Raw genomic sequence first — 144179 nt, forward strand, 5'->3', positions numbered from 1 at the left:
TTTTGGACCCAAAAGTCCGGTAAACATTTAGCTTCTGAGAGAAGCGCGCAGACGGCGTGCAGTTCGGCGAGGTCAGGATCTGAGACTTCAGTGCGTGTGTGTGTGTGTGTGTGTGTGTGTGTGTGTGTGTGTGTGTGTTTCCCACCCCCCCCCCCCACCTCTCTCTCCCCCCCTCACTGTCTCCGCCGAGTGATCGTAGGCGCTGCGTGGATGTCCAATCACTCTGAGTGTCCCCCTCGCCCCTATCCGCCGTCTCCTCCGCTCAGTGCGCTGGTTCTCTGGCAGAGCAGGGCTGCCGGACCCAGCAGTCGTCCACCAAGTGGATCTCTAAGCCTCTGGACTTCAGAGTGAGGCGGAGGGGGAGACTTCTGACCGACGCCGAAGATTCACTGGACTTGGCTGCGTGTTGCGGAACCACTTCTTCCCAAACTCGGCGCTCCCATGTTCTGGAAAAGCGAGAGCCTGGTTCCTCTGCCCGAGGGGAACAGAGTCGTGACTGAAGGGTTTCTGGCCGAAAAGGTAATAAAAAGTTTCTGTTTATCAGTGGTGGGGACAGAGAGCGAGGAATGTCCTTCTATAATCCGTGCAAGAACGAGCTTTCTGAAACTTTGTGCCGAGCTGAGTCTGAAATCCCCGACTGTGAAACCAAGTTGATTGCAATTAACTTGGAGGTTGTTCAGTACAGATTTTTAAACAAAAATATGCCCAATTTCTCTCCGATCACCTTATGTCATTACAGGGGAAAAATAAATCCCAATATAAGGTAAAAGTTGAACCTGGGGAGTGAACGCTCGGAAATCTAGATCTTCAAAACTCAGTGTGTGCGGAGTCTATTGGAAGCAGCGCTGAGAGAAGAACTGCGGCACGGTGCTCGGTGCGGGCACATTTCAAACTAACTGCTTAAACTGCAATTATGCCCATGACCATTTCGGTTTGGGGAAATATATTCAGCCCAGTGTGCATTGTTTATAAACCCACTGGAATCGAGATGATGATGCAATGTTAAAATGCAAGACTCAGGGCCAAAAAAAAAAGGCTGTCAGAACGGACTGCAGCCGCCAGAACCAGGCCAGGCTGCTCGGTACAACCAATAATCGAAGCCTGCCCTGTTTCATTTAACTCAGCACTATAGATCCAGAAATTACAACCTTCCTCCTCGGCATTAGCTGCCTAAAAAAGGAGCAATTGTAATTGCAAATCTCGATCTAACGTTTAAAAAAAAGCTTGCAAGTTGCCCACTTCACATCTCATCTGCCAGTCATTCGTTCGAAAAATATTAGATTTTTAATTACTACCATTTAGGAAATCAGATTTCCAAAGCCGTGTTGCCCGGATGCCTTGTTGATTGACAGCTGTAATTGACATACTTATCTTCCGGATTTCACCCAGGTTCTAATTGTAGGTAGTTTATTTCTCTGGCTTAGATTGTTCAGAAAGTGAGCGATTACTTCAAGAGCCCAGGGTGAAGTGGAAAAGGGATCGAATCAAAATTAAAATTGCTTCATTAAATGCAGTATTGTTGCATGGATTTAAATGCCCACTAGAGAAAAAATATTATTTATTATGTTAGCCGCATATATAAACGTCTAGACCTCCTTGATAAAACTGCGGCAGTAACCACTGCATTTCATGTTTCTGGTTTAAAATCTCTCCTGAAGGTAATGTCAGCGGACAGGGAGCATCAGCAAGGCGCGTCTCGCTGCGTGGAAAACAGCGTTTCTCGGACCGTGGTAAGTGAAACCTTTCAGACGAAAGCGCCTCTTCTCAACTTGCTTCGTCCGCCCTGCGCTGACTATCTGGCTCCGGGTCTGAGATTTATTTTCCCCGTCTGACTCGAATATTTATCCACGGTTACAGGAGCCGTATACTTTGCGGATCTGCACGTTATATACGCTCTTACAAACGGAGCAAAACAGTATCAGGATTTTTTTTGCCGTCTTGTTTATCGGGTGCAGCTTCAAAAAATCATAGTTTAATTTTAAAGAATCGTATCTAACATGTTTTTGAAACTGACCTTTGAAATACTCGTGTAATGATTTCCGAATCCCTTGCTGAATACATGACGGCCCGGTATGATTTTTTAAAAAATCTATTTGATTTTTAACTCATTTAGGGTGTGTTAGACCTTATGGAGTCGTTAACGGTTTAGGCGCTTCGGGTGTCTGCATCTATAAAACAAGAGTTATCATATATTTGTATTTTTAAATGACACTGATCAAATCATGTCCTTCAGATATAAGTCAGCCGGGCTGTCAGGATGAAGTGTTTTTTTTTGTTGGCTAAACTCATAATATTTAGATCCTTTTCAACAAGCCGTGTCAAAGAATGCGTTTCCCTTCGAGTCCCAAGTGCAAATCAAAAGCGAGAGGCGGCGGCTGGTGATACATAATCCAGTTAAAAATCGACCACCTATCAGACTTCGGGCAGATAATGGGTGCAGAATGTAGGGAGACCCTCAGCCCGTCCTTGGAAGCCCAGTCAGAGGGGCGAGAAACTCGTGTCTCTTTGTGGCTGTTAAAAGACCAGGTCACAAACAGGTGACCGAGCCCAAATGCTTCGACCCTTCTTCGGTCAAGTCAATAACTGTCATTTTCAAGCGATTTCCGAGGATTAATACAATCAAGAATCGAGCGCCAATAATTTTTGACAGTCGCCTTTCAAATGTCAGGGTTTAGTCTCTGAAAGTAGACACACATGCAAAGATTTTTTAAAAAATCGGCGCTTGTTCAGAGCGGCGTGCATCTGAATTACGTGTACTGGATAATGACTCACTTAACTGAAGGGCGACTTCTGCATTTACCCGGACCATCCTATCTCTCGGGGTGAAAGTTAGTTCCATGACTTTTTTTAAAAAAACTATGCAACCGGATCTTATAATCAATCCGAATATAGAGCGTCGACTGCAAAATGTTAATTGACCATAAACCTGGGCCGTGTTTAAAATGTAGGGATGATACTCAATGACAATCTCTAAGTTTAAAATTGGGGACGGAAGTGTTTTTGCGAGCTCTGGAATACTTTTAAGAATGATGCAATTGGATGAAGTGTATTCATTTTTCGTGTCTCCTCTCCGCCAGTCTCACTCGGACAGCGACACGTTGGGAACTAACATGGAGAAGGATGTGATCCGATCCTCCCCCAGCCCTCCGTCTACCCCCTCGATTTCATCTCCGCCTTCATCGTCCTACTCCAACATCTCCGCCGACAAGAACATCTGTGCCAGCTGTGGTTTAGAAATCCTAGATAAATATCTGTTGAAGGTGAGTATTTTGAGTAAAGGTTAGAAGTGCTGCGGTGACAGATAACGCTCCGACTTGCAACAGTTCCAAAAGCAAAGTGCGAGCATTGAATGGTCAAATTGTCTGAAACCTCAGCTGATCCAGAGAAGTCGGAAATGAACACACGGAGGGAAAGACGGCTTCAAATGTCGGTCTCCTCTGATAAGGCCGTCTGAGGAAAATAAGTCCCGCTGATTCAGTTTGCTGCTTTTGTCGATTCCAATTTTGTGTTTTTATTTTAAGCTGCTTTTGTACACGAAAGGTAAAATATTAATTTTGAACCTACATTTCTGTAGATTTTCAGACTCCCCAATCCCCCCGGTCGTGACCGTATGGGGTGAGGTTTGGTTAATGTCAGGGAATTGACAAAGTGATGGTCATGTTCACAAAGTTTGGGGTGGCTGATACAGGCACCGAGTTAAACTATCAATACCCTTCCCTAAAGGCCGTCTTGAGCTGTCACTGAACGCGCCTTCAATGCCGGGAACTCAAACCTCAGCTGGCAATTTCCCAACCTCCTTAATGTTGATTCAGGAGGCGTTGTGTATGCTGGGTAGATAAAGGATTGTGGAAAGGAAAGCGGGTTATCTAAGTGAAAGCGAGGAAACAATCCCCCACAAACACAATGACCGATTGAGAGAGTGTGGCTGTGAAGTGTTGTTGTAGTACCCCTCGTTCAGTGCTAATCACTCCGACATACTGACTAAACAGCGCAAAGTTTTATTTTACATGAACGATTATTTTTAGTTCATTAGTTTGGGGGGGAGGGGGGGGGGAGTTGGCGGACTGCAGTTATTGCACGCCGTCAGTTCAGTGACCGTCAGCCCAAAATGCCACCCGAAGTGGGGGCAGCGCCCCGATTTCTGACGCTCCTTCATTTTTTTTATTGTAGACTAACTATTGTTTACGGGGGGAAAAAAAGCAAATCGTTGGCAGTTGGAACTACCCTCAAAGTTTTCAGTTATTTCGAAGTTGTGTTGAATTTGTTGCTGCGGGATTTTGACCCTGTAACCCCATTTTTAAAAAATCTTCTGCGTTTCCTTTTCGTGAAACTCCATTATTTTTCGTGAGGATCCATTATTTTTCTAAAATGCACCGGGCAAAACTCTGCTTGTTTAGACTGTAACTCAGAACCGACCATCGGAGAGCAGACATTCTAGGTATATTTTGCATACACAGCTAAAGGCCAGCGTTAGTAGGTCACCGATGGCTGGAAGCTGGTTTAATCAGCGAATAGTAAAGTATTTTTTTAATTTATTGAACTTTTATCCTTTGCTTTGCTGGTTTCAACCGAATAAAATACTTTCCTAAATCCGGGAGGGAAGGGGGTGGGGGGGGGGGGGGGGGAGGATGTCAGCTTACAGCGGCATTCCTCTCCGTATTTTACAATAAATTATATTAAATGTGTCTTACATGATATATGTACGTAATGAAAGACGGGAAGCAGGCTTAATTATAATAGTCGGTGTTTTTAATAACCTTAGAAAATATATCTGGAAGATATGTCTAAAATATTAGCAGAAAGCGTCACTTCTCATGGTGAATACTTCGACAGAATTGTCAGTCCAATTGGAACAGGGGTTTACACACCGTGTGTTCCTACAATGACGCTGTGGCGTTGCAGTTTATAATAAAATAGATGAAGTGTATTAAATAGAATAAATCCTGAAGTTCCTAACGAATGGGCTGAACCGTTGGCTTCAGCTCCCGGTCTGTGCGCTGTTGTTGTGCTTAGCTGAGGTGACTGACTACTTCATGTGGTCGGTGACAGTTGATGGATATTCCGTATTAAATTGCAGGTGAATAATTTGATCTGGCACGTCCGCTGTTTAGCCTGTTCGGTCTGCAGAACTTCCCTGCGCAGGCACGCCAGCTGTTACATTAAAAACAAAGAAATCTTCTGCAAAGTGGATTATTTCAGGTAAGCGTTTACAATTCGCTGGAAATGTACATTGTTTATAATACCGTTTGGTGAAGAGATTTGTTAAAATCTGTTCACTTAAAAATATTCAGGGCAAAGCTCACTTTGGAATACACCGAATGTGAAGCGTGGAGACGGAGTCTCAAAATATCCAACAAAACTGGTTATGTTAATGTAACAGAACTGATACTGTAAAACATAACAAACCAGTATAATATAACTAACAATAACAGCCAAAATATAACATTAAAATATCGTAACTAGAGGACTTGAGGACAACATTTCTTTAGTTACCAAATCATTAAAAAGATCCAAGTTTCAGAATGACGGTTGTGATGAGGTTCTGAGTGTGTCGAGCCGGTGTTGCGTGAATTGGGGCTTCAGAGAGAACTCAGTCCCTCTCGGGAGGCTGTGTGTGTGTGTGTGTGTGTGTGTGTGTGTGTGTGTGTGTGTGTGTGTGTGTGTGTGTGTGTGTGTGTGTGTGTGTGTGTGTGTGTGTGTGTGTGTGTCTTTCAAACGACACCATTGTCAGTCACCAAAGCAAACCAGCTCCCAGCCGCGCACGGCACGCTCCTTGTGCCGGGGAGTCGATTTGAAAGTTGACAGAAAGTTTCGCCACTCCGTTTCTCCCCCCATCTCCGGTCCGCCGCCGGTGAAACCTCGAGAGCCGAGTATTGCTGAGTATTGGCTGTACTCTTCGCAGTTCAGTTCCATCACATTTCACATTGCATTGTCTTTTACACATCTGTGTGATAGTTCAGATAATTATATGAAAAGAACCGAACCCCGCGAATGTGCATTGCACGGGGTGTAATTGGCGCCTTGTGCGGCTCTCTCGCTCGAAGTGTTTACCACGGTGAAACATCTTACACTGGCCGTGTTTTCGCAGCGCGGGGCCATAACACTGCCCCTCCTCTGTGACTTGTCAATGTAAAGCTGCCTCTCTCTGGTGGATTCCCAATCGGTTCTGTGTGACATTGGGGCTGAGTGGAGTTGTCCCGACTACCCAAAGATATTTGTGGAGGTGCGACATCTCTTGCTGAAATAAACCAGCGAAATATAACGGCGAAATGGTGTCTGAAGACCCGTCTCATGTCCCTAGAATAAAACGGTAATTTTTCCGCAGAGGGTTTGCATGATTCACAGAACATTAAGTAAAGGTGTTGATGACATTCATTAGTCTGAAGGATTGAGGGGAGTATTGTGTGACCAGGTCACTGGAAATTGGACATCACTGTTGATGTCAGTTTCAGAGGTGAATCGGAACTATCTTGCTTTGCCGACAGCTAATGCGTACATTCAAGAAATGGGGATAACTTTTCTTTGAACCGATGTTGTCTTTCTGGGAGGTATTTTTAAAAGTGCCACCTCAAACGTGTCACCAGGAATTGTCTGACTGAAGTCAGAAGTGTTGTGCTTCGATCTGGATATGAGATTGTTGGATGCACAATCCATTGTATCGACTCTGTGACAATGGCCGTTACCTGCTGTAAATTGTAACAGCACAAATCTTTCTCACCTTTAACTTACTGCTCTGAAAATAATAACAATTGGGTCAACCCCCCCCCCCCCCCCCCCCCCCCCCACCACCACCTCAGCAAACCTCCCATTTAACGTTCCGCTATTTTGTTTAAAAACTTGCTGCATTTTTTCATTCCGGCTTTGTGCTCTGTCAAATGAACAATATTTTTAGATTTGAGCAAACATGTTTTACAAATATATCACAGCACATGACACATGTTGTGACAGCCCTGTTAGATTAATTTCCCTTCAAATTTCAAACAGAGTTGGACTGTCATATCCGTCAGGTTCAAACAACGTGAAGGAAAATAGTTCACAAATTGATGTCACTTTTCTACTTCCTGTCACCTGGCTTACAATTCAATTCATTTTATTTAATTTGTTAAACTGAACTGCTTAAATTCACGCACAATCAGTACGATTCACGGCGCATATTTAGCGTTCCGACTGTTGGAGCAGTTTGATCCGAAAAAGGACATTGGTAGATCTGAAAGATTATTGTTTTTTTTTGAACGAACTGCTTTCGAATTAGGCAGTTTTTATTTAATCAAAGATTAACCAAACGCAGATTTTTTTCTAGGCAATTAAACGCAACTAGGCCAAACAAAAAGAGAATAATTTTTTAAGCTAAGAACGATTGATCAAATCAACAGATTAGTTAAGGTAGGTCCCGTTTATCAACAGCCTTTAAATAATGAATCCTTCAAAATAGGTACAAATGGGTTGGAGTAAGTTGGCGATCAGGAGAGTTATTGAACTGAAGGGGATTTTTTCGCATTTCAGCCGGCGAGGGGGCTGTGGGGGGTGAACGGCGGGACGAGGTGGTTTACAGAAACAAATGCCACCCGAGGAGGTGTTGACATTTGACATTTTGACCATCCAGACCGTGGTTCCAGGAAAATCTAAAGCTGGGAATAATTGAAAGCAGTGTAATAAATTACTGAGAGTGCTGCTTAATTATGCGGCACATTTAACATCTGGGCGCGTAAGTAGAGATGTCTGAGTAAACTCTGTCGTGGAGAAATATGAATATTTCCCATCTGTGACAGCGTTAATTTGGACTGTGTTGTTTTGCTTTACCCGGAGCGTCGCGACAGAGGGGAGCGGCCCGCGGGTTCTTTGAAGATTCTGCGGGTTCTAGTGATTTCCAGAAGGGGTTCGAATGATTTAGTAAAAACGAACACAGATCGGTTTCTGGTTTATTTTATTAATTGATGAGGATGGGCATGGCCCGCGATGCCAGCATTTACTGCAGACGCCCGCCGACCTGTGGCCGGCCCATTTGTGGGTGAGGAGTCACAAGTGGGAATGAGCGTTCCCGGGCCAGCTGGATTTGTGGAGACAATTCGGTCACCATTTAAAATCCCAGATTTATTCCATAAACTGGATTTAATTCCGTCAACTGGTGTGGCGGGATTGGAAGTGCATCGCTGCCGCTATTCCAGTGAGTTACTAATTCAGGAACACAGACACTGGAATCTGCAGCAACACGCAATCTGCTGCAGGAACTCAGCGGGTCGGGCAGCGTCTGTGGAGGGAAACGGACAATCGACGTTTCATCTGAGGGTCTCGACCAGAAACATTGACTGTCCATTTCAGGAGTATATCCCTCTGCTCCCAGACACAATCGCTTCATTGGAAGTATTTAATTCTCTGCCGGACAACATCGCGCCAGTGAATACAAACCCCAATTATGCGCTTGGCTTTGACCTTGAGCGCCCGGCGGAGCGGTTGGGCGAGTAAATACGGCGGCGAGAGATGCGTTGAAGTTACAAAGCTGGGTCGCCCCCGTTTCAGGTGGCGGGCGGGGCGGATGTCCTTGACACAATATCTCCCTTTTCAACAGACCGACAACAAGCCCATTTCTTGTACCAGCATCAAAAATAACCACTCAGCAACAAAGTAGAAGCGACTAAATTAGGATTGTCACACTTGCTGCGGGAAATAACGGGAACGATTGCAGGCATCCAGATAAAGGAAGACACTTTGGGTGTTTACAGTTTCATTTCAGAGAGAGTCTGTATTTCAGGAATTCATTCGTGGACGGTAAAACCGTGTGGTCCCCTAGAGTGGTGAAGGGAGCTAGATGTCTTAGTTTTACTGTCAAAGAAAGAAGCGAACGCTTTACCAGCAGGGTGCGAACAAGCCTCCACGTTACCTGTTGGTATTAAAGTTTCTGTCGCCGGCAGAGTGCTGACCGGGCGGGTAGCGCCAGCTGCCCCTCTCTCCCTCCCCGCGAAGAAGACCCACTATCAGGTCCTCATCAAACTATGGACACGGCAAGATCCCAGCCGCTCTGACGGGAGCCACACCAGGATCAACCTGAACCCCAACTAACGTTGAGCAGGGTTGAAGTTGTTAGGGCGCCGGGTGTAACAGGGAAAGGAAACAGGGACCAAGGGAGGAGCGACTGCTTCCCACACTCCCGATGCGTGGACCATCCTTTCCCCCCACAGATGCTGCCTGAGCCGCTGAGTTCCTCCAGCAGATTGTTTACTTATAATCAGCCCTTTCCTCGTTACTGGCTGAGTTATACATCAGTCAAATCCGCTTTAACTTAAAATAAGTCACAAACCTACGGCGAGTGAGATTGTGCGCGAAAGCACCGAGTAATGACCCCAAGGGTGGTATTCACAGGGTTAGCAGAACGGTGCCCATGTTGGCAAATCTTTGCATCAGTTCCATAGAACCATAGAACCATACAGCACAAAACAGGCCCTTCGGCCCACCGTGTCGTGCCGTCCATCAGACCACCCTCACACTACCTAACCCCTTCCTCCCGCATATCCCTCTATCTCACGTTCCTCCATATGCCTATCCAACAAGCTCTTGAACCTGTTCAATGTATCAGCCTCCACCACCACCCCAGGCAGTGCATTCCATGCACCAACCACTCTCTGGGTGAAAAACCTCCCCCTGACATCTCCCCTGAACCTCCCACCCATACCTACCAGTTAAGACGATGCTTTCCATGAATAGCATCGTGCCTGCTCCCTACTCCCAGAACATTTCAGTGGGAACTCCAGAGGCAAACGCTAAATGTTCCCCCCACAACCAGGCTACCGCCAAACCCCAACTGAACCGCTGCAACAGTTCGCGCAATCGGAGAATTAATGTTCTAACACCACGGTTGCCACTTTACCAGGAGCGTGGGTCCATTTCCAATGGCGTGTGGTGGTAACTGACCCGGGGCGCCGGTGCCCCCTGTCGGAGGGGCTTGAGCGTCACGGTGCGACAGCTGTGCTTCCCCTTGGATCATACAGTTGTAGACCACGCGAACAGGGCTGTGCTCACGCCGGCCACCGTGTACATCTGTTCTAATCCCAGTTTCCAGCTCTCGGCCTTCTACCCATTGCTGTTTCAAATGTTCATTTAAAGTCTACTTGCAGCCATGAGCTCCCTATGGTGTGGCGACCAGAGCTCATAGGACATAGAACACTACAGCACAGTACAGGCCCTTCGGCCCACGATTTTGTGCCGACATTTTATCCTGCTCCAAGATCTATCTAACCCTTCCCTCCCACATAGCCCCCTATTTTTCTAGCATTCATGTGTCTATCTAAGTCTGTCTTAAATGTCCCTAATGTATCTGCCCCCACAACCTCTGCCGGCAGTGCGTTCCACACACCCACCACTCTCTGTGTAAAAAACTTACCCCTGACATCCACCTTATACTTCATCCAATCACCTTAAAATTATGTCCCCTCGTGTTAGCCATTGTCACCCTGGGAAAAAGTCTCTGACTGTCCACTCGATCTATGCCTCTTATCATCTTGTACACCTCTATCAAGTCCCCTCTCATCCTCCTCCTCTCCAAAGAGAAAAGCCCGAGCTCACTCAACCTATCCTCATAAGACATGCTCTCCAATCCAGGCAGCATCCTGGTAAATCTCCTCTGCACCCTCTCTAAAGCTTGTACATCCTTCCCATAATGAGGTGACCAGAACTGAACACAATACCCCAAGTGTGGTCTAACAGAGCTGCAACATTACCTCGTGGCTCTTGAACTCAATCCCCTGACTGATGAAGGCCAACACTCCATACGCCTTCTTAACAACCCTATCGACCTGCGCGACAACCTTGATCTATGGAAGTGGACCCCAACATCCCTCTGTTCCTCCACATTGCTAAGAGCCCTGCCATTAACCTTGTATTCTGCCTTTAAATTTGATCACCCTAAATGTATCTCACTTCACACTTATCCGGGCTGAACTGTAGACACTACTCCAGCTGAGAACTAACCTGGGTAATGAAGACAAGTATCCCATAGTCTTTCTTAACCCTCTCACCTTCCTGCTGCGGCCTGCAGGGGTCAGTGGTAATGTAACCAAGGCCCCTGTTCCTCAGTACTTGCAACATCCCCCCATTCATTGTGTACATCCTAGCCGTATGAGCCCTCCAAGATGCATCACCTCATATCCTTAAGTATTAAATGCCATCTGTTATTACTCTGCCAACCTTACCAATCGCTCAATATCATCCTGTAGTCTAAGACTAACCTCACCATCAACACCACTAATTTTTGTGTCATTTGTGAACATTAATCATTTCTACATTCACACCCAGATTGTTAACATATCTAACACACAGCAGGGGTCCCAGTACTGATCCCTGTGGTGCATCCCTGGTCACAGGCTTCCCATCACAAAAAACCTCAACCTTTACCTTCTGCCTCCTGTCACCAAGCCAATTTCCAGTCCAGTTTGCCAAATTGCCCTGAATCTCTGGGATTTTTGGACCAGTCTCCCATGTCAAAGTCTTTACTGAAGTCCACGACATCAACCAAACTACTTTCATTGATGTAGTCCCCTCCCTGAAAATTTCAATTAATTCATTCAGACAGGATCTTCCCTTAACAAAGCCATGCGGTCTATCCCTGTCTCTCCAAGTGCAGATTAATCTTTCCCCAGATTGTTTTTTCCAACAATTTTCTTCCCACTGACGTTGGACTCACTGGCCTGTAATTACCTGGTTTATCTCTGGAATGGAAGTCCAGAAGTTACCTGGCTCCTCACCTGTGGCCAGAGAGGGTTTGAACGTTTCTGTCAAGGCTCCACCAACCTCTTCCCTTTCCTCCCATAGCATCCCAGGATACATCTAATCAGGCCCCGGGGACTTATCCACCTTCACGTTCAAACACCTTCAGCTCAAGTCAGCCAGCATCTGTGGCACTCAATCCAAGACCCTTCCTCATGGCCTGGGTTCACATTATCCAGGAAACAATTCCTGACCCCACTGCTCCTGGTCAGAGGATGGGATGGTCTCAGACAGGCTGGACCAGGAACTTGGCTGAAAGGAGTGACCCTTGTGATATGTCAAGGTCTAAATTCCTGGCTTAAAGTGAAGAAAAAGGAATCTTAGTGCTTTGAATACAAGACTGTACTCTTACATGAAGAAGGAATAATCTCGTAGACTGACTTAGACCCATGGTCATTTCCCCATCTGTTTCTCATGATAGCTAACCAGTGACGAGTGTCCAGAAAATAAACACATCTGTTATATTAGGGTGATAACATGTCACCTAACAGCACTGGTATCTTCCAGAATTTTACAAATTAACTAAAGTTTAATGCGACTTTGTAAAAGGGGCCATAAATGAGATTGATGGCCGTGATGTTATGAATGTCACATGTGATGTTCATGTGGCAGGGCACTGTGTGAGTGGTGCCTGCCCAAGCAACTGAGAGAAAAGTGAACAAACCAGCACAGCCCAAGAGAGGTCAGATACATGTCTGCTTATTGCTGTGTATCCATGGATAGTTTTTGATTGAGAGGACAAGAATCCAGCAAGTGCTGGCTTCTTCCCTGCCATATGCCAGCAAGCCAGCCTTGAGAGGGGTGCAACAGGCTGCAATGGGAAGAATGGGGAGATATCAGTATTAAATTGATATAATTGTCTCAGTGGGGATGAGTCTCAGTGGGGATGAGTCTCAGTGGGGATGAGTCTCAGTGGGGATGAGTCTCAGTGGGGATGAGTCTCAGTGGGGATGAGTCTCAGTGGGGATGTCTCAGTGGGGATGAGTCTCAGTGGGGATGAGTCTCGGTGGGGATGAGTCTCAGTGGGGATGAGTCTCAGTAGGGATGAGTCTCGGTGGGGATGAGTCTCAGTAGGGATGAGTCTCAGTGGGGATGAGTCTCAGTAGGGATGAGCCTCAGTGGGGATGAGTCTCAGTAGGGATGAGTCTCAGTGGGGATGAGTCTCGGTGGGGATGAGTCTCAGTGGGGATGCGTCTCACTGGGGATGAGTCTCAGTAGGGATGAGTCTCAGTGGGGATGAGTCTCAGTGGGGATGCGTCTCAATGGGGATGAGTCTCAGTAGGGATGAGTCTCGGTGGGGATGAGTCTCAATGGGGATGAGTCTCAGTAGGGATGAGTCTCAGTGGGGATGAGTCTCAATGGGGATGAGTCTCGGTGGGGATGAGTCTCGGTGGGGATGAGTCTCAATGGGGATGAGTCTCGGTGGGGATGAGTCTCAATGGGGATGAGTCTCAATGGGGATGAGTCTCGGTGGGGATGAGTCTCAATGGGGATGAGTCTCAGTAGGGATGAGTCTCAGTGGGGATGAGTCTCAATGGGGATGAGTCTCAGTAGGGATGAGTCTCAGTAGGGATGAGTCTCGGTGGGGATGAGTCTCAGTGGGGATGAGTCTCAGTGGGGATGAGTCTCAGTGGGGATGAGTCTCAATGGGGATGAGTCTCAGTGGGGATGAGTCTCAGTGGGGATGAGTCTCAGTGGGGATGAGTCTCAATGGGGATGAGTCTCAGTAGGGATGAGTCTCAGTAGGGATGAGTCTCGGTGGGGATGAGTCTCAGTGGGGATGAGTCTCAGTGGGGATGAGTCTCAGTGGGGATGAGTCTCAGTGGGGATGAGTCTCAGTGGGGATGAGTCTCAATGGGGATGAGTCTCAGTAGGGATGAGTCTCAGTAGGGATGAGTCTCGGTGGGGATGAGTCTCAGTGGGGATGAGTCTCAGTGGGGATGAGTCTCAGTGGGGATGAGTCTCAGTGGGGATGAGTCTCGGTGGGGATGAGTCTCAGTGGGGATGAGTCTCGGTGGGGATGAGTCTCAGTGGGGATGAGTCTCAATGGGGATGAGTCTCAGTGGGGATGAGTCTCAGTGGGGATGAGTGCTTTCCCTGCTAGTTTATTGAAAGGATTGGGAGCAGGTGTCATTGAAGAACCCTGCCAGTGTCAGGAGAGCAAATGGAACAAGGAACATTAACTGTGCTAAAGTCACCATTCACAAGATATACCTCAGTCGGGCGTGGGCACCATCCAGTGCAGATTTAGCCACAAACATGTCCGAATCTGTCCCTCAGCACTCCGGAAATGTGGTGGAGTCAGTATGGGAAAGATCAGCCAGAGTGGTTGCTGGTTAAAGTTATTCAGTTGCATGGGGAGAGTAGAGAAATTGAGGTTGTTCTCCTAACAGCAGACAAGATTGGAAGGATACTTGGAAACACAATCCTGAAGGATCTTAAGATACTGTTCCCTTTGTTGGAAGAGTGGTGGTCTAAAGGGAACTGATTTAAGGTGATTGGCTGAACAACCAGCTGGGCAGGCAGTGTAATAAAAACTCCTGTGCCTGATTGGATACAGTTGTGAGGTCACTGCCCAAAAGGATGATGGATGCTAATTCAACCATGGCTTCCCAAACAAAATTATCTGAGCTAAGAGTTAGGGAATGGGACTAATTGGTCTGTCTTATAAAGGCTAGCCTGGTGCTAAATGGGCCAAATGGCCTTGTCTGCGCTGCAATGATTCTGTTCAGCTCAGTCCTCTGATCATTGTTCATTTAGAATTAAAAGTGACTTTCATGAGCTTCATATCAATGGTGCTCTGGAAATACTGTCTAAATAGTAACACAAATGAAACTTCAGAAATAATTTTTGAATAAATATATGCCTCATCGAGGAGGTATTTTACTCTGTGAAGTTTCTTTTCCATACTTGAAATATTTATTTTGACTTAAAAAAAATTGCTCTTTGTTTACACCACGCTATATTAGAATACATGATACATTGTGGTAATGAGTGAGCTTTACATTATGGATGGCTGTGGAAATTGATTCCAGGAAGTGGAGTTGGCAGTAGTTTGTGCTGTTGTACTCCTCTGCTGTCTCAGGATTGCAAGGATTTTGGCTGCGTGATTAGAAATTTGGAAGATTAACCTATTTAAGTGGCTGGACTTTGCGATAGCTCTTTGGTGAGTGAGCAATGTGTGGACAATGTCATTAAATTGCAGTTACAGAACAGGAAAAATGATTTAAGATGACAGTCATCTCCAATGTAAGTTAAATCAGAAAGCAGTGCGGCAGATCAAATTCTTCATTCATCAGGTTTACAACAGTTATTGCTAGTCTTTTTTGAGATGGGAAAACAATCTTCTTTATTAATATCTCTAATATTATTTCCAATATGATTTTCCTTGGTTTACACTGGGATTTTCCTGAAGAATTAGCAGCTGTGTTTCCCTCTGTGGGAGGTCAAAACCAGCTTGCCATTGTGTGGGCAAGTAATCTCCGTGTGGTTAGTTACATTTCACAAACTGATAGCTTCAAATATTTTCCAAAAGTTTTATAATGTGTTTTATTTCAATATATGGTATCACTGGATGGACTTGTTTGATTTAAGAGAAAATTAAAAGCAATGTTAGAAGAAAACAGGAGGGTTCGGCTGTTGGTTTGTACAGTGGAAGCTTTTCTCCTTTCACATTCTAATTCACTGGGGTCTGTTTGTCCCGATTACTGAGATCACAGAGTCCCCCAACAGCTGTAGATGTTTGGCTGTTTGTTCTTGTTTTGGGAGATCCTACTAGATCAGATTGGTCAGATTCTGTGACTATGTAGACCACATCACCAATGATTGTACTTTTATGTAAGTCAGTCTCAAAGTTTTAATGCTAGACATATAAAATTTAAATTACTGGAGAGGAGAGCAGTATAATTTTTATAATATGTCTCTGAAGCACTGATTAGATATTACACACCTTTACATTAAGCTGGTTAACCCATTCAGCTGGTTGCATTAACCTTCAAGGTGTCTGCTGTGTGAGTGATGTGTTGTGTAAGTTATGTTGTTAAATTGTTTTTACTGAGAAGACAAAGTAACTTAACAGGATTCAGATTAGTTTATTGTTGTATACACCAGGATGCAACGAAATTCTTGCTCGTGTGGAGCTCACAGAATAAACAGTATACACGGTAATAATAAATACAGCGGCAAGCACAGAACAACAGAATGGTGCAACGTACAGTAGTGCACACTGAGGGAGTGCAAAGAGAAAAGCTGAAGTGACAATAACAGAAGGGGTAGAATTAAGGGTTTAAGAACATAGCAGCACCACGGGAAAGGAATGTGAAAGAGGGTTGGAGACTGTGACCTTTAATGTCTTTTTAAAACCTGGCATCAGAATCAGCAGATCAAATCTTCATTTCATTACTTCAACAATTTATAATTAGCCTCCTTAATAAATGAGAAAAAGTGGCCTTAACGTTGTGCTGCCTCACCTATTTACACAACACGTCGCCGACAAAAAGCAGCAATATGTTTCCTAAACACAGGTTGTACGAGAATCACATGAGGACAGCAAAATAAATGTGTACGTCCATAAACTGACAGTAATGTGTGAAGAAAGAGTCAAGAGTCACACTTCATTGTTGTGTGATATTACCAGCAATCCATGATCAGGGTAATGAGCCATGGCAGTCCGTTCTAATGAGGATGTTAATAAAAATTCACAGAGATCGCCCACTCTTCAGAACTGGAGTGGTAGCAAGTCAATCTAGATCCCAAGGGACTGCCTGAGGAGGAGAAGGGCTAATACTCAGTGCTCACATTCTATTGTAAAAGTATCTCCATCTTTGCGTTCCTTTGTGTACCAAGGTGCCAGCTGACAAACTTAATCCCATCATCCATAAGATGGAGATACTTCGATAATAGAACATGGGCACTGAGCAATGGTCTGAAGAACATGTACACTCAGATACCAGTCGATAAGGTTCACCCTTTCACCTTGTAATGCTGCTGTCAGTTCTGTGTGAGGAGTCAGATAACCATGTTCCACGCATTTAAAGCAGAACCAATACATTTGGAAAGTATTATTGCACCATTTAGTGTCGGGCCATACGTTAACCACAGTAAGTCTCAATGCTGGGAATCGGTGCCCTTAACACTCTGTAAATGTTCTTCAGTTCAGGAATCTATTGCTGCTGGATCATTTATGAGAAATTCCATCACTGCCTATGATACAGAATGGGATTCGTGACCACGCTTGTAATCTTTCTATGTTGTGGTAATTCTGTCGAGCTATCACTAAAGTTGTATTCAAAATTTAGTCATGCATTCCTAGATATGGCACCATTTCCCCAGCTGTTACGTCTGCAGAATGTGACATTCGTTTGGGTTGTAGAAAGATTCACCTCCCCTGGTCTTGCCTCTTTTACAATATCCTTGGACTATTATTATCTTTTTAAGGAGAATCCAAACACACTATTTGCTTGATTTGCATTATTTCCCATTTGCTTTTTCTTCATTTTTATTGTCTCCTGAACCTCAGACATTGGGATTTCCAATTAATCGTAAATGTAAAATCCAGTGAATAAATCAGAGGTTTTCATGTTCTGTACTCAAAGAAACAGAACATCTGCTCAGTTTAATCATGTTTTTACTATGAGCAACTTTGGAAAAAGCAAAAGGGATGATTTACCCGGATGTAAAACGAGACATCAAAGTCTTGGTTCCAATGGAATCGGCAAAAGGCTAGGTTGCTCACATGAAAATAAAACATTTGGCTCTCACGTTGCTGCACTTATGGTGTAGCAGCCAAAGCTGGCACCTTCTTGGCACCAGACCTGGCCTTTCTCTGCTGACCAAGTTCATGTTTCACAATGTGATATACAGACTGCAGCCAAATGCCCGCAAGGCAATCTTTTACCAATTATAGTCTGAAAACTGAAGCCAAGATAAGACTTTTTTTTTGTTTTAACATTCACGCAATATCAGAATTATGGAAATAGAGATATTCCCTTAAAACTGATGTCGTAATGTAACACTGACAGCCCCATTCAATTATCTCAAATTTATGAAGTCCATTAAAATCATCTTGCTAGCTTAAAATGAAAGGAGATGCATTTGTTCAAGCAGAGCACTGGATTAGTTGCCTCAAATCTGGTAGAAGCCAATAAAACACGTGGATCCCTCAGACCATTAAACACCTCCTTAGCCTGGATTCTGATAACAGTTGGTACACACACAGACTACATTATTCCGTTGCAATAATTTCATTTTTTTTCTATTTAAACAGAATAAATTCAAGTTGAAAAATACTTATTCCAGAACCTTACTGGAACATAGGAAGATAATTTTGCAGTTTGACAAGATTAAAAAAAAATAACATTATATCCCCTCAGAAGAATACAGCACATTATGGTAATATGATTCGGGAATTAAGAAATCCTGAGATCTGACTTCTAATTTTAAAAAATCATATTGTGGAACAGATGTCATATCTGTAAGAAATTCATTGAAAAGGATAAATTAAAGAAAGGTTGAAAATATTTGTGTTAACAAAACTAGGTTGGGATGGAAAACAGCTAGTGAGCCAGAAATAAGTAATAGTTGATTGTTGTTCCAATAAGTGCTCTCATTATCAGTCTGTCTGTTCCATTTCTGCTAAAGTAGGGACTGAAGTATAACAATTCTCATTGTGTCACTCAGGATATGTTTTATATATTGTTGCAAATGCCACTCCGTTACAACAGTCTGGATCAGCATAATTATTATTAGGTTATTGATAAATTTATTCATGATTTTGACCGGTTAGGTTGACAATATTCTATTTTTGTTTGCCACATGGGTTGTTGCCAGCATTTCGTGCAGACAGTGCCACAATCAGTTGCCAGAACTGACTCTAATCTCAAAATTTCACGGTGAAGAACAAGGTTGAAATGCAATAAAAACAAAAAGATACTGAAAATGCTCAGCAGCTCAGGTGCTAGGTAAAAATGCAAGTGACTGAAGATATTTTGTCTATGAATCTGAAAACTTTAGAATATTTCTATTGGTTTGAAATTTGAGCTTTTAAATGCCTTTCATTTGAAATGTTGCTTTTTCTGCACTGACTGATACTCATTTTAAAGAAATAACAACCTCATTCTAAATGTTAAACTCCTTTCAACATTAAATTTAGATGTTTCCAATTAAATTTTTGAAAGGAATGTGCATTCACTGTATGTCATATAATAGACATTCTAACGGAGTGTTTTTAAATATTTATCAAAAACTCAGATAGACTTTGTTGATGTATTTACTGGTTGGAAACGTTGCTTGAAGCAGTTTGAAGTAGATATTTTGCGTGGAACTGATTCTGTGCGAAGCTATGAGGTTTCGCTTTGGGACTCAGTAAGTGGTGATTTCACTGGCATGGAACTTGAACTGGGCTGTTTTGAATTCAGATTTTAAAACACTAATTTAATGGAAAATAGTTTCAAGAGATGGAGCACATCAGGAAATACAACCACCGAGTCTTTCTAGACCAAGTTCCATACCTGTCTGCAGTGTCTCCTTTCCATGTTTGTCACTGGAAAGAGTCCTTGCAACACCTGCAAGGTCAGCCAGGTGTGTTCAGTTGCAGGGGATGCCAATGTGCTGCTTCTTGTGAAACTCCAGGAAACTCATACAGCGCGGAAACAGGGTCTTCAGTAAACCAAGTCTGTGCTGAGCATCAGGCACCCATTGTACAGTAATCCTACACTACTCCCCTTACTTCGTCCCCACTCCCTTGCCCCAAATTCTATACCCGCACATTGGGGGAAATTTATAGCACCAATTAACCTGCACATTTTAGGGTTGTGTGAGGAAATTGGAGAACCCGGGGGAAATCCACGTGGTCACAGGGAAATGTACAAACTGCACACAGACGGCGCCCGAGGTCAGGATTGAACCCGGTTCTCTGGAGCTCAGAGGCAGCGGTTCCTTTAGCTGCACTACCGTGCCACTCCCAATGTCGGCAACTTTGGTTAACGTCCAACCTCGGAATGCGAGATTGAACAGGAGTTAGCGTTTACAAGGCAACCATTCATTTTCTGCATTTTGGTTAGATAAAATTATTGTAATAGTTTATATATCATCAAAAGCAAATTAAAGCTATCCTTAACAGATTTTACTTAATGTATTAATTAGCACAGTCTGAGCCAGTCTGATTAAGTACATTGAACATGAAATAAGCAGGTAATTAAAAGAAAACTCAGGAAAGTTTGACATTTCTATAGAACTTCTCATGGTTTTCTGATCTCACAAAGTGCTGTACTCTTGAAATGCAGTAAGCTTGGAAAGAACAGCAGCTGTTTGCCCACAACCAGCTCTGACACTGCGATGGAGACCACGCTTGTATTTTTTGTTAGTTTGGTTGAGGGCATTGCCTCGCTCTTCGAGATACTGGCATGGGATTTTTTTAAACTGCTGTGGCAACTCTAACTCAGCAGCACTCCCTCGTTGGGTAGTCTCTGGAGTGGGATTTGAGCCTTCAACCTTCTGGTTCAGGACTGAAGATGCTGCAGCAATTTTGGATCAAACCTGCGCCAGTCTACTTTCCCCAACGTTTGTACGCTTATGCGATCATGTCATGAACTATCTTTGATAAACTGATAATCCAACGGCAATATATAATTCAACTGTGTAACTGAATGAGTTGTTAACAGGGAGAGACTATATTCATCATCCGGGATTTCGTGCTTTAATACGGATCTTGCAGATGTACTTTGGCAGTTCAACAGGAAGCCTGGTTTTATCACTTTTCTGACTGTAAAGCTACATCACTGGCAGCTAAATAAATGTGTCCTTACCTTAAAAGAAATAAACTATAGGCTTTAAGCTAAGGATATGCCCACTATAATCGTTTTAGCAAATTTCTAAAAATACCCTCCATTGTTACAAATGTTGATTTTTGAAAATAACTTAAATTCCTATTTGTTTTGATTGATAGGAAAAATTGCAACAATAACAAGTTCTGGATTCTATTACCCTTTAAAGACTGATTTCCTTTTTTTAGTTTGTGAGAAACTATTATGTTTCCCATCGCATATTGCTTCCTGCAATAATATTCTGCATGAACGTAAGGCTGAATGAGATTGAACAAAGCACAGAGCAAACATATGTCGTCTTTATGGGGCTGCAGCCTTTGAACATTATAGCCTTGGAATATTCAATGATGACATACTTGCCAATCCACTAAATCCTCCCCACCCACCTCCAAACCTCACAACCACCACCACAGACAGTCAGCTGCTGTTGGGGCATTTCTCTGGGACACTTATGTGCAAATTTGTTCTATTCATGTGATGGGAGACACTGCCATACAGGTCAGCAAAAGCCGAATGTGTTGGCTCATACCCAGTGGGTGAGGAATACTGTAAAATTAATTTTAAAAAGTACATATTTCTAATTCAGTGACCAGAGTGGAACAGTGGTGTGTGTGCCTTCATATATGTGTCTGTATACATACGTATTTGTGTCTGTGTACATGTGTGTGTGCCTGCATATATGTGTCTGTGTACATGTGTGTGCGTCTGCATTTATGTGTCTGTGTACATGTGTGTGTGCCTGCATTTATGTGTCTGTGTACATGTGTGTGTGCCTGCATATATGTGTGTACATGTGTATGTGCCTGCATTCATGTGTCTGTGTACATGTGTGTGTGCCTGCATTCATGTGTCTGTGTACATGTGTGTGTGCCTGCATTCATGTGTCTGTGTACATGTGTGTGTGCCTGCATTTATGTGTCTGTGTACATGTGTGTGTGCCTGCATATATGTGTCTGTGTACATGTGAGTTTCTATGTGTGTGTTTGCATGTGTATCTGTGTGTGTATCTATGTGTGTGCCTGCAAACGTGTATGTGTGCATGTGAGTTTCTGGCTGCATGTATCTGTGTGTTTGCATGCATGTCTGTGAATACGCATGTATGTGTGTGCACGTGTGTGTGTGTGTGTGTGTGTGTGTGTGTGTGTGTGTGTGTGTGTGTGTGTGTGTCTGTCTGTCTGTCTGTCTGTCTGTCTGTCTGTGCGTCCGTAGAGCAGGTACCTCAGTACTGTAGGAGACCACTGGACAACATCGAGTCTCGGTCAGCACGCGAGGGGGAGGGGATGGCGGCGAGGAAGCGAGTAGGGTTTGAACATTATCTGGGAGGGAAGAGGTGCAGTAAAAGAAGTGAATCTAATAGGTGCAAATTGCAGAGTATTGACAGGATGTTTCCATTCACCAGCTCTACACACACCCATCTCAGTAGATATGATGCCCCTCTCTGGGTCAAGGTACAATGTTATTGTAGGATGGTAATTACGTTTCTGTTCAATGTACTTCTGATTCCACTGGACAGCTTGGCAAAGAAGCTACATTTAAGTCTCTGCCATTAGCCAAAACAAAGCTACAATACATATTTCTAAGATGCTACACAAACACGAGCAATTTGTTAAAATACACAGTGAATGTTTAAGGACAGTGATGTCTGGGACCCCGCCTGCCCTGTGCTGACAGCAGGCAAACTAAAAAAAACACGGCTCCTACTGAAAGCAACTATCACAGAATCAAAGCAATTACTAAAGGACAACTGCTCCCAAATTACAAGCTTGAAGTGGCCGAGGGGTCAGCAGCCAGTGGCTGTTGTTTGTCCGGTGGAATAAAGTCACTGGCAGAGAGGTCCGAGGATTTGTTGGATTCCAAGTCGTAATGTTTTACCGTTCGCTTCTCGCTTTCAAACCATTTCTCTCTCCTGAGCCAAGATAATTATATTTACTTAAATCTATAAAGTCTGTTACTTTTACATAATTGGGTGTGAGTCTACAAACCAGTTTTATTTATTATTCAAATTGAATTAGAAGGAATTGAAAATGCAACACGATATTCTGCCGTTAGTGTTGTCTCTGAACTTTCCGTTCGGGAAGAAAGACACGATCTCACGCTTAATTTTTTTTTAACAGCTCTTGAACCACGTAAAAGTGAACAACATCAAATCACTTTCCAATGAATAAAAAAATATGAAAAAGAAATTGATGAGAAAATGAGATAGGAAGTAGAACAGAAAATACAGACGAGTGGATAACTGACTTAAACGCTGTGACTTGATCTAATTACCACTGAAAACTGAACACTTAAATTGTTAATACACGTACATAAAATATATATCGGTTTGGAAGTTACAAAGTACAATACTCCTCTGCATGGTAAAATTTGTAACCTGTGTATTTCTCAAATAATCAGCTTCACTGTGAAAAAGAATATAAAGTTGTGTAGACGGGGGTCAGCGAGTTAAATATTGCATTAGTGTATAAGCTTTTAGAAATTAAAAAGCGATTGACTTACAAGCCCAGACCTAGTCCATTCTTGTTTACTTTGGCGCAAGAGCCCGGGTTACCCCGGAGCCCCGCTCTTCAGTTGAAATCCCGTTGCGGTTCCTGAAATTCCGCGCTCTGAAATAAAACGCAAATGTTGTGCGGAAGAATCGCCACTAAGGTACTAATATGAATAAACATTGTCTCTAAAATCTAAGTACCAAAAACAAGTGCCGGGAGTCACATAGATTCTATCTTTTTTTTGGGGGGGTGGTGAAAGTCTATCTTGCAGCAACATTGAATGACTTCGATGTAATTTCTTGGGATCAATCCCAAATACACTTCGGTAATTCCCAGAGAATTGAGCCGACAACGCGAGAGAAAGAATGAATGAGGTCCTGAAACTTTAATGTCATGTTGGGACTGTCTTGTTGACTGACCTTGGACTTCTAAAATTAGTATTTTACTCTAAATTGCTCAACGGGACTGTTTAATGGGGCGGCGCAGTGGGTGAAGCCGCTGCCTTGTAGTACCGGAGACGCGGGTTCGACCCTGACCTGGGGTGCTGTCTGCGTGGACTTTGTGTGTGAGAGTCGGCGGGTTAATTGGCCGCTGGAAATCCACCCCCACCCCGTGTGTGTGTGTGTGTGTGTGTGTGTGTGTGTGTGTGTGTGTGTGTGTTGGCAGGGGGGGGGGGTGATGGGAAGGTGGGGGAACATCAGATAACAGGGAAAGTGAGTGGGAGAATGGGATTGTTCTGTGTGCTGGCATAGACTCGATGGGCTGAATGGAAATATGAAAGTGACTGTTTAGCCGGAGATGCGAGATTCAGCAGCGAAGGGGTTAAGGTTTGGATTGTGAGACGGAACAGTTGTCGGCTCTCATGCCTGTAAGATGATTAATACCGTCATGGCTTTCCCCACACAAATAAACATAACTCTATGAAAAATAACCTCTGCAGGTTGTGTTATAAACACCTTGTTGCACAGTCTGGGTTTGGGCTGCGCCCCCCAGGTGTCGGGAGCGGGACCCGGGCTGATGTCCCGGACCCCCACACCCGGGGACACCGCACACCCCCGGACACCAGACACCCCGACACCCCACACCCCCCGGACACCCCACACCCCCGGGGACACACGACCCGAGCCGGACTCTGATCACCGAGAGAACCAGGTCAGACCCCGCCCACACATACGGAACAGTTTTACACCGGGGGGGGGGGGGGGGGAGACCAGGGGGTGTCACACAGACCGCCGTCCGCTCCGGTGGGTCGAGTCACCTGGCGAGCAAGAGACCCTCACTCCACAACCTCACTGCAACTGGGCGGGAGGGGGACTGGGAGTGAGGGAGGGGAGGTGAGGAAAGAGGGTGAAGGAGGGAGGGGAGGGAGGGTGAGGGAGGGAGGGTGAGGGAGGGAGGGAGGGAGGGTGAGGGAGGGAGGGAGGGAGGGTGGGTGAGGGAGGGAGGGTGAGGGAGGGAGGGAGGGGAGGGGAGGGTGAGGGAGGGAGGGGAGGGGAGGGAGGGAGGGGAGGGAGGGGAGGGAGGGAGGGGAGAGGGAGAGGAGGGAGGGGAGGGAGGGGAGGGAGGGGAGAGGGAGGGGAGAGGGAGGGGAGAGGGAGGGGAGGGAGGGGGTGAGGTATGGAGGGTGAGGGCGGGTGAGGGAGGGAGGGATGAGGGACGGGAAGGGGAGAGGGGGAGCAGAGGACGGGGTGGGGCTGGTGACTAGGGATGGGGTGGCGGGGTGTGGGAGGTATTGAACGTGGGGCGGGGCGGTTGGGTGTGGGGATTGGGTGAGTGAGCCCGGCGTACCTGAACCCGTGGGACCCCAGTTGTGAGGCGCCGCTTCCTGTGCCCGACCCCTCGGGTGGGACTCCGGGACCCCCTCCCCTGCAGCCCGGACCCCCTGGTCCAGAGGGACCCCTCCCCTGCAGCCTCTCATTTCTTGCTTCGTGTCTTTCAGCCGGTTCGGGACCACCTGCGCCCGGTGCGGGCGGCAGATCTACGCCAGTGACTGGGTGCGCCGGGCGCGGGGCAACGCCTACCACCTCGCCTGCTTCGCCTGCTTCTCGTGTAAGCGGCAACTGTCCACGGGGGAGGAGTTCGGGCTGGTCGAGGAGAAGGTCCTCTGCAGGATCCACTACGACACCATGCTGGAGAACTTGAAGCAAGCAGCGGAGAACGGTAAATGCCGGGTACATCCTCCAATGTAACGGCGGACACTCTGTCCAGATCCCCATCTCCCCCCATCCTCTCCCCCCATCCTCCCCTTCCTCCCCATCCTCTCCCCATCCTCTCTCCTCTCCCCCCACCCTCCCCCATCCTCTCCCCCCACCCTCCCCCATCCTCTCCCCCCTTCCCCCATCCCCATCCTCTTTCTGCCCCCATCCTCTTCCCCCCCACCCCAATTTGCCCCCTCAATGCCTGCTCCATCATTCTATAAGTGTGATCAGGGCTGATCCGTTATGTCAGCCCCACCTCCCTGATTTCATTCCGGATCCTGATTCCCCTAACATCCAAGGATCGATCGGCCTCTGTCTTCTGTAGGGACCTAGCCTCAGAGCATCTCCAGGTGGGGGATTTCCAAAGATTCACCTCTCCCTGGACAGAATTTCTTCTGATCCTGGTCCCCTTATTTTGTGACTGACCTCTGGTTGTAGACTCCCCAGCCAGGGGAAACACCGTCCCCCAGATGAATGTTGCCTGGCTGAGCTCACACTGAGCAATGATGCTCAAGTCTCTGCCTCTAAATGTTAGTCTGGTAGTTTATTGATTACTCTTGATTATAGTTAGTGACTGGTCACTCGGGGAAAGGTCCCACTTCCCACACTTGCCATGCTTAGGATTGGTGGGATCAAGGATAACGGGACTGGAACTTTGGATAGCTTCCTAACTTTGGATAGCTGTAGAACTCCATGACTCATTCTCTGGATTTACAACTAATGCTAACCCAGACCGCCAAAACACATGATGCAGTGTGCCAGCCTAAACCTTATCTGGAGAGAGAAACTGTTTATCAGTGGACACCGACACATGTTGTCCATGTGGGAATCGGACACTGCTTGTTTCCTCCCTTCAAGAGCTCTTGAACCTCCAAGGTACAGAAAGCTTCAGACCAAGTGGTGGTAAATGGGATTGGCATCGATGGGTTCTCACTGGTCAGCATAGACAAGGTGGGCTGAAGGGCCTGTATCTGTGCTGTAGGACTCTGTCTATGATTCTAGTTAAATATTTGGCTGCTGCTATGTGGTGCCCATCAACTAACCGATGGACTCAGGCAGAGGTTTCTGGCAAAAAACTGAGTCATGAGCAGGAGCCACTTCACATTGACAGTTCAATAATATTATGGCTTGTTTGATCTTAGTTTTGAGCTGGGGAATGGATGATAGGTTCACTGCAGCAAAAAAAAGGTCTATTCAGAAGAGGCCATTTGGTCCCTCAGTCCTGCTCTGTCATTCAATAAGATCATTACTGATGCTGCACCTCAACATCCCCTCATTCGATCTCCTTATCTGATGGGTCCCAATCTCACCCAGCAGTTAAAACCCATAGCCCTTTGGGTGGGAGATTTTCATTTCCCACTGTTGGTCATTAGTTGTATGGGTGAATTTGGGATCAGTAATCTATCTCGGAATTTCTAATTGTCAGGGTAACGGAGATTAACAGAACAGATTCCACAGGTGACTCTTGCCTCTGATAAAGCCATCAACCTTCAGTATGTGGTCAGTGGGAAGGAAGAACTTCCCATGGTAGGGAAGGCCAGAACAAGGGGCTGATGCTGTGTTGTTTGGGGTGATTTCAGGAACACTTCCTGCCCATGCGGATACTCTGCCCTCAAACGCTGTTGAAGCTGTTCAAGTAAAAATTCCAGAGGTATGATAAGGTTTTATCAGATGAAGGTATGAAGGAATCAGGAGCCCCACTCATATGATGCAATTGAACAGATTTGAGGGACTGATTCAAACTCAGCCCAGACCAGAAACTCAAAGAAAAACTGCAGTTATTGGAAATCTGAAATAAAGGCAGAAATTGCTGGAAAACACCAGCAGGTCAGGTAGCATCTGTGGAGAGAGATGGTGAATGTTTCAGGTTGATGACGCCATTGTGAATCATCCTGGGATGTTTACATAACATTAAAGGTGATTTATAACGTTATTGTTAAATGGAAAGTGTGGTAACAGTTGGATTAATCTGAATATATTGGAAGAATCTTCTTGGAAACTTCATATGGGCCTTATGTTTTGTATATCAAGTTAGCTTTTCTGGAAAAGACTCACTCACTATGAAACAGTCCTACTTCTTTAACCAAATCTCTTGATTGTGAGATTGGATCACCACTAACCTTGGCAACTGTATCCTTCACACAGAATGTTGAGATCACAAAGGACCTCTACACTTGCAAAGAATTCTCCTGTTCTGAGTTTGTTATTCTCTTAGACTCGATCCATTGAATCTGGTGGGGGGGGGGGGGTGCACCTTTGAAGGGAAATGTTAGACCCACTACCCCACTTTCTCCAAATCGCTCCAATATTTACCCCTCCAAGTGTTGATTCCATTGAAGGCTATGACTGGTTCTTTAGTTACCACTCCGTTAGACAGTGCTTTCCAAATCCAAACCACTCGTTCTTTTAAAGAACCTTATACTCATAGTGTCCCTGGTCCTTTTGCAAAGCATCTAAAATCTATTCCCTCTGGAAATCCACCTTCCAGCCTTATCAATATTTCACTTTCTCGATTTTGTTTATGATTTTAAACATCTTGGTCAAACCTCCTCTCACCCTCTCTGTTCCATGGATTTAATCTCACATGCTCATCGCGTCTCCACTTCATGGCTTCTCTTTGTTTATCTGTTGCTTCCCACTTTCCCCTGATCCTACTCGCTACTATTTCAGGTTATTCACGTCAGCATGCCCCATTGATGCTAATTTTGCTTCACCTCTCGACATTTTGCAATGATTATGATTCACCACTCAGCAGTCATTTAATTATGTGGCTCTGATTTTCCTTACTCACATGGCAGAGGGAGGTTTTATTCTACATCTTGAACAGCAGAAGGAAAACCATCTGAACCATGAGAGTCCCAGAACTGTGGGTAGGTAGGTAGAGGTAGGTGATGAGAACAGAACTTTTTTGTGGCTTGAAGTTTCAGAAAGGGTTAGCCTGGTTGAATCTCATAACCCCAATATGGCTCTTCATTGGAATTGTATTTGATTCACTCAGCATGGACATAAAAAGAACTTCTTTCTCATGACCCACTCACCTTTTTCACCGTTTTGTTTACTGTGTTTACTGTACCCTGCCAAAGGAGCTAGAACTGATCCACAGTCCAGCCCCTCAATGTGTTGGCTCTGATACCTTCCTGTACAATGTGCTGGAGTGACTTTGTGTAATTGTCCATAGATTACTCACTCTCTGCTTGTATCATCTTGTGGTGTCTGTTGCTTGGTATTGTAATGGGCAGAATTCCATGTGCTAGAGCTGTATATTAATTAAGCATGATAGAAGAATACTCTTGAAGATATCTGATGTTTTGGACTATAGGGTCATAGACATTCTAAACTATACATTAAGGTAATTAAAATCAAAGTGTCCTTGTGGTTTATGCAGTATTAACTGGCATAAGACCATAAGACATAGGAGCAGAATTAGGTCATTCGGCCCATCAAGTCTGCTCTGCCATTCGATCATGACTGATTTATTTTTCCCTCTCAACCCCATTCTCCTGCCTTCTCCCCGTAACCTTTGACACCCTTACTAATCAAGAACCTATCAACCTCCACCTTAAATATATCCAATGACTTGGCCACCACAGCCGTCTGTGGCAATGAATTCCACAGATTCGCCACCCTCTGGCAGAAGAAATTCCTCCTCATCTCAGTTCTGAAGGGACGTCCTTCTATTCTGAGGCTGTGCCCTCTGGTCCTAGACTCTCCCACTATTGGAAACATCCTCTCCACATCCACTTTCAATATTCGGCCTTTCAACATTCAGTAGGTTTTATGAGATCCCCCCTCATCCTTCTAAACTCCAGAGAGTACAGGTCCTGAGCCATCAAATGCATCTCATACGTTAACCCTTTCATTCCCGGGATCATTCTCGTAAACCTCCTCCGGACCCTCTCCAATGCCAGCACATCCTTCCGTAGATATGGGGCCCAAAACTGCTCAATATACTCCAAATGTGGTCTGACCAACACCTTATAAAGCCTCAGCATTACATCCTCGCTTTTATATCCCAGTCCTCTTGAAATGAATGCTAACATTGCATTTGCCTTCCTTACTGCCGACTCAACCTGCAAGTTAGGGAATCCTGCACTGGGACTCCCAAATCCCCTTGCACCTCTGATTTCTGAATTTGCTCCCCATTTATAAAACAGTCTATGCCTTTATTCCTTCTACCAAACTGCATGGCCGGACACTTCCCTACACTGGCACTGTCCACATGTTCCTAAAGACAGTGGGTTCCTCCCTTCCACCCCAGGAGCTTGGGTTTGGGAAAAGTCAGTGTAGATAAGGTGATGTTGTTCTGTATGCATCTCTCTCCTGCATGTTTCTATTTGAAGCCAGACTAATCAGTCAGTTCCTAATGGATCTGAATCCTGGATGTGGTACCAGTGAGACTGGCTCGCTGTTTCTGGCAACTACACATGGGGGAGACCACTGATGGGGTTCCGGGCAGTACAACTCATCCCAATCTCCGACAGCTCCACTCTCCACAACTCAGTCAGTACAGCAGGATATACAGCACGGAAACAGGCCCCTTGGCCCACTGAGCCCATGCTGACCATCAAGCACCCATTTACACTAATCCTATGTTAATCCCATTTTTTACTCTTCCAACATTCCCATTAAGTCTCCCCAGATTCTCCCACTTAACACTGGGCCAATTAACCTACCAACCTGCACATCGTTGGGATGTGGGAGGAAACTGGAGCACCTGGGGGAAACCCACGCGGTCACAGGGAGAATGTGCAAACTCCACACAGACAGCGCCGGAGGTCAGGATTGAACCCGGGTCTCTGGCGCTGTGAGGCAGCGGCACTACCCACTGCGCCACTGTGCGGCAGTGGCAGTCTTGAGTTTTGTGCTTAAATCTCTGGAGTGGGGACTGAGGTCACAACCTTTAGCCATGTAAGTGAGAGACCGACCCACAGAGACACAACTAACATGACTTCTAGTTCGATATAAAAGGCTAATGCACAAGGTAAGGGTTCATGGTATTGAGGGAAGTGTGTTAGCACGGATTGAAGAGTGGTTCTCACAAGGAAGGCAGAGAGTCCAAATAAATGGGTCATTTTCTGATGGGTAGAAGGTAACTAGTGGAGTGTCCCAAGGATCAGTGCATGGCCCTTCAATTATTTCCATTAATGATCTGGAGGAGGGGGAAGAGTACAAGGTCTCTGGATCTGCTAACGTAACTAAGATAGGTGGGAGGGCACGTTATGATGAGGACATTGTGATTGTGCAGCAGAATATAGATAGACTGAATGAGTGGGTGAAAACCTGGCAAATGGAGTTTAATGTGTGAGGTCAAGCACTTTAATAAGAGGAATCAAAAGGCAGACGATTATCTCTGTGGAGAATGATTGGAGATAAGTGAGGGACAGAGGGATCTGGATGTTCTTGTGCACAAATCACAAAAGGTTAGCAGGCCGGTGTAGCAAATGGTCAGGAAAGCAAGTGGCGATGTTGATCATTATTGCGAGAGTGTTGGAGCTTAGGGATAGAGAAGTTTTATTCCAAATGTACGTGTGTTAGTGAGGCTACACTTGGAGTACTGTGCATTTAGGAAAGGATATACCAGCATTGAGGATCATACTATGGCAGGGATTCAGGGTTACGGGGAGAAGGGGGGAGAATGGGGTTGAAAAAGATATCAGCCATGACTGAATGGTGGAGCAGACTCGATGGGACTAATATCGTAGGTCACTGGAGACAGTCCAAAGGAGATAATTCCTGGGAAGAGACAGTTGTCCTGTCACCAGTAGATGAAGAAATTAGATCTGTGTTCTTTGGAGTTCAGAAGTATGTGGTGACTGTACTGAGACGCAAGGTCCTGAGGGAGCAGGACAAGGGAGATGTCAAGCTATTTTCACTAGTGGGGGGGTTTCTAATGAGGGGATATGGTTACAAGATAAGTGGCAGTCACCTAAGACTGAGGTGTGTCAGAACTTCCCACAGAGGCTGGTGAATCTCTGGAACTCTCCACCCTGGGGTATTTGAAGAGGAGAGAGAGAGATTTTTCAGAGATCAGGGAACTGAGGGTGAAGTAGAACTGGCAGAGGAGATGATGCCTGAGGAAGATCAGCCATGATCGTAGTGAATCGTGGGGCAGGCTTGAGGGGCTGAGTGGCCTACTCCTGCTCCTTAGGGCTTACCTTCTTACTACCCCTGTATCTATCACACTCTGTATGAGCCTCTTTATTCTCTGTCCTTGTCTGTCCCCGGTTCCCTCTGTAACCCATCCTGTCTATCCTACAGCTCTGCTGGGCAATGATTTGTCCACAGTATGGAAACAGGCCCTTCGGCCTATTGAGTCCATGCCAACAATTGAGCACCCATTTACACTAATCCCACACTGATCACCCCATTCCCGTCAACTCCCCCCAGATTCTACCACTCACCTTCTCATCAAGAGCAATTTACAGCGGCCAATTTACCTACCAACCCGCACGTCTTTGTGACATGGAAGCAAATACATTCAGTCATTGTAAGAACGTGCAAACTCCACACAGACAGCTCCACACTGGAGGTCAGGATTAAACCTGGGTCTCTGATGCTATGAGGCAGCAGCTTTAATGTGGAATCACCCATGCCTGATCTATTTCTTTGATAGGATATAATTGTGGATGGTAGAATTTTCTCCATGGATGCTGCCCGACCTGCTGAGTTCCTCCAGCATCGTTGTGTTTTTCATCTAGATTCCAGCATCTGCAGTCCTTTGTTTCTCTTGAATCCTGACTGTTTTCTTCAATACAAGGTTCCACATTATAGGCTTCTTCAGGAGGTCAGAGGGCTTGGGATCCAGGGAAGCTTGGCCGTGTGGATTCAGAATTGGCTTGCCTGTAGAATGCAAAGGGTTGTGGTGGAGGGAGTGCATTCAGATTGGAGGGCTGTGACTAGTGGTGTCCCACAGGGATTGGTTCTGGGACCTCTACTTTTCGTTATTTTTATTAATGATTTGGATGAGGGGGTAGAGGGGTGGGTTGGCAAGTTTGCAGATGACACAAAGGTTGGTGGTGTTGTGGATAGAGTGGAGGATTGTCGAAGGTTGCAGAGGGATATTGATAGGATGCAGAGTTGGGCTGAGAAGTGGCAGATGGAGTTCAATCCGGAGAAGTGTGAGGTGGTACACTTTGGAAGGACAAACTCCAAGGCGGAGTACAAGGTTAATGGCAGGATTCTGGGCAGTGTGGAGGAGCAGAGGGATCTGGGGGTTCATATCCACAGATCCCCAAAAGTTGCCTCACAGGTGGATAGGTTAGTTAAGAACGCTTATGGGATGTTAGCGCTCATAAGTCGTGGGATCGAGTTGAAGAGCCGCGAGGTAATGATGCAGCTTTACAAAACTCTGGTTTGAGGTGTCCAGTTCTGGTCGCCGCATTATAGGAAGGATGTGGAGGCGTTGGAAAGGATGCAGAGGAGATTTACCAGGATGCTGCCTGGATTAGAGAGTATGGATTATGAGGAGAGACTAAGGGAGCTGGGGCTTTACTCTTTGGAGAGAAGGAGGATGAGAGGAGACATGATAGAGGTGTACAAAATATTAAGAGGAATAGATAGAGTGGACAGCCAGCGCCTCTTTCCCAGGGCACCAATGCTCAATACGAGAGGGCATGGCTTTAAAGTATTGGGTGGGAAGTTCAAGGGAGGTATCAGAGGAAGGTTTTTTAACCAGAGAGTGGTTGGGGCATGGAATGCGCTGCCTGGGGCGGTGATGGAGGCAGGTACATTGGTCAAATTCAAGAGATTGCTAGATAAGCATATGGAGGAATTTAAAATAGAGGGATATGTGGGAGGAAGGGGTTAGATAGTCTTAGGCGAGGTTTAAGGGTTGGCACGACATTGTGGGCTGAAGGGCCTATATTGTGCTGTACTATGTTCTATAATATGACATGTTCACACTTACTTGGTCCCAAATAGCCCTTGGCTTTCTTCTGAGAAAAGGAGAGGGAAATCATGAAATAACGGGCTATGTTCCACAGGGTGAGGTATCTACAGCACCTTGCATGTTTTTCTGCACAGTCCAATCCAATATGACATGCAACTTTCCCAATGGATTGCCATCAGGATTGGGACTTCTCCCCAATTAATTCCATCCTTGTTCTGGAGGCTTTGAGGCTGCTTTCAGTCCCCCAGTATTTCTCAGCTTAGGGGTAACTCTGACAAGGAGCAAATTGGAATCCTCCCCTGTCTTGGTGGCGCACACAGCAGCAGTGACTCATTGAGCCATCGGGAAGGTACGTTTCATGGTTCAGTGCCCAAGATCCCATGAACACCAGAAGAAAAGGTTTATGTTTCAGGCACCTCAAGGGAGAAAATAAGCTAACAGAGTATCTCAGTTCTAACCCTCTCCCATGCATTTGCCTTCACACTTCAGCTGTTAGTGCTGGAGTCACGCAAAAGTCCACAGTGTCAGCATTCCCAATGGATAAAGATTGACCGGAGTCAAAAGTCCTTCAGGGAAGAAAATGGTGAAAAATCAAGTCAAGACTGTAAACAGAAAAGAGGCTTGTGTTCACAAATAGAAGCATACACTGTTCAACCAGACCAAAAAACAGCCCATGTTGGCCAAATATTTCTTTGGCGTCATGGCAATAGAGACGCATTGGCCAAGGTCTCAACCCACAGACACATTCATCTTGAAATTTGATCCCACCCAGACTTCTCCACATTTGATCTCCTTCTGAAAGGCATTGCTTTCAGCCAAGCTCGGGAACCTGTTGCACTTCATGCAACTGATACCTGATGAAACTAATATAGCTGTGTGTAATTACAATTGGAGGAAAGGTTCTGGGGGAGTTACAGATGGATGCTGTTCCTTGCAATGTCGCGCAGACTGATGAGTTTAATTGACAATGTGTGCTGCACTTTCGTACACATCCCCCGGGACACTGGAACTGGCCAGAGGCTCTGCAGTGGGTTAGTTTATCCTTTATGTTCTGTGTTCTCTACTTAAGTTTAACTTTAGTTTAATTCATAAAATGAGAACCAGATTAAATTGCCCTGATTTAAATCTATTGCAACTCTGTGCAGTAATACTTGCATATAATGAAAAGTTATAGCTTTAGAACTTTTAAATACAGTTCATTGAAGTGAATAAGTAAAAAGTCCCCATGCAGTTCAGAAATGTCAGGTAATTGCTCTTCTGACATTTCCATCATATTCGCAGTATGTCTCTCTGACCCACTGGCTTCTGTTATCAGGTGCCAGCTCTCCCAGACCCTCCAGAATGGAACTTTTGCATTTTTCCATAAAGAAAGAAGGAACATGCTCGGATACAGCACCCTTCGGATGTCCCAACTGCTTTAAACCCATGATAGAACATAGAACATAGCGTAGAACATAGAACAGTACAGCACAGTACAGGCCCTTCGGCCCACGATGTTGTGCTGACCTATATAAACCTTATCCCCATTCAATCTATCCCCCTCTCTCCACTTCACCTCCCAGAACCCTCTATTTTTCTTTCGTCCATGTGCCTATCTAATAGTCTCTTAAATGTCCCTATTGTATCGGCCCCTACCACCACCCCCCGGCAGTGTGTTCCAGGCACCCACCACTCTCTGTGTAAAAAACCTACCTCTGACATCCCCCCTGAACTTTCCTTCACGCTCCTTAAACGGGTGACCTCTAGTATTGGCCATCGCCACCCTGCGGAAAAGATGCCGGCTGTCCACTCTGACTCTGTCTATGCCTCTCATAATCTTGTCCACCTCTATCAAATCTCCTCATCCTCCATTTCTCCAAAGAGAAAAGCCCTAACTTGCTCAACCTATCCTCATAAGACTTGCTCTCCAACCCAGGTAGCATCCTGGTAAATCTCCTCTGCACCCTCTCTAAAGCTTCCACATCCTTCCTATAATGTGGTGACCAGAACTGAACACAATACTCCAGAGTCTTACAGAGCTGCAACATTACCTCTCGGCTCTTGAACTCAAATTGGTATAATGTTTGAAGAGCTGCCAATGTCAGAGGGAGTGTACAGCTGGAGATATCCACCGCCATCGGCTAACGAGAGGGCCAGCTGAGCTTGAGGTGTTGTCTCTAGTTATTCATTCACGCAATGTGGCCATCACGGACAAAGCCAGCATTCACTTCTCCACATCGGAGGACAGTGGTGGGCCTGGAGGTCTTGAGCTGGCCAGCCCTTCCTTCCCTGAAGGCCATTACTGAGCCAGTTCCTTTTTATTTCATGCCTTTCACTACAAACCTACCTCTTCAATTCCAGATGCTGTTTATATTTAGAATTTCAGCTGCCCAGCTGCTGTGGTGGGAATTCACTTACATCTCTGGATCAACAGACCTGGCCCCTGGACACTAACCCGGCCACAGGTATCATAACCCATAATATCCCACCTCCAGTTCCCCTTCTCTTCATTGGATGCACAAATGGGAACCCCAACACAGAGTCCTAGAGAGATCCAGCACGGAAAGAGGCTCTTTGGCCCATTGAGTCTGTACTGACCATCAACCACCCATTCACACTAATCCCATTCTGCTCCTCACATTCTCATCAACTCTCCCCCTAGACTCCACCACTCACTATGCACTAGGAGCAAGTTAACAGTGTCCAGTTAATCTACCAATCCACTCGTCTTTGCGATGTGGGAGGAAACGAGAGCGCCCAGGGGAAACCCACGCAGTCACAGGGAGAACGTGCAGGCTTCATACAGACAGCACCCGAGGTCAGGATCGAACCCGGGTCTCCAGTGCTGTGAGGCAGTGGCTCTACCCACTACACCACAGTGCTACCCGAGAATTCAGATCCCTAAGCAGCTGCATTAGAATTTGTGTTCCTGATTAACCCAAATTTTCTTGGCAAAACAAAAGACAAGCAGTTTAACTAAACAGCCAGCTCCACATTAAATAAGCGCACACATCTGACAGAGGTTCAGTGTGACAGTGTGATTTTTTTCTATGGCCAAGTGGTGTCATTAATTTATTTATTTTGATTCAATTCTATAAAATTCAGTGAAAGTGAAAGATAAGAGGCTGCAATAAAGTCCATTATTATTTCAATTAAGAGATTTATAAATTTAATTTGCAAATTGCTTTCAGAGATATTTCTGGTATGTTAGCATCCAATGCACAGCACAGAACAACCTCCTTTAACCAGAGATCTGCTCCACATTTATTGAGGGAGTTAAGTTTGTAGTAACAGGAACGTGAACCCTCCACGCGAACCCCTTCTCGCTTGTAGATGTTGGGATCATTTATCTGAGCTATTTGATCCATTTCACTATGTGACTTTTGGGGATGGTGTTTGCTCCTCAGTATTCAAATGGACGTCTTAGCAGAGACACAACATTTGTCGATGGACAATATCCAGCATTCCAATTCTCTGTGCGAGCTGGATATTGGAAGCAGTGGGGAGTGACCTGGTGATGGCTGAGATGGGATTGGTCAGTGGTGTTGAGAATCATAGAAGTTCCAGTTGACCATAGAAGTGTTAGAGCAAAGGAGAAGACCCGTTTGCCCATTGCTTTGTCAGCCCAGTGCAGTTAGTGTCATTCACAGCTCTCGACGCTTTCTTTCAAGTACTTTTTCCAAAGGAGGAGGTTTACTTGGATGCTGCCTGGATTAGAGGGCATGTGTTATCAGGAGAGGCTGGACAAACTTGGGCTCTTTTCTCTGGAGCGGTGGAGGCTGAGGGGTGATCTGTTGGAAGTGTATAAAATTATGAGGGGCATAGATAGGGTGGACAAGCAATATCTTTTTCCCATTATTGAGCGATCCAATACCAGAGGGCATGCATTTAAGGTGAGAGGGGGTAGGCTCAGAACAGATGTGAGGGGTAAGTTTTTTACTGAGAGAGTGGTGGATGCCTGGAATGCGTTGCCTAATAGGGTGGTGGAGGCAAACTCATTGGGGGCTTTTGAGAGGGGCTCGGATGGGCACATGAATGAGAGGAAAATGGAGGGATATGGGTATTCTGTAGATAGGAAGGATTAGCTGTGTCAGCACAATATTGTGGGCCGAAGGGCCTGTTCTGTGCTGTACTGTTCTATGTTCTACGTTCTAATTTCATTTGAAACATCTACTCCAGAAATGAATGACAGATTGGGAGGATTACTGCATATTGTCCTGGCTTTTGGTAAACTTATCATGGTTTTTATTAATGTTTTGTTTTGCTTAACTAAATGAATGCAAGCTGCTAAAATTTCCATTGTAGAGAGCTTTGGTGCTTCCCAGTATGGTGTGGACTCTCCCTATCCCAAAGGACTCATCTTTCTTTCAAGTTGACAGATTGACAAATTGCTTCAAGTTGACAGAAACAATGCACTTCTAAATTAGCAATTGGGGTTTCTGGCATAGAAACTTTTAGAACCATGTATATTATTATACTATTTGGGGTTGTTGAAGGAGGAAAATAGGAAGAAGCTCAGTAGCCAGGTTCCCTGTTGCATTTTTGTAATTTATAATAACTTATGTCTTGCACTGTACTGCTGCCTCAAAACAACACATTTCACGTCATGCAAGTCAGTGATAACCTGATTCTGATTCACAATCTAATCACCTGAGGGGGGTTCCAGGATTCCAATGACTTGTGTGCCTTCCTGGACAGTTCTGATGCAAACTGGAAAGGCTGGTTATCTGAAATTGCTGTTCTGTGTTGAATCCTGTAATGTGCCCAGGCAGAAGATGAGATGCCATTGGGGCAGTCTGAGAGGCCAAAGACAGGTCAGAGTGGGAGTGTGGGGTAGGATTTGTGGGATAGACAACTGGAAGCTCAGGGTCACCTCTCGAAGGAACAGTGTCTCATCTTCTAACCAGGCACATCACAGCCCTCAAACCTCAACAACATCAGATAACCAGCTCTTCCAGTTTTATCCGCACTGACCAATAACATCAGCCCATAACATTAACTCTGTTTTCCTTCCACATACATACTGACTGATCTGTCCAGCATTACCAACATCTTCCTTAGATACAGGGCCAAAATTTGGGCCCCATATCTAAGGAAGGATGTGGCCCTGGAGACGGTCCAGTGGAGGTTCACAGGAATGATCGCAGGAATGAAAGGCTTTACATTTTAAGGAGCGTTTGATGTCTCTGGGCCTGTACTCGATGCAGTTCAGAAGGATGAGGGGGGGATCTCATTGAAACCTACCGGATACTGAAAGGCCTGGATAGAGTGGATGTGGAGAGGATGTTTCCATCAGTGGGAGAGTCCAGGATCTGAGGGCACAGCCTCAGAATAAAGGGATGTCCTTTAGAACTGAGATGAGGAGGAATTTCTTCAGCCAGAGGGCGGTGAATCTGTGGAATTCATTACCATAGAGGGCTGTGGAGGCCAAGTCGTTGGGTGTATTTAAGGCAGAGATTGATAGGTCCTTCATTGCTAAAGGAGTTAGGGGTTACAGGGAGAAGGGAGGAGAATGATGTTGAAAAAAAAATCAGCCAGGATGGACCGAATGGCCTAGTTCTGCTCCCATGTTACAATCTTATTCAGATTTCCAACACCTTTTTGAACAGTCAATGACTCCCTTGTTTTTGTCTCTCTCTATAACTTGTAAAGGAAACCTTAAGATCATTATAGAGCTCTTGTCACACACACAAGAAGTTCTTTGGTTTCCTCATCTATTTGCTGATCTTTGAGGTAGTTGTTCGAGTGGCCTGCTCTTTTATCTGGGAGACATTTTTTCGGAGCTGTTGGGGTCCGAATTTCTTGCCAATTGCTAATTGTCCTCAAACTGAATGGTTTTCAGGATTAACCACTTGGCTGGGTCTGGAGTCACCAATGGGCCGGACCAGATGGGAATGGCAGATTTGGTAGACAGTGTCATAGAGTCATGCAGCACATTAACACCCCCTTAACCCACCGACTCCTCACTAACTATGAAGCACCCATTTACACCAATTGTATTTTATCCTCCCCACATTCCCAGCCATGGCTCCCAGATTCTACCCCTCACCCACACACAAGGGGCAATTTGCAGTGGCCGATTAACCTACTGGCCTGCACGTCTTCAGGACATGGGAGAAAACTGGAGAACACGGTCATAGGGAGAACGTACAAATTCCACTCAGAGAGCTCTGGAGGTCAGGAATCCAGCCGGGTCGCACGTGCTGTGAGATAGCAGCTCCAGCAGCTTCACCACTGTTTCCAGCTGAAGGGTGCTGGTGAAATAGGTGTGTGGGTGTGGGTGGGTGGTTTGATCTGTAGCTTTCGAGGTCTTCATCACTGCAACTTATTGATTTTCTTCTTCCAAATCGGTAACTGAACTTAAGTTGCACTGATGCTGTGGGGGGTCTCTGGACCACGTCCAGTAGCCTAACCACTGCACCAGCATCGTGCTCGATAATTAGTGGACTCTTCTGCTGATAAAGCAATCTCTTGCTCTGTGTCATTCACACCCCGAAGGGTTCTGAGAATGAATAACATTTTCCTAACTAAAGTGTGAGGTAGCTGTAAGAAGAAAGAAGGCAAAAATCTCAGTCAAACCCAAATTTAAATCAGATTTATATGGCTTGTGTTATTAATAGGGTACAATGGTGTGGAGTGTGCTTCTTCCCCCAATGCTGGTTCATTGATATTTTCCATCTGTGTAGCTGCCTCAATCTCATTTCGAGTGCTATGCAAATGATATTTCACTTTGGACTTTGAGGCCAATGCTGATGTCCAGTAGATTTGTGATGGGAGAAAGGGGTGGGTGGATATTTTTGACAATGGATTTGGTAAGAGCAGCAATTGATCAGGAAGATCAGAAGCAATGAATGCCTTCCTTGCAGAACATCCCCGATAGATCCCATACTCACGTCACCAGTCTGTGAAACTGATGGCCATGCCCCAACGGTCAGTCATGGGAGTCAGTCAGTGGAAGGTTTGAGAGGTAGTACCTCATTAGACGTATCTACTCGTTCAGCTTGGCTTCCAATTCAAACCTCAGGACAGTGTAAAGCTTTACGCTGCGACAATCAGACATCAGGCGGTGCGGGAGACTGTGGTTACCACGGAGCAAAGGTGGCCCAGTCGGACCCACCTCCCAGCACCGGGACCCCCTCGCTGCAGGTCACGCCCCTCACATACCCGCCCAGGAACTGTTCACACGTGATGAGGGTTCCTGCTCCCATCACCCTGTCAGGGTGAGTTCCTGACCCACCCCAACCTCCCCCTGGGACGGGGGGGATATTTCTCCTTCTACCACTTACTTTAAATCCACTCCTCCTGGTGTTTGACCCCCCACCCCCCCCCCCTCCCCCCGCCGGGGAAATAGTTTCCCATTTACTCTACTTTATCCCCCACCTTGTAATCCTCACCCAACCCAACCCCCCATACCCACCCCTCACCCAACCCCCACACCCCCCCACCCTCACCCCACTCCTCACCCCCACCCTTCATACCCACACAGAGACCCCCCCCCCCACCCTCACGCCCACCCGCCCCACTGCCTCCGTCTTTCACCGGACACCACGCCCGACCCCCGGCCCGGGCCGCTGTGATACTCGGGTGAGGGGCATCGAACCCTTGGTTCCAGCGCCGCTCCGCCCCGGTCCGACGCCGGGACCTCACTGCGGAGAGCGGGCGGGTGGCAGCGGGTTACGGGGCAGCATCGGGTCGGTGCAACGCCCAGGGACGCTTCCACTGCGGATCGGTGGGCCCGGTGAGCTCCGCAGGAACAGAGGGGGGTTGTTGTGGGTGACGGGGTCTCGGGGGTCCCTGCGGATGGTTGCAGTTCTGGGCGAGGGGACGGGCGGTCTGATCCAACAGAGAGGACGTGATAAACGTGTTCCCCTGAACGCATTAACACAGGGGTCTGGGTGTGAAACGCGTTAACAACCCCGCACCCCGCACCCCGCCCTTCCAACGCTTCCCAAATGTTTGTGCGTCGGATAAAACCCCGCCTTCTCCTCCTTTAGGGAGAACCTTTGCTGGCGTTTTATAATCTTTTCCCCCTGGTTTGATGGTCAAAAACTTCAATCAAAGTGTATAGTTTGCAGTTGATGGAAACTTTTGGTCAAATACAAAGATACCTTTTCGTTCAATGCAGATTTGTGTTAAAAACGCCCGCGTCACTCTCCCTGCCCAAGGACACTGGCCGCTCAAATCAAAACCAACGGCGGATTAGTTTACCCTCTGCGTGAGGCACCTTGCACTCATTTCATTGGGTTGGGAACCTCACGTCGGCGGGGCTGCTGTAATTAACTCATTAACGCACGGTCCGCCGCTAAAATACATGTCAGCTCTAACATACAGTAGCTGAGTTACAGGGAGAGGTCGGGCAGGCTAGGTATTTATTCCTTGAAATGTAGGAGAATGAGGGGCGACTTTATGGAAATGTTTATGACCTTATGAGAGGCATAGATAAGGTGGACGGTGACAGTCTTTTCCCCAGGGTAGGGGAGTCCAAGACGAGGGGGCATAGGTATAGGGTGAGAGGGGGAAGATTTAAAAGGGATCTGAGGGGCAACTTTTTCATGCAGAGGGTGGTGAGTACATGGAACGAGCTGTCAGAGGAAGTGGGTGAGGCAGGTACAACAGTATCATTTAAGAAGCACTTGGATAGGTACATGGAGGGACGGGGCTTGGAGGGATATGGTCCGAACGCAGGAAATTGGGACTCGCTGGGTGGGCACCATGGTCGGCATGGACTGGTTGGGCCGAAGGTCCTCTATCCGTGCTGTATTGCTCTATTGCACCTTATAAACCCTTTCCACAACTGAATCATTTTTGCATTAATTAAAGTGTTAACATCTGACAACTTCTGTCACGTTAATTATACATATTAAAGAAACATTCTCTCCCAGTAAGATGAGTTAAAACATAGAACCATAGAACCATACAGCACAAAACAGGCCCTTCGGCCCACCGTGTCGTGCCGTCCATCAGACCACCCTCACACAACCTAACCCCTTCCTCCCGTATATCCCTCTATCTCACGTTCCTCCATATGCCTATCCAACAAGCTCTTGAACCTGTTCAATGTATCTGCCTCCACCACCACCCCAGGCAGTGCATTTCATGCACCAACCACTCTCTGGGTGAAAAACCTCCCCCTGACATCTCCCCTGAACCTCCCACCCATAACCTTAAAGCCATGACCTCTTGTCTTGAGCATTGGTGCCCTGGGAAGGAGGCGCTGACTGTCTACTCTATCTATTCCTCTCAATATTTTATATACCTCTATCATGTCTCCTCTCATCCTCCTCCTTTCCAGTGAATAAAGCCCTAGCACCTTAAGCCTCTCCTCATATTCAATACCCTCCAATCCAGGCAGCATCCTGGTAAATCTCCTCTGCACCCTCTCCAATGCCTCCACGTCCTTCCTATAATGAGGCGACCAGAACTGAACACAGTACTCTAAGTGTGGCCTAACTAGAGTTTTATAAAGCTGCATCGTAACCTCGCGGCTCTTAAACTCAATCCCACGACTTATGAAAGCCAACATCCCATTGGCCTTCTTAACTGCTCTTTCCACCTGTGAGGCAACTTTCAATGAACTGTGAATACGAACCCCCAGATCCCTCTGCTCCTCCACACTGCCAAGTACCTTGCCGTTTACCCAGTACTCTGCCCTGGAGTTTGTCCTTCCAAAGTGTACCACCTCACACTTCTCCGGATTGAACTCCATCTGCCACTTGTCAGCCCAGCTCTGCATCCTATCAATATCCCTCTGCAAGCTCCGACAGCCCTCCACACTATCCACAACATCGCCTATCTTAGTGTCGTCCACAAACTTACTAACCTAGCCCTCCACCCCCTCATCTAAGTCACCTATAAATATCACAAAAAGTAGAGGTCCCAGAACCGATCCCTGCGGGACACCACTAGTCACTGCCTTCCAATCCGAGGGCACTCCTTCCACCACAACCCTCTGCTTTCTACATGCAAACCAATTCCTAATCCACACAGCCAAGCTTCCTTGGATCCCTTGGCCTCTGACCTTCTGAAGAAGCCTACCATGAGGAACCTTATCAAATGCCTTACTAAAATCCATGTAAACCACATCCACCACACTGCCCTCATCAATCTTCCTGGTCACCTCCTCAAAGAACTCTATCAGGCTTGTGAGGCAAGATCTTCCCTTCACAAAGCCATGCTGGCTGTCCCTAATCAGTCCATGATTCTCTAGGTGTTCATAAATCCTATCCCTTAGAATCCTTTCTAACAGCTTACCCACCACAGACGTGAGACTCACCGGTCTCTAATTCCCTGGCCTATCCCTATTACCTTTTTTGAACAAGGGGACCACATTCGCAATCCTCCAATCCTCCGGCACCACCCCCGTAGACAACGAGGACTCAAAGATCCTTACCAGCGGTTCAGCAATCTCCTCCCTAGCCTCTCGAAGCAGCCTGGGGAAAATCCTGTCAGGCTCCGGAGATTTATCTGTCTTAATATTATTTAACAACGTCAACACATCCTCTCTCTTGATATCAACAACCTCGAGAACATTACCCCTACCAACAGTCCCTTCCGCATCATCAAGATCCCTCTCCCTGGTGAATACCGAAGAGAAGTACTCATTCAGAACTTCTCCCACTTCCGCCGCCTCCAGGCAAATTCTCCCACCTTTGTCCTTAATCGGACCTACCTTCACCCTAGCCATCCTCCTACCCTTCATGTACTTGAAAAAGGCCTTGGGATTTTCCTTAACCCTACTAGCCAAAGCCTTTTCATGTCCCCTTCTAGCTCTCCTCAGCCCTTTCTTAAGTTCCTTCCTCGCTACCCTATATTCCTCACGGGCCCTGTCTGAACCTTGCTGCTTATACCTCACGTATGTTACCTTCTTCACCCTAACAAGTCGTTCCACCTCTCTCGTCACCCACGGTTCCTTCACCCTGCCATTCCTTCTCTGCCTCACCGGGACATATTTATCCCTAACATCCTGCATAAGATCCCTGAATATCGACCACATCCCCATGGTACATTTTCCTTCAAAAAGGACATCCCAATTTACACTCCCAAGTTCTCTCCTTATAGCCTCGTAGTTCGCCTTTCCCCAATTGAAAAACCTCTTGTCCTCTCTGCACCTGTCCCGGTCCATGACAATTTTAAAGGTTATGGAGCAATGGTCACTGTCCCCCAAATGCTCACCCACCAATAGATCCTTCACCTGTCCCGGTTCATTTCCTAAAACTAGATCTAACATGGCATTCCCTCTAGTCGGCCTGTCAACATACTGCGTCAGGAATCCCTCCTGGACACATTTAACAAATTCTGTCCCATCTAAACCTTTGGCACTAAGCAGGTTCCAGTCTATATTTGGGAAGTTGAAGTCTCCCATTATAATAACCCTGTTATTTCTGCTTCTCTCCAAACACTGCCTGCCAATCTGCTCCTCTATATCTCTACTGCTACCGGGGGGCCTATAGGATACTCCTAGTAGAGTAACTGCTCCTTTCTTGTTCCTTAACTCCACGTTGGGAAAACTTATTTGCATCTTTGCCTTCCAGTGTTCCAGTTAGTCACAGGAGAGATGACATGGGAATCAAAGTTGAGTTTATTGTCAGATGCACAAGTCCATGTGTGCACAGATGCAATGAAAAACTTACTTGCAGCAGCATCACAGGCACAGAGCATCAAGAGACACAACATTCACAAGAAAAACATAAATTATTCAAGAAAGAACACAATTAGGACAAAAAAATCAAAGTCCATTGTAGTGTAAAACTGTCCCAGTGTTGCTGTACTGAGGGAGTGATTAGGGTTGTGTCAGTTGGTTCAAGAACCGAATGGTTGAAGGGAAGTCGCTGTTCCTGAACCTGGTGGTGTGGGGACTTCAGGCTTCTGTACCTCCTGCCCGATGGGAGCTGCGAGAAGATGGCACGGCCCGGATGGTGGGGATCTTTGATGGTGGGTGTTGCCTTGTTGAGGCAGCGCCTCCTGTAGATAGTCCCGATGGTGGGGAGGGATGTGCCCGTGATGTATTGGGCAGAGTCAACTACTCTTGGCGAGGGATAGTTCACACTGCACCCAGCGGTCCTGTCCGAGCGGAGTGCGCAGTAGGGCCAACGTTAGAACACTCGCAGTCGGGGCAATCACACACTCTCCTCCCTAACTCTGACCCGAATTAAATCTGTTTCTGGCCCCGCTTGTCCCAGGATTTTCCGGCTTTGGGTCTCACCGTTAATAGTTCATTTTAAACTGTTTGCTGCATTTGTGGGCTCCATTCACCACAGATTCTGCAGACACAACAGACACTTCTCCTCTGCTAAGTATCTTCAAGGCACAGAGACACAAGAGAGACAGATACTGGAATCTGGAGCAACTCACAAAGCGCTGGAGGAACTCAGCGGGTCAGGCAGCATCTGTGGGGGGAAACGGACAGTCTGCCTGCTAGATGCAAGTTCTCAACCCGAAACGTCGACTGTCCGTTTCCCTCCACCGATGCTGCCCAGCCCGCTGAGCTCCTGCCGTGGTTTGCTTCATTTTGCTGTAATGTGGATTCTGCACTGTAACATTTAAGACGTTTCGATCTTGCTTCCTTTAAATCTAACTGCTGATAAAAGTTATCTTCCTGAGTGAAGCCTGTGATGACCAGTGGCTGTGTGTCTGTGTCTCTGTGTGAGTGTGTGTGTGTGTGTGTGTGTGTGTGTGTGTCTGTGTGCGTGTGTGTCTGTGTGTGTGTCTGTGTGTCTGTGTGTGAGTGTGTTTGTGTGAGTGTGACTGTGTATGTGTGTGTGTGTGACTGTGTGTGTGTGTGTATGAGACTCTGTGTGTGTGTGTGTGTCTGTGTGTCTGTGTGTGAGTGTGTGTGTGTGAGTGTGACTGTGTATGTGTGTGTGTGTGTGTGTCTGTGTGTGAGTGTGTTTGAGTGTGACTGTGTATGTGTGTGTGTGACTGTGTGTGTGTCTGTGTGTCTGTGTGTGTGTGTGTGTCTGTGTGTGACTGTGTGTGTGTGAGACTGTGTGACTGTGTGTGTGACTGTGTGTGCGTGTGTGTGTGACTGTGTGTGTGTGTGTGTGTGACTCTGTGTGTGACTCTGTGTGTGTGTGTGTGTGTGTGTGTGTGTGACTCTGTGTGTGTGTGTGTGTGACTGTGTGTGTGTGTGTGTGTGTGTGACTCTGTGTGTGTGTGTGTGTGTGTGTGTGTGTGTGTGTGTGTGTGTGTGTGTGTGTGTGTGTGTGTACCACGACTGTGCCGAGCTGAACCATCTCGTTGACGTGCGTCTTGTTTTTTGATTCAGGTAACGGCCTGAGTCTGGAGGGAGCTGTGCCTTCGGATCAGGACAGTCACCCCAAACCAGCCAAGAGAGCGCGGACGTCCTTCACAGCAGAGCAGTTACAGGTAGCATTGCGGCAGGGATGCTTCCCTTCTCCTGGGCAGTGGGGATTGTCCGTAAAACTCCGATAACCCGCTATCCGATGCTTGGGCTCCCGGTACTGATCGGAGACACAGGAGACTGCAGATGCTGCAATCTGGAGCAACCAACAATCTGCGAGAGGAACTCAGCGGGTCGAGCAGCATCTGTGGATTCCAGCCCTTGACCGAAACGACCTTGCACAGCAGATGTTACCTGAGCCGCTGAGTTCCTCCAGCTCTTTGCTTGTTGCACGGTTCCGATCCCCACACTCCCTCCAACACACACAGCCGCTCACTGGATACCATGGCATTGGGACTGCATTCATCCGCTGTACCACACCAGCTCCCACTCAGTTCTCTCCTGTACAAACGGCAGGGAGCTCTGCCCTGAACCACCTGAGGTATGCCCAGCCTACAGTCCGTCTCTGCAGAGGATGGAGTTCACTCACAGGGCCCTGGGTTCTCAAGGGGAGATTAAGTATTGCCAAAAGATGGCATTTGTTTACTTCAGGTTTTGATTTAACTTGAATTCCCGTCCCTTGGTGAGACACCTGGTCCCATTGAGTGGTTCCCGCTCCATCAACAGTTATCCGCAAAACCCTGACAGCACGTACCACCAGGCTCAGGGGCAGCTTCCATCCCGCTCTTATAAGGCTATTGGGCCATCCCCTGCTATGATAAGATGGACTCTTGACCTCACAATCTATCTCATTATGGCCTTGCACCTTATTGTCTGCCTGCACTGCACTTTCTCTGTACTGTAACACTTTATTCTGCATTCTGTTACTGTTTTCCCCTGTACTACCTCAATGTACTCATGTAATGAAATGATCTGTATGAATGGCATGCAGAACAAAGTTTTTCACTGTACCTCCGTACGTGTGACAATAATAAACCAATTTACCAATGGGCCACCTTATCAAGGTCAAAGTCAAGTTTATTGTCATCTGCACAAGTCCATGTGTGCACAGTTGCAATGAAAAACTTACTTGCAGCAGCATCACAGGCACATAGCATCAGATACACAACATTCACAAGAAAAACATAAATTAAACATTAATTATACATAATTTTTACAAGAAAGAACACAACTAGAACAAAAAAGTCCATTTTACTGCAAAATGATTAAAGTGGTCCCAGTGTAGATAAACTGTGGTGATGAAGGTTTTGCCTTCAAATGGTTTTGAAGGGGAGCAGCTGCTTTTGAACCTGGTGGTGTGGGACTTCAGGCTTGTGTGGGAGACACGGTGTTGTGAGCCTCTGGCAGAGCGTTCCGTTTGCTGACGGTACCTTTTCCACTCTATGTGCAGGTGATGCAGGCGCAGTTTGCACAGGACAATAACCCGGATGCACAAACACTTCAGAAGCTTGCGGACATGACTGGTCTGAGCCGACGTGTTATCCAGGTACCAGTGGACTTGTGTATCAATGGGTGTGTCACCAGACATCAGCTGCAGAGACAGGCTAGTGAATAGCTCAGCACATTTCATCAAACCATTGAACACCAGAGATTTCCCTAATAAACAAAAACAGAAAACGTTGGGCATACTCAGCAGGTCAGGCAGCATCTGTGGAGACAGGAGCAGAGGTAATGTTTCAGGTTGGTACTTAGATGCCACACAGCAGCAGCAACCTAGGTTTGATCCCGACCTCTGGCGCTGCCTGTGTGGAGTTTGCACGCTCTCCCTGTGACCATGTGGGTTTCCCCCGGGTGCTCCGGTTTCCTCCCACATCCCAATGATGTGCGGGTTGGTGGGTTGACTGGCTGTTGTAAATTGCCCCCAGTGTGTGGGTGAGGGGTAGAATCTGGGGGCAAGTTGATGGGAATGTGGGGAGAAGAAAATGGGACATGTGTAAGTGGGTGTTTGATGGTCAGCATGGACTCGGTGGGCCGAAGGACCTGTTTCCGTGCTGTGTGACCGGATGTTATGATAAATACTGGGATAACTACTATCTTGTGAAACCTCCTCTTCCTCAGGCAGTCCCTCTGCATCAAGGATCAGCTGCTTCCGCTCTGGTCCGGAAGTGACTGATGAGGCCAATGTGGGAACGGTATATTTTGGCACATTGGGTGGGAGGAGCTTGGTGGGGTGGGAGGGTGGGGGGCTCCTTCCCCAACGTTTTCAGGAGCTCTGTGTGCTCCTGTTACCCAGCCTTGAGGTTCTCAATCCCATCCCCAATGCCCCTTCTCCACTTTGAGTGGCTGTGGGACCGAGATTCCCAGGAGTTCGTGGGGATGGTGCATTTCCCCCTGAAGCTTTGAGCACATCCTCGAGTCAGTTTCTCCATCCACCTGGTGACTTTTTCCCATGATGGACCTTCGATTGGGATCTATGTCAGGAGTCTGGTGTTGGATGGGTGAACCATGTAGCCTGCTCAGTGGAGTAATTAAATCCTCAGCGGTGGGGTGGTGACCTGGGAGGAAACATCAACAGTGCTCCAGTGAACTGGGAGGATTTTGTTGTGATAACGATGGAATTATTTTCTACAATTTGGGGTACATTACTGTAGTGTAGTGGCTGTGTTGCTGAAAACATGTCAGAACATTGTCCATGAGTCCTTCAAAAAACACGATTCCCACGTGGATCTGTGGGAATCCTTTACCTGTGACCACTCAAGACGGGAGAACATCTGGGAAGGCTCCATCACGGGGTACACAGAAGCCAAGGGCAAAGAGCAGAAGGAGCACGCAACATCCCAAACTATCCACCCTGTGTCAGGGTCTCTGGTTTCCACTTCGGACTCAGCAACCACCCCAGAACCCACAGAACTAGAGAGGCTGAAGTTGTCCTCGATCCCTGGGGACTTCCTGAGAACAAGGAGGTAATTTTGGCACAGGAGACTGCAGATGCCGGAATCTGGAGCAACAAACAATCTGCTGGAGGAACTCAGTGGGTCGGGCAGCATCTGTGGAGGTGGGGAGAGCCTCTCACAGATGCTGCTCAACCTGCTGAGTTCCTCCAGCAGATTGGTTGTTGCTCAAGGAGGTAATGTTATTGCACTAATGGGTCAGAGATGTGAGTTATTGTGGCAGCTGAGAAATTTAAATTCAGTCACTTAACAAATCTGGACATCAAAGCCAGTGACAGTGAGGGTAATCGCGAAGCTGCTGAATGTTGAAAGCATGGCACGGTAGCGTGGCGGTTAGCGTGATGCTATTACAGTGCCAGCGATTGGGGTTCAATTCCGGCCGCTGTCTGTAAGGAGTTTGTACGTTCTCCCCGTGTCTGCGTGGGTTTTCTCTGGGTGCTCCGGTTTCCTCCCACATTCTAAAGACGTCCAGGTTGGTAGGTTAACGTGGGTGTAATTGGGCGGCGCCGGCTTGCTGGGCCGGAAGGGCCTGTTACCGTGCTGTATGAATAAAGTAAAATCACCACTGACCCCTGAGCAAGGCAGTGTATCGTTGTCATCTGGTGTAACCTGTTTGGGACTTCGGACCCGCAGTAATGTGGTTGTCTGACCTGCCGCAGTGGAGTGAGGGTTGAACAGTAAATGCTGGTCTTGCCAACAATCCCCACACCCCATGATAAAAAAACTGGGAGTTACGGAGGCAGCCAGTCCCCAGGAACAATGAGGTTCCATTCTTTTGTGGGTGGGATTTTCTCTTTACTGACCAGGAATGTGGGAATTATCGCTTCCTGCAAGAGGTTCCTTCAAACTCCGCCTCATTTCCTTGCGTACAAATTTCAAATTAGTGGTGAGGCGGAGGGTGTGTGAGGTACCACACACACTTCAGAAACACATAAATATTGGGCTCTTATTTTAAGTGGCTAATATTCTGCGAACAAATCACGAGATGCAAGATTGGAGACTGCTAACCTCATCTCCAAAAGCTAAACCAAGTAAAAGTAGTTCCAGGTTTAAATTTGCCATTTCACACTAATCAGTAGTATAATCTATAATTCTCTTTGATAGTAAAACCACAATCATTATAGTTTTACTCAAGGGCCCCACACCAACTGCATGCAAGGAAGATTGCCTGGTCTCAACTTCAGAGTATAAATTGTGATTCATGCTTGCAAAAGGCAGCGTGAATGTAGCTGTAATGATCTCACTTAGTTCTTGACGTGGATGTGAACACAATACTTGATCTGCCAGCTGGGTCGTACATCTCCAGAAACATTCTAACTCAGAAGTGCATTGGCCGTTGTATTCCCCAGATCCCTGTCAGTCAGCTGGACAGTTTCCACAGCCTTTACTTCTGATCACATGTGATACATATTAGCAGCTACTAGTGCTCCGTTTTCATGCCTCCTGTCTTGTTGGCTTTTTAATTTTCTCTCAGGTTGCAAGGTTAATTGGCTGCATTAAATTGCCCGAGGTGTGGGTGTGCAGTAGGAGAATGGGGAGCTTGTTGGGGTTGCAAGACGAAGACATGAATTAGCGTAGATGGGTGCTTGATGTTCAGCCCAGCTTGATGGGTCTGTTTCCGTGGTCTTTGACTCTATTGGTATACACTATATTTCAATATCTAGAGGGCATAGGTAGAAGGTGAGAGGGGAAAGATTTAAAAGGGACCTGAGGGGCAACTTCTTCACACAGAGGGTGGTGAGTGTATGGAACGAGCTGCCAGCGGAAGTGGCTGAGGTGGATAAAACAAGAACATTTAAAAGACACTTGGACAGGTACATGGTTAGGAAAGGTTTAGAGGGATATGGGCCAAACGCGGGTAAATGGGACTAGCTTAGATTGGCATCTTGGTCAGCATGGATGAGTTGGGCAATTGGCCTGTATCCTGACTCTATGACTCTATCTGTAGAATGTAACGTCAGAGGTAAACAGACATGTGTGGAATATAACGAAAGTTGGAAAATTCCACTTGTCGACCAACCCTTCGTGAGTTGCTCTTCCTGTCAAGGAAGGGTGAGCAGAGGCAGACTGCAGGCCAGCGGCTCTTCCCTCCAGTAGTCCGTTGTTTGGCTCTGAGCTGTCTGTCCACACAGTCCTCAGCAGCTCTCCCCTATTACTGTCCTCTGAAGGCAAATCTTCTCACCTTCTCTGTCCAATACTTATTTTAATGAGCCTGAGGTTATTTCATGTCAAATTCAGAAAAACCTTCCAATGGGACAAGTAACACTTAAGATGAAAGTGTTAGCTTGGCGGGATTACAGGACTCTGCTTCCAAGAGTTATTTACATCACCTTCTACATTATTCAGCTTTCACACTGAGAATGATGGAATACAGACACAAGATACAAGCCAAGATACCAGGAGGAAATATAGTGAAAAGGCTTGTTGATATCATTGTATCTGCTTGCCATATGTTGGGATGTAATTTCCATCTCCTTGGTGATGGAGTTGGTCTTTTTTGTAGAATTACAGGAATAGATATACTGTTTAGATGCTGAGCTTTTGGAGAATTTAGCTCCAGATTTTGGAAGTTATCTCCCTGTTTTTTCTGGAGTTATGGATCTGGAGAGATATCTCACCCATTTCAAAATCCCAGATTTGGATTCTGAGTCGGTTTCCGTGGGTTCTCACAGATGGGGGTGTGCTTCCCTTGAACACTCAGAGTTGGAACTGTATTCTTCTCTGTAGGCAGCCCCTTGGGGTTGCAGACAACTTGCATCTCCCCTGGTTCTGCATGTTCTTAAGTGACTGAGGATAGAGCCTACGTCACAGATGGGACGGGAAGTGCCTGATGTGATGGGTGGCTGCGTGTTTCTGAGGTACCCTTCCCCTTCTGCTGTTCACGCTGGGCTTTGGTGTGCTCCGACCTTTGGAATCAAGGTTCTCTCAGCCATCCTGAGTGTTCCTTGTCCACTCTGCTCTCCCTCTTCTTGAGAATGACTCTGTGCAAGAGAACTCTGGGTGATCCAGGCTCCGAATTGGAGATACCAAGTCCAGTCCGTGGTTCTGCTGGGTCGGATGAAGCTGGGACATATTTGGCATCTGTGGGGGGTGAATCAGTCAGTTCTCTGCTGATGAGAGCCTCACCGTTGCCCAGTTCCCACTGACCACAACTTTGCTTCTTGAACTGTCTGCCACTTCCTCTGGCAGCTCGTTCTTTACACCCACCACCCTCTGTGTGAAGAAGTTGCCCCTCAGGTCCCTTTTAAATTTTTCCCCTCTCACGTTAAGCCTATGCCCTCTAGATACTGGAAAATAATATATACTTATAGAGTCATACAGCACGGAAACAGGTCCTTCAGCCCATTGAAACTGTGCTGCCCATCAAACACCCATCTACGCTCATTCATTTTTCCCTCTTGCATCCCCAACAAGCTCCCTCCCCATTCTTCTACTGCACACCCACACTATGGGCAATTTAAAGCTGCCAATTAACCTTGCAACCTGAGAGAAAATTAAAAACCCAACAAGACAGGAGGCATGAAAATGGAGCACTAGTAGCTGCTAACATGCATCACAGGTGATCAGAATTAAAGGCTGTGAATAGCATCCAGCAGACTGACAGGGATCTGGGGAGCACAACGGCCAATGCTCTTCTGAGTCTCTGGAGATGTATGATCCAACTGCCAGCCTGCAAATCACGCTTTGAAGACAACCTTGCTTATGTCATTAAACAGAGACCTGATCAGACTCAGGAGTCACTGACTTGCTCCATTAGCCCACATGTTCTCCCAACCTCCAGTGTTAACAGGGAAGCAGATTGGCAGGAGTCTATTGAGTTTAAGTTCAGCCCAATTGAGCTATAAGGCGAGACTGGGTAGGCTGGGATTTTTTTCCCTGGAGCGAAGGAGGCTGAGGGGTGACTTTATAGAGGTTTATAAAATTATGAGGGACATAGGTAAGGCGGATTGTCACAGTGTTTTTCCCGGGTGAGAGAAGTCTAAAACTAGAGGGCATGGGTTTAAGGTGAGAGGGGAAAGATTTAAAGGGGACCTGAGGGGCAACTTCTTCACATATATGGTCCGTATATGGAACAAGCTGCCAGAGGAAGTGGTTGAGGCGGGTACAATTATAACGTTTAAAAGACATTTGGACAGGTGGATGGATAGGAAAAGGTTTAGAGGGATATGGGCCAAATGCAGGCAAATGGGACTGGCTCAGGTAGACATCATGGTCAGCATGGATGAGTTGGACCGAAAGGCCTGTTTCCATGCTGTATGACTGCATGACTCAATGATTCCTGGAGCGAACGGTGACTTTCTGCCCCTCCTCCAGATCCATTTGCCCAAAGGCTACCAGGGCTTAAAGTCAGGATTGTAGGCAACACACACACACACACACACACACACACACACACACACACACACACACACACACACACACACACACACACACACACACACACACACACACACACACACACACACACACACACACACACCTGCAATGGTCAGCATCCACTTGTTCCATCTGAGGATCCAGAATATATTTTCCATCGATGGACATTCGAATTCCAGTTCTCCCTACTGGAGAGGGAGTGTGGGCTTGTACAGGGCTACAGCCTGTCTGAAGAAGCTGATTGAATGTCTTGAGAGGTGACTGAAGTTGTGGGCAGGGAATTGTCCGTGGATGTACACTGTTGGTTAAGGTGGGGGCTCATGGAACCGAAGACAAATTGTTGACCCTTCTAGGGAACTGGCGGAGTGTCGGGAGATATGGATGGGATGTCACAAACAGGATCCATGCACATAAATGACATGGATAATGGGACAGAAAGCCACGTATCCTGAGTTTGCTGAGGACACAAAGAGAGGTGGGATTGTAGGCAGTGTAGATGAAAGCATCAAAGGATTGAGCAAATGGGCAAAAAGTGTAGCGTGGATTTCGGTCTGGGTGAATGTGAGGTCATCCACTTCGAACCAAATAATTCCAAGAAAACAGTGGAGGTGCACTGAGATTTGAGATGTTTGTCCACACTTGTTAAGGTGCGCTGGGGACGAGAGTTGGGGTGGGATACAAGAAGTGGTCAGAAGGAATTCTGGCCTTTGTATTCAAAGGATGAGGGTTAGAGGTTGTGCAACAGCTGGACACTGCCGTGGTCACAACACATCTGGAGCACCATGAGCAGCCCTGGGCATCACACCTCAGGGAGGATATAGTGGACCTGGCCGTCAAGGGTTAAATTACAAGAAATGATTTAATTAATGTTTTCAAAACATTTAGGGGAACTGGTAGGGTCAGATGAAGATGAACTATTCTGGCTGATTGGGGAATCTAGGACCAGGGGTCGGAGTCAGGTCTTCTCATTGGGAACCACTTCTGCACACTTTGGATGTGGGAGATTTGAAGCCCTTCCTCGATCAGTCGGTGCCTGGGCAGTTGTTCATTTTCCATCTCAGGTTAAAGAATGTTCATTAACCAGAGGTGTTAAGGGATGGGGGAGGGGAGCAATCACAGAACAGTCTCAAGGGGTTGAATGGCCTTACCCTCTTTCTAGGTTGATATAAATACATTGTATTAGTTGATTCAGACATTAGATGTCTTTGTGTTTACATTTGGTAACTAATTATATCTGAGTAACTGAGAGGGGTTTTAGATTTGGTCGTTTCTTTACAACAAGTTTATCTGACGAACCTGGTGGTGAGTTCGCCATTGTGAAAACTCCCAATCTCTGGACTGTCCCTGGCTCTCAGCATGGTGGGCCATGATGTGTCGTATCTGCTGCCCATGCAGGTCTGGTTTCAAAACTGCAGAGCGAGGCACAAAAAGCACACGCCCCAGCACGCTGTCGGTCAGCCTGGTCCACCTCGATCTCGTCTCCCTCCGTCTCTACCAGAGGACCTTCATTACCAAGCTTTCAGTCACCACGAGCGGACCAGGATGGTAGCACTACATGGATACGTGGAGAGTAAGTAGATATAATGTGCACAAGTTTTTAGAGTATAATGTCCCACTGTCATTTTCTTCTAGAGCTTCTTAAGGTATAAAAGCTTTGCAAACAAGTACAACCAGTTGTACAAGACATCGGTGAGGCTGCATTTGGATTATTGTGTTCAGTTTTGGTTGCCATACTATAGGAAAGATGCTGGAGGGAGTGCAGAGGAGATTTACCAGGGCTTGAGGGACTGAGTGATGGAGAGAGGTTGAGCAGGTTGGGACTTCTTTCGTTGCACCGTAGGAGAATGAGGGGTGATCTTATAGAGGTGTATAAAATCATGAGGGGCATCGATAGGGTGAATGCACTCAGTCTTTTTCCCAGGGTTGGGGAATCAAGAACTAGAGGGCACAGGTTTAAGGTGAGAGGGGAGAGGTTTAATAGGAACCAGAGGGGCAACTTTTTCACCCAGAGGGTGGTCAGTATGTGGAACAAGCTGCCAGAGGAAGTGGGTGAGGCAGGTACATTACCAACATTTAAAAGACACTTGGACAGGTACATGGATTGGAAAGGTTTAGAGGGATATGGGCCAAACACGGGCAAATGGGACTGGCTTGGATGGGAATCTTGGTTGGCATGGAGTTGGGCCAAAGGGCCTGTTTCCGTGCTGTATGACTCTATGACTCTAAGTCTAAGGCAGCACAGTGGCCCAGCTGGTAGACCTGCTGCTTCACAGCACCGGTGACCTGGGTTCAACCCTGACCTCCGGCGCTGACTGTGTGGAGTTTGCACGTTCTTCCTGTGACCGTGCGGGTTTCCCCCGGATGCTCCAGTTTCCTCCCACATCCTAAAGGGTTGGTAGACTAATTGGCCGCTGTGAATTGCCCCTAGTGTGTGGGTGAGGGGTAGAATCTGGGGGAAGTTGATGGGAATGTGGGGAGAATAAAATGGGATTAGTGTAGGGTCGGTGTAAATGGGTGATAAATGGTCGGCACAGACTCGATGGGCCAAAGGGCCTGTTTCTATACAGTATGACCCTATGATTCTAAGTTTTCAGATCCCTGAGAGTGGTTAAGGTGGAAAAGAAGGCATACAGGACACTTCCTAGCACAGGGTATGAGACAGAATACAGAGCAGGGAGAGTAGAAACCACCCATGTACACACAGCCAGAGCACAGGGGACAGAGCTTGACACCACCCTACAGGAAGGATGTGGAAGGGCTGGTGACCTCTGGGGGGATTTATGAGCATGTTATGAAGAGGGGCTGTCGAGACTGGGGATATTTTCTCTGGAACAAAGGAGACTGAAAGCAGATTTAATTGAAGTTATGAAAAGTCCGGACGGGGTGAATAGGACATTTAAAATGTACCTGGCTGAGCCATTGGAAGGGACGTAGGATGAAGGCCAGACGCAGGTTGGAGGAACAACACCTCATATTCCGCCTTGGGAGTCTCCAACCTGATGGCATCAACATCGATTTCTCTAACTGCTGATGACCCCTGCCCTTCTTTTCCTGTCCCCACCCCCCCCCACCCCCAACTTCGTCTTCCCTTATTCCTGTGGCTCCCTTCCCCTGCCTTGATGATCTGCCCATCTCCTCTCCTCCCCTCCCCCATCCTTTATTCCATGGTCCACTGCCCCCTCCTGCCGGATTCCTCCTTCTTCAGCCCTTGGCCTCTTCTACCCATCACCTCTCAGCTTATTACATCTCCTCCCCCTCCCACTACCTTCCCCCTCTCACCTGGACTCACCTCTCACCTGAGCTCACCTGTCCCCTGCCTGCGTGTTCTCCTCCCCTTCCCCGCACCTTCTTATTCTGGCTTCTGCCCTCTTCCTTTGCAGTCCTGATGAAGGGTCTCGGCCCGAAACATTGACTGTTTATTTCACTCCATGGATGCTGCCTGACCTGCTGAGTTCCAGCACTTTTTGTGTATTGCTCCAGATTCCAGCATCTGCAGAATTTCTTGTGTCTAGGATTAACCTAAATAGCTCTTGGCCAGCATAGGTTCAATGGATCTCTTCCATAAACATCTGTCAACGTCAAACTCAAAACTGAGTTTATTGTCATCTGCACAAGTCCATGTGTGCACAGGTGCAATGAAAAACTTACTTGCAGCAGCATCACAGACACAGAGCATCAGATACACAACATTAACAAGAAAAACATAAATTATACAAGAAAGAACACAATTAGAACAAAAAATCAAAGTCCATTGTAGTACAAAGTGGTCCCAGTGTTGCTATACTGAGGTAGTGATTAGGGTTGTGCCGGTTGTTTCAAGAACTGAATGGTTGAAGGGAAGTAGCTGTTCTTGAGCCTGGTGGTGTGGGACTTCAGGCTTCTGTACCTCCTGCCCGATGGGAGCTGTGAAAAGACGGCACGGCCCGGATGGTGGGGATCTTTGATGATGGATGTTGCCTTGTTGAGGCAGCGCCTCCTGTAGATACTCCCGATGGTGGGGAGGGATGTGCCTGTGATGTATTGGGTTGAGTCCACTACTCTCTGCAGCTTCTTACTTTCCTGCGCATTTGAATTGCCGTCCCAGACCGTGATGCAACCAGTCAGGATACTTTCAACAGTACATTGGTAAAAGTTTGTTAGTGTGTTTGGTGACAAGCAGAACCTCCTCAACCTCCGATGAAAGTAATGACGCTGGCATGCCTTCCTTGTGATTGCATCTGTGTGCTGGGCCCAGGGCAGGTCATCCAATATGTTAACGCCCAGGAGTTTAAAGCTGCTGACCCTCTCCACCACCGATCCCCCAGTGTAGACTAGTGCATGTTCACCCTCCTTCCCCTTCCTGAAGTCAACAATCAGCTCTTTAGATTTACTGACATTGAGCGAGAGGTTGTTGTCGCAGCACCACTCACCCAGGAGTCCCATCTCGCTCCTGTCGCTGTGATTCCACTGTTCTGCATTCCAACCCAATTTAAACAAGTAGAAAAAGCTGGAACTACTCATCAGGCCAAGGAGACTTTGGTCACTGGAGCAGACGCTCTTTCAGGTCGATGACCTTGCTCTGTTTATTTCAGATCTCCAGCATCTGCAGTACTTTGCTTTTGCCTTGTGTGCAGTTACGATGATTCAAGTTCTGAAGCCAGTGCAGGACAGGGCAGTGAGATGGCTGCCTGATGTTCGAGGGTCTGTCATGAGGAGGGCTGTGACCAGTCAGTCCTGGAAGGCAGTTGCTGAGAGGGGAATCCGGCAGCCTCTGCAGGGAATGCAGTGGTGGGGAAGGATGAAGCTGCACTGTTGCCTCACACGCAGGGTCTGGACCCGAAATGTCGACCGTCCATCTCCCTCCACAGATGCTGCCTGACCCGCTGAGTTCCTCCAGAATCTTGTTTGTTGCTTCACAGCATTGTCCTGCTGAGGGAGAAGGCAGTCAGTCAGGCATTGTTGTCTGGCAGTGGGAGAAGAGGCCAAACCCCAGCGGCTGAAGCCAATGGATGTGAAGTCAGGAAGAGTTGATCCACACCGTGCTCTCTGTACCTGAAGTAGAATCCTAGGATGATGTGACAAATCCACATTCATCCATAGACATCCACTTGGAGGATGTGATGGTGTGGAGAGATTTTTATTTCTCAAGATCAGGAACTAAGCTGTGCCCAATGGCCCTGCTGTTCTTGATGGGTCCCCAATGAATTGGCACAGTGGTATGGCAGGTGGAGCTGCTGCCTCACTCTCCAGCGACAGGGGTCCGTCCCCACTTCTAGTGCCCTTTGCGTGGAGTTTGCACATTTTTCCCAGTGACCGCGTGGGTTTCCCCCAAGTGCAAAGACGTGCACTTTGATAGGTTAATTGGCCACTGTAAATTGTTTCTAGCGAGAATGTGAATGGTCAGATCTGGGGGGAGGGCGTAGTTGGGAAGGTGGAGAGAATGGAGTGCGATTAGTGCAGGATTACAAGTTACAGGTTGTACAAAATGTTGGTTTGGCCGCATTTGGAGTATTGTGTGTAGTTCTGGTCGCTCCATTACAGGAAGGATGTGATTAATCTAGAGTGGGTGCAGAAAAGGTTCGCAGGGATGTTGCCGGGACTGGAGGGCTTGGGTTATAAGGAGACGCTGGGACTGTTTTCCCTGGAGTGAACGAGGCTGAGAGGTGACCTTATAGAGGTTCATAAAATCATGAGGGGCGTAGATAAGGTGGACAGTCACAGTCTTTTCCCCAGGGTAGGGGAGTCCAAAACTAGAGGGCACAGGTTTAAGGTGACGGGGGAAAGATTTAAAGAGGATCTGAGGGGCAACATTTTCACACAGAGGGTAGTGGGGATATGGAACAAGCTGCCAGAGTAAGTGGTAGAGGTGGGTACATTTACAACATTTAAAAGACACTTGGATAGGTACAAGGTTTAGAGGGATGTGGGCCAGACGCAGGAAAATGGGATTAGTGTAGATCTTAGTTAGCATGGATGAATTAGGCTGAAGGGCCTGTTTCTGTGCTGTATAACTCTATGAATCTAAGGATAGTGTAAATGGGTGTTTGACGGTGTACACAGTAGACTGGAGGGGCTGTTGATCCAAGACTCTATTACAATGTTAATTCTACATTTACCAACACCTGGGACTGGACCCTACAGCAGCACTGACCTGGTTGTGATTAACGTTCCAACAACAATATGCTCCAACAAGATGTGAGTCTCCAGGCTATTTTTAAACCAATGGTTTATATCCTGTTTATGCTGTTAACTATAAATAGGAGTGTTTCCAATTATCAATTTGCTTTGCCTTACATCTGATGGAATAAACTGCACTGACCTGTCCTGATTTAAAGGTTTGCTCAAATGTGGCGACGTGCTGGTGTGTAGAACCTATTTTACATACGTCTGGGCATAACCTGTCCTGGGCAATTCCTTAACTGGAGGTGGTTTAGTAATGGATTAACGTGCACTTAATGCCATTCTTGCCTTGAAAATAGCCTTTCTACTTTGTAGAGTACACATGTCGAGTGTCAGCATTTTAAAATAGTAAAGGAATTCTCACACAATCCTTGATCCAGATTTTCAACTAATTGCCTGGAGGTCTGAGTCCGGAATTAAAGGAAGTGGGAATAAAAGGAATAGTGATTACTATTTCACCAGTTCATTGATGTCCGCCTGCATTTCCAGAAGGGTTTGCCTTAAGTAATAGCCCTGAATATTCCCACCCATATTTTCACAGCCATATCCAAATCCACTAACTGGGAGGGTCTTGAAAAGCCAAACAAAGAAAACCTGCAGATGTCGGAAATCCAAAATAAAAACAGAAAATGCTGGGTGTCCGGATGAAGGGTCTCAATCCTAAACGTCGACTGTCCATTTCCCTCCATAGATGCTGCCTGACCCGCTGAGTTCCTCCAACGTCTTGTGTGCTGCTCCAAAACATGCTGGAAATACTTTCTAGGTCAGGCAGCGTCTGTGGAGAGAGAACCGGAGCTGATGTTTCGTCAGAGTAACAGCTCTATAATGCTGCAGATTCTGTGTTAAACGTGACTTTATGCTATGAAATTATTCACTCCTGCATTGAAATACATTGGGACATATTTTCTTTCTTTTAAGGTCATCCATTTTCGGTACTGACGGCACAGTCAATCCCACACCAAGCTTTGGCTCTGCCACAATTGCCAATTAGCCGCTGATCCCTTGACCGACAGATCCAGTTTTTGAAGAACAGAAGGCATTCATGGATCGTGTGTCAAGCAGAAACTTATTTTGTAAATCCCGCTTGTGTACATTCTCGGTCATGTGTTAAGATGCCCGGACCTGTCTTTACGCTGTTCACACGGCTTGGTTTTCAGATTGTATTGAACTCGATCCAGGGAAGTGCTGGAAATACTCAGCGAGGCGGCCAGCATCTTTGGAGAGCGCAGACGAGTTGACGCCTCAGGTCTGGGCCCTTTGTTCATCATGACTTTCTGCAGCTACACCACTGTGTCCCTTGTGAGGGAACATACTCACTAATCCAGAGCTGCACCCATTTGCTGCTTGTCAGGAGACTGAAGTCAGTTTGACGAGAAGAGTTTTCTGCATTTTGTGTCTAATAATTGTATTAGAGCTGAGAGCTGGTCAAAGCAGATGGTTCATCAAATCATCTATAGTGTTGCATTAGCAGTACACCTTAGCTGGAGCTGAAAAGGTTTTGAACTTTGTTTCACTTCTTTGATTTAGTCCATTTCCCTTGTAGCCAAATGCAGCAGGAAGGAAAGTTCTGCCCGGTGACTCATGCTGTTCCACAGTTGCTTAAAGCTCGTCACCTTTGTCCTGCCCCATCTTGCAAATGGATGAGTTAATTGCATGCATTCTTTGAGTTGGCAATTTTTTGACATCCAGTATCGCAAAATTTTCCCTCAGTTCCACATGGAAAAGCAGACATATTCTCTTTCTTTCTCACTTTGCTTTCTGTTCAAAAGAACTTAGTAAGAGAAGCTCCCTCCTCTGTTTCTCTGTTGCACCCACACAGGCGCACCAACAACATTTGTGAATTCACTCCTTGCCAGCGGACGCACCTCTACAGAGCAGCCTTCAGCCACGCTGAAACCCACACATTGTGTTGCGTGGACAACATCCAAGGGTAGGATGATGAACCTGTTCAAATCTGTTTTAAATGGAATAAATAATGGGGCTTGCTGGTTTGCAGAAATATAAAATTACAACTCAGCCTGGTGCACGTAACTCCACTGAGTTCATGAATTATTCATCACTGGTGGTTATAACTTACTTGTAGTAAACAGCAAACTTCATGGCATGACGCCCACTCGATTCTAATTGCAGTGAATGCTGCCCTGGGTATTCAGCTGAGGCGAGTGGTTTCTAAAGTCTCACTAAGGAGGACCTCGCTGCAGAGAAGAGACAGAATGAGGTGTCTCAGACAGCAGGTCGAAAGCCACTGGCTGTAATTTGTTCTACAATGTTTAATTCATGTGGTACAAATTAGTGTCTGCACAGAGAAAGAAACCTAAATTAATTGCTTCCATCTGTTCAATTAGTAGTGACAGGACTGTGATGAGGAAGTTCCCATGTGAGGCAAGTGAAGAGGGAATGGGAAGTGGGGCTACTGCTCCAGAGAGAAAGAGTTGGGGGTCTGTGCTGCTTGTCGACAACGGCACCGGCCGTTCCCATCCTAATCACGGGCTTCTGGGTTTGTTTGTGCACTGTGGTGGTCTCAGCTAGAGCAGTGGTGGGAACCTGATACTTTCCCTGAGGTGATCTAGTCTCAGGGTGAAGGAAACCTGCTACAGACCGCCCCCTGCAGGCAGGGAGAAAGCTTCTGATCCCAAATCCCTCGCACAGGCATGTAAATTATAAATGGTTGCTTGGGCAAACTCCAATCACCCGTGCAACCCTTCCCCATTAAGAGTTGAGGCTTTCATAAGAAGCAGGAGAAGGATTAGGCAAGTTCACCCTCTGAGTCTCCTCTGACATTCCATGAAATCACAGCACGTCTCCCGCCTCTTCTCCACTTCCCTGCTTGATCCCCATGTCCCTTGAGACCCAAAAACCTATCAACAAAACACTGCAAATGGTGACCATCTGGGATAAAAACAGAAAATGCTGGAAGTACGCGTCAGGTCAAGCAGGATCCGCGTGGGTAATCACCTTCCACAGATGGAACAGACCTTTCTCTTCCTCCCTCCACAGATTCCACTGTGTTCTTCCAGCTTTTATGTCAATTCATCGAGTTGAAAATTGAGTAGCACTGAGCAGCCACAGGGAAGGGGCTGGGGAGATTTAATGGGTTTAGAAGCCCACAAGTGAAAGAATATCTAAATGTGATGACCACATTCTAACCAGAAGCACTTTCAATGAGATCCCCCACTTACTTATCCAAACTGCAGGGTGTCCAGCTCCAATCCAGTCCCTCCCTCCACATAGGACAAACCCTTCAGTCCCTGAGCCGAAGAATGAAATTGGAGAGCTAAATAATGTTAACTCCTTCGATAGGATGCCTTGGTGACGCATCTGATAGAACTGCTGCCTCACGGTCCGGCGACCCGGGTTCAGTCCTGTTCTCTGGAGTTTGCACATTCTCCCTGTGACCACCAGCGGCTCCAATTTCCATCCACATCTCAAAGGTGTGCAGGGTAACTGGCTCTGTAAATTGCCCCCTGGTATGTAAGTGAGTGATGGAATCTAGGGTGAATCGATGGGAAAGTGTGGCAAACAAAAATGGGGTCAGTGTGCATGGGTGTTTGATGGTCGGCATGGGCTCGATGGGCCAAAGGGCCTGTTTCTGCGCTGTATGACTACAGAGGCTCCATAAGGCATTAATATCTGATAATCTGATAATAGATACAAATTAGTTGTTTGGCCTCTCCAAGAATGAGGGCTGGGAACCCCATAAACAGCACAAGATAAATTGCTGGAGGCCACAGCAGGATATTTGTGGCAATTTTTACCCAATTTGTGGGAATTGAAATCATTTAGAAGGGTTTCTGGCTTCAGTTCACCTGAGTAATGAATCCCATCAGTGTCTAAACATAACCTGCTGTGCTAAAGCAGCCACAGCTTGCTGGATCCATCCAAGAACCTGCTCCGTATCAAATGATGCAAACCAATAGAGGCAGAAACATTGTCCTGGCCTTAAAGGAGCAAAATTAAAATTGTAGAAGGATTATTTCACCAGGGAGAAGGGGTTTTTCTGTCATACAGCATCAATGTACACACGTGGGTTCATTGGCTTCAGTTTGCGGGATGGGTTCAGGGAGACATGCTGGCAGATTGTTTGTAGACCTCTCTTCTAGTGGATTACTTGTAGGCAGCTGAGAAGGGAGATGTCCCCATTGAGCTTACTCTCACTCCAAATCTTTGTTGAGCTAAATGTAAGCTAACAAATGGAGTCACCAATTTTCAGACAGATTGTTGGATTTGCCACGCCAGTTTCCCGCAGAAGACTTGCTTCTTCAGTGATACCCTGAATAACAGTACAAAAGTCAAACTGAGTGCTTCACCTTCTTGATTTGCCTGTGCACCAGCTGTTAGTTTCCACATTGTTTTATCCATTTTTCAGAGTGCAGGTCTCGCTATCAAGGCCGGCAGTAATCGTCCATCCCTAATTGCCCTGGAGATGCCATGTTCTTGAATGGCTGCACTCCTTCTGGCGAGGGTGCTCCCACAGTGCTGTTAGGAAGGGAGTTCTGGGATTAAGAGCCAGTGACGATGAAGGAACAGTGAAGGTGAGGATGGTGTATGACGGAGGGAAACCTGCGGGTGGTGGTGTTGCCCTGCATCTGCTGCCCTTCACTTTCAACACCAATGACAGGCAGTTCTAAGTCCCCATCACCAAGCCCTCCAGGATCCCCTCTGTCTCCAGTCCCTGCCTCCAACTACTTCTCAGCTACCCAATCTATCCATCTCCTTGGCAACTATCTGAAATTGAACCAAAATGTTCACATCCTTGGTCACACAGTTGACTACAAGTTGACCTTCGGATCAGTTTTCTATGTTATCACTAAGCCTGTCTAATTCCATCTCTGTAATATCACTGACTTACCCCTACCCCAGCTCATCTGCTAAAGCCCTTACCCACACTCTTGTTGCCAGTTAGATTCAACTCTTGCAATGCAGAACTCCCTCGTGGTACTCTCCATAAACTAGTTCATTCAAAACCCTGCAATAAGTCACAGTCACACTGTTCAAGCCTCCACATTACAGGAAATATATAACTCCACTGGAGAGGGTGCAGAGAATATTTACAAGGATATTGCCTGAACTGGAAGGTTGTAGCTGTGATGAAAGATCGGAAAGGCTGGGGTTGTTTTCTTTGGAACAGAGGAGGTTAATGGGAGACTTGAGTTGTATAAAATGGAGTAATGGAAAGAACGTACATTCTTTAGCAGAGGAGTCAAAAACCAGGGGGTACTGATTTAAAGTAATTGGTAGAAGGATTAGAGGGGGATGAGGAAAAGCTTTTCACCCTGAAGGTTGTAGAGGTTGGAGCTGAATGCTGATAGGTTGGTAGGGGCAGAACACTCATCACACATTCTGGATGTGTCACATGAAGACCTGTGACCTCCAGAGCCAGGGACCCAATGCGAGAAGATAGGATTAGACTGGGGACCTCATTTTTTAAACCAGCACAGATCTGATGAGTCAAATAACCTCCTCCATCGAGTACATTTTTTTATGATCCTATAACTCTCTGCTGATTGACCTACATTAGCTCCCACTTAAACAACACACTGACTTAAAAATTCTCATCCATTTGCAAATCCCTCCAAGGCTTCCCCTGTGTCTATCACTGCAACCTCCTCCAGTCTTCTGACCCACCAAGATTTCTACGATCCTTTAACCTAGACATCACCAAATTTGATTGCTCCATCATTGGCAGCTGTGCCTTCAGTTACCTGGTCCCTAAGCCCTGGACTTCCTCCTCTGACCCTTTCTCTCTCCCCTTAAGGTGGTTTTTGGAACCTCCCTCTTTGACCAAGAGTTTGGCCACCTGAACTAATGTCTCCTAATGTGGCTCAGTGTCAACATTTGTTTAATAACTCTCCTGTGAAGCATCTTGGGAAGTTTTACCAGAGTAAAGGTGCTATCTAAATAGAAGTTGATGTTGTTGGCAAAATAACATAACATGAATCTCTTGCTCATCTATTTGGAGAGCAGGGATTGTGTGTAGGAAAGAAGGACTTGTCCACTAATCTTTGTCATTTTGGTTCATATTTCATAATGAAATAGGATTAGGGCATTAAGCTCGTTGAGTAATCATCTAGCAATCCCATCCTCCACTTATTTCCTCGTATCTACATTGGGATAACTGCTTATTAGCCCGATCAAGGTCTGTTTTTAGCTTAGCTCTTTGTGTTCTGTCTGATGTACCTCAGGTCTGTGGGTCATCCTGTACTTTAACTGATAGCCATGACGAAGAGGATGGGGGTGGCTGGCTAGTAGGGCAGGGAGGAAATAACACGAGCTTAGTACTAGCTGAAGTCTTTGTCAGTATTTCACATGCTTCACCTTAAAGGAAATCAGACTGTGTCTATCTCACCATTTACAGCTCGGTAGGTTCACAAGGAATTCCAGCAAAGAATGTATCAGCACTTAATGCAGCATTAACCTTGAGACATTTAATGAATCATTGTACCTCATTTAGACAGGGCTTGCTGTTTGTCACACTACATCCAGTAAAAACAGAAAGGTTTACATGAACCAGCAGGAACAAAGAAGCACAACAACAAAATTATTTTGTTTCAATAAAAAAATTGAGATTGTTTACTTTTTGGGCATCCAGCTTTAAAATCTATAAAGGAGGTTTCACTACGCTCACAGATGCATAGACATGTCCCGTCATATATGTTCTTGTACATAGATGTTTAAAGTGTTTTTAATCCAAATTTGTTTGTTTAGCATGTGATGATTTAACATGTCTTGGCTTTCAACAATTACCATTACAACATGGATGCTACTTTTAAAATGTCAAGACACTGTTAATCAAATATTTATTGTAAAATATAAACTTCTGTAAGCACTTTTAAAATTTTCAGTTTTTGTAACATTTAGACTTTTATTGTTGTGCATTGTTAATGTATTATTTGTGTGATTAAACACAATAAAAAGTGCTGCCACTTTGATGAATTCAAGCTGCCCGGCCATTTCTGCTTTAAATTTATCCTTTCTCCTGGATCTCTAACGCACCGCTCACTGACATGAAAGGACAGGCCTGCATCTATCTGACAGCGTAAACTGGAGATGTGGAATGATAGCCCTGCTCATAGAGTGTTGGTTCCTTTAGAATCCCTCTCCCTTTGTGAGGAAGTCTCTAGCCTGTGGCTGGAGATGCAGAACTGTGATGATGTGATATAAAGGGCGTTGGTAAGAGCACACCTGGAGTACTGTGTACAATTTTGGTCGCCTTGCCTAACAAAGGGATATGCTTGCTGTAGATGCAAAGGTTCACTAAACTGGTTCATGGGAGGGAGGGTTTGCTTTATGATGTAAACACAGTAGTGCAGCGGTTAGCATAATGCTTTACAGCGCCAGCGGCCCGGGTTCAATTCCGGCCGCTCTCTGGAAGGAGTTTGTATGTTCTCCCCGTGTCTGCGTGGGTTTCCTCCCACATTCCAAAGACATACGGGTTAGGAAGTTGTGGGCATGCTATGTTGGCACTGGAAGTGTGGCAACACTTGCGTGCTGCCCCCAGAACACCCTACGCAAAAGATGCATTTCACTGTGTGTTTTGATGTACATGTGACTAATAAAGGTACCTTATCTTAAAACTGAGTAGGGTCGAACTTTATTACCTAGAATTAGAGGACATCTCTTTGAAACTTGCAAAATGTACAGGAGCACAGAAACAAACTACTGGGGGAACTCATTGGTCAGGCAGCATCCGTGGAGGCAAATGGACAGTTGATGTTTTGAGTTGAGACCCTTCATCTGGACTGGGCTTAGCAGTCTGCAGGGAGATGTTTCCTCTGGCTAAGGAGTCTGGAACAAGAGGTCACAGCCTCAGAATAAGGGGGAGGCCAGTTAGAGCAGAGGTGAGAAGAGACTCCTTCACCCAGAGGTTGGCAAACCCTTGGAAGCTCAGTCATTGAGTTCATTCGAAACAGAGGTCCGTAGATGGACATTAGACACAATCTTGATGAAAGATGGAGCTGATCATAGGAACAGGACTCTTTCTCCTAATTATTATATTCTTGAGTTGTTAAACCAACTTTATAATTACTATTAGACATAGAATTGGATTGGCTTTCATTGTTAGTTTTTTTTGGTAATTGGTGAATTACTTCACCCTGATCATGGATTCAGAGAAACTAAAAAGAAAAAAAACAGAAAATGCAGTATGAGCAGCAACTGACGTTCATCAGACTTAATGAAAAGTCATTGACCTGTTTCTCTCTCTGCTGATGTTAAAAAATGTCATGGAAAAAATATTAAGACACACAGACATTCAGAAGGTCACAGTTTTGACTCAAGCAGAGCAGCAAGTTCTACAAAACTGTCTAGATTCAGGAATTGTGTCCTTGAATTGGAAAATGCCAAATGACACTCCTTTCCACTTAACAAAGCTATAAAAATAATTATTTACTGCTTTGATACCTCTTCCAGAACTTTGTTCATTCTCCCATTTTAGGGCACATTTTTTTCTTCACTGTTCTTATTCTGCTTTTGTCAGCTTGCATTTGTTTAAGCCTTGAGATGAATACTGTCCTTTCCTTGTTTACTGACCATGGTTTGTTTGACCACTGGTTCGGCCACAGTGAGAGCCTGTGTAAAGTTCTGGCTGATGCAGTATGGGAAGGATGTGACTGCACAGAAGATGCAGAGGAGCTTTGCATGGATATTCCCAGGGCTGGAGAAATATAGTTACGAGGAGAGAATATCTAGGCTGGAGTTACTCCTATAGAAGCAGAGAGACAGAGCAGACTTGGTTGAGATGCATAAGATTACAACAGGTTGAACAGGAATGAGCTATTTCACTTGGCAGAAGTAACATAACTAGATGACATTACAGTAATTGGGAGGAGGATTAGAGGGAAGTTGAGGAAAAATGTCGAGTCTGGAACTTCTGGCTTGAAAGGGTGATGGGAGGCAAAAACACTCACTACATTTAAAAGATACCTGGACAAGCACTTGAAGACCCATAACCTGCAGGTCTCTGTCCAAGAGCTGGGAGTGGTATTAATTTAAAATCAATCCGGCTAGCATAGACACAGTAGGCCAAACAGGCTCAATTTGTGGGGTAAAATTCTAGGATTCTGTTCAGTAGTAGGGCTCTTGCCACATATATTAGCTTTGTACTGTATCAAATACTTTTTTGAAAATATTCCACCATCAGAGAGGTTCATGCATTAGCAGTTCAGCACAGTCTACACTAGTCAATTCATTTCTCTGGCCTGTAAGTTTAAAATCGTGGCTTATAATTCTGGCTTCTCCCTGTCAAGTAAAACATCAAATCATATGATAGTCACTAGTTACAAGGTATTTCTGCCTGATAGAAGTTTTCCCTTGAATTTAGTTGGCCTCTGTCAATTCACTGAAGTGGAAACAGTTAACTTTAAAGTTATTAGAGACTATTATATAATCATGCTAAAAGACCTTTGTAATAATTGACACTTCGTCAATATGAGATATGCTTAGCATCAGTCTGTAGGCATCATACCACAGTGTAAAACACTCCAAGAGACAAAATAGCTACAATATTGATTGGTGCATTACTTTTGATTGTCATTAAATCTTGCCTTATTATTATCATCGCAATATTAGCTAGAGTGCTTGCACATAAAGCGACATTGATCATCATATTGATTGCTTTGTTTAAAAGGTGAATTTAGGGTTTGGTTAAATGGCTACAGGTCACAATGGGCACTCTTGCCTCTGAAAGATTATACCTTTAATATTAGACTAAAAGTAAACTCCAGGTCATCTGTCCTTCTAGTGCTTGCCATCTAGTCACATTTCTTTTATTTTTTTTCCAGCATCAGTTAAATTAACCACCACACTAAAACTGCATAAATGACAGAACAATTACTTTTATTAAAGATGCTTATGACTTCTATGATCCTTCAAATATCCCAGGCAAGCTAATTTTTCTCTGTGCCTCTTCACTTGGTGTCGATGGGAGATATTTCCAGCTGAATCCGAGCAATCAATTGGAAACATTACTTCCGCCTGTTCTTTCCCAGCAAGACTACCCACACGAACAACACTGCAACCAGCTAGAGTAGAGATAACTGGGTAACCCTCATCAATCAAACTTGGAGATGGCACTGCTGTAAGGGACTGAGACTGATTTTATATGTATCCATCCCGCACTACATGCCTTTTTCTGGAGAATTTACTCTGCACATTGGCCGAAGTTGCTAAGTTTTTGTCTCCAATACCCTTTAAATGAACTTGCGTGAGATAGTCGATGAATCATAAATATCATAAGCATATTTAATAAAAACAAATGTTCTTGCTGTTTTCTAATTAGATTGACTTTGTTTGGTGTGCAACAGACCAATAGCCACCCACCTCCAACTCATTGGTTGATGCAGTATTGATGCTCCATTCCAGTGAACATGGTTAACCAGCACTGAACGTATGCTTTGGCTGAAAGATAAATAAATGCTGTAAATGTAAAATTAAAACCAAGAATTCTGGTGCTGTAAAGAAGAAGATTAACATTTTGACAGGAGTCTTTCACAAGAAAATCCAACAACAGCCCACCTTAACGGTAGTTGAGGGATCTGACCATTTCCAGCCTTTAACGCCATTTGAACCCATGCTTCTCCCTAATGAGTGGACTTGGCCAGGGGATTTGCATTAGGCTGTGACAAGTGAATGATGGTAATCTTTTTATTCTTTGTGCAACTGAAGAGAAAATAAAGCTGCTCATACTGCAGTCATGAGTTTAACACCATGCAACCATGGAGCTGAATCAAGGCAACTAACCTAAGGAGAACGTAACTTGGTACATTCAGCTGCACATCACAAATGTGATTGGCTTACTTCAGAGATTTTAAAAAGAAGCTCTGTAGAACTTATCCATTTATCGCACATCAGAAAATAACATAATCAGATTTCAAACCTGAGGGAATTCACATTAATTGCATAAGCTCCCATTTATTGGCGAAAGTATGGAATCGTATCCTTTACCCATTCTCTGATAAGTTCTCTAACAAAAGAAGTCCCCACAAATTATACGTATAAACCAGTCCTGTTGTTAGAGTACTGGAGTCAGCTGTGTGAATAGAGTCAATGGTCTTATTAATAACTACGTTTTGGCCAAATATTCTACCGAATCTGCAAGAAATTTCATGAAACAATAGAGGGATTCACTAACTTAGTGAACACATGGATTTTAGAGTGATGTCACTGGATGTGTAGCAAGATTTTTGACCCATGTACTGAGGAATCACCGAGCAGTAAAATACACTGCCAATCTCACACCCTTAATTAATGTAAATCTGAGCTGATGGCATATAATAAAGTCTGTCTCTGACACCTTGCATTGCTAGACATTTTTCTGATGTCAGCCGGCAGTGACTGGAATACTCAACTATAGTGGGCATCACAAACTGCCAAATCCTGTGATCACCCATTAAAATTGCAAGTGTTCCTGAAGTGGTCACAAGGTGGCTTGAACCTTTACTGGCGTCTACCCTTTCCACCACAACCCAGCACTCCCATAAATCAGCGATGTTTGTCCTCAAATCTACCTTGCTCAGAAGTACCTGGATTTATTATCCAATACCTCAAGCCTCATTACACAGGGAGACAGAGAGGTAAAGAATTTTTTTTTAAAAATATATGCCTAGAAAGAGTCTTGTGTAAGGCTTGCTCAGATTCAATTGCCAAGGAGGCTTTGAGCAAGTGTGCCTACTAACAGAAACAGGGTTCTTGCTTAAACATTTAGGTTAGGCTGCTATGCAAAGGCCCCAGTGCAACTTCCTTGAATCAATGTGAAAGCCATGAACCTGCTTATCCTACTGAATGCTCCTTGACAGTGGTCCTTAAAAGGCCATTCCAAGACTGGTTGAGTCTTTGTTTTATTCAGCATCTATTAACAACACTGTATCAGCCAATGATTTGGAAGTGGAGCGAGAGGTATGACTCACAGCGACAGTCTATTGTACAACAACCAGAATCAATTCATGACCAAAAAAAGCTCTAAAATGCAGAGAAAACAGAAACAGCAAATTCTCTCAATAAAAACAGGAAAATACTTAAGTGTGGAGGATAGATATATACAAACAAAATGCATAAAATCAAACACAATCAGTAACCAGCTTGATTGATGGGGGAATCATCCAATCAGCTCCACTCTGGCTAGCTACACTGATGTCACCATATGCAGTCCCCTATATACCCTGTGACTGCAAGGCCAAGAAAAACAAGTTTATTCCTCCTAGCTGCAAAAAAACCTCCAATGGTCTGCTGCCGCTCCCTGTACTCAAAACTCCCGAGATCAATATCTCCTCTCCAGCTGTCCATTGCTAGCCTGTGTCTACACACACAAAATGCTGGAGGAACTCAGCAGGTCAGGCAGCATCTATGGAGGGAAATAAACAGTTGACGTTTCGGGTCGAGACCCTTCATCAGTTCCTCCAGCATTTTGTGTGCGTTGCTCCAGATTCCAGCATCTGCAGAATCTCTTGTGACAGCCTGTGTCTTCCTGCCTCTCCTAAATCCAGCAATCAGTGCAGTGCAGAACAGTGGGTGAACAGTTAGTTGGTCAAAGTACCAGCTGCTCAGTTACTGCACCACTTCTAAACTCCTTCTCTGCTTACTCAATCCCCTTCTTTGTAAAGTTGATTCTTTATATGTGATTAAGCAGAATCTACAAAGTATTGAGGTGAATCAAAGACTAAGAGAATGCAATCACACATAGACACGAGCACATTAGGAAAATTTCAGTGCTTATTTTTTACTTTTATTTCCAAAATAAGATGCGCAAGGATTAACCTCCTGCCTTAAAATCAATATATAGTTCTCCTTCCATTTCTGTGACAAACATGAAGCATAGCATGTTTAAAATATAAATGATTTTGTACAGATATATGCTCCTATAAAATTCAGGACCAATGAAGGATGTATAATGTTTCTTGCACAGCTCGTTTGATAACCTTTTGTTGAGATACACAAGGCCAGTAAAGGGTTGTGTGTCCCAAAAAAAATGTCCTGAAATACATTTTTTGACTTTTAAAAGGTGTTCACTAACTAATTTGAATTTACAGATATAATTATGTTTAGTTGGCTGAATAAGTGAAATAGAACATAAAATGCCTACTTTGTTTTAACATTTAAACTTATAAATTAATAAATATTTTTCCATTTTCTACCAACACTTCTGTTAATTGTTTGTGAATTACATGATTACTGAAGCTCAACAGTACTTCTACTTCACATTGTATCTATAAAGCAGAGTACATATCCTCAATTAATTCCTGGAAAACATTAACAGCATTTAAGGACTACATTCCAAACCAAATCTGAAATCTATATCAAGAATCATTTTTAAATGGTTAACAAGGTAATTCATTTGGAGCATGTTTGTCTTCAATTTGTAATCCTGTATTTTCACATTGTAGTAACAAGGTATTCTCGGTTAACCAGAGTGGGAATCAATTATCACTTCAGGAGATGAGCTTTACTCTAAAGGATGTATTTAGAGTGGGCACCATCAGAACATCAATAATAAAACACCTCTATTTACTTGTAGGACAGAAGCTAGTCAGCATGTATCAGATCAAAACAGGCCCAGCACACTAATCGGCAGAAAATTGTGAAACTGAACAAAACTGAGTCATAAATCTTTTAAGACGTATGCACAACATAGAAAATTGGGGAAATTTAGTTAGAATTATTTCCTAATACTTCCCCAAATAATAAATCATAACTTTAAAAAGTTAATTTGTGAATTTGTTGTGTCTTGTAAATAATGTGCGAGAAGGATTTAAATTTGACCATTTCAGCAAGGTTCACTATGTAATGCAGAATACAGTTAACACTAAAGGAATGAGGATACAGTGACATGCTATCGTGACTACCGCGGAGCTCAAACCCAATCACGAGGGGTATCTCGGCAGCTGTTGCTGGTGCAGTTCAGGCCTGTATCCTGTTATCTGGTCCCAACCCTTCCGACAGGTGCGAACTATCCATTCATGCTCATCGTCATCTGAAAATACAGACAGACATTTTCTTATAAGTTGTCAGATGGAAATGGAATTTTGCCAGTAAAGTTCAGGCCGTCGCATGCTGCAATTAGATTTAAATTGACTCAATCCTGCAGTCCCAAACATTTGTGTTTCTGCATGTGCAATCAGGAAAGGTTCCAATAATGCACTCTTTGTTACTTTATGACTTAGAATGGGCATCATGTCAGACCACCACCTCATTGTTACATCAATTACATCTGCTTACTTGCATGTTTTTGTTGCATACACCATTCTGCTCAGGGTGGCCATCTACCATATTATAATGGCGGATGATAAACATATTTCAGCTTCAGCGGAGCCTGGGTAGGATAATTGCAGGAGATTTTATGGCTAATTGGAATCACTGCAGCTGCAACCTCTTCAGTGGTAACCCATGGAACAAGATGAACTGGCCCATTGTTGTGAACAAGGCTTAAATCCTTCCCTGATTGTTCATAATTGGTGACGATGGCCTTAACAGCCACTTGACTAGCCTTTTCACACTCTACCTGGCTACGTGGCCACCACATTAAATCCCAGATGCCCAGGCTGAGTCCTGCCAGCTGCATGGGAACTAACTACTTTCCCTTATTCTCTCTCACCCTGTGACACTAGGTCAAACTCAAGAAACACATTTTATCACTTTTTAAAGCGCAATTAATGCTTGTGGCTTCATTTGTACCAGCAACCAGCCAACTATAATTACCATTGAGCTTAACTGCAATTGTTTGTGGATGGTAATTAAAGCTTAAATACAATTGCTCTGCATCTTCTCACCTTTTATATAATTTACTCTTTAGATAGCAGCTACATTTTCCCTTTTTAACATAACCCAACTCTGTAATCAACTGGAAATTGTTATTTGGCTGGAACTTGTTCATTGGCAGAATCTCAATCTTACCATTTTCACTTTGCAAGGAATTGATTATTCGATATTTTAATACATTTTTCCAACATTAGTAATGGGTAAATATTTTGAATATAATCATTTTATAGAAATTTTGGTTTCAAAATTTATTACATTTTGAAATTTGCTCTTTGTAAGTTTCCTAAAGCAGTGTTTAACAGCAAGAAATGCACAGAAGCAGACTTATATTTTGTGTGACATTCTGTTGAAGTTCATTTTATGCAGAATATTACTGTACTAAATCCTAATCCTTTGGTCCAAAGGTTAATTTTTATGCCCAGTAATTTTAGTGATAACGTATAGTTTTATGTTCATGCCGACTTTTTTCTCTAATACTAGTGACAGGAATAAAGTACACCCATTGGTATGAAAGTAAAAATAAAACTGCAGTTGCCGGAAATCTGAAATAAAAACAGAAAGCATCGGAAACACAGCAGGTCAGGCAGCATCTGCGGAAAGAGAAAGAGTTAACATTTCAGGTTGGCAATCCTTTGTCAGAATTGGAAAAGGGAGATAAAAATGGGAATTTTAAGTTGCAGAGAAGGTGGCAGTAGGGATAGGTTGGACAAAGGTAGGGTGACCAGGTCAAAAGGGCTGATGAGACAGTTAGAGTGTGGTTATGCTTTTTTGTTATGTGTTATTAAGAGTAGGGCTGTGGAACATACCCGGCAGGTCAGGCTGTACTCATGGAGAGGGAAAATGGGGCCAATATTACAGATGGATGACTTCCAGCAGAAATGGCCAGATCTGATATGGGCAGAAAAAACAGTTTGAGAATTTGATATCGAGTCCACAATGCTGCCACATGCCCTGACGGAAGATGAGATGTTGTTTCTCAAGATCACATTGGGCCTCAATGTTACATTTCAGGAGGCCATGGACAGATAGATTACTGCAGCAAGCAACAGGAAGCTTAGGGTCACTACTGCAGATTGAACACAGGGAATCTGCAAAGTGATCACTCAATCTCTGTTTGGTTTCTATGACGTAGAGTTGACCATATTGTGAACACCAAATGCAACATAATAGTTTGGAAGAAGTGCAAGTGAATCATTGCTTCACATAGAAGGACTGTTTGGGTCCCTGAATGGTGGGAAGGGAAGAGGTGAAAGGGTAGGATACTTGGATGGGGAAGTGTCTTAGGAGGGGAGTGGTTAGTGGAGAGGTAAGAACGGAGTCATGAAGGAAGTAATCCTTTCAAGATGCTGAAAGGGAAGGGAAGGGGGACATGTGTCTGGTGGAGCTGGCAGAGAGTGCGAAGGATGATCTGTGAATGCAGAGGCTGGTAGGATGTGAGACGAGGGCCGGGAGAATTCTGTTCTTGCTCTGTCCAAGAGAGGGGGAGAGCGCGGAGGTGCTGGAAATAGATGAGATGTGGTCCAGGGCTCTGTCTGCTATGGTAGAGGGGAAGAAACAATTAAGGAAGATATATCAGAGGCACTTCATTGGAGCAGACGTAAGGGAGAGGGAGGAACTGGGAAAATAGAACGGAGGGTGGGAAGAAGTATAATTAGGATAGCTGTGGGAATCTGGGGACTTGTATTGGATGTTTGTAGCTAACCTATCCCAAGATGAGAGGATACCCATTGGTATTTATTGCAATATACCACATAGGTATTTTGTGTTAGAGTGCACAAGTTCCATTCCTCTGTCTGATCACTTCTGGAAGTTGCAGCAAACTCCTCACAACCTTGGCATTATATGACCCACCTCTTGGTAGTCTGGACCTTCAGCAAGCTGCCTCCTTTCCTCTCTGTTCATTTCCTTCCCTGCCTCACCACTCCTGCTATTGGATCACTCACTGGTGTCTTTGTTACTTCCAGAGTTGGAAATTCCAACCCACTCCTGACTAGTGTTCTTCTGTGCAATGTCATCAGAAACTGGTGGCTCACTCTAAGTTATGCTGCCTTGCCCTAACTTGCACCAGATTCTGATCACACATGCTAACCTAAATTGGCTTCTCATATGACCACATGATATATTTCTCGTCCTTGTTGATATCTCTCTCAATGGCCAACTTTCCTATCTTTGTTTGTCAATTTATGAACTTTTTAAGCTGTCTACATTCTTCCAGTTCTTGCTTCTTGTACCTTCTCCAATTTTCATGGTTTCACCATGGATCACTACTTTTTCAGTCGAGACCTCAAGATATGATATTCCCTTCCTAAACTTCCCCACCTCCAACTCTCTTCTTTTCTTTCTGATGCTCCTTATAAACCCATCACTTTGACTAAGCTTTCAACCAGGTGTCTGAATGTCAGCTTATGTGGCTCCTGTGAAGTGGTCTGAGAGATCTCTGTACATCAATGGTGACATATAACTACCACCTGCAATTTCATACTGAAATACCCTTCCCTTCCCCTCAGCATGTTGTAGCATAGTGTTCAAACAAAATAAAAATTTATCATCAATGTAGCTGTGAAATAGAACATTAACATCTAAAATTCAAATACCAGTCTGATGTAAAAGAGAGTCTAAAAGAGGAGAATTCAGATATTTTAATGGTTGTTTTCCATGTAAATAAACACCATGTTACTTATAGCAAAATATTACATAGGGATCCTCAAGTTGCTTTAGATGGATATTAGGACAACATATCAGACCAGTATAACATTTCCTAGTTATCCAAGGTGTTAAGCTCGCATTGATGATTAAAGCAGCAATATAACTGGAAAGACAAGAGATGTCCATAAATACACAGTCCTACTTTATTACTGGCTAAAACACCGTATCTACTATGAGCTATCCAAGCAGCTAGAAGGGATCACTATTTCACATTTAGCTTCTCTCCCCCCATCAATGCCTGATTCCTTAAACAAGTACAAAACATTTTATCTATAATGAATAGCTGACCATAAAAACTTGCAAGAAACACCTTGGTGCCATTGTTTGTTGGGTAAAAGATAAAGCAGCAGTCTCCAACATTCTTTTCAAATGAAACAAGGATTACAATTTCCTAAAAGTGCAGATAGCATGTAAAAGCTTACCTTGGGTGTAGCACACAGGATCTGTTCCATAATAATGTAAGTCATAGACTGTACATAAAGGAAGTTCACAGCTGCTAAACCCACCTGGGATACTCAACAAATGAAAACCAGCCCCATGATTACTAGCACAACATATTCAGCTCTCAGATATCACTTCCAAATGACGTGAGGTTGCAAGTGTTAGAGCTGACCCTGGTGAAATATTCACGTCATTTGGTACCAGATGTAGGTGAATGCTCAAAACTTGACTAGTTTTGTGGAAAACTGTACCCCTTTCAAATAGCGCAAAAAGAATCATTATTGAAGTACCTTGTTACTTCTTTACAAAATTACCCTTTCTGTATTCAAAATGACAGGCAATATGATAGCATAAGCAGTTTATTTCGGAATATAAGGTGAAGTTTCATTTTAGGCCAATGAACAAGGCTGCACCCAGTTTCTACAAAGAGTTTCCGGGAAAAGTAGACGGAAAGTTGTTACTGTGGAATCCGTCGCTCCTGAATTGGTACCTTCTGTTCCCACTGACGAAGTTGGAATTAACAGCACAGAACTAGAAACACAAATCACCTACCCTCCGGAACAAAAATACTCGTGTAGCACTAACACAGGGAGAAAAAAAAATCAAGTGGTAAAGTAACATTTAAGAATGCATCTGAGAATTTGTTATTTACTGGTAGGAAGCTGGGGCTATCGGGTTATTTTTGAAACAGCTGGGTGTTCAAACTCTGACAAATTAATGCAAGCGACTGGAATGCCTGCTGAGTATTAGACAAATATCTTTGTAGACCCTTTAACTATTTGGTACATTTTGGTAATTTTTTAAAATCAGAATTTATGGCTACTCTGAATTAATCCATGTAAAATAACTGAGACTTGCCTCACCTTGAGCTGCCAGGATGGTATTTGCATGCTTCCGATTTTCCTACCAGGTTGTTGTGAGGTTAAAATGATAACATAGAAACAAAACCAACGGGGTATCTGGATGTTGGTGAACAAAAGGATCAACAGACTATTTACACAGCCAATGAGAATCGATAATTGAGAAATAGATTCACAGAGAAGGATGATGGATTACAGAGGCAATAGGGATGCCAAAACAGGCAATGAAGAAAAACAAAGGGGGAGAAAAGATTGGATTAAAAAGTAAAAAGGGGCAGGAAGGAACTTCATGAAGGAAAGCCATGCTCCAGTTTTGAACACTCAGAGGTAAGAGAAGTTGCTTGGCAGTCACTCAATTTGTTAATGCAGTTGGGCTTGGCTTTCAGATTAATGGACAATTAATGTACAAGTAGAGCAACTTATCTCAATGAAGAACCACTTTATCTCATGAAACGCATGGAGCTGTTAAAAGTGAGGTGTTAATGGCAGAATAGCTTAATGGCCAATAATTTGTGACAATTCATAATTCACAGGATATCTCTTCCACGCTAGAAGTTGCTGGTCGATTCGCATAGTAATATCTTTCACACCACCTCCCAAGTCTGCAAACTCAGATGTTGTAAAGCGTGGGCACCTTGGGCACATGGCAACACCACAGTCTTCACAGCCCCTCCAAGTCACACATGATCCTGACTTGGAAAAGTGCCACCAGTCCTCATCATCCAAATCCTGTAACTCTGGGAGCACCTTCATCAGAAGGACTGCAGCACTTCAAGAAGATATTTTATGACCACTCTTTCAAGGGCAATTAGGGACGGTCAATAAATGCCAGACTTGCCAGTGATGCCCATGTCTCATGCAAGTATAAAATAGAATGGTCTGTACACTTCAGGGCAATCTGTCTGAACCAATCCACATCCTTGTTTTATTCCTGAATATGGGATGGGAAGATACTTTATTCTTTCTCTTGCATTTAAAGTAGCAGTAGTCTACATATTAAATAAAGAAATGAAACTACAGTTCCATTTTTAGTAGATATGCAGCATATTAGAAAAGTCTGCTTTTTCCCTATGAAGAGCAAATTAAATACTGTGGTGCCAAACAGCAACAGTTTTACACCCTGTTTATCAGTGAAAAAAACACCAGTCTCTACAGAGAACATTTAAGTAGATGGGTTAAAGGTCGAGGAACCTGTGCATCCTTTAAAGCCACTCCCAGACCAAAGCGAGAGACAGCAGCACTTTATGCTAACCTGTTTGGACTTTGGAGTTGAGTAAAGAGCTTCCTGAATGTTTCCTACCATCTGCTTCTGCGAGCTCCAAGCTGTAGCCAGAAGCCTTGGTGTTTCCTGTCTCTTCCTGCAACGTCCACACAGAAGGAGCTCGAGGTCTGTCTCTTTTATCCCACCCTTTTTCCTCGGTTCCTCCTGCCCACAGCTGTTCATTTACTCTTCCTCTACAGTGCTGGCCTTCTGGCCCATACTATCTCTCTCAAGGGAACCCAGTTCCTCTGCATGTTGGACACCAACTGCCTCTCAATTGTGTTTCTATTTTCCTTGAAGGAAGGTTGTGGCAGTATATCTTTTTGAAAACGCCCTGGCTTTAGGTTTGACTTTTATAACAGGAGAATGAGCTGAAGGCAGTTTGATGTACAAAATGAAAGTAATCAATCTTGTGCAGGCAAAAGTAGAATTAGGGATGAGACTTTTGTAGAGGAAGACAAACATCAGAGAGAAAAACTTGCATCTTAATAGAACAAAATATTGATTCATATTTAAACTACAAACCCTGACTAAGTTCAAAGAAGCAGTGATTAAATTCTGCAGTACGCTTCATTGGACTTAAAAAGTTGCTTTCATTTAGAAATATAATTAGCTATACTTCAATATCCTTTCCAATGTAGTCATCTAAGGATTGCAATGAATCATGCAAAACTTGCTAATATTACAAAAGCATAGGATGGGACAAGTGTTTACACAAGAGACAAGAAACAGAGATGCAAGCCAAGACCCAAAATTCAGTTTAAAGATAATTGTTGAATTCCAGAGTACTGGTAAAGGTAGAAAACAATAAGCACAGCAGGTTGGATGTGTTTCCAAGAAATTTACCTGCATTACGAAGAAATTCGTGGTTGTAATCAGAGATAACTCTTGTTCTTGGGTTGTAGAAGCCATCACCACAGTCGTAACAACCTGCTGGAATTGTTCTTGGAGGATCTCGGTTTGTGAGCTGGGATCGACCTTAGCCAAGTACAGAAACATCAACAGATTACCATAACTTCCATTGTATGCATCTTTCTGGTATACAGGATTATAGAAGGAGGGTAGTGAATGCAGTATCAGTGCAGTCATCTGAGATCAAAGGCTGACTGGTTTATGAGGTTCTTTTCCCCCTCAGCCTAAATTAATCTTTAAATAGAGCAGTTATTCATTATAATTTTCCTCTTGGTTTAATAAATACACAGAGCATGTTAGAGATAGCATGATGTGACTAAGCATGTAAAATCTATCATATAAGAGTATCATAATTTTAATCCATGGCTATACTTACATCACTCATTATTTGCTGTGTGCAATGTAGAAAATGTTGTATTTTTGATGCTTTCTTATAACATACCTGCTGGTTTCAATCCATTACATATTTCAGTATAAAAACGCCTGTCAAAACCATCACAGTAGTTCCAGTCTTCTTCATATTCCAAGCCATCTGCAAATATGTAGCTACCCTGAAAAGCAAGTATAGCTAATTAATAAATGCCAGAAACAGTATAGAAGCACTGCAGTGTGGTTAACATTAAAGACATTCTGACAGACAGTGTGAGCATGTAAAATCACTGGTCTCTCAAATAAAAGATTTTAAAGACTAACAAGTACCAACATATTTGTGAAGCAAGTTGAATGGCTGTCACTCCCAATGATAATACTCTTTTTCTATATAATAATATTCAAATCAGACCTCTATTACAGCTCCAGAGTCCCAGGTGGCAACATATTTGCTTCCATTGGGAAAATACAAGGTTCCATGGCCGTGAAACATGCCGTCTCTCATTTCTCCCTCATATCTTGTTTCTGTTGGGAGGGTATACTCCCCATATCCTTCCATCCTGAGGGAAAACAGAAAAAGAGGGAGGAAAGAACAAAATGGAAAGCAGAATAAAGAAAAGCTGTATTGTTACTGCTTGGTTGTTCCCAATCACAGTAAATGAATATGATGGAACATAATCAAGAATTTCCTTCCAACATGACATTGCTTGTTTCGAGGAATCATTCAAATTGCAACAATTCTCAGTAAAGTTATTCTAAAAAAGGTTGGATATTTTTCTTCTGCTCCTGTTGATATAAGACCACGTGCAGGTTCCAAAGGACTTCGAAGCAGCTGAGTAAAACTGGTATTGTAGGAAAGTGATTTTTTTCCATAGTGAATGAGGTCAATTTATCCCTGCTTGCCTGACAGATGCCAGGAAGGTGGGCAATTAAAATCTACCAAGAGACTTACCTGCTGTTTCCAACCTAATTATCCTGTCTTGCACCAAAGGCATCCACCTCAGTTAAATATGCAGATCAAGGTCTGCTGATGTCATGGGATCTTGATTGTTATTTTAACGGATCTAAGCAGGAAGTTACTATGATTTCCCACCAGGTCAATTTTAGGCAGAAGAGGATCGGAAACAGAAGAGGCCATGTACATTATGCTTTGTTAATTCTTCTCTGTGGAGCAAGGAGAACCAGGAGTGCTCTTCTGGGTTGCACAAGGAATCCCAAGGCCACCATTTCCCTGGGCACTATGTTCCCCACTTCCCGACCATGAGAAACACCACCATTCCAGGAAACTGGGTCACTGCACTTGAATGCTGGCAGGTTACAAAAAGCTGTCTGGAAAAGCTGTCAAGCCAGCAGTTGCAGGTGGAGTGGTGGCTAGGTGGGTATTATTGAGGCCTCCAAGCTAAAATTACCCCATAACTGAAGCAAAAAGGTCCCTACAATAAATCCCACTGCCAGCTTAAATCCCCTTTCCCCTTCTCCAACATATCCTCTCCTTTAATCTTATGGCAAATTAATGGATTGGGAATCTTAAAGTCACAGTGTCATACAGCATGGAAACAGGCCATTTAGGTCCACAGTGACCAATGGGCACCCATCCATATTAACCCCATCTTCCAGCATTTGGCCTATAGCTTTCTATGCCTTGGCGATTCAAGCACCTGTCTAGACACACCTTAAATGCTGTCAGTGACTCTGCTTCCACTACTTTCTCAGGCAGTGTATTTATTTCAGGTACTCACCACTCTCTGGGTGAAAAAGGGCCCCCTCAGATCCCTTCTAAATTGCTTATCCAATATCCTGAATCTCTGTTCTCCAATTTTATCTACCTCTGATATGGTGAAAAGTTACCTGTGGTCTACCTTATCTATACCCCTTGTAATTTTAAATACATCAATCGCGTCCCCTATGAACCTCCTCTGCTCCAGGGAAAACAATCCTAGCCTCTGAACTGCTCCAGCCCAGGCAACATGCTGGTGAGTCTCCTCTGCACCCTCTCCAGCACTATCACATCTTTCCTACGATGGTGTGACCAGAACTGCATTCAGTGCTCCAGCTGAGTTTATAACATTTTATAAGGTTGGAACATAACCTCCTTGCTTGGTGTCATGACTAATGAAAGCCTTCTTAACCATGTTATCTACCTGCTGTCACCTTCAAGGATCTTTGGACTTCTACTCCAAGGTCCCTCTGTTCTCAATACTCTCTCAGACCCTACCATTCATGGTGCAAGTCCTAGCCTCATTAGTACTCCAAAAGTGCATCACCTCACATTTATCTGGATTAATCTGCCATTTCTCAACCCATTTCATTAACATGATATCATCCTGTAGCCTAAGACTTCCCTCCACACGATCAACAATGCCACCAATCTTGTCTAACAGCTATGAGATTCCTATGTGCATTGATGCAATCCCAGCGCTGTTTCTACTGCATGTGGCACCACAGCACAACATTTTGTTCTCACTTCTTAAAATCAAAGCTTAGATATGTCAAGTGGGTATAATGAAAAATCTGCTGTGCAGGGGAAGGATATGCTGTCCAAAGTTGTGGTTAAGACACTGACTTGCATTTCCCAGTTCTGCTCTGTCTTCATTAAGAGCTTCAACGTTAGTCTCATTAACTCATGGGAATCCCTGGTTGTGCTTCTGTCCTCACTGATTGCCAGCTCCAGTGAGTGGAGAGAATGGAAATTTTCATCTGTGATAATGTTAGGGCACTTAGGGCCCATTCTATTGATAGCCTGTATTATAATCCCACTATTATCAAAGCATTCTAGTGAATGAGTAGAAATTAAAAATAGCTTCTCTCATGGCCAGGACGTGGTGGTAGATCTCACAATGACCACTCTGTGTTTGATGCCATTTCTACCCAATATGTTAACCTATTGAAATGGACATTGAGGATAAATGCAGACTAATCAGGGTCATTTCAGGAGTAGGCATTATTTTCTTATGAGATTTTGGTGTTCTTTCCGTGGGGTAGCACGATTCAAGAGACTGTTGAATTTCATTGAATTCAATTTCGCTTGCATCAGTAGTGTTGTGGCAGAGTCAGGAATGCCTACAGTTCGTACCTTAAATGCCTTTAGTGCTTCAGCTGGGTCATGGATTGAAAATGAAGAAAGGATGGAACACTGCTAGAAAGGAAGAAGTGATACAAGTTCACAAATCCTTGCTGTCTCCAGCCAACTCTTGGGAAGCAAAATAGTGACACAAGAGACTGCAGATGCTGGAATCTGGAGCAACACACAAAATGCTGGAGGAACTCAGTGGGTCAGGCAGCATCTATGGAGGGAAATGGACAGTCGAAGGTCAAGCTCCTTCATCTGGACTGAGACATCAGTGATGTCAGTGTTGACAAGACACAGCCTAATGCTGTGGAGAAATGGGAAGAACCAGGTATTGGGAGATGTCATCATTGTGTCAGCACACAACGTCAGAACATTGAGTGCAGATACCTAGAATTCATTTGTCATAATTGTGGCTTTGGGGAACATCTGTCAACAGTTTGCTTGAAAACAATGCAAGATGACAGCAAACTAAAGCAAAGTGAAGCCTGTGGGGAAGGATTGTAAAGTTTATGGAACACATGAATTGGGTGAAGGTGACGGTGACCGAAAAAGTTTGTATAAACTGTTCGTGCTAAATCAAGGAAGCTGACAGTTTGGCAGGTGACCTGGAATAGACTCTTGTGAAGAAATGTCAGCAAGGTCAAGAGCATCGCAAAGATCCACTGGTAGTTCCTCCCAACCCACGTTACTACTGAAGCAAATCATGATTGAGGACACATATGGATTTTGCAATCCCATTTGTGTGAAAAATGATCATGAAGATAGTAGATACACATTCAATGTGGATACCCAACCAGTTCCTCTACATATTCTACATATCAAAGCTGAGAAAGATCTTTGCTTGTGGATTTCCAGAGTTTCTTGACAGACTATGGAAGCAACTCCACCAGTGTTGAATTTGTCACATTTCTCAGCAATGGAGTCAAGTATGTATGAACAGCCCCAGCCCACCCATGCTCATATGGAGATCTGAAAAGGGCAGCATGGTGGTATAGCATGCTGTGCTGCTGCCTCATACTTCCAGGGACCCAGGTTCGATCCTGTCCTCGAGTGCTATCTGAGAGCTGTTTGTACATTCTCTCCATGACTGCGTGGATTTCTGCCAGGTGCTTCAGTTTCCTCCCGCATCCCAAGGATGTGCTGCTAGGCTAATTGGTTACTGTAAATTACTCCTTGGTGTAGGTAAATAGCAGATGAATCAAAGGGGAATTGAGACAAAAGATGCATTATTTCACCACCAGATCATAACACACACCCAACGCAGGGCAGATACTTGCTTAGGTACTACAGGTGGGCAGACTTGTCAGGATGCACTTAGATTTAGAGAAATCAGAGATTAGCACTGCTGTGGGTTCCAAATATGCGAAACAAATGGAAAAATATGACACCAGAGCTTGTAATTACTGCTTCAATGTAGATTGGTTCTTGGTAGAACCGGAAGTTTCCTCACTTTCTACCAAAACTAATCTAGTGAAGGACACTTCTGAAGATGATACGTTACCATTTATCAAGATGCTCTAGCTCAATTTCAATGGGCAAGAAAATCACCCAATGGATTGAATTTGTAAAAAGGGAAATGTTAGTTCTACAGTTTTACATTAGAATTTTGGACTATATTTTATAAAATACTTTATTGTACATTTTGGTCCAAACTAAGGTGGAAGGTGTGATGACCTTCGGGCACTTAGGTCCCTGTGGATAACCCATGGTGTAATCCTATTGTTATCAACACTCTCTAGTGGATGAGAGAAACAAAAATGGTTGTGTTTGATGTCAGTTATACTCAATACACAGATCCATCAAAGGATGCTGCTATGGTCCTGTGGTAGTTGGTGTGGGTCACAGGGAAGTAAGTCATTTTTAAGATCCTTTTAAACAAGTTGCTGGCTTGAGAGCTGTCAGTAAGCTCTGCATTCCTGCTGTGCTGATATTCAGGTGAGAAGGTATGAAGTATTATTTTTGTTATTAATATCTATTTTGAATATGTCTGGCCAAATAATGATGAATATATTTACCATCTGCCCTCTTTTCTTCAGACAGCCAACCAGTGACCAACTGAGAAGGGCAGAAAAGGTTTGGAAATGCCACACTATTGTTAATTTCCATTAATACTCGTCAGCACTAATTTTTTGATCTCCAATCCTTTCATGAGCATAAAAAAGTTGAATAAATGAAAAATCAATATAAAGCAAAGATGATATCAACATTTCAAAACAAAAAGTTGTTCTGAATTATCTAAGCTACAATCACCCAACATTATTTATATGGAAATATGACTTCAATCTTTGGCAACCACACATGTAGCTAATTGTGGTAATTTCATTGTTTGAGATGCCCTACTCCTTCAAAGACTGTGAGAATAAAATTACCTGATTCACCCATATAACAGACAATGTGAAATTCCTGTTCTTACCTAAAAGATATGACTAAGCCCTTCATTCCATTCCAGTCTAAGTATGCTGTTAATTACCATCAAGAAACCTCTTTGTGATAAAGAATTAACTAAATAGTTCTGGAGTCACGTTCCTTCAAGTTTTATTTATTAAAGATCTTTAAAAAACAATGATCAAAGTTATTTACACTGATCTAGGCAGCTCCCCCTCCTTTTTATCTCTCCCCCTTGGCATCTAATTTGAGTTTGTGACTGACGTTTGAGTCTGCATGGTTTTTCAACAGCTCTTCAATAGGATTGGTTAGGGATATGCATAGTTGGTTTTCCTTTTCGTACATATCTTAGTCATCCTGTAGAGGGAGCAGTGTTTTTTTTATGGTTGGCTGACAGGCGCCTCCAGCACACAAGCATGTAGGGTTGCAAGAGGAGGGACAGGTGGTATTTGTTTGCCACCAAATATAATATCAATAAATAGGAACGGTCAAATAATGGCTTCCAATACCTCGCCACCAGAAATATTAAAAGGATCAGACATTCATCCCTGACGTGCATAAACCTTCCAAGGGATTCTTCCTAAGAGCAATTACCCCCAAATAAAATATTGACCATATTAATTAGATTGCTTCTACTCCATTCTGGTATATTAGGTTTCACTCATCATTGTAAAAGCATACAACAGAGTAATTAAACACTGTCATCCCCAGAAAAGAGATTGATTTGTAATGATTATTACAAAATTATGGAATTAATCAGAATTATTTGCACTTATATAGGCAGCACAATCTAGGGGATCCAACTGAAAAATCAAGAAAATAGGGAGCTCAATGGAACCATTCCACACAAAGTTCAACATATCTGGATCAGTTGCCAGGAAGGTCTCTGAAGAAAAAATGCAAGTGAAATGAAAGGACATCTGGATTTGTTAATGCCCTTTATGTTGTACAGCAGGGAAAAGTTGGTGTAAACAGAATTTATCATCAGTAGACGTCTCTGGTACAATTGAGGAAGTGCAATTTATTACAGAGCATTTTAGTGGTGCAAATAAGGGTGAAATTTCTCAATTAGCAAAAAATAAAAACATGTATATTTATCTTGCTATTTAATAAAGTAAAAGGGAAAGACCCTGACAGAAATCCAGTTTCAAAGCTCCACACTTGTGTCACTTTATGAATCATTAACCTTGGGGGAGAAACAAGTGCTCCCTGGTTTTCATTAAAACAGGAATTTCAGGCCCCTGGTGGCAGCAGTAGGATATTGCACCAATAAGGTTTAAGGTGACCAGAAAGCTGAACAATGCCTGTCCGTACAAGATATGAAATCCACCACTAACAATGAAAAAGAAAGTGGAAAGTAAAATTCACATGACCTTTCTTTTAAATGCCAAGAGCAGTACTTGGGTTTACAATAAATTCTCTGGAATCAAGCAGTTTTATAAATTACTTGTTTCTTTTTGTTTCAGATAGCATCTGAATGTCATAAAATGCTATAGGCTCACTTTCAGCTTTGTGTTATTGTTTATATAATCCAGATGATTTCTCATTTGGTGCATTGAGAACTGAGATTGAGTTCTGCTACATTGTGAAAGCAGTTGTTTAGACAACTTATTTCAATTCTCTGATTTAAATTGTATTTTCAATTCTTAGCATTCATATATATAATTTTATGAAGTAAAATCAAGTTTTTCAGTGCACTCACTTATATTATAATCATTTTCCTCAAGACGAACCAAGATAAGTACCACAGAGAAAGAGACAGAAGGATATGCTGATGGACTGAGAGAAGTGGGAGGTCACTTGAGTAGAGCATAAAGAACAGCATTTATCCAATGGGTTGAATGGCCCATTCCTACACCTGTGTAATAAGAGTATACATTGTACCTAACATCATAAAGTGAAGCAGTAAGAGGACTTTCAGAGGACTATCAATGCAGCAGAATCTGAATTCTAAGAGGTAACTTTATGACAGACTGTTGGAAGAGGATGTTCAACAGCTGGAATAACTTTCCAGAAAGGGCCTTGAGACCAGCACAATACAATTTAGCAAACATTTTAAATGTTTATCAGAAAATGGCATAGCAGGTAGTTTGGATAGATGAACACAGAGTCTTTCTTCAGTGATGTAGGTGGAAAAAAAAGGAACATAACTTGCTGTGGAGTTAGCTTATTAATTCTATGCCATATATATTTTCTTATGTACATACTGCAATCCCAGTAAATTAAAATAATCCTAACAGATAAATTTGTTTTCAATTTATGTTGATTTGTTCAGAATGACGAGAGAACACTGATAAATCTGTTGCAAAATAACAATGTCATGATTTACAGAACTGCTGAGTAAGGAAATTGTACTGAGGCTATAAAGAATGTTAACAGTTTCAAGATGGATGATAGAAATTGAGCTTAGAATTAAAAACTCCAAATGTTTGATGACTCTGAAAATATATCACAACTTGGTAAGCCTCTTAAAGTGGAAAATGGCTGTGGGGTGAATATTTTCACTTTCCAACCTACATTCGGAAGTTTTCTGCTTGCAATCCAGTTGAGACAACAAACTGGATAGCCATTTTAAAGCAGCAAAATATATCAAGATGCATCACAGGAGTGTTATCAGGCAAAATTTGAAACTGACCCACGTGAGAAGACCTTTAGATAGGTGACCACAATCTTGGCCAAAAAGCTAGCTTTTAAGAAGCATGAAAAAAAAGTTGTGCAGCATAGAGTTTTAGGGAGATAATCCCAGAGTCCACGTCCTTGCCAGCTGAAAGTACAGTTGCTAATGACAGAGTGAATGTATTCAAGGAAGTCAAAGGTGGAATGTTGGAACACAGAGATCCTACCAGTTTGTAGCCCTGGAGAGACTCAGTGAGATACGTGCAGGGATGTCTTGTTGCAATTGTACAGGGTCTTGCTGAGATTGCAGCTTGAGAATGGTGTGCAGTTTTGGTCTTCTTATATGAGAAAAGATGTACTCTCACAATTAAGAGAGCTCAGCAAAGGCTCACCAGATTGATTCTTGGGATAGCAGGACCGACATATGGATTGAGATTGGGTCAATTAGGCACATGTTCACTGCAGTTAGAAGAATGAGACGGAATCTCATAGAAACTGTCTGTGTGGAGTTTACATGCCATCCATGTGATCAGATGGATTTCCTCTGGGTGTTCCGGTTTCCTCCCACATGCAAGTTGATAGGTTACTCAGCCACTGTAAATTGCCCCTGGTGTGCAAGTGAATGGTAGAATCTTAGGGGAGCCGAGAGGAATGCGAGGAGAATAAAGTTAGATTTGTGTCGGGTTATGGTCGGTGGGGACTTTGTTTTTTTTATTCCAAAATAAACTTTATTCATAATAAAAGACAAACTATATACAATTATAAAAGAGTGCAAGCCTTTACATTCTTGTACAGGTCATTCATTAGTGTTACCTTTTTATATAAAAAAACAGCACCGATGCCACACGTGTGGCTCCCTGGGGGCTACCCAGTCCCGTATTTACAATATTTAAGGGGCTTTCTCGTCTGACCCCACCCCTCCTTCTCCAGTGGCAGAAGAACCCTGAACTGTAGTCCTTCCCCACCGAGCCTGGGCTAAAAGGGCCTGCTTCCATGCTGTATGACTCCATGAGGCCTAGGGGTCACAATCTAAGGATGAGGCTAAGCCACTTAAGACGAATATGGATAGAAATTTCTTCTCCCAGAGTGTGGTACCGCAGAAAGCAGATGAAGCCAAATCATTATATATATTAATTCAAGGAGTTGTTGGATATTTTTCCTCAGGCTAGGGGCATCAAGGGATATGTGGAGAAAGCTGGAACAGCATATCCACATCATGAATATGCATGACGTCAAGATGGGATTGAATACAGGCTTGAAGAGCCAATGGCCTACTCCTGCTCTTATTTTCTATGTTTCTGTAAGAAGTGTAGGTTAAAGAGATAGAAAGCTGTAAGGTTCTACAACTATTTTCACATTACAAAACACTTTACAGATAATTAAGCACTTTTGAAGTGTGGCTGCTTTCTTAGTGGGAAGAAGCACACAGCCGGTGATTTGCACACAGCAAGCTGCCACAACAGCAATGAGACAACAATCATGAGTTTTTGGGAGTTTTGAGTGAAGAATCAACATTGGCCCTGACACTGAGGATAACTCCCCTGATTGTTGTACAGATGGTGACATGGGATCCTGGACATTAAGTGAGATGACAGTGCGGCACTCCCTCAGCACTCCCCATCTGACTGCATGGTGCTCCCTCACCATGACAGAGCATATTCTGCCTGGAGGTTGGTGACCAGTGGTGTTCTGCAGGGATCTGTTCTGGGACCCCTGTTCTTTGTGATTTTTATAAGTGACTTGGATGAGGATATGGAAGGGTGGGTTAGTAAGTTTGCTGATGATAAAGAGGTTGGTGGTGTTGTGGATAGTGTAGAAGGTTGCTGTAGATTACAACAGGATATTGATAGTATGCAAACCCAGGCTGAGAAGTGGCAGATGGAGTTCAACCCAGAAAAGTGTGAAGTGATACACTTCATGAAATCCAATTTGAAGGCAGAATACAAGGTTAATGGTAGGACTCTTAGCAGTGTGGAGAAACAGAGGGATCTTGGGGTCCCTCAAGGTTGCCACGCAGGTCAATAGGGATGTTAAGAAGGCGTATGGTGTGTTGGCCTTCATTAGTCGGGGGATTGAGTTCAAGAGCCGTGAGGTAACGTTGCAGCTCTATAGAACTCTGGTTAGACCACACTTGGAGTGTTGTGTTCAGTTCTGGTCGCCTCATTATAGGAAGGATGTGAAAGCTTTAGAGAGGACGCAGAGGAGATTTACCAGGATGCTGCCTGGATTGGAGAGCATGTCTTATGAGGATAGGTTGAGCGAGCTCGGGCCTTTCTCTTTGGAGAGAAGGAGGATGAGAGGTGACTTGATAGAGGTGTACAAGAGGCATAGATCGAGTGGACAGTCAGAGACTTTTTCCCAGGGTGACAATGGCTAACACCTTAAAGTGATTGGAGGAAGATATGAGGGGGATGTCAGGGGTAAGTTTTTTTTACACAGAGAGTGGTGGGTGTGTGGAACGCACTGCCAGCAGAAGTTGTGGGGGCAGATACATTAGGGACATTTAAGAGACTCTTAGATAGACACATGAATGATCGAGAAATGGGGGGCTATGTGGGAGGGAAGGGTTAGATAGATCTTAGAGCAGGGTAACATTGTGGGCCGAAGGGCCTGTACTATGCTGTAATGTTCTAATGCCACAACAATTCAGCACTCCCTCACCATTGCTCCTACAGCGCGGCGCTCCCTCACCACTGTCCATCTGACAGCGCGGCGCTCCCTCACCACTGTCCATCTGACAGCGCGGCGCTCCCTCACCACTGTCCATCTGACAGCGCGGCGCTCCCTCACCACTGTCCATCTGGCAGCGCGGCGCTCCCTCACCACTGTCCATCTGGCAGCGCGGCGCTCCCTCACCACTGTCCATCTGACAGCGCGGCGCTCCCTCACCACTGTCCATCTGACAGCGCGGCGCTCCCTCACCACTGCCCCTACAGCGCGGCGCTCCCTCACCACTGTCCATCTGGCAGTGCGGCGCTCCCTCACTAATGCCCCAACAGCGCGGCGCTCCCTCGCCACTGCCGCAACAGCGCGGCGCTCCCTCCACGCTGCTCCTCCCAGATTGCGGCGCTCCCTCCACGCCGCCCTCCCCACAGCCGACCCCCCGACCACTACCTGCCATTGTGGTAGTCCCCGACGTAGCTGCTCCCCGTGTACTCCATGGCGGCGCCTCCACCCAGGCACCGGCCCGGCCGCCGGGACAACAATGTTACCATGGCAACACTGGCGCCCTTTGACCCCCAACTGCCTCCCCTCCATCTGAAACTAAAACCTTCCTCTTGATTTCCACCACGAACAACATTTACTATTACAAGTAGAACGTAAAAGTGGAATTTAAAACAAAAACGTGACGGGAACATCATTTAACTTGAAGAGCCTCCAACTATGATAGACAGCTTCTTAGCCCAATCAGATGTCGATGGTTGAAACGGTGTGGCGGGATTAACCAATCACAATGGACGTTGGGCAGGACCAGCCTGCCGGCGGGCGGCGCATGCGTGTTGCGGCGACCTTCGGCCGGCGGAGGGAGGCCGGGCGGCGGCGACATGAGTGTGGCGGGGCTGCCGACGCTGCAGGAGCTCGACGTGCAGGAGGTGAACGTGTCGTCGGCTGTGTTGAAGGCGGCGGCTCACCACTATGGCTCCCAGTGCGACAAGCCCAACAAGGAGTTCATGCTGTGCCGCTGGGAGGAGAAGGACCCGCGCCGCTGTCTGCAGGAGGGCCGCAAGGTCAACGAGTGTGCGCTGGAGTTCTTCAGGTACCCGAGCCCGAGGCTGCAGGCCGCGGCAAAGGCCCCGCTGCCGCTGACCGGCAGGCAGGCAGCGCCGAGGGGGTGACAGTCATAGAGTCGTGCAGCAGGTCCTTCGGCCCAGCTGGTCTGTGCTAGCCAAGATGCGCATCTAAGCCAGTCCCGTTTGCCCGCGGTTGGCCCACCTCTCCTGTCCAAATGCCTTTTAAATGTCGTCAATGTGAAGTCAAAGTCGAGTTTATTGTCATGTGCACAAGTACATGTATTGGTATATTATTGTCACTTGTACTGAGGTACGGTGAAAAACTTGTCTTGCATACCGATCTTACAGATCAATTCATTACACAGTGCAGTTACATTGAGTTAGTACAGAGTGCGTTGATGCAGTACAGGTAAAAATAACAGTACAGAGTAAAGTGTCACAGCAACAGAGAAAGTGCAGTGCAATAAGGTGGAAGGTCACAACAAGGTAGATTGTGAGTTCATAGTTCATCTCATTGTACAAGGGAGCCTTTCAATAGTCTTATCTCAGTGGGATAGAAGCTGTCCTTAAGTCTGGTGGTACGTGCCCTCAGGCTCCTGTATCTTCTACCCAATGGAAGGGGAGAGAAGGGAGAATGACCCGGGTGGGTGGGGTCTTTGATTATGCTGGGTGCTTCACCAAGGCAGTGAGAAGTAAAGACAGTCCAGAAAGGGGAGGCTGGTGTCTGTGATGCGCTGGGCTGTGTCCCCAACTCTGCACTGGTTTATTGAAAAACTTATTTGCAGTGGCATCACAGGCACGTAGCATCTGATACACAACATTCACAAGAAAAACATAAATTGACAACATGAATTATACAAGAAAGAACAATTAGAAGCAATTAAAAACAAGGTCCATTGGAGTGCAAAGTGGTCACGGTGTTGCTATACTGAGGTAGTGATTGTGCGGGTTGGGTCATGAACCAAGTGGTTAAAGGGAAGTAGCTGTTCTTGAACCTAGTGTGGGGCTTCAGGCTTCTGTACCTCCTGCCTGCTGGTAGCTGTAAGAAGATGGCATAGCCTGGATGGTGGGGATCTTTGATAGATCTTGCCACCTAGAGGCAGTGCCTTATGTAGATACTACTGATGGTGGGGAGGGATGTGCCTGTGATGTGTTGGGCTGAGTCCACTAATGTACCTGCCTTAACCACTTCCTCTGGCAGTTCATTTCATTTACGGGCCACCCGCTGGGTGAAAAATTTGCCCCTCAAGTTCTGATTAAATCTCTCCCTTGTCATCTTAAATCTATGTCCTCTTGTTCTTGATTCCCCAACTCTGGGGGGTGGGGAAAGACTGCGCATTCATCCTATCTATGTCTCTCATGATTTTATACACCTCTATAATATTGGTACTGGTATTGGTTTATTATTGTCACTTGTACCGAGGTACAGTGAAAAGCTTGTCTTACAAACCGATCATACAGGTCAATTCATTACACAGTGCAGTTACATTGAGTTAGTACAAAGTGCATTGATGCAGTACAGGTAACAACAGTAACAGTACAAAGTAAAGTGTCACAGCTACAGAGAAAGTGCAGTGCAATAAGGTGCAAGGTCACAACAAGGTAGATCGTGAGGTCATAGTCCATCTTATTGTATAAGGGAACCTTTCGATAGTCTTATCACAGTGGGGTAGAAGCTGTCCTTAAGTCTGGTGGTACGTGCCCTCAGGCTCCTGTATCTTCTACCCGATGGAAGAGGAGAGAAGAGAGAATGACCTGGGTGGGTGGGGTCTTTGATTATGCTGGCTGCTACACCAAAACAACAAGAGGTAAAGTCCAAGGTGTCCGTGATGCGCTGGGCTGTGTCCACAACTCTCTGCAGCTTCTTGCGGTCCTGGACAGAGCAGTTGCCGTACCAAGCCGTGATACATCCAGACAGGATGCTTTCTATGGTGCATCGGTAAAAGTTGGTGAGAGTCAAAGGGGACAAACCAAATTTCTTTAGCCTCCTGAGGAAGTAGAGGTGCTGGTGAGCTTTCTTGGCCGTGGCACCTACGTGATTTGAGGTAATATCACCCCTCATTCTCCTATGCTCTAATGAATAAAATCCTAGCCTGCTCAACATCTTCATAACTCAGTCCCTCAAGTCCTGGCAGCATCCTCATAATTCATTCGTCAAGCCGAGTTTATTGTCATGTGCACAAGTACGGTGAGGTACAGGTACAATGAAAAACTTGCTTGCAACGGCATCACAGGCACGTAGATTCTGACAACAACACAGAATTACATCATACAGTGGGGGGAAAATAACAGTGTGGGGGAAAGGAATAACAAAGACGCAATTGAAAACAGCTACATGGCAGTGCAAGAGGTGGTCTGCAGTGCTATGTTGCTGAGGTAGGGTGAGGGTTGTGCAGGTTGCTTCAAGAACCTGATGGCTGTTGGAAAGCAACTGTTCCTGAACCTGGTGGTGTTGGACTTCAGGCTTCTGTACCTCCTGCCTGATGGTAGCAGTGTCACAGGATGTTGAACAGGGGCATGAAACTGATTCATTTTTGGTCTGAATTAGCATAATAAGTAGTTGGAAGTTCCTGAGGCATTTAGACAGGCACGTGAAAATGTTGGTGGGATTAGTTTAACTTGACATCATGGTTGACACAGACATTGGACCAAAGGGCCTGTTCCGTGCTGTATTGTATGATTCCATGATAGGTTGCCAAGTGAGAAATGAAATTTAATGCAAAGAATTGATTGTGAAGTATTATAAGCAATTGTACAATGTAGACTAATGGGGCATTTTTATAGGGTGTACAGGAATATGTAGAATATGCAGGATGTGCTGAACGATTAGTTGGTAGAATTAATGTGATCCTGTCATTTAAAAGTATAAAAACAAGTTATATGAAGCCTGTATAAAAGTGTGGTTGAGTCACAACTGCAATAATATGGCCAATTCCAGTTGCCAGACTTGAAGGATATGATTGTCCTAAGGGTAGGGTTCTAAGAATGATGGATTTTAACTATGTTAGACTGGAGAAGCTGGGGTTGTTTTTGGAATAAAGATTGAGGGAAGGTGTACAAGGAAAGCAAATCAAATTGCAGATGCTGGAGTCTGTGACAGAAAAGCTGGAAGAACTCAACCAGGCAAACAGCTTCTGTGGAAGGAGAAACCAGTCACTGTTTTGGATCGGTGGAGGGGTTGCTGATTTGGAACAGTTTCACTCCAGTTGATGGTTCAAGAAGCAGAAGACATGGATTGAAAAGGCACGTGTATAAGGAAAAAGTGGTCTTGCAGAGCATTTTTATTGTTTAGAACATGGTACAGCTGCATTGTTGAGGATTTAAGATTTTTAAACATAAAGTTGTTAGTAATCCTGGTTAATTTAATAGATTACATAAATTACTGGGGTTTTTGTTGCAGTCAAATTGGCCTTGATGCTTTTGCATCTATATTTGTACGTTGTTTATCTGCTATGTGGCTTCTACAGTTTAAGTAATAACTACATTAGTATTTTGTGTAAACTTGGTAGCAGATTGCAGCTTTGAGGCGATGTTTCATTCTCTTGGTTAACCTGTAGGCAGTGCATATTCAATCTGATGAAACTAATTAATGATAAGCTTTCTCACAACCGGTTGATGTTGCTGCCAAACTGTTACTTTTGGGGCATATATTATCAAGATCAAGTGCTCTAGTTGGGTTGCTTTTAAACTTCAGTGCAGAACAGAGCCCCCTCAGCTGTACACCAGTTATGCCCCAGTGTGTGCTAGGTCAGCCTTGCTTGTGGCTTCTGATCGTGATTGACATTGGAGGATGATGGGTCTCTGTGCTTGCGATGTGAATTGAGACTAGCTAAACACGTATGTATAATCCTTGTAGTTGAGAGGAGGGCATTTTCATTCATTGGTCGGACCAGGTCTCTGGGGATGAAAGGGCAGCAATACTCTGCCCATTTTCCCACAGTGAACGTTGTCAATATTTCCCAAGACTTTCATCCTTTTAGTAGATTCTAAGTTTTGATTCCTGCTAAAGACGTGGATTATCTTTAACGCCTACCTAAACTAATTCCTTCTGCCTACACAATGTCCGTATCCCTCCATTCTTTGAATATTCACGTGCCTATCTAACAGCCTCTTAAATGCCTCCAACGTGTTTGCTCCAATACCACCCTGGCAGTGCTTTCCAGCTACCCACCACTCTGTTGTTTAAAAAAAATTGCCCCACACATCTCCTCTCACCTTAAATGCATGCCTTAACATGCATGCATAACGCTAGCACGTTAGCTTTCAATGAATTATCTGTAAGGGCACCCAGAAGCTTTTGAACATTCATTTTTCAATTTCTCACCCTCTGTAAAACAAAAGTTTCCTGTTTTTCGACTTAGATGGATCACCTCAATTTTTCTATATCGTACTGTTTTGTTGTTATCCACCCTTTTGGTGTGTCATCTTTTTGTCTCTGTGTGAATTAGTTGCATCTTTATATTGCAAAGGTATGGATAGTGCCAATTTTTATACTGCCTTACTTTATTTTGGCTTATTTTTGTAAACAGATTTGCTAATGTCTGCAATTTTTTTTAGGAAGCTGAAGACCCATTGCGCTGAGCCCTTCACAGAGTACTGGACCTGCATCGATTATACCAATCTGCAAGAGTTTCGCCATTGCCGCAAACAGCAAGAGGCATTTGATAACTGTGTGCTAGACAAACTGGGCTGGGTTCGTCCAGATCTAGGGGAACTGTCTAAGGTATAGTAGGTTATTGCAACTTCAAATAATAGAAGAATTCTGGAAGACTTTAGTTTACTTAGAGAGATTTATGTAATGGTAAAAAGAACTTGTATCTCCTGTTTCACCCCAGTGGCTGCAGGAGCTGTATATTTATTTGAATTATGGGCATTAATATCAACTTTGGCATTTATTGCCTCTCTCTGAAGGTGGCAGGGGCTCACTACTTGTACTCCCATAATGAGAAACTGTTTTCATGCCTCTGAATGGCTTGTTAGTTTACTTCAGAGGGGTCACTGATCTGGTGACAAAACTGCTATTGTATTGTACACAGCGCAGAAACAGGTGCTTCAGCCCTCCATGTCCATACCAGCCATCAAGTACATGTTATCCTGATCCCATTTACAGCCTTTTATGTCTTGGTGATTCAAGTGCTCAGCTGGATGCTTAAATGTTGAGAGTACCTGCTTCCTCCACCCACTTAGGCAGGGTGTTCCAGATTTCAGCCACCCTCTGGGTGGAACAGTTCTTCCTCAGAACCCTTCTAAAACTCTTACCTTAAATCTAAGCCATCTAGTTTTGGAGATCTCTCTCACTGATGGCATTGATCATGGCCTGTTTTGTTTCTACCAAATTAAGCCATGTTTGTAGATGGCAAATGAGGATCAGGCTTTGGTGTAAAACCATACAGTCATATAGCCTTGCTCACTTTCTGGGTTTGTGTACACACACGCAGACGCACACACACCAGAGGACCTGCACTTCAGGATTCTGAGTACAATCAATGCATCTTTAGTATTACAGATGTACCAAAAAATGTGTTTGCTGCATGTTTTTGGGTCTCCAAATACCTTTAATATATTTAGAAGGCATTTTTATTGTCTATCAATTTGTGCTTATTACTCAATAGTTTGGATTAACTAATTACAATCATGCGTTCCTTATAGTATGCATCAGAGGTAAAATTTTGAAAGGCTGCGGAACTGCTCATTATTTGACTCCTGATGTGCTATAAGCATTTAAGTCTTAACTGTACACAGATTTAATGTTCAGGACCTCTGGATGTTTCTGTAATGCACTTAAATATTTTTCAATGATCGTTTCACTTACTAATCCAGAAGCCACAAAATATTATTCAGCTGAACCATTAAGTCATAGTCATAATAAAGCTCCCAGTATTTTTTCCCCAAAGAAAAATGATTCGACTTGCTTTTTAAGCATGAGTTGCAGATGTATTCTTATGACAGGGATTTTGTTCAGATTAAACTAAATGTCTAAACCTGCATTTTAAGACAGTGAGAAAGGAATCTTTGCAAACTCATGGATTACAAAATAAAGTATCAAGAATTGTACACAAGATAATAATTTAATCTCCTAATCAATTATCTAGCAATGATTTCTATTGATTGACCAATATGAATCATTTGGCCCTCTTTGGAGCAGTGTTTTGTTAGTTGAAATGAGATAGCTTGTTTTTGGGCCTCCATTCCTCTTCACCTCCATTGCCCAAAAATATTAAAATTTCTATGGTATAAATGTGGCTTAGTGTAAGACTTTCAGATATTGAAGGTACATTAGGCATTTTTGGATCTTTCAATCATTCTCTGTTAAGTTAGTTGGCACCATGGCACTGTGCCAGCAGCCTCTATACACATCCTAGTCCAGGGTCCCTCAGCCAGCTTGTCTGTCATCCAGCTGTACATACTTTTGCTGAATTTTCAGGAACCATTTGCCAATACTCTCTTCCTTAGAGAACTGAACCTGATGTTAATAGTACAGAGCTGCTTTTCTCACAGCTAGCAGTGGGCGTCAAGCCAAGGGCTTGCTTCATTTTATGTTGCTAAGCTTTACTATTTATATTTCATGTTCAGTTTAGTGAGATTGTTTTGGTATTTTGATTTTATTTTTAACCATTGGTAAACTACAGGAGTGTGATTTGAATTCTAATAAGTACAAGGCTCAATGTTCTGTAATTCCAACTTTATCTTTCTGCTTGATAATACTAATATTGCCATTGTGATATGAATGTCAAAAGACCATCTTGAATTGCCTTCCCTTGCAACACATTGTGTTACTGTATTGGAATCATAGTCCACAACCAGTTAGTAGGTATCTGCAGTTTTCATTTGGCTCCAAGATACTGATGGAATTCTGAGAGAGACTTCACGGGCCTTTCCACTAAATACTGAGTGAAGTGGCAGTGCTCCATCGCACCATAACTGAGGTAACATAATTGAATAGAGATAGTTACATTGCAAATTTACAAGGATGGTACTAGGAATTGTGATGTCATGTCCTATGGAAAGGATTAAACATGTAGGTTCTTTGAACTTTAGGCATTCAGTATGATCGTGGTTGATCTTTTACTGCAGCACCACTTTCTTGCATTAACTCTGTATGCTTTGATTCACTTTATCTAAAAACTCAATCTGCCTTGCACGTACTTCTATCTTGCAAAAGAGAAAGTTTGCCTATTAGGAAAGTATTTAAATTTGAATTTTTGATACGATACAGAGTTTCCACTCGGGAGAGATGAATGCAGAGGGTGTTAGTATGAGATTGTATTGAGAAATGACCTTGGGCTTTCAGAAGGGGAATTGTATTTACCCAGGGAGAACCAAGTGGTGAGAATATGGAATTTGCTATCACAGGACGTGATTTAAGAGCAGATGCATTGTGGAGGCTCAATAAACGCACAGAACAGTACAGCACAGGAGCAGGTCCTTTGGCCCATGATGTCTGTGCTAATCATCATGCCAATTAAACTAATCCCTACCTGCCTGTACATTGCTTATGGTCCCCCCATTTCCTACTGTTCATGTGCCTGTCTAAATGCATTTTAAATATTACTTTGGAAAAAAAAAATTGCCTCGCAAATCTTCTATAAGCTTTCCCCTTCATCTTAAATATATGCCCTCTAGTATTTCACATTTCCACCCGTGGGGGGTTGGGGGGGCTGGTAGAAAGACTCTGATTATCTACGCCCCTTGTAATTTTATATAATTCTGTTATGTCACCCCTCCAGCCTCTGACACTCTTGTGAAAACCATCCCAGTTTGTCCAACCTCTACTAGCTAATACTCTCTAATCCATGCAACATCCTGGTGAACCTTTTTTGTACTCTCCAAAGCCTCCACACCCTTCCTGTAATGTGGTGACCAGAAGTGTACACAGTATTCCAAATACGGCCTCACCAAAGTTTTATACAGCTGCAACAGGACTTGCGAACTATTATATTCAGTGCCCTGACTGAAGGCAAGTATGCTGCATGCCTTCTTCACCATGTGTTGCCACTTTCAGGGAGCTATGAACTTGCACTCAAAGATTCCTCTGTATATCAATGTTCCTAAGGGTCCTGCCATTTACTGTAAACTTTCCTCTGGCATTTGACCTCCCAAGTGAACCTTGAAGAAGGGAATAAAGGGTTCTGTGGATAGTTCTGCCAATACAGATGGGAGGACCTCTAGTACTGAATAAACAATCGTATGGGCTGGTGGGACTAAATGATCTGTTTCTATGCTCTATATTCTGTATATAGGGAGGGAGAATCAGTGGAACTATTTACAGGGCCAACAGTTGTGATAGTAGGAGGTAACATTTGACAGCAAGTGTGTAACTTGCAAGGTGGAAGTAACTATACTCCTGGCTTGCTGTTCTGGAGCTGTACAAAAAATATTGTCAGGTATGTGTATTTTGCAAGCTCTAACAAGTCTATCCTCAAATTTCTGATCCAACAATGAATTGTTTCATTGCTGAAATTTTGTCTTGTAATTTGAATTTTTTGAAAGATATTTGCTTTAGTAACATCAAGTCAATGTTGCATGTTGTTTTATTACTAACAAAACAAGATGGAAAAGCACTGCCAGAATGTAATCAGAGGTTCTGAATGGAGAGAGATTTGTATCTATTGGACGTCTGACAGTAACCAATGGTTGTGTTAGTTGTTTTTTTTAGTACCCAAGCAAAGCAGTTGTGGAATCCACATCCTCTAATTATCCTTTACACTTAATGTAGATCAGAGGTTCCACTGATGCAGGGCAGTTTAACTGGTAGCATTTTCCTTTCAGCATCAGAATGAGTTTGTTTCCACTGCAGCTTTTTCATTGCTGTAAATTCTTTTACCAATCTAATCCAAATGTGGAGTTGTGACCTGAAGGTTATTAGATGATAGTCAGGCCTGAGTTGTCTTGAATGGGCTTTTTCATCGAGGTTTTATGTTCCTGTGTTTGCTTCCTTGGTTTTGCATCTCTGTACTTGAATTCCACATAATAGGTGTAAATCTTAAATTAGGGAGGTGGGAACACATTGCTTTCCTGAGAAGGTGAAGTGTTGTCACTTGAACTCCTGTTAAAATTGTTGACCAGGTATAGAGATCTGTAACCAGTACAAAATGTAAGCTCTGTTGAAACTGAGAATATAATTCACAATCATCAAAGCAATAGCAATTGCCAGTTCTTCACCCCACATTGGCAATTTCACAACTGTAGTGTGCAATTATATTTTTATTTTCATTTGCCAAACAGCCTTAACTAGCTTTTATTGTCCATCCTTAAATGCCTCTGAATTGGTGGTGTCTTTCCCCACTCCACTCGGTGTGGTGAAGGTGCTCCCACACTGCTGTTTGGGGAGGGGAAGATTCTGGGATTTACAATGAAGATGAAGGGATGTCCCAATATTCTGGATGTTTTGTGACTTGGGCAGGTACTTTGTTGGTAGATGTCATACGTTTGAGAGGTGCTGCTGAAGAAGCTTTGGCAAGGGATGCATGGCATCTTGTAGATGGTTTACACTCAATAAGTTGCACCCCAGTGGTGCAAATTCAAACCGAGGGAAATATGTTATCATTTCTTAACCAAGTTTAACAGCTATTGAGATGCAGAAATAGCAAAGTGAACTAAGTTGGAAAGCAACCATAGTATGGGATTGAATTCAGTTATTGTAGTTCGTCTTTTTAACGCCCTAACTCTTGCGCATTTGCATGTCGCTGAGGTCCCTGTTGCTTGGCTGAACTTGGTTGAATGAAGCCTGTCAGCTACGAGGAAGTTAGGAAAAGGCAGAAATGTTGCTCTGTTAATTAATGCCATCGAGAGGGATGACCTAAATTCGGGAAACCAGGCTGTTGAATTAGTTCAGATGGAGGGGAGTAATGATAAAGACAAATTATTTGTACAAGTGGTGTACTGACCCCCAAACCTTATCACACTGTAGGACGGAGCACACAAGAAAGGAATAATGAGATCTTGTCAGATAGTACAGCAATTTTAATCTATATATAAACTGCAAAAATCGAATAGCACAAGTAGCCCAGATGGGGAGTTGTCGTGTTTTCAGGACAGGGTAGCACGTTCTGGAACCAACCAAAGAGTCTTTACTGGACCTGGTATTGTGGAGGGAGATAGGGATGGATTAATGTCTGTGAAGGCACCCCTAGATTCCAACAGTCATAACATTTGAATTTTACATTTAATTTGAGATGGAGAAGATTGGGTTCAAGACTATTATTTTATAGTTAAGGGCATGAAAGCAAAGCTGGCAAATTAAGTAAAGGGTTCCATCAGTTGAGATGTAATAGCCAGCAATTAAGGAGATCTTTCAGCATAAACTATAATTACAACAAAAAAAAAATTTCAAGGGAGGTACCAATATGCATGATTAACAAGAAAAAGTCGATATCAAATTTGTAAATGGATGCAGGTCAGAAGATGGGCAGAATATTTTTTTAAAATGGCAAGAAATGATTAAAATAAAATCAGTGAGCAAAGCTCGTGGGAAGTATAAAAATGGAATTTGTATAAGGGGCTGAAAGGTTACTCTGTGTAGGAGGGAATGTGCAGTCGAGGTTACAATTGGATCAGCCTGTTGTAACCCCATTCTCAGTGAATGGCGGAGCAGTCTTGAGGGGCTGACTCGTAATTTATTAACATAGCATTGGTGATATGAAACCAGTGATCATCAGAGTCATGGATTTGCCAATCTGACTTACTGTTGGCATTTTTAGGACTTGTAAAATGAATATTTAAAAAAACCTCTGAAGAAAATTTCACTGGCTGCGTTTTAGTGGGTAGGCTGGTAACACTGGGTCATTAAAGAGTTAACCACATTGCAACCTGCAACAAAGGTGTGCAGATAAGTGTGAAAATAGGAGTTGCTACCCAAGTTCTCCTCTAGAAGTTGGTCATAAGCAGTATCTTGCTGGTAGGCTCTCCAATGGAACATCTGGAAAGGAATGAAGCTGCTGTTGATCTGATGGGTACCCACAAACCACGCCTGAAAATCTTAAGGCTTGCCCGTGCCAGTGAGAATATTTAGTGGTCCATTTTGCATTTGGTTATATATCAATCTGTTCATGAGCCACAAAAATATTGTCAACAGTAAAATTTAACTGTTTAACTATTCTACAGTAAAATTCAGTTTTCTAAACAACTTTGGCTTAGATTTTGTGGAAATTTTAACTATTCTACAGTAAAATTCAGTTTTCTAAACAACTTTGGCTTAGATTTTGTGGAAATTTTAAGCTTGCTCCACTGCAGCGCCAGTTGCAGCCTCTTTACTATCTGGGTAGAATATTTTCTTTTAAAGGGTTCAATGATTGTTTAATATTGGTCTGAGAGTCAAATGGCCATCGGATTGGAAATTCACCATTCTTGCTGTGAATGGCTTGTACTCAATCTTCATAATAAATGCCTTCCTCAGCACTGAAGGCAAAAGGACTGGATCATGCTTAACTATCTTGATCCACTCAAAATGAGTGCAGACAGTAATGTGGAATTTTTTTTAAAACTCTTGTGTCAATAAACTTTAACCATAGAATGTAGCAAGTGAACTTTCCTTGGATGCTGATTTATATTAAATGAGTTTTGGTTTTGAGAATATTAACTTGCTGTCTCAACGGATCTGACTAACAAGTTATTGTGGTTTGGGATTAAGTGAAGGGGATGTCACTGTCATCAATCTTAATATGAATTTCAAATTATAGGTTTAACAGTGGTGTAATAAAGTTACAGTGAAGGATCTGTTTCCTCTGAAATGATTTAAAAAGTTGATGCTTTTCCTGCTTCCTTGTGCTTTTGAGTGTTTTGTGTGTAGCTTTGAGTTCTTCCCCGAGTGAGATCATGGCCTGCCTTGTATTCCATAGGTTACCAAGGTGCAGACAGATCGGCCAGTTCCAGACAATGTCTATCACTCCAGGCCGAGGCCAGAGCCTAACCCAGTCAGTGAAGGGGAGTTGCAGCCCGCCAAATATGGCAGCAGGCTGTTCTTCTGGAACTGGTGAAGGGTGAAGCAATACCTGACGCTCGTCCAAGAGATGGGAGAATTTGGATCATGTTTGTCTTCAATAAGTCCCATTAGTGTTTATAAATGCCATGGGCCAGTTGTACCATGGACGTTCTTGTTGGGGTATACAAATGTCATTAAAAATAAAAAAAATAATTTAACTGTGCCTTAAGTTTCCATGATTTTGTTCTACTTTATTTTCAATGTGAACAGCATCTCACTGCTCTGTGGACACTCTGCACAGTACCAATCTATTGCTTTATGCTGAACCTCTGCAAACTTTACATTTAGGGAGGGTTGTGCTTATAGTTTTTGTACTTCCATTGGTCTACTGCACGCTTTTGGTTCTCAGCTTCATTTGCCCATTTCTCAAGATTTAAACCAGCCATTCAATATTTAGAGAGCTATTCAGTCACATAGAACAGATTGAAATAGTTTCACACGAAATGGCTTTTCAAAACTGAGAATTTTTATTAAATGGTACTAGTGTTGAAATTTTTAAACCAAATAGATAATTCCATATTTTACACAATTGTTTTTAGATATGGAAATGTTTCTGAAAGTGATCTCCTCAATCGAGTTTGCATACTGCAGGCCTGAAGTTGTGTTTTTTGTGTAATGTATCCCTGCGTTAGTGCATCAACAAAAATTGGTAATTAGTCGTGTATTAAGAATAGAAGATATAGGAGCAAGAGTTGGCCATCTGGCCCATCGAGCCTGCTCTGCCATTCAATAAGATCATGGCTGATCTGGCTGTGGACTCCACTCCACCTACCTGCCTTTTTCTCATAACCCTTAATTCCTCTACTATGCAAAAATCTATCCAACTGTGTCCTAAATGTATTTAATGAGGTAGCCTCTGCTGCTTCCCTGGGCAGAGAATTCCACAGATTTACTACTCTTTGGGAAAAGCAGTTCCTCCTTATCTCAGTCCTACATCTACTCCCCTGAATCTTGAGGCCATGTCCCCTAGTTCTAGTCTCACCTACCAGTGGAAACAACTTTCCTGCCTCTATCCCTTTCATAATTTTGTTTCTAAAAGATCTCTCATTCTGAATTCCAGTGAGTACAGTCCCAGTAATTTGCTCTCTCATAGGCTAACCCCATCCTCTCTGGAATCAACCCAGTGAACTTCCTCTGCACCACCTCCAAAGCCAGTGCATCTTTCCTCAAGTAAGGAGACCAGAACTGCACACACTACTTCAAGTGTGGCCTCACTAGTACTCTGCACAGTTGCAGCATAACCTCCCTGCTCTTAAATTCAATCTCTCTAGCAATGAAGGCCAACCTTCCATTTGCCTTCTTGATAACCTGTTTGCACCTGCAGACCGACCTTGTTTCATGCACAAGCACTCTCAAGTCCCTCTGCACAACAGCATGCTGCAACCTTTCACCATTTAAATAATCTGATCTATTTTTCCTTCCAAAGTGGATAACCTCACATTTACCGACAGTATACTCCATCTGCCAGACCTGTGCCCATTCACTTCACCTATCTCTGCAGACTCTCCACATCCTCTGCACAATTTGTTTATCTACTCAATTTAGTGTCATCGGCAAATTTAGATCCGCTGCACTGTCTCCTCTTTCAAATCATTAATGTATATCGTGAACAGTTACAGACCCAGCATTGACCCCTACGGCACCCCACTCACCACTGATTGCCAACCAGAGAAACATCCATTTATCCCAACTCTGCCTTCTATTGGTTAACTAATCCTCTATCCATGCTAATACATTACCCCCAACTCCATGCATCCTTATATGGATAAGTCTTTTATGTGGCACCTTATCGAACACCTAGAAATCCAAGTATACAACATCCACCTGTTCCCCTCTATCCACTGCGCTCATTACATCCTCAAAGAACTCCAGTAAGTTTGTCAAACAGGACCTGCCCTTCCTGAATCCATGCTGTGTCTGCCTGATGGAACCACTTCTATCCAGATGTCTTGCTATTTCTTAATGATAGCTTCAAGCATTTCCCCGACTATAGACGTTAAGCTAACTGGCCTATAGTTACCTGCCTTTTGCTTACTTTTTTTAAAAAAAATATTGACATGACATTTACTGTCTTCCAATCCACTGGGATCTGTCCAGAGAATTTTGGTAAATTATCACAAATGCCTCTACTATAACTTCCATCATTTCTTTCAGTACCCTGGAGTGCATCCCATCAAGACCAGGGGACTTGTCTACCTTTAGGCCCACTAGTTTGCTCATCACCACCTCTTTAGTGACAGCAATTGTATCAAGGTCCTCACCTCCCATCACAATCCATAACATCTCTTTGGCATGTTAGATGTGTTGTCCACTGTGAAGACAGACAGAGAATAGTCATTCAAGGCCTCAGCCGTTTCCACGTTACCCAATATTAATTCCCCCTCATCTTCCAAGGGACCTACATTCACTCTAACCACCCTTTTCCACTTTATATAACTAAAAACTTTTACTCTCTGTTTATATTTTGTGCCAGTTTACTTTCATAATCTATCTTCCCTTATTGCTTGTTCAGTGGTTCTTTGTTGCTTTCTAACATTTTCCCAATCTTCCAGTTTCCCACTACTCTTGGTGACTTTGTATGCATGAGCTTTAAGCTTGATGCATTCTTTTATTTCCTTAGTTATCCAAGGCTGGCTCTCCCCACCCTTACTGTCCTTGCTTTTAACTAGAATATACTTCTGTTGAGTACCATGAAAAATCTCTTTGAAAGTCTTCCACCGTTCCTCAACTGTCCCACCACACAGCCTGTGTTTCCAGTTTACACTAGCCAACTCCTCCCTCATCCCACTGTAGTCTCCCTTGTTTAGGGATAATACACTGGGTTTAGATTGAACTATTGCACCCTCCATTTGTATGAGGAATTCAGTCATACGATGATCATTCTTTCCAAGAGGATTCCTAACTACAAGATGGTTAATTTTACCTGTCTCATTGCACTGGACCAGATCTAAGATAGCATTTTCCCTTGTAGGCTCACTAATATGCTGTTCAAGAAAGCTTACATGGATGCATTTCTATGAAGTCCTCCTCAAGTCCTCCTCAAGACCGCCTCGACCAATTTGATTCACCCAATCCATGTGGAAATTAAAGTCCCCATTGACAACTGCTATTCCATTCTTACATGCTACAAATATTTCTTGGTTTATTGCCTGTACCACTGTAATGTTATTATTCAGTGGCCTATAGACAACTCCCACCAGTGATTTTTTTTTTCCTTTACTATTCCTAATCTCTACCCAGATGGACTCAACATTCTGCTCCTTAGATCTTGTATCGTCTCTCACTATCGCCCTGATCTCATTCAGAATTTAAGAGCACTACCCCACCTTCCTGCCTATCCTTCCACATTACCTGATACCCTCCGATATTTAATTCCCACTCATCTCTACCCTGCAACCACATTTCTGTAATGGCCACTAAATCATTCCCCTTTGTACTTATTTGTGCCACAAGTTCACTGACCTTGTTTCGAATACTATGGGCATTCAGATAAAGCGCCCTTACACTCATTGTCCTTTTAGAATCCAGTAACCTTTGTGTCCTTTGATTTTTCTGTGCTCCACTCTTACTTTTTTCTAACTTTTGCCCTGGTCTCTGTTTTGCTTCCCTCTGCCTTTCTGCATGGACTCCCACCCCCCCCCCCCCCCACCATATTAATTTAAACCCTGCCCAACAGCACTAGCAAACAATCCCCCTAGGAGATTGATCCCAATCCTGCCCAGGTGTAGACTGTCTGGTTTGTACTGGTCCCACCTCCCCCAGAACCAGTTCCAATGCCCCAGGAATCTGAAACCCTCCCTCCTGCACCACTGCTCAAGCTACACATTCATCCGAGCTATGCTGCTATTCCTACTCTGACTTGCACATGGCACAGGTAGTAATCCTGAGATTATTATCTTTGAGGTCCTACTTTTTAAATCTATCTCCTAGCTTCCTAAATTCGGCTTGTAGGACCTCATCCCACTTTTTTCCTATACCATTGGTACCTACCTGCACCACGACAACTGGCTGTTCACCCTCCCCTTCCAGAATGCCCTGCAGCCGCTCCGAGACATCCCTGACCCTTGCACCTGGGAGGCAACACACCAACCAGGAGTCCCGTTTGTGGACGCAGAAGCTCCTGTCTATTCCCCTCACCATGGAATCCCCGACCACTGTAGTTCTGCCACTTTTTCCTGCCCTCCTGTGCAGCAGAGCCGCTCACGGTGCCGTGATCCTGGCTACTGCTGCCTTCCCCTGATGAGCCATCTCCCCCAACACTATCCAAAGCAGTATATCTGTTCTGGAGGGAGATGACCGCAGGGGACTCCTGCAATACCTTCCTGCTACTGCTCTACCTGTTGGTCACCCATTCCCTATCTTTCCTTAGGGTTATAAAATGCAGTGTGACTGACTCACTAAACGTGCTGTCCACAACATTTTCAGCATCACAGACACTCCAAAGTGAATCCATGCACAGCTCCAGTGCTGTCTTGTGGTCTGTTAAGAGCAGCAGCTGGACACACTTCCTACACACGTAGTCATCAGGGACACTGGCAGCCTCCCCGAGTTCCCACATCGCGCAGGAGAAGCATGACATGGCTCACCTGCCAGGACTAAAAAGCTCTGAGGGAAAATAAGGAGGCAGAAAAAAAAGAATAAGAACCTCCCCTCACCTCAGTGCTGCTCACCCTCCTCACTGAAGCCTAGTATTCGCCAAAGCCCACACTCAGACAGCCAACAGCAGTTTGACTAGACAGCAGCCCCTCTCAAAATAGCTGCTTTGCTTGACCCAACTTCTTTTTATTAGCTGCTGATAATTAGCTAATTAGACAATCACCTATTAACTAACAATTAGCTGACTTGCCCCTTTAAATTCCTGCAAGTGAAACTCACAAGCAAAGAGACTCACCTCTTTTCAAATCTCCCACTCCAGTCCCGATTCCTGCAAGGTGAAACTCACGAGCACAAGCAATTAAATGTTAAAGCTAATTTCAGAATGGCAGATATTATGCACACATGGGGTTTTTCAGAACATTACTACTGAAGAATAAAAGTTTAGACACGTAGTTGATAAACATCTAACAATCATTTAACCTTTAGCTCAGAATATAAGAGCTGAAGTTGTGAAGACCAGTTTTTGAGACCCGATGTTAATCTGTTTTACTCAGCTTTTTGGATTTTAATTCAATATTCATTAATACATTTGTTGCTCCCACAGCCTGAATAAATAATTTTAATTGATATTATGAGGTGCAAACAGTATACTTCACAGAAAAGTGTGTACTATTGTTAGTATAACCAGTCACAAACTGCAAGTATTTTAACGTTTGAGTTTTCCAAACAATGTAATGATTAGCAGTTGGGAACCAACTGTGGTGGAGAATGAGCATTTAACTGTCTATACTGGTCTAAAAACAACTTTTTTCCTCTTCAAATATCAACTCATTATTCCCATTCACTGCAGTTAGAGGAAAAATAATCTGACCCTGTAATTAATGACGATTTTTGATTAACGTGAGTCCTCAATGAGAAAGGATTGCTTTTACCTGGTTACCATTCCACCTGCAATGTTTCATCAAACTTCCTAATTTAAAAGCACAGCATGAAGTTTCATTAAACTACCTGCAATGTTCCAAGACATCGATAATTAAAGCTTTACCATCCTGACACCGTTCCTTGCCCATTTAACACTATGTGCTCTGTATTTCCTTTGTTATAAATGGATCCTACGGATTGTCTTATTATTGGATAAAACATGTAGATCCATTTATATCAAACCCAATATTTTATACTAATCTTCCATTGGATCAAAAACAACCAAACTGTGACCTCGAACTAGTAAGAAAAGATGGCAATGGTTAAACATGCCAAATTTGTTTTGTACAATTGAGTTTAGTTTCATAGATGACCCAAGTATTTTCTAGATAATTTTCAAAAATTGCCCAGATATGTTGAGACTACAAAAATGGCAACTGGGTCCAACTATTTAATGTCTAATCAGCCTAATGATGTCTAACCAAACTCATGGAGGAACTATGATTGACAGTGCCCCATATCTAAGGAAGGATGTGCTAGCCTGGAGAGGGTCCAGAGGATGTTCACAAGAACGATCCTGGGAATGTATGAGGAGGACTTGATGTCCTGTACTCGATGGATTTCAGAAAGATGAGGGGAGATCTCACTGAAACCTACTGGATACTGAAAGGCTGTGGAGAGGATGTTTCCATCAGTGGGAGAGTCTAGGATCCAAGGCACAGCCTCAGAATAAAGGGCTGTCCCTTTACAGCTGAGATGAGGAGGAATTTCTTCAGCCAGTGGTGAATCTGTGGAATTCATTGCCACAGACGGCTGTGGAGGCCAAGTCATTGGGTGTATTTAAGACAGAGATTGATAAGTTCTCGATTGGTAAGGGGGTTAAGGGTTACTGGGAGAAGGCAGGAGAATGGGGTTGAGAAAAAAAAAATCAGCCATGACTGAATGGTGAAGCAGTCTCGATGGGCTGAATGGTGTCATTCTGCTCTTATATCTTATGGTAAAACACTCCAGTGGCTGGAGTCAAATTTCAAGTAAAGGGCGATGGTTGTGGTCATTGGAAGTCCATCATCCCAGCAAGACTGCAAGAGATCCTCAGGGCAGCATTCATCAGCTTAAGCTTCTTCAATGGCCTTCCTTCCCTCATAAGGTTGGAAATGTGGATGCTGGCTGATAATTGTGGAATGGGGGGATGGAACAGACAAACAACAAATAGCAACAGAACTCCTACTGCAGGGTCTCGACCCAAAACATTGACTGTCCATTTCCCTCCACAGATGCTGCCTGACACACTGAATTCCTCACTTTTTGCTCCAGATTCTAGCATCTGCAGTCTCTAGTGGCTCCAGGTGCTGAGAATTTGAAATTAGTATGGTCCTAATGCTGGCAAATTTGATTAGTGTTGATGGGCAGAAGGTTAGCATAGACATAGTGGGCCAAAGGGCCTGTTTCTGTGCTGTACAATTCCAATAAACTGCGGGTCCTTAGCAGGTCAGGCAGCATCTATGGGGAGAGAAACTGTTAATGTTTAGATAACCTGTCTTCCTGACAAAATCTGGAAGGGCTAATTATATAAGTCTTATCTGTTTCCCCCTCACCTGCCTGACCTCCTGAGTATTTCTGGCATTTTCAGTTTTTACTTCAGATTTCCAGTACCTGCAGTGTTTTACTTGCTTTCAGATGACTGTGGGACACTGGGTCAACTTTTTCCTGTCACTCGCTCCCACAGTGAGACCAGATGCACACTTGATGCTCAACTGTTTTTTTTATAAAACGCTACATTACCAAAGAACAGGGTCCACTGCCAGAACTGTTCAGTGACTGGGCACTGGTGAATAGAATGGCAGCTGAGGGGTGAGAGAGGGGTGGGTCGACGCACCATTTCATTTTCCTTCCCTGTACACCAGAAAAAAAAAGGCACAGGATCCCTGCAAAATAAAATGAACATTACACACAAGAAGCAGAATTTTTTTTAAAACAAAATGCCATCAAACCATCTCTGCCAAATGTCCAAACAGTGCCAGTGAATAAGCTGGCGTAGTACTCAGCACTGGACTGGAGGATATCAGAGGGGGAACTGCTGGTGATTGGAAGGACTCCGCAGTTCATACGCCCGCTGGAGAAACGCTGGTGTTGACGAGGACCCTGAGGTCAGCGCGCACGGTGGGCCACCTGAACTCATCACTTACCCCGCTAACAATAGGAACAGACAGCTGGTTTGCATTTCCTGTGAATATTTTAACAGCTTTAATAAAAATGCACGCCAGGCAACGTTGCAGCGCCTGGAGGGTTGGCAGTCTATCAGAAATATACTAACACTTACTGTAAGTTATCTTGACACTTCCACTATCACAAGGGTGCAAACACTGGATGCCAATTGCGTCTCTGAAGTCGTTTTATTAACGTGATTTAAGCCACGCGTCCCACAATCTTCAGAGCGAATCACGCAGGGTGTCCTATTCAATAACACTGATGTTGCCGTAGTTTGCAGAAACGTTACACCTTCACGTGGTGCCGTGTTCTGACTTTCCAGTTTTATTTTCTTTGAAAATGTATCTTTCAAGCGATCCAGTTTTTGGAGGATTTTAAATAAGAGATAGAATTGTTAATTTTCATCTCTTAATTAATGCACCACGCCCAATTCTCAGGCTCAACACGTTCCTTTCCACAGAATTACACAGATGTGTGTTATCCATGTTGAGGCCTCCTTGGGTGTCTCAATAGGGTTCTGTGGGGCTCTTTGGTCCTTCAAACGAATCGAGGAGCAGGAGTAAGACCACTCGGCCCCTCAAGCCTGCCCCACCCTTTGGTAAAATCTTTGCTGATCTGGCAGTAATCTCATCTCTGCTTTACCATCCATCCCCTGCAACCTTCGTCCCGCCCCTCTCCACCCCTAGATCAACAATCTATCTTCCTGCACCTTTAAACTATTCAAACACTCTGCCTCCTCCACCCTTTGAGGAAGAGAGTTCCAAAGACTCACGACCTTCTGAGAGGGAAAAAAATCACCTCATCTCTACCTTAAATGAAAGACCCCTGGTTCTAGATCCTCCCACAAGAGGAAACACCCCTCCACTTCCCCCCTGTCAAGACCCCTCAGCACCTTAATGAGTTTTAGACATCACTTGGTCCAATGGTAATTGATCAAAATATGTTAAAAATGCCGCAGAAAATATTTTCTGGTCTATGCAAGATGGGGAGAAGAAAAGCTGGTGGTGTCATGTACATACCATGAAAGAAGGCCAAAGATTCCTGTTACTCACGGATCTGAGATAGTATTGTAGTTGGGCCAAATGGCAACACAGCTCCACCTTTCTAATCCTCCATCTCTCTAATTCTCCATCTCTCCAAATCTCCATCTCTCCACTTCTCCTTTCTAAATGATGTTCCCTAAAACCTGTCTTTATGATGAAACTTCTGGTGATTGGATCTCACATCCCCTTATCTGGCTACCACAGTGACTTGTTGGACACAGCTCATATGAAGCTTCTCCCTAAGGAACTGAACCAATTCCAAGCGTTTCCATTTGTAATGTGGGAAATGCCGTGAAGTGATTTCTTCAGCAGAGGGTTGGAACCTCTAGAACTCCCTCCTCCAGAAACTGGGTGTCCAGTTGCTGGGTAAATTGAAGGCTGAGATTGGTAGATTCATGGGCACTGAGGGATTCAGGGTGTAGTGACTGGGTGGGAAGTGAGCTTGAGGCTCAGGATCAGTCTAAGTGGTGGATCAGGTCAAAGGCCCCAATATCCCCCTGACTTCCAATAGTCAACGTGTCTCCAGAATGATAAAGATTCACAACTGAGTTAGTTTGGTTGTTGTGGACAAACACAAGAATTCTGCAACACCCGAGGAAGGCTCCATTGCTGAAGGTTGGTTTGTGGTCCTGGATCAATGGTAGCCATTTCCTCAGAGACATTGAGGAACAGCTGAAACATGCTAAATAATTAAGAAAACTAAAATATTAAACATTTAAAACATGATTAACTGATGGAAATTAATTACAATATCATTATTAATTGAAATGAACACAATCTCCTTTACATTCTTAATGTAGGCTGGTAACCTTATTGAAATGAATTGGGGGGGTGGTCTTAGATGGACCATTCAAGGGATGTAAAGTGCATCCAGACTCGTTGCTTAGTAAGGCACAGACCCTCCCATGGATTCACTGAGGAATCCAGGGCTGAAGTGACAGGCCAGATGCACTGGCATCCAATCTGCAGTGCATTCTGTACCCGTGTTCTCCAGTGAACAAGCATGGAAATCCAGGACATGGAAATCTAACATGCACCTCGCAGCTCATTGGCATTTCCCAAGGTTGCCATCACCTCAGTGGCCAATTAACACGTCAATGTAAGCTGTCAGATCCAATTGGAATGAAGTTTGTACTGACAGGAGGGAGCAGATAAAGGACACTTTACCCAGAGAGTTAAATGCTCAGGATGTGGAAAGCACACAGTGGGAGGTCACAGGTTTACCTACATCAGGAGCTTGAAACCAGACAAGTTGCCATGCAACCACAGGGTAGGTTTGATTATTATTGACATCGCCTGATATGTGTTAATATATCACTCAGAAGGGAAAAGAAGAAACTTAAATTGCAATTTGTCAAATGCAGGGATATAGAAAACTATAGCACTGACAATATTTAGCACATCTTGAAGTTTAATATTGCAATCATGGTGTTGCATTAAAAGGAGGTTGGTCGGACACAAATACTACAACATTGTTATAAAGGCATAATTCCCTCTTTAATGTCTGTTGCTAAATTTTGCCTTTGCTTCTTAAAACAAAAGTTACTTCTCAGTATTTAATCAACAATCAGATTCTTTGCCAAATGTCTGTTTATGTAGTCTCCCCCCAGAAATCTCCCATCAGTGCTGTATTGCTTCCATTACAATGTCCTTATTCCTGTATGTTGTGTGTGCTGTTTAGGGTGATGTTTGTAACAGTTCTGCCTTATGAATAAAACATTTTGAAACAAAGGTCTTAATTTTTTGACAACTTAATAGTCTGGGCCAAATTCCTGGTACTTGGAATGTGATGGCCAACACAGTTGATTCGTCATCTCAATGGGAACATGCATGAAATTGCAGATTACCATGCTGCAAATCGTCTGCTCTGATGTAGAGAGACTTATTCAGTTACCATAAACCCACGGGCCTAATTATTATTGCCTGCACTTGTGGAATGTAATCCTGAAAACTCCAGTAAAATATAATTGAAATGCAATTTGACAACATGCCTTGGTATAAAACAACGTGCCTACTGATGATCACGTGTACACTTATTTATCTTAAAATATTTAAGCGAAATGTATTTTTTAAAAACTTTTCCACACATATATACCTCTTCTTTGTATCACTTGTGACTTCTTAACTGAGGTAAATTCAGGATTCCTTTCCCGCTCCTTAAGTGATTGCCTGAGACAGCAAACGTCTGATGTATTATAATCTCAGTGATTAAACATGGTCTGTTTCTTGGAGTCAAATTTCAGCTCGAGTGTTTCAGAAGAGCTCAAATACTTGGAGTGATTTAATTTGCAAACTAACCTCCATTTGAAGTTCCCTGTACATGACATCACCATGAAAGGCACACACTATAGTGAGTTGAATTCAATCATTTAGATATTTATTTGTACAATAGTCATAGCCGAGGATGCCAAATTATTTGAGAAAGAAAATAGCTTGAAAGTTAGGGCATTACTTCAGGCTGACTTATGTGCACGAGTATTTAATTGACCATCGGCATCATGAGAAGGATTTCTTAGCTAATTTTATTTGATTTTTATTTAGTTTTAGTTTGGAACTGGTTGCTGAAGCAGATTTCTCAGTCAACTGTTTCCAATACAATTTCCTTGATTTTTCTTGCTTTTCGATTAATGCTGGTTTGCACCGTGCAAGGTAAAGGTTTACCTATTTGCCAACAACCATCTCACGCTTCGAGTTTATAGAGGTTTTATTTTCCCATAAACTTTCACAAATATCACAGCAACAAAAATACTTCAACCATCAAACTTGAGCTCTTGATTAACTGACAACAAAATACAATGTCACGTGAAGAGATTCAAGTATTTCTCAGTCTTAATCTAATCGTTCTTTCTCTCTTTATTCTTCATTCTTCATTTCCTAGCTGATTTGATGTTGCATTCACCTTCCTCAGGCCTTGCTCTGGTCATTTCACAGTCCTTCAACCTGATCATTTATGGAGATGTCCTGTTTCTTTGCCCTCTCACTGAGTTCGAGCTGCCTCCTATCCCTCAATGCAACATTATTAGTTCATACCCTGCATACCAACATTAAAGAATCAAATGCTGTGGGTGTAATGGTGGGTGTATCGAATAGCAGGAACAATTTAGTTCACAAAATGCCTGAAATGCTCAGGGTGCATCTTGGCCTGACCTGCTGAGTATTTCCAGCACAAACGTTGTTAACATTTCAAGTTGAAGACTCTTTATTAGAACTGGGTAGGAGAGAGAAGAACCTTGTTAAGCTGAAGGGAAGGAAGAGGGGGAATGCCTCTGATAGGGTAAAATGGGGGTGACCGGGGGTTGGCAGTAAACAAGGTTTTTTGGTCAATGAGAGAATGGGAGCAGTTAGAGAGTGAGAAAATGGACATTGGAATGTGGGAGCTGTGAAATGCAGAGCAGGAGAACGTGCCTGGCAGATCAGGCTGGGAACGTCCTCCACTCCCAGAGAGAGAAAAAAGAAAAATACAACAAGCAAGCTGAGCCAGTACCAGAGATGGACACTGATACAGACCAAGAAACCAAGTTACCGGAGGTTGTAGAATTGAATGTTGAGTCCTGAAGGTTGTAACGTGCCCAGACAGAAGATGAGGTGCTGTTCCTCAGGCTTGTGTTGGGTCCCATTGCAACAGGGCAGGAGATCACAGACCGATGGGTCAGAGTGGGAATGGGATGGAGGATTAAAAGTGGCAAGAAACAGGAAGCTCAGCGTCACCCATGTGGACAGAACACAGGTAAGCAATCACCCAATCTGTGATTAGTTTCTCCTACATAGAGGAAGCTACACTGTGAACACCGAATGCCGCACTAGGTTGGAAGAAGTATTGACTTAACTTCCTAACCTTTTATTTCTCTCTGGAAGTGGAGGATGGTCCCAGCCTGACCTGCTTGATCTTCCTGCTTTGCACTCCGATGTTCTATGTTCTCACTCTCTAACTGCTCCCGTGACCAGATAACCTTGTTTACAGCTTACTCCCATGGTCACTGCGGTCTTACCCTGTCAGAGACACCTCCCTCCCCACCATTCCTGCAGCTTAACAAGCTTCTTTTGTCTCCTTCCCCGGTTCTAACAAAGAGTCTTTGACCTGAAACATTAACTCCATTTCTCTTCCCACAGGTGCTACCTGACCTGCTGAGTATTTCCAGCATTTTCTGTTTTTATTTTAGATTTCCAGCATCCGTAGATTTTCATGGTTACATTCACCGCTGGACCAGATTATATTCCACTACAGTGGTGCTGATCAGATGGAAAAGAAAAAAAGTAAAGGAATGTTAAGGCGCAAACAAAAATGCAGTTCATTTTTCAAAAGCTCTTTGTAGAATAAAATGAAAGGGATAAACTGAAACTTCAGCCTGGCTTTTGGTCGCTGAAGCAAGTGGAAATGAATTAAACAAAAGCAAATACTAAAGCAGATGAAACAAAATGAGATGCTGGGGAAACATGAAGAATTTATCATAATTTTATAACTCTTGGCTAGGAGAGAAATTATCATTGAATTTATCATAAGTAGCTTCAAGGTGTCCCACAATTCTAGACATTATGTGATCTATGAAAAATACAGAAGTTTCAGATGAGCAGAAAGCACTGGTCGGTAAGTAATGGAATAAGATCTCCAGTTCCTAGTCACTGATTGTCTCATTAATAAAGAGCAGGTTAATTTGTTGAGTACTGGATCATTCTCCATGAAAGGTTGTTGAGGGAGCCAGAGATATATTAGACACAGCTGTACCAGTTGTAAGCCAGCTGAAGCTCTGCAAATGGAGAGCTTAGGGCTCAGAAGTAAAGCGTACAGAATTATTCTATCAACAGTCAAGAAAGAAAGGAAGACTCAATTAATTGAGAAATCTGTAACATGATCCTTAAAGCGAATGCGAGGGAAAATGGAGAATTGAATGGATGACATGAAAAAAAGCTTTGCACAACAGGTAGTCTGGTCTTTGGGAAAAGACACATTAATTGGTGCAAAACCTATCCTTAATGTGAGTCCTAGGACGGGCATAAACCATTGTAGACAAGTGGAAAATGGCTGCAAATTAACCAAAGAGATGGGTGCTACTGTGTACAAAATACACTGCAGTTCCTTGCCTGGCCAACGCTGACAGCTCTCACAGACTTGTGACCTCTGACACGAGAAGGACAATGGCAGACAGTGCAGGGGAAAACGCCCACTCTGAGTAATACACTCCTTCAGCCTAAAGATACATCACTGCTCCTTCATCTTCACTGGGTCTAAATTGAGGAACTCTCACCCAACAGCACTGTGAGAGCACCTTCACCACACTGACTGCAGCAGTTCAAGAAGGCAGCTCACCACCAACTGCTCAAGGGGAACGAGGTATGAGCAACGAAGGGCCCACAATGCAGGACTGAGTTAGGGGGAGTGACTGAATGGAGCACCAATACACCTTAAAATGAATGCAAAAGAATGTGTCACTGACTGCTTCTGAATAAAGAAATGGTGCAAACCAAAACTACAGGAGAGGCTGAGGTAAAAGTGGAAGGTATTAGCGCAGTCCAAATCAATGGGTGGGAAACAGACAGCTTCCCCATCAAGTCTGGAGTCAGGCAGGGCTGCCCCCTCTCCCTTGTATTGTTCGTGTGCTGTATAGAACCCTTTGCCGAATCCATCAGGAAGGACGAGAGCATCAGAGGGGTGACGTTGCCAGGCAGCGAGGTCACCCAGGTGAAAACCTCCCTGTACATGGACGACGTCGCCGCCTTCTGTTTAGACCCGAGGTCAGTCGGCAGATTGATCAGCATCTGCGACCGGTTTGAGTTGGCATCAGGAGCCAGAGTCAACCGCGCGAAGAGCGAGGCCATGCTCTTCAGCAAGTGGCCCGACCGATCCATCGTCCCCTTCACCATCAGGCCTGACTATCTGAAGGTGCTGGGGATCTGGTTCGGAGGGGCCGGGGCGTGCAACAAAAATTGGTGGGAGCGGATTGGGAAGGTGAAGCAGAAACTGGGACTGTGGGAACGGCGCTCCCTGTCAATAACTGGGAAGAACCTGGTCATCAGGTGTGAGGTGCTCTCAGGGCTGCTGTACTTGGCGCACATGTGGCCTGTTGCTCGCTCCTCCAGCTTGGAAATCACCCGCGCCATTTTCCGGTTCGTCTGGGGATCCAAGACGGAGCGGGTCCGACGGGCCACCACGCACAAGTCCCTGGACAATGGCGGTAAAGGTGTCCCCAATGTCGCCCTCCTCCTAATGACCACCTTCGTCTGTGGCTGCATCAGGCTGTGCGTGGAACCCAAGTACATGGGCACCAAGTGTCACTACGTACCGAGGTTCTACCTGTCCTGGCTGTTGCGAAGGATGGGCCTGGCCCCGTGGCCACACGGCGTCCCAGTCAGCTGGACGCTGCCGCACTACCTGTCCTTCATGGAAAAGTTCTTCCGGACCAATCCCTTGGACCACAAGTCCATCAGGAAGTGGTCAGCACGGAACATCCTGCAGACACTGCAGGAGAAGGACTCGATGGACACCGTGGGGTGATTCCCTGAGCAGACTGTCCAGACCATCTGGCAGAATGCCTCATTGCCAGAGCTCACCAACAAGCACCAAGACCTTGCTTGGCTGGCGGTGAGAGGGGCACTGCCAGTAAGATCCGTCCTGCACGGTTGGGCCATCACCCCCAGCGCGCGCTGCCCCCGGGAGGACTGTGCTCGGGACGAGACGGTCGCCCACCTCTTTGCGGGCTGTAGGTTTGCGAGAAGGGTGTGGCGAAAGGTGCAGGGGTCCTTGTCACGTTTCATCCCCAGCAGCAGAGTAACAGAGGATTCTCTGATCTACGGGTTGTTCCCGGGGACACACACACAGACGGACATCAACTGCTGCTGGAAGGTCATCAACTTGGTGAAAGACGCCCTTTGGTCTGCCTAAAAATTGTTGGTCTTCCAGCACTGTGAGATGTCCGTAGGGGAATGCTGCCGGCTGACACATTCCAGGCTGCAGGAGTACGTGTTGAGGGACGCACTGAAGCTGGGTGCAACCAGCGCGAGGGCTCGGTGGGGAAGGACAACAGTTTAGGGTCCTTCTGCCAGAGGAGAAGGAGGGGCGGGGTCAGGCGAGGAAGCCACTCAAATGTTGTAAATATGGGATTGGGGTATCACCCCAGGGAGCCACACGTGTGGCATCGGTGCTGTGTTTTTTTATATATAAAAAGGTAACACTAAGAATTGAATTGTACACGAATGTAAAGGTTTGAACAGTTTTATTATTGTATATAGTTTCTTTTATTATGAATAAAGTTTATTTTGCTCAAAAAGAAAGTGGAAGGTATTAGACAGCAGGTGAAGTGTAACAGTGCAAGGGCAACACACTGCTACTCTCACACTAAGTTGTCACTTTCAGCCTTCCTAAAGGTTGCTAAGAAACTCAGTCCAGTGCAGTAGAAGCTCAAAGCGGCTCTGGATACAGAATAAGTCCTTGAGGAATGGGTGGATCCATTACAGAGGGACATCAAATCAGGATTCTTTGATTTACTTCTTTATGGGATGTGGGTATCGCTGGCAAGATGTGAATTCATTATCTATCCCTAACTGGAAGGTCTTCCTGAGGGGAGTTCAGAGTCAGCACGTTGGTGGGACTGGAGTCACAAGGCCAGGCAGGGGTGAGGACTGGGTCTGGAGTCACAAGTAGGCCAGAAGGAGCAGATTTCCATACCTGAACCCAGATGAATTCTTTGCAACAACCTGGTTGGTTCATGGCAGCTGTTACCGAGACCTGCTTTACATTCCAGACTTAATTTAAAAGGTGAATTTAAATTCCCCAGTTGCCGGGAAGGGAATCAGACTTTTCATTCAATAGTTGATGCTCCGAATACTACTTTTATCCCTCTGTCACCAGACACACAATGAGCAGTGTCTGGATAAATAATTACCCCCGTAACCTACCCAGGTAGAAACACGATTGTAATCGTGTCAAAGTGACTGAATGCAGGAGTTACTGAACATGAAAAAAATTAAATGAACAAACACATTGTCCCCAGGACACTCTATGCAAAAGATGCATTTCACTGTGTGTTTCAATGTACATGTGACTAATAAAGAAATCTTATCTACATTGGAAAGGTTCGTCTGCATTGATTTGCAAGGGGAAGAGCATCTTGCAAGTCTGTTTGGACCTAGGTCAGGAACAGAAGAATATTTCAGATTTCCAATTTATTTAAAAAATGCAGCACAAATTTCAAATACAGAATATTAAATGAGTTCTTGGGTTTCTGGTATTTGTAACAGGATAAAGCAAGTTCCAAGTTATGCAGATTTAATATTCATTATGAGAAGCAGAGATTCTTTGAGCTTTCCTTGGACATTGCTTTGGTTACACTAATCTAACACACGACCGTCGAGTTGATGAATGAGTATACCAGAGGTGGATGACATCATAGCTCGACAAGAATCAATGGCCAACAGATAAAACTGTAGGTCTGAGATGACAGAACATGCAGCCGGTCAAGCAGGATCTGTAGAGACTCGTTAAGACAGATCAGGTGATAATGAGCAAGAGTACTAACCATCAGGGAGACAGTTTAAAGAGACTGGGTGAGAAAGGGACATCTACATGTGAATGGGAAATGATGAGAGAGCAGGTTACCTGAAGTTGGAAAATTCAGTGTTCCTTCCAGACGGTTGCAAAGTACCCAGACAGAAGATAAAATATTCTCCTATTTACACTGGGGCTCACCTTGGTAGTGGAGGAGGCCACAGACAAACAGGCTGGAATGAGAGTGGGATTGAGGATTACCAGCAGGAAGTCCGGGATCACCCCTGCAGATTGAGCACAGGAGCTCTCCACAGAGGTGACCCTGAACTCCCTGTTGCAAGCCATTTTAATTCTCAAACCTACTCCCTTTCCAATCTGTCTGTCGAGGTTCATCGCGAGCAGCTGTGTAATGGGGGGGGGTTTCTGTGCTCAGGAGGCCGTTCCCAGGGAAACACACCGAGACAGACACCGACTGCTACTGGACGATCATCAGCTCGGTGAAGGACAAGATGCCGCTATTCACTAAACTTAAACATATATCAAATAATCTTTGAGTCCGCATGAAGGATCTCAACCCAAAATGTCAACTGTCCATCTCCCTCCACAGAAGCTGCCCGACCCGTTGAGTTCCTCCAGCAGTTTGTTTCTTGCTGCAGATCCCAGCATCTGCTGTCTCCTGTCCCAACTTTTGAAGCTGCTTCAGTCAAGGAGAACAACCCCAGTCTAGTCTTGTAGCTGAAGTGGTTCATCCCTGGAAGCAGATGAGCTGGTCTCATTGTGTGGCAGATGATTTTGCAAGGCTGGACAATCCTTGTGTGGGCTCCTGGTTACTGTGTGGGATTGTTTCCGAGAATGTTTGGCTTGCATACTCACACTGAGGAGGACCATTGCTGTCTTGCTATGGGAGCCAAATAAGCTTAGGGCTGAGCACCAGAGAATAAGTCACTGAGTGAGAAATGGCTTATTCAACAAAGGTTAATAACTACCTTCCTCTTGAACAAAAATCACCGCCACTTTTCTGAGTTCAAGTTTTAGGGATCTAGAATTTGAAAGTGTGGTACAGGCAGATTAAAAACATAGGAACAAGAAGCACTAAACTGGAGGGGCACCCATATCCTCGCAGGGAGGTTTGCTGGTGCTACTCGGGAGGGTTTAAACTGGCAGGTGGGGGTGGGAACTGGAGCAGTAGGTCAGCAGGTAGAGTTATTGAGGAGAGGGTAGGAAAAACAGGCAGGACCAGGAGAATGAACATGGCAGGAATGATGGTCTGAAGTGTAGTTATTTTAATGCAAGGACTTTAATGGGTTAAGGCAGATGACCTTAGAGCCCAGATTACTATACTGCATGTGTGGGCAGGCACGGTAGTGTAGCGGTTAGCGTAACGCTATTACAGCGCCAGTGATCCGGGTTCAATTCCCGCCGCTGTCTGTAAGGAGTTTGTACGTTCTCCCCGTGACTGCGTGGGTTTCCTCCGGGTGCTCCGGTTTCCTCCCACATTCCCAAGACGTACAGGTTAGGAAGTTGTGGGCACGTTATGTTGGCGCCAGAAGCGTGGCGACACTTGCGGGCTGCTCCCAGAACACTCTACGCAAAAGATGCATTTCACTGTGTGTTTGGATGTACATGTGACTAATAAAGAAATCTTATCTTAACTTCAGTATTGTCGCCATTACAGAAACTTGGTTGAGAGAAGGGCAGAACGAGTAGCTCAATATTTTGGGGTACAGATGTCTCAGACAGGACAGAGGGGGATGTAAAAGAGGTGGGGGAGGTGCACTACTGATTAGGGAGAATGTCACTGAGAGAGGACATCTTGGTGGGCTCATCCAGCGAGGCCATGTGGTAGAACTCAGGAATAAGAAAGATGCAAGCACTGTGATGGGCTTATACTATAGGCGCTCAATAGTCAGTGGGAGATAGAGGAACAGATATGCAGATGGATCATAAAAAGATGTAAAAATAACAGGGTTGGGGTCATACTAGACCCTGTATTGGGGAATGAGCTTGGCCAGGTGATCAGAGTTTCAGTGGGGCAGCATTTTGAGAACTGACCATAATTCTTAAGTTTTACGATAGTTATGGATAAAGATCAGACTAGTCCTTGGGTGAAAGCACTACATTGGGGGTAGGATAATCACAGCGGCAACAGGCAGGAACTGGAGACCTGGGAACGGCTGTTTGAGGGTAAATCCACATCTGACGTGTGGGAGTCTTTTAAAGGCCAGCTGGTTAGAGTTCAGGACCAGCAAGTTCCTGTGAGAATGAAAGTTAAGGATGGCAAGGTTCGGGAACCTTGGGTGACAAGAGACTTAGTGTAGGTTTAGTTAAAAAGAAAAAGCAAGTATATGTAAGGTTTAGGAAGCTGAAGTCAGACAGGGTCCTTGAGGAATATAAAGGAAGCAGGAAAGAACTTAAACAAGGAACTGGGAGGGATAAAAGAGACATGAAATGTCCTTGGCAAGTAGGATTAAGGAGAATCCCAAGATATTTTGTACATACATTAGGAGCAAGAGGGTAGCTGGGGAAGGGGTAGGTCCACTCAAAGACAAAGGGAGGAATTTATGTGTGGAGCCAGAGGAAGTGGGCAAGGCACTAAATGAGTGCTTTGCATTAGTCTTCACCAAGGAGAAGGACATGGTGAGATCAGGGAGGGGCGATAGGAAGAAGTGGGAAGTGTCTTGAAAAATATTAAGGTGGATAAGTCACTGGGGCCGTTGGGGTGGATCTATCCCAGGGTACTGAGGGAAGCAAGAGAGGAGATTGCTGGGGCCTTGACAGAGACCTTTGTATCCTCTCTGGCCACGGGTGAGGTCCCAGAGGACTGGAGAATAGCCGACATTGTTCCTCTGTGTAAGAAGAGCAACAGGGACAAACCAGGAAATTGTAGGCCGGTGAGCTTTACATCAGTCGTCAGGAAATTATTGGAGAAGCTGCTTAGGGACATTTCTCAGAAACATTTCTGATGAAAGGGTCTTCAACCTGAAACACTAACTCTGTTCCTCTCTCCACAGATGGTGCCGGACCTGCTGAGTGTTTCCAGCATGTTCTGTTTTTACTTCAGTTTGTACAGTGCCCATTTTGCTTTTACATCATTAGTTCCAACAAAATAGGATGAGTTTGGAATAATTTATCCAAAGAACTGGTAGCTGCGGTCTGTGGAGTTACAGAGAGTACAATGACTCTTCTCATTTACATTGGCAGGTTCCATTATAAATGGGAACGCAGCAATTAAGAAAAAACAAAAAAGTCTACTCATCAGGTTGCCAAAATATAGCAGTGGAAAATGAAGTTTGCTAAATAGGAAGTGAACTTTATAATGTACTTTTGGTAGTTGAGAGAGGTACTGAAAGTCTGGTTCCAGGACTGAGCAGTGACAGGCTGCTTCTTAGTTTAACAAATCCTTGCATTGTTCCGGGGAGTTATTCGAGTTTTTAAGCCAGGTATAAAAATGGATGAGAGGAAACACAATTGACAGATAATTGTAGAATTTCCTTGGTGACCACGTGGGTTTCCCCTGGGTGTTGTGATTTCCTCCCACGTCCCAAAGACCATAAATCCGTAAGATATAGGAGCAGAATTAGGCCATTCAGTTGTCTGTCTAGGCGTGGGATCTGTGATCCTGACAGGAGAGCAGGATGGCAAGCCTGCTTTGTAACATTGTAAAAGTGCCACAGTCTGCACTCAGAGCTTTGAGAATGAACATTTACTTAAATTAAGTGTTCAGCTCCAAAAGTAAATCTTTATATTTTTCATGCATTTGTTGAGTCCTAGAACACGTGTTAAGACATTACAAATTGGTGATGAGGATGTGAAGAAACAACTTTGAATGAAGCAAGGAAGTGAAGTAAGACTCTGTGACAAGCAAGTAAACTCACCTGCAGCCAACAGTGTTGGTGACCACTGCACATTTGATGTTCCGGTGGTGTTTGGTGACCACCGTGCAGTTAATGCCCTTGCAGGGTTGGTGTCCTACGTTCACTGAATGCCTGAAGTGATCTTTATGGGCAATCGTTTCACAGAGATGGCTATAAACACAGAAATGCTCAATGTGAGAAAGGACGAAAGTGAGACTGTCAGTCGAAATGGAACCAGACAGACCACAGCTTGATCAGTTTACATAGACTTCACAAGGCAAGCCATAGACCTTGCAGCAGTGATAAAGAAATTCAATGAGCACATTAACCTGAACCAATGGAGATAACAGAGAACTGCAGGTCTGGAACAGCAAAGGTGCGGCCATAAGTGATTATACTGTGGCCCTGAGGAATCTTTCATTACATCGTGACTCGGGTGGGGGTCGGAGGAGAAGGTGGTTCCTAATTGAGCCTTAAGAGATAGGTTGGTTTGTGGATTGATCGATGAGAAGATTCAGACAAGAGTGCCTGAGGTTACTTTTGAGGAAGCTGTTCGGATGGCACCTTTGATGGACCTGGCAGTGTTAAATACAAAAGAGCTTTGTCCATCCCAAAGATGTATGCAGTGGTATTAACGTGCACGCCTGCACTAAACCAGGTGTGCAGCCGGTGTACCACAGGACACCACCAGTTCCTTCTGCATTGAAAGCCCAGGAATTGGTTGAAGAGTGAAGTCATGGTGAAGTGATTGAGTCATGCAGATTGTGGTGGTACCAATAACTGGTCGGGCTCTGTGGCAGTAACAAGGTCACACTCAGTCAAGACAGGGACACAAGAAATTCTGCAGATGCTGGAATCTGGAGCAATACACAAAAAGTGCTGGGGGAACTCAGCAGGTCAGGCAGCATCCACGGAGGGAAATAAGCAGTTGACGTTTTGGGCCGAGACCCTTCATCAGGATAAGCACACTCAGTCAGGCTGTGGAAGGAAGAAATATTTGCTATTCCACATCCCAGGACTTGGACCCAGAGCGAACTGGAGCAAAGGCGCTTGCAACATTGGATACGTCTCATTTGTGCACACAGCTCGATGTTAAGTGGTGTAGCCAACAATAAACAAACAGCAACATGCAGAAGGAGCTCTATTCTACTTTCTATGGGGTTAAGTCATCTCCTAACATATTCCAAGTTGCCATGGATAACACTTTACCAGGACTTGATGATTGTTTGTGCCAGTGTGATGTTTTGAAAGCCATACAATGCTGAGGAGGAGAATCTTCAAATCCTAGCAGAAGTTCTAGAGCAGTTACACAAGCATTGTATGAAATGAACCAGAAGCCAATGTGCTTTTGGAGAAGGTGAGGTGGTTTATCTGGGTCTAAGGGTGGGTGTGCATGGTTTACAGTCTGTAAAAGGAAAAGCGCAAGTCAGTTAAACTGCTCCGAAACCTGAGAATGTGTCTGAGTTGAGGTCATTCTTGAGATTGGTGCAATGTTACACATTTTGTACCAGATCTGGCAACAGCCCATTTACCACTTCAACACCTATTGAAGAAGGATGTAGGGTAGATGTGGGGGAAAGAGCGAGAGCGTGCCTGACATGGGCATGGCTCAGCCTTGCTCCTTCACCACATCCACTGAGGTGAGTTTAGCTGGGGATGCTCCGGGCTGTGTGTGGAAGCTGACATCATTCACCTTACGGATGGCAGGGAGCAGAAGCTACTGCTTTTGTATTTGGTCCTCTGACAAAAAAGAGAGAGAAGCTTTTTGTCTCATTTCCGGTTTCAAGAAATTTTATCAGTTCTTTCTTGGAAGACGGTTTACATTGATAACAGATCAGATGGAAGTTTTTGGTGTATACCACCAAAGACAACAGCATGAATGCAAAGATGGGAAACTGTTCTATCTCAGAATGATGACAAAAATAGAATAGAGGACCTTGCGGCAGACCTGACCATGGAAGTCCAAATGTGGGATCTGAGACCACCTTAGAGAACACACTGAGTGAGAGATGACTCTCCAGTGAGAACCTCCAAAACTGCTGAACAAACAGGAATGTGCAGTGATGTGTGTCACCAACACACTCTTAGAGGCTGCTTAGAGTCAATTAATTGTAGCGTTGAGCTCATTCGATGAAAGGAGGAATCATGGGGTGTTTAAAATGAGAAAAGGAAAATAAAAGCACTGCAGATGTTGAAAATCTGAAATAACAGCAGAAAATGCTGGAAACACTCAACAGGTCAGTCAGCGTCTGTGGAAAAGGAAACTAATGGACTGATAAAGTTCTTATGAAGGGTCTTTGGCCTGAAGCATTAACTCTGCTTCCTTCTCCACAGATGCTGCCTGACCTGCTGGGTGTTTCCAGCAATTTAAGATTGGACATGCGTGTGGTAAACCTGTTGCTGTAAGACTAAAGAGGTTAACTGAATTACATGTGAATAAAGAGGAATAGTGGCCATGGAGGCGGTTGCTCATGGTTTTGTAAAGTGGCCAAGTTTGGATCATGGGTGACAGATCGAAGAGCTGAGGTGCCAGTGTCTCACCTATCGACAAGTGTGTGCCGGTTTCTGTGATGAGGGGATACGGCTCTTCTCTGTCTCTCTGGGGTAGTTTCCAATGCAACTGAGAACCACGAGCACTGAGCACGTGTTAGATGAGTTAAGATGAGTTTCTGTGTCTCAGTCTATTGGAAGAAATAGTTTCTGACAATGGACTCTGGCTTGCTCAGGGCAATTTAAGGATAAATGATATCAAACAAGTCTCAATACTCCCTCACCACTTGACATCTAATGGAGCAGCTGAACTTTCCCTCCAGTTAGTCAAAAGCACTTTGAAAAATAAAACATCATCTGGCATATTTTCTGTTGATGCATAGAACAGATGCACGCCAGTGTAGCTTCTCATGAACAGAAGGTTAAGAACGAGGCTGAGTTTATGACAGCTAGAATGCACAGACGATTCCCAGCTCAGCTTCCAAAAGGCGAAGATTCTGCACAGTGGCCATAAATGGGTTTTGAATCATCCTGACCCATTGGAAGCTGGAACTGTTGCTGCTGATTGAGGTTCCAACACTATCCCATTCAGGTCTCTGACAGACTCAGGAGTGTGAAGGTGGATCACACACTTCCAGGGAGGGAAGGGCACGGCTGGCTCACACAGGACACAGCAGCCGGGCACCAACACAGCTATTCAACTCCTCAGCGACTGCAGCAGCAGCAGAGCCCTCAGTGAAGCCAACCACTGCAGCCCCACCCAGTCGAATAGCAGGAGACAGAGTGTCTTCCGGAGAACGGTCTGTCAACCAGGGTCACTCAAAGCAGTTCAGAAGGTGGAGCAGGAGAAAGGAACGGGCCTGTGAGAAGATCGACCTGACATCACAGACCGATAACGGGACTGCAGTTCATTCGTTGATTTGGAAACAAAATGAACTTTTTTTTTAGAGAGAGCTGCAGCATAGTATAGCTCTTAATGCAAGGCACATGTCCCTGGGTACTACCTGTGATCCTCTGCCATGCGGAATACCTGCTTTACAGCAATACCGCAATGACACAGGCTTTGGCAATCAACATGGCTACAAAGCTATGTCGTCATCCTTATAAGTAAACCTTTACTTCTTTTGAAACATATTTTGAGTCATAGTACATGTGAAGAACATTAGGACAAAAAACCCACGAGCAGGAGCTGGCCATTCCGCCCCTTGAGTCTGTTCCAGCATGTTGATGGCAGGTTGATCCCAACACTATTCCCCGGATCCATCCCCACGTCTACGACTGAGCCTCGGCAGGGTAGAGAATTCCAAAGATTCATTACCCTCTGGGCAAAAGAATTTCTCCTATTTCAGTCCTAAACAGCCAGGTACTTATTCAGAGACTGTGACCCCCTGGTTCTAATCTCCTTAACAGAGGAAACATCCTCCCTGTGTCCAGCTGGTAAGAATTGTGTAAGCTTCAATGAGAGTTTTGTATGTTTCGTACAAAAGGACATTAATATCGAGACATTACAATAAAAGTTTCAGACAAGGATATTATTCTGCTTTGATCCCCTAAAAGACCTTTTAGTAACATCACAGTACTGCAGAAAGATGTAGAACAAAGTGAAAGTTACTGGCAGCAACACAAGGTGACATTGCTGGAAGGAATAGCACTGCGGCTTCCACCATGGGTTTTCCAGGTGTGGTCTGTGCCTGAGGAAGCAGCTGACGGATACGCCTGACCCCAGTACTGAGCAATGGGCCGGGAACACCGCTCTGCCCAAGGTGTGGCTGCCGGGGCTCGTGGCTGTCTGCTCTTTGAGGGACGCAGAGGAAGGAGGAGGTCGGCACCAGTTCATCGTGACAATCACAGGAAGCATACTTTGGCAAAGGAAAGGCTCACAGAGTGTGAGGCCAGAAAAATAGATCACAGTAGCAGCAAAATAGCCAGCCATATCTCCCAATTCACACTTCCATTGTAAATATTTATCCCTTTGTTTCCTTTAGCTGTTGTGTTATTTAAAGGCAATAAGGACACACTTTTTATTCATCTCTGGTGATTTACTCCCCTCAGTAATGCAACGTGTATTTCTGAAGTACGCTGCTGCTCTGGCAAGTTTAAACAAAGGAAGCTCACTCTCTGTGAGCCTCAGTGAGTCCATCTCAGACAACTAACGGCGCAAACTGACTCTCAGTTCATACTCAGTGAATACACTGGGGGCAATTTGTTCACTTACCAAATCATTATTGTCAATATTTTACTCACCATGAGACAGAAGTAGGCCACTCAGCCCATTGACTTCATGCCCAGAGCTGCAATCCCATTAATCCTATTCCCCTCCTCTTATTTCCCTATACACCTGCAATTTATTCTCTCTCACACATGCTCACCAACTCTCCTTCGATTCCTTTGCCACCCACACACAGCAATTTACTGCAGCTAATTAGTCCACTCACACCTCAAAAATGTGAGCAATTTTGGGCCCCATATCCAAGGAAGGACGTGCTGGCTCTGGAGAGGGTCCAGAGGAGGTTCACAAGAATGACCCCGGGGATGAAAGGGTTAACCTATGAGGAGTGTTTGATGTCTCTGGGCCTGTACTCGATGCAGTTCAGAAGGATGAGGGGGGATCTCATTGAAACCTATCGGATACTGAAAGGCCTGGATAGAGTGGATGTGGAGAGGATGTTTCCATCAGTGGGAGAGTCTAGGACCAGAGGGCACAGAATAAAGGGAAGTCCCTTTAGAACTGAGATGAGGAGGAATTTTTTCAGCCAGAGGGTGGTGAATCTGTGGAATTTGTTGCCACAGAGGCCAAGTCATTGGGTGTATTTAAGGCAGAGATTGATAGGTTCTTGATTGGTAAGGGTTACAGGGAGAAGATGCGAGAATGGGGTTGCAAAAAGAATCAGCTATGATTGAATGGCGGAGCAGACTCGATGGGCCGGGTGGCCTAATTCTGCTCCTATATCTTATGGGCTTATGGTCTTTGGGACGTGGAAGGAAATCACAGCACCTGGGGGAACACACGTGGTCGCAGGGATAGGTCAGGGTAGGAGTGGGATGATGAAGCAGTGATTCATTTGCCTTTCTTCCAGTCTAATCTACCATATCTGGTGTTCACAATGTGGTCACCTCTATACCAGAGAACCCAGAGGCAGCTTGGGTGATCGCTTTGCAGAGCGCCTGTGTTCAGTCTGCAGGGGTGATCTGGAGCTTCCCGTTTGCTGCCACTTTAATTCCCCATTCCACTCCCACTTTGTCCGTGCTCCCCTGCACTGTACAATGAGGAACAACACAGGCCTGAAGAACAGCACCTCATCTTCTGTCCGGGGACAGTGCAGTTTTCCGGATTCAATATTGAATTCCCTACCTTTAATAACTTGTTCTTTCTTTTTGTTTGCATGAGAACTGGACATTTTTTTGTATAGCCTGGCCTGCTGGAAAGAGTACAGAGAAGATTTATGAGGATGTTGCCATGACTAGAGGGCCTGAGTTACAGGGAGATGTTCCCCGGCCTAGGTCTTTATTCCTGGGAATGTAGGAGAATGGGAGGGGGCGACCTTACAGAAATGTTTAAAATTATGAGAGGCACAGATAAGGTGGACGATAACAGTCCTTTCCCCAGGGTAGGGCAGTCCAAAACTAGGTGGCAAAGATTTAGGGTGAGAGGGGAAAGATTTAAAAGGGACCTGAGGGGCAATTTTTTCATGCAGAGGGTGGTGAGTGTATGGAACGAGCTGCCAGAAGAAGTGGTTGAGGCAGGTACAACAGGATCATTTAAGGAGCATGGAGGGGTCGGATATGGATAGAGGGATGTGGGCCGAACGTAAGAAATTGGGACAAGCTGGGTGGGCACCGTGGTCGGCATGGACTGGTTGGGCCGAAGGGCCTGTATCCGTGCTGTATTGCTCGATGACTCTATGCTGGACATGTCCTACAACCTCACCATTAGCAGCATGTTACACAAAGGAACTTAATCTGATTTTAACTGCATTTTCATTGCCACATTACAGTCTCACCATATCAGAGATATTCCCTTTGTGTTACTCAACCCCCTCCCCATCTTCTCTGTACCTGGTGAAGCAGTGATACATTCGCCTTTCTTCCAGTCTAATCTACTGTATCTAGTGTTCACAATGTGGTCTCCTCTATACTGGAGAACCCAGAGGCAGTTTGGGTGAACACTTTGCAGAGCGCCAGTGTTCAGTCCGCAGGTCCCGGACCTGAAACGTTCACTACACAAACACGGTGCTTTCCTTCCTTTACCTCGATGGCAGTTGTCCAGCTCAGAACTGATAAGACCAGGGAACTCCTCCATAGCATTTAACTCCAGGTCTGCCAGTACTCAACCAGACTTACGGTACTGTAACATTAAAGTGCCAACAAATCCATGTCTAACATCGTCAAGTGGGGTTTTTATTTAAATGTGTGCCTCTTAGATGTTTTATCAAAGTCCGGTTCTGGATTAATTGGGAAACACCTCCCTTCCCTGCTGCTGATTAACCTTCAATGCGAATTAATAACAAAAACTCAGCCATCTGCAATCCAACATTGTGCTTAAGATAAGTCTAATTTACGGCATTAGAATGTTGGCATGGCAATATTGCAGAAGAAAGTTCCCAGCAACGGTTAATTACATTTTCTTGCAGTGGGTGCTGAGCTCTGGAACTCCATCACCAGGAGGGTTGTGGAGGCTGGGCGGAATTTGAGGTAGATAAATTCTTGCAAGATCAGGGAATAGAGAGGCACGGGGAAAGGGCAAAGGAGAGGAGATGAAGCCTAAGGTAGATCAGCCACAATCGTATTGAATGGTGGGGCAGGGTTGAGGGGCCGAGTGGCCTACTCCTGCTCCTCATAGAGTCACACAGCACGGAAACAGGACCTTCAGCCCAACTCATCCGTGCCGACCAAGGTTCCCTTCTAAGCTGGTCCCATTTGCCCGTGTTTGGCCCATATCCCTCTGTACCTCTCCTATCCATGGACCTGTCCAAATGTCTTTTAACTGTTGTTAATGCACCCGCCTCAACCACTTCCTCTGGCAGCTCGTTCCATATATGGACCACTCTCTGGGTGAAAAGCTTGCCCCTCAAGTTCCTAGTAAATCTTTCACCTCTCACCCTAAACCTATGCCCTCTAGTTCTTTATTCCCCAACCCTGGGAAAAAAAACTGTGTGCATTCACCCTATCTGTGCCCTTTATGATTTTATACACCTCTGTAAGATCACCCCTCAGTCTCCTGCGTTCTAAGCAATAAAGTCCCAGCCTGCCCAATCTTTCCCCACAAGCCGGTCTCTCTTGTCCTGGCAACATCCTCGCAAATCTTTCCTGCACTCTTTCCAGCTTAATGGCATCTTTCCAATGGCAGGGCGACCAAAACTGAACATATTACTCCAAGTGCGGCCTCACCAATATCTTATACAACTGCAACGTAACTTCTATACACAGTTCCTGGATTGATGAAAGCCAGCTTGCCAAACGCTTTCTTCACCACCCTGTCTACCTGTGACACTACTTTCAGGGAACCATGTACTTGTACTCCTAGGTCCCTCTGTTCTATTACACTCCCCAGGGCCCTACCATTCACTGTGAAAGTCCTACACTTCCCAAAACATAACACCTCGCACTTATCTGAATTAAACTCCATTTGCCATTCCGCAGCCCACTTACCCAGCTGATCAAGATCCCCCTAAAATTCTTGAAAGTTCTATTTGCTTATGATCATGTGTTATGCATGTTTCCTGCGTTTAAAATGCATCATTTAACATTGGATTTTTGTTAATGAATCAGGCACTCAGATCATCTCATTTGGCCATGACTGAATAGTGAACTTCCTATGAAGCAGTGATACCTTCCTATTGAATAGTGATGAACATTGCATCAGTTGACTGTCCTGCTCAGCGTATGATGGACAGGAATGGGCCCCACCCACCTCGCCCCCACAATCCCTCCCAGCGTGCAACTCCCTCCATTAGTGTGAAGAATACCTGGCGGGCACCAATCCTCGTGGGCACCATCTAATCATGGAGACTGTTGAAGTTCAGAAGGAGTATGAGGGCAGCAGAGCCACTACCTCTCAGCTCCAAAGACTGAGTTCGATCCTGACCTCTGGTGCTCTCTGCGTGGAGTTTGCACATTCTCCCTGTGACCACGTGGGTTTCCCCCAGGTGCTCCGGTTCCCTCCCACACCCCAACAACGTGCTGGTTGGTAGATGACTTGGTGACTGTAATTTGCCCCAGTGCGTAGATGGGTGGTAGATTCTGGGGAGGGTTGACACGAATTTTGCGGGAATAAAATGGATTAGAGTGGGATTAATATAAAAATGTGTGCTTGATGGTTGGTGCACTGAAGGGCCTGTTCCTGTGCTGTATCTCTCCACTATTCTGTGCAACGTTCAAGATATTAAGGGGAAAATTCCCTTTTTGGGAATTCCCTTCCCTGTCAATGGAAACATTTTCATCATGTTTGGCTGCTCGACATTCTTGAAAACATCGCAGCTATTGTACACCAGGAACCCTCTTGAACCTGTGCTTGACACCAAAAATATCAGAAAAGAGGGAATCTTGCATTAAAGCTTTTGTGAAGAGCTTTGTTCCAGGTACGTGCTGTCACTCTCCAGGTATGCTTGACACTGACAAGTTCTGAAGAGAAGCAAGTTCCTCAGAAATCATTACGACTATTGCTCTGTTCTCAATGGAACAGGAACCTATTTAACTCTATCGCGGCAAAGTAATCCTGAGATTATATTAGAGATTATCAGTCGCAGCACTTGGCCTAAATTTCAATGAAATAAATGAAGGAACTAACGTGAAGAACTCTGGCTAACTGCATGAGCAAAAATCAGACTTTCGATTTTTCATTTAAAACTAAGGTTTTTTCCAGAATTGTAGCTGTTACTCCTTGCCACAGAGGGTTATGGGGGCTGAGTCCTTGGGGATATTATATCCTGGGACGGATAAATTTCTCATCAGCAAGAGGATCGGGGATTATGGGGAAGGAGCACGAAAGTGGACAAGGAATTTCAGGTCAGCCCTGGTCCGACTGAATGGTGAAGCAGGCTCCAGGAACTCCCAAAGTCAAAGTCAAAGTCAAAGTCAAGTTTATTGTCAGATGCACAAGGTGTCCATGTGTGCACAGGTGCAATGAAAAACTTACTTGCAGCAGCATCACAGGCACAGAGCGTCAGATAAGCAGCGTTCACAAGAAAAACATAAATTAAATTATACACAATTTTTACAAGAAAGAACACAATTAGAATAAAAAGTCCATCTTAGTGCAAAGTGATCAAAGTGGTCACAGTGTTGCTAAACTGTAGTGATTAGGGTTGTGCCGGTTGGTTCAAGAACCGAATGGTTGAAGGGAAGTACCTGGTGGTGTGGGGACTTCAGGCTTCTGTACCTGCTGCCCGATGGTAGCTGCGAGAAGATGGCACGGCCCATATGGTGGGGATCTTCGATGATGGATGTTGCCTTCCTGAGGCAGCGCCTCCTGTAGATACTCCTGATGGTGGGGAGGGATGTGCCCATGATATATTGGGCTGAGTCCACTACTCTCTGCAGCTTCTTAATTCCTGTGCGTTTGAATTGCCGTACCAGAAGACGATACAACCAGTCAGGATACTTTCAACAGTACATCTGCAGAAGTTTGTTCGAGTGTTCGGTGACAAGCCGAACCTCCTCAACCTCCTAAGAAAGTAACATCACGGCTTTACATTGGCATTGGAGGGTCCAGGAGAGACTCACCGGGATAATTCCTGGGATGAGAAAGTTGTCTTATCACCAGCAGCTAAAGAAATTAGTTCTGTATTCTTTGGAGTTTAGAAGAATAAGGGGCGATCTTATTGAAACATGCAAGATCCTGAGACGGTGAATCTCTGGAAATCTTCTACCCCAGAGGACCTTGGAGGTTAGATCAATGGGAGTATGAAAGAAGCCAGGGGTGGGGGTGGAGTCATATACAATGGAGGCGTTTAGGAAGCTCTTAGACAGGCACATGAATGTGCAGAGAATGGAGGGATGTGGACCTTCTGTAGGCAGAAGGGATTAGTTTAGTTAGGCATTTAATTAATAACTCAACATCGTGGGCCAAAGGGCCTGTTCCTGTGCTGCACTGTTCTATGTCCCATGTTCTATGTCTTATGTTCCATGTTCTATGTCTCATGTACCATGTTCTATGTCCTATGTCCTATGAAAGCACAGACAAGGAGATGAGGCCTGGGCTAGATCAACCATAATCACATTGAATGGCAGGGCAGGCTTGAGGGGCTGAGTGGCCTATTCCTGCTCCTGTTATCTTGTGTTCTTGCAAATGGCTTCCTCCTGTATCTATTTCTCCTGGCCTCAGGGCTATGGCTTTGCATTGTTACCAAAGTGATGGGCGGTTTAGAGGGTCAGTCCTCTTCTGCCAGCAGGAAATCCATCAGCTGCCTGAGGGAACTCGAGCTGGAGGGGGAACAACTGTCCACATCTTCCCGCTCAGTGCCTTCTCTACTGCTGATCAATTTTAAACCTTGTGCTCTCTCTGGGATTAATTGCCCTGCTTTGTCCTACCTGAACCTCTGCACACTGCAAACATCTCTCTCTCTCTCTCTCTCTCTCTGGTGGGCAGGCATGGTAGTGCAGCGGTTAGCGTGATGCTATTACGGCGCCAGCGACCTGGGTTCAATTCCGGCCGCTGTCTATAAGGAGTTTGTATGTTCTCCCCATGTCTGTGTGGGTTTCCTCCGGGTGCTCCGGTTTCCTCCCACATTCCAAAGACGTATGGGTTAGGAAGTGGTGGGCGTGCTATGTTGGCGCCAGAAGCGTGGCGACACCTGCGGGCTGCTCCCAGAACACTCTACGCAAAAGGTGTATTTCACTGTGTGTTTCGATATACATGTGACTAATAAAGATATCTCTCCTCTCTCTCTCTCCAACCTCCATTTATCAGTAATCACTCCTTCACTATTTAACCTTGTTCATTTAGTAATCGCTAATCTGAATCCCATCCAAAGAACCAGTGCTTATTTTGAAGATAAGGTACCTGAAAGCAGACCTAAAACAATCTCTTGCACACCCACTTTAGTCAAGCTTAGAATAACTTGCATTGGTTACATGCCTTCAAGAAATAGCCTCAGATTTGATTAGCTTTGATGATGCCAACTTCACTGGAAGCTCACTCTGAATCTTCAGTAATCACACCCAGACCCTTCCTTCTCTCTTCCTTAACAAAAGGGATATGCTTTCATCATGCACACGTTCATTGTTTCCTGTTACAATATGTATTAAATTACAATTATTGTAAGCATTTCACAGAAAGATTAAAAAGAACATTGTCTATCTTGGCCCCAGGCAGGAGACAGCTTGTTCAAATCTGTAGGATTTGTTCATACTTGAATTATGAAAAAAATCAGGCTGGTGCAAGTATGGACTTCTGTAGCACCTAACATTCGATGCAACCACAAATTTGTTGCTTTACCTATTGTTGGGTTTTGTTTCTGCACAGGTTCCAATCAGTCTGAATTAATCAGATGTCTTCCAGCGCTGACTGGTTGCCCTTTGACCTTATTTGGACAAATTTCTGAATGAGTTAATTATAGGGAAAGCTGTAACAGGGGGTCTCTTGTCCAGACCTGACAGTAAACGGCACTATTCTGGGGAACTCGACCAGAACCCATGTGTGCAGGTCAAAACTGAGAGGGAACAATTTCTCAAGGAGAACAATTTCTGAAGTGACTTTGACTGCTTGAGGGGAAATGAGGCTGGCAAGTAGAGGACAAATAAACAAAACAAGGCCGTGCTTCATGAGGAACATTACTTTTAGTCACTGTGCTTTCTTCAATGTTTGATAGCGGTGTTCACAGAACAGTAATTCTCCACTGTGGCTTTACAAAAACATTCTGCCATACAGCATGGAGACAGGACCTTCAGCCCATCAATTCCATGCTGACCATTGACCACCCGCTGACACTAATCCCATTTTATTCTCCCCACATTCCCACCGACACTCCCCAGGATCCACCACTAGACGCTAGGAGCAATTTAAAATGGCCAATTAACCTGCCAACCCCCACGCCTTTGGGATGTGGGCGGAAACTGAAGCCCCCAGGAGAGACAGGGAGAACGTGCAAACTCCCCGTGGACCAGAGATCAGGATCGAACTCGGATCACTGGAAGTTTGAGGCAGTGGCTCTCCTCTCTGAGCCACTGCATCCGTGTCTGAGGCATATGTACATTTTAATCACATTTTTGTGACGAATATTAAAACTTCGTTGACTGTGGATATGAAAGAAAAATATAAAGAGAGGGTTTATAATTTACATTTCCTTTAGGTCATCACTTGGCAACCATTGAAGGACGGTGCACTGCAACGTAATTTGCATTTTAAAAGTGAATTACAGATAAATATCTGAATGGACGGCGTTCTTTAAACATATTCAAGCGACACAAGGGATGAAGCTGAGAAATTCAGTGTTCCGCCCAAGACTAGCTCAATGTCTCCTGTGAACCTTTGGAGTACTGTGGTGAGGTGAACCAGCTGCCAGAGTTCTGGACAGTCATCCAGAGACACGTGTTCTTCCCACAATGGCAGCTGGAGAATTTAAATTCAAGCAATTAAATAAATCCAGGATGGTAATCTTATTAATGGGTCCACAGTTAGTTAGGGAATCCCGTCTGGTTCATTAATGAGCTGTGGGAAAGGCAATCTGCCATCCTTACCCAGTCTGGTCTATATTTAGGGCAGCACGGTAGCGTAGCGGTTAGCGCAACTCTATTACGGCGCCAGCGACCCAGGTTCAATTCCTGCCACTGTCTGCAAGGAGCTTGTACGTTCTCCCCGCGTGTCTGCGTGGGTTTCCTCCGGGTACTCCGGTTTCCTCCCACATTGCAAAGACGTACGGGTTAGGAAGTTGTGGGCATGCCATGTTGGCGCCGGAAGCGTGGCGACACTTGCGGGCTGCCCCCAGAACACTCTACGCAAAAGATGCATTTCACTGTGTGTTTCGATGTACATGTGACTAATAAAGAAATAGCTTATCTTATCTAATGTGACACCAGGCCCAACCATGTGGCTGACTCCCAAATGCCTCCACAGTTCAGGGGCAATTAGGGATGGACAATGAGTGCTGGCACTACTGGTGGATCCACATGCAGTGAAAGAATCATAAAACCCCACAGAATGATGTTGCAGTGAAGCAGATTGGTGCAGCGTCCCCCAGAAGTGACGTTCAGACCAGAGCAGAAACAGGCCTGTGAATGAAGCAGAATCATAGAAATGATATAACACTATGGGAGGCCATTCAGCCCATCAAACCTATTCTGGCTGCCTGTGGAGCAATCCCATTCCCTATAGATCTGCAAATTATGAGCTGTCTGGAGGCCCCGGCTGCCTCTATTTCCGCCACCCCCTGCAGCGAGTGAGTTCCAGGGTGGACGTGTTTTCCCCAATTCTCCATGGGTCCTGCATATAATTTTAAACTCCCCCCTCCCACCCCACTCACTGCCCCCAGTCCGTAAACCATCCACTCACGGGAACAGCTCCCCTCCACCCACTCACCCCTTCTCTTTCCCCACCCCCACCCTCACGACCTTCCCACCTCCTTCCCATTATTCCATGGTCCACTGCCCTCTCCTATCAGATTCCTCCTTCATCAGCCCTTTGCCTTTCCCACCAATCACCTCCCAGCTTCTCAACTCATTCCCACTTACCCCCCTCTTCCCCACCCACCTGCCTTCCCCCTTTCACCTGGACTCACCTGTCACCTGCCAGCCTGTGCCCCTCCCCCTCCCCCTAGCTTTTTATTCTGGCTTCTGCCCATTTCCTTTCCGGTCCTGGTGAAGGGTCTCGACCCGAAACATCGACTCGCAGAATCTCTGTGCTACTCCCAACCCTTCCTTGTTCTGAGAACGACCCTCGAGTCTCGCAGCTGATGCCTGGAAGCGGAACATGCAGGAGAATAGCATTATTTGGAACGACATATGAAAAAGTTGTTAGGAAGGCATAGGGGATGCTGGGCAGGGAGGTTATGCTCTATCTTTACGAAACATCAGCTGGAGCACTGCGTGCAGTTCTGGTCACCACACAAGAGGAAGGGGGTGACCGTGTTGGAGATGGTTCAGAGGATGTTGCCTGGGATGGAGCAGTCTCCTCTAGGAGACTGGCTAGGTCTCCTCTCCCTGGAGCGGAGGAGGTTGTAGGGGGATATATTAAATTATGAGGGGTATAGATAGAGTAGTCTGTAGGAAACTATTCCCCATTATCAGAAGTGAATAGAACTAGAAGACATAGATTCAGAGGAAAGGGTAAGAGATTTAAAGAGGATCTGAGGGGTCCTTTGTCACCCAGAGAGCGTCGAGTACCTGGAATGTGCTGCCTGAGAGAGTGGTGGAGGCAGAGTCACTGACAGTGTCTCCACAAGGCCTTGAATCACCCAGGTATCGAAGCCTATGGACCAGGTGCTGGAAGATGGGATCTATATGTTGGGCCCATTGGTTGGTGTGACCTGGTGAGCTGAATGGCATTTTCCCTGCTGTACAATTCTATGGCTCTCTATGAAGCAAATGACAACAGGTGTGGACCAGTGTTTGGGCCAAGAGCTCAGTCATGGGTTTTACAAACTATGAGTAGATGCAGCGATGCTGGGAAGAGGTTAAAATGCCGGAGAGACACAAGGCAGTCAAAGCATCTCCAGAAAATCCACCCAGTGCCTCAGAATGATAAAGATCTAAACCCAGATTCCCGGATAACTTTTATCCTCCAGTACAGGTCCCTCCCTTCCACACAGGCCTCATCTATCATTTGGGTCATTATTTTAAGAAATATCTAAACGAACTCAATGATGGACATCAGAGTCCTGCAGAATTGGAATGACTACAAACAAAATGCAAAGAGGAAAAATGTGGTTTTAAATTGTGCTTCTTTAATGATGTTGCTGGGATCATATTCCGAAATCCCCAGCCTCAATTAAGGAAATGCATAAGAACGTTGCGAGGGAAGGCTGCGAGGTTCCCGCCAAATATTTTGTATCATGTGTTCTTTATTTTCCACCTTTGATCCTCACTGAAATACTCGGGCTAATTGTCTGAGCATTTCTGTGTTCATGTTTAGCCTCGATGGGTTGATTATACGTTTATGTACACAGACGTCATATTGAAGGGTTTCTATTTTCATGTGCAATTCTTGATGCAAGACTAGAAGATGAAAACCTGTCTAAGTTACATCTCGTTGATTACATCCCCTGTATCGTTCTGAACCTTCAAGCTGAGAAACCCCCCCACCGATCACTGCACTGCTCCAGTTCCTGCCTCTTCATCATTCAGGGTTTTAATTCTTGCGGGAAAGATGTTACTAAACTAGAAAGAGCGCAGAAAAGATTTTCCAGGATGTTGCCTGGACTTGGGGGCCTGAGTTACAAGGAGAGGTTGTGTAGACTAGAACTTTATTCCCTGGAATGTAGGAGATTGAGGGGTGACCTGACAGAGGTGTATAAGATAAGATAAGATAAGATATCTTTATTAGTCACATGTACATCAAAACACACAGTGAAACACATCTTTTGAGTAGAGTGTTCTGGGGCAGCCCTCAAGTGTTGCCACGCTTCCGGCGTCAACATAGCATGCCTGCAACTTCTTAACCCATATGTTTTTGGAATGTGGGAGGAAACCAGAGCACCCGGAGGAAGCCCACGCAGACAGAACGTATAAATTCCTTACAGACAGTGGTCAGAATTGAACCTGGGTCACTGGCGCTGTAATAGTGTTATGTTAACCACTACACTACCGTGCCTGCCATCATGAGGGGCATAGACAGGGTGAAAGCACACAGTCTTTTTCCCAGGGAGGGGGAGCTAAAAACAAGAGGGCATAGGTTTAAGATCAGAGGAGAGAGATTTAAAAGGGACATCAGGGGCAGCTTCTTCACACAAAGGGTGGTGCGTATTTGGAATGAGCTGCCAGAAATAGTGGTTGAGGTGGGCACATTAACAACGTTTAAAATCCATCTAGATAAGTACATGGTTACGAGAGGGTTACAGGGCTTTGGGCCAAACGCAGGCAGATCGGACCAGCTCACTGGGCAACACAATCAGCGTGGATGAGTTGGGCCGAATGGCCTGTTTCTGTGCTGTGTGACCCTATGACTCTAATTACTGCAAAACTGTGGCTGTGCCTTCAGCTACCAAGGCCCCAGCTCTGGAATACTCTTCCCAAATCTCTCCACACCTCATTCCCCCTTTAAAATGTTTCTCACAACCTACCCCTTTGACCAAAGTTTTGGGTTCTGCCCGACATCCTATTACATCATTCAATGCCAAACTTTTTTGGATAACACTCTTGTGAAGCTGCTTGGGATATATTACTTTGGTAAAGGCACTCCATGAATTGAAGTTGTTGTTTGGACATAGTCAAGTTCTTGGCCTAATGGTGGAGCATTCAGCTTAGTGTTGTGGAAATCTGGGTTTAGATCTTTATCGTTCTGAGGCACTGGGTGGAGTTTCTGGAGATGCTTTGACTGCCTTGTGTTTCTAAGGCACCTTCACCTCTTCCCAGCATCGCTGCATCACAGCCACTTGTTACAGGAGGCCGTGTTCACTGGGGACGTGACAGTGCTGTTGCTCAGAGCCACAGTGGCAGAAGGTTGCAGTTTCAAATTTTACTCAGAATCGCAGGCCATTCAGCCCCCATTGCCTGTGCTGGTTAAGAAAGAGCTGCCCAGCCTAATCCCACCCTCCAGCACCCTCCATAGCTCTGCAAGGCACAGCTCATCACATACACAACCAGGTCCTGGTTACGTGTGATGAGGGTCCCTGCCTCAGCTAGAGAGTGACAGACCCTCTGTATGAACAAGACTTTCCTCCTCTTCCCTCTAATCCTTCTACCAATCACTCTGCATCTCCACCCTCTGGTTTCTGACTTCTCTGCAGAGGGAAATAGGGGCTTCTTATTTATTTGATGCAGGACCCTCATAATTTTATACACCTCCATTAAGTCTCCCCTCAGTTGCCCCTTTCCCAAAGAAAACAATGCCAGTCCATCCAGCCTTTTCTTAAAGCTAAATCTTCCAACCCTGGCAACGTCCTCGTAAATCTCCTTTGCGTCCTGTCCGCATCCACGTCCTTCCTGTAACAGGGTGACCAGAACTCCACGCAGGACTCAAGCTGTGGTCCAACTAAAGTTGCAAGTAATGCTGGCATAACCTCCCCACTCATGTATTCGATGCCTCAGCTAATAAAGGAAAGTATCCTCTGTGTGTCTTTGAGTTGCCTTAAATGTTTTTCACTCTTTAAAAAGTTTTTTAGAAGTGTTTCTTAAGTCACACGTACCTGTTACCTTTAAGTAAAATGATGCCTGACATCACAAGGAAACCTGCCCCCCAGGACAGTGGTCCCACTCCTTCTGTTCTCTTCCCACCTTCCAATGTCCCTGAAAGTGGCCACACAGGTCGACAGGGTGGTAAAGAAGGCGTACAGCACGCTTGCCTTTGTTAGTCGAGGCACTGAGTTCAAGAGTCAGGAAGTTACGTTGCAGCTTTATAAAACTCTGGTTAGGCTGCATCTGCAGTACTGCATTCAGTTCTGGTCGCCCCCATTACAGGAAGGATGTGGAGGCTTTGGAGAAGATGTGGAGGCTTTGGAGAAGATGCAGAGGAGGTTCACCAGGATACTGCCTGGATTAGAGGGCATGTGCTATCAGAAGA

The 144179-nt window shown here is 44.7% G+C and overlaps 3 protein-coding genes across 3 annotated transcripts; 2 read left to right on the forward strand and 1 right to left on the reverse strand.

Annotated features, from left to right (window-relative positions):
• Positions 1-441: 441 nt before the first annotated feature.
• On the forward strand, positions 442-60855 carry lhx6a (LIM homeobox 6a). The gene is made up of 9 exons (XM_052037209.1): positions 442-519; positions 1659-1730; positions 3078-3260; positions 5078-5199; positions 25005-25225; positions 46395-46495; positions 47821-47916; positions 55094-55268; positions 60776-60855. The coding sequence occupies exons 1-9, from the start codon at positions 442-444 to the stop codon at positions 60853-60855; spliced, it is 1128 nt and encodes a 375-aa protein (XP_051893169.1).
• An 11335-nt stretch (positions 60856-72190) lies between these two features.
• On the reverse strand, positions 72191-92477 carry morn5 (MORN repeat containing 5). The gene is made up of 5 exons (XM_052037225.1): positions 92340-92477; positions 81567-81714; positions 81228-81336; positions 80720-80851; positions 72191-73820 (listed from the first exon to the last, which is right to left on the reverse strand). The coding sequence occupies exons 1-5, from the start codon at positions 92438-92440 to the stop codon at positions 73711-73713; spliced, it is 600 nt and encodes a 199-aa protein (XP_051893185.1). The 5' UTR covers positions 92441-92477; the 3' UTR covers positions 72191-73710.
• Positions 92478-92720: 243 nt separating this feature from the next.
• Positions 92721-105099, forward strand: ndufa8 (NADH:ubiquinone oxidoreductase subunit A8). The gene is made up of 3 exons (XM_052037183.1): positions 92721-92982; positions 97514-97679; positions 104794-105099. The coding sequence occupies exons 1-3, from the start codon at positions 92771-92773 to the stop codon at positions 104929-104931; spliced, it is 516 nt and encodes a 171-aa protein (XP_051893143.1). The 5' UTR covers positions 92721-92770; the 3' UTR covers positions 104932-105099.
• Positions 105100-144179: the final 39080 nt, after the last annotated feature.

The sequence above is a fragment of the Pristis pectinata genome, chromosome 23, assembly GCF_009764475.1.
Source record: "Pristis pectinata isolate sPriPec2 chromosome 23, sPriPec2.1.pri, whole genome shotgun sequence".
NCBI lineage: Eukaryota > Metazoa > Chordata > Chondrichthyes > Rhinopristiformes > Pristidae > Pristis > Pristis pectinata.

What these genes read in the sequence shown, in the direction of transcription:
- ndufa8 (XM_052037183.1), top strand. Translation starts at nt 92,771, where the DNA reads ATGAGTGTGGCGGGGCTGCCGACGCTGCAGGAGCTCGACGTGCAGGAG. An exon ending in TGTGCGCTGGAGTTCTTCAG is followed by an intron (nt 92,983 to 97,513) that starts GTACCCGAGCCC and finishes AATTTTTTTTAG; the next exon opens with GAAGCTGAAGACCCATTGCG. An exon ending in ATCTAGGGGAACTGTCTAAG is followed by an intron (nt 97,680 to 104,793) that starts GTATAGTAGGTT and finishes TGTATTCCATAG; the next exon opens with GTTACCAAGGTGCAGACAGA.
- morn5 (XM_052037225.1), bottom strand. Translation starts at nt 92,440, where the DNA reads ATGGTAACATTGTTGTCCCGGCGGCCGGGCCGGTGCCTGGGTGGAGGC. An exon ending in ACTCTGGAGCTGTAATAGAG is followed by an intron (nt 81,337 to 81,566) that starts GTCTGATTTGAA and finishes CTTGCTTTTCAG; the next exon opens with GGTAGCTACATATTTGCAGA. An exon ending in TAATGGATTGAAACCAGCAG is followed by an intron (nt 80,852 to 81,227) that starts GTATGTTATAAG and finishes TACTTGGCTAAG; the next exon opens with GTCGATCCCAGCTCACAAAC.
- lhx6a (XM_052037209.1), top strand. Translation starts at nt 442, where the DNA reads ATGTTCTGGAAAAGCGAGAGCCTGGTTCCTCTGCCCGAGGGGAACAGA. An exon ending in AAGGGTTTCTGGCCGAAAAG is followed by an intron (nt 520 to 1,658) that starts GTAATAAAAAGT and finishes TCTCTCCTGAAG; the next exon opens with GTAATGTCAGCGGACAGGGA. An exon ending in ACAGCGTTTCTCGGACCGTG is followed by an intron (nt 1,731 to 3,077) that starts GTAAGTGAAACC and finishes CCTCTCCGCCAG; the next exon opens with TCTCACTCGGACAGCGACAC.